Source organism: Astatotilapia calliptera, chromosome 9 (genome assembly GCF_900246225.1).
Source record: "Astatotilapia calliptera chromosome 9, fAstCal1.2, whole genome shotgun sequence".
Classification (NCBI taxonomy): Eukaryota; Metazoa; Chordata; class Actinopteri; order Cichliformes; family Cichlidae; genus Astatotilapia; species Astatotilapia calliptera.
In genome coordinates this window covers 9,862,234-9,976,643 of record NC_039310.1, presented here as the reverse complement: position 1 = coordinate 9,976,643, position 114,410 = coordinate 9,862,234, and the positions used below count along the sequence as shown (strand labels likewise).

Below are 114,410 nucleotides of genomic sequence, written 5' to 3'. Positions count from 1 at the left end.
TATATGTGTATATATATATCTACACACATACATAAACGGACATTTAGCGCTCTTTATAAAAACATACCTTCAACAGTTACAGGGATTCTGAGTCAGATAAGGCACAAGGGCTCAGAGCATAACTGCAGAAACTAAGCAATCTACTCTGTTTGGCTTTACTGATTTTATTTTCATTCTCCAGCTAATAAATGTACTAAGGTCGCTTTCAACATTTGTGAAACTCCAGCTGTTAGCTTGTATCTTATTTGTAATGATGAGTGGGTGCAAGAATGGGGAATTAGGAATCAGGAAGTGATGGTGCCTTCTGTGGAGAGTTGATTGGTCAGGCATTCCTTCCTGTTTTCACACAGGACGTCTCACTTCTGACTCTGTTGCAAGGTTGGGTGGCAACAAGATTTTCTGATCCATATGAGTATGTGTGGGTGCTGACTTTGTTGTTTGTTTGACACTCGTAAAATCGAATAAGGTGGCTGCTTATGAACTACGAGAAGCTCCCACAGGGCACCTTTAAAAGTTACATGTGATACATAAAAAAAGAGATTTAAGACTTGTTGTTCTTACTACAGAAACGCCTTTGCAGTTGAGATGAAATCTATTATACATTCACTGGCCATTTCATTAGGTACAGCTTGCTAGTGCTGCGTTGGTGCCTGCAGTGCAGCGTTAATTCTTCACACTGTTGCTGCACATCCATGATGTGAATCCCAAAGGTGCTTGGTTGAACTGAGATCTGGTGACTGTGGAAGTCATTTGAGTACATTGTACTCACTGTTATGTTCAAGAAAGCAGTTTGAGATGATTTGACCTTTGTGACGTGGTCACAAAGGTCACATGGTCAGCAGCAATATTCAAAAAGGCTGTGACAGTCAAACCATGCTCAACTGACAGTAAGGGGCCCAAGTTGTCTGATTTTGGGGAACCCGTGTGAATTGTAGCCTCAGTTTTCTGTTCTTAGCTGTGAGGAGTGACACCCAGTGTGGTCTTCTGCTGCTGTAACCTATTTGCTTCAAGGTTAAAGGTGCTGTGCGTTCAGAGATGCTCTTCTGCATACCTTGGTTGTAACAACACCTTCCTATCGGCTTGAAGCAGTGTAGCATCTCTGCAAACTCTATAAACCCTAGAGATTGTTGTGTGGGAAAATCCCAGTTGATAATCAGCCACCAACAACCATACCGGCTTCAAAGTCACTAAAACAGCCTTTGTTCTCCATGGCGATGCTCAGTTGAACTGAGTTGAGCTCAGTGAACTTCGGCAGCTCGTCTTGACCGTGTCCGAATCCCTGCGTGCACCGAGTTGCTGCTGCAATTGACTAATAAGATATCTGCACAGGTGTACCTAATGAAATGGCATGTGTGTTCACCTGTTACCGACGTGACCTACAGTGGCTTTAGGTGCATCTTTACATGTGGCCTTGCTCACGTTCAGTTGTAGCAGCGTGCAGTGTGAGGCAGTGTGTGTCAGTCTAAGCACACTGGGTGAGAGCAGCTCCTGCACTACACTCACACAGTGTTGTGAACACGTGCAGTGCAGTGTGTGAGCACTGTTTTTTTTTGTCTGTTTCAGCAGCTGAAGCCATTTTAAGACATGGCACACTACTGATATTTGCATTCTATTTTTGAGAGCTGCGAAAGGGTTCTAGCAGCGGTGGTGTAAAAAAAAGTCCCACGAGTGTGTGTGTGGGTGTGAGTGTGTGTGTGTGTGTGTGTGTGGGGCAGGGTAGAGGGGGGATGTGGGCAGTTGCTATTTGACGAAACAAACGGGATGGAGACTTAAATGTAAACACTAGAACACTTTCTTAGTTTTTGAGAAAGTTTTTGTTTCTTTTGTTTCTTTGCTTAATTTCTTTAGATATTAAAAACAGCTTCTATAAATATTCACACAATTCCTGTCTTCCTGTTAACGCCTTCAGAGCATACGGCGCATACATCAGCGCACCTCAGTCTTCTGTTTAAGGCTGTAGGTTGTGAGAACAGATACAAGCAGCAACAACAGTTGACGTTACACTAATGTGGGAAACCTCTATCCTCTCGAGAGGCTTTGCTCCACATCATCAGGCTTTCTCTGTGGTGGGACGATATTTGCATTGCATGCAAAAAACCGTCACTGCCCTCTTGTGGAAACATCTCGAGGATCAGCGGCGTTTTCGTGGGCCCTTAAATCTCGGCTCTGTCGAGGTCTCCCACCAGTCAAACATTGCATCGGAGGGATTTAGAAACCTTTGAGAAGGTGTAGATGTTACTCATATTGCTAAGTCATACGTGTAAATGCAACTTTCCTTAAACCAAGGGAAACATAGATTTACATCAAAGTGAGGCACTGGCATCCACCAGGATTTAATTTCTATTGTTGAACTGATTTTAAAGGTTTTCATTCTCACAAAATCATTCCCACTTTAATTTAGTTCAGAAGTCCAACTTTTATTTTGACATTTAAGTTCATTCAAATGTTTATGTTTTTCCACATCTAGTTTCAGTTTGTAGTTTAGTTTTAGTTAACGATGATAACCTTGACTTTTAAGTTTTGGAGATGTTTTAAAGGAAATATTTGACAAATGGAAAGGTGCAGTACAGACACGTCTATGCATTCATTTTAGTGACTGAAATTCCAGTATTTCATTATTATGTTAATGGCTGTACAGTCAATAAGCAGCAACTAAATAAAGATTTAAAAATGAATTAAAAATAAATTATATATAGTCAGTATCCTTTTTCAGATTCCCTATTAGATCGTTATGTGTGGACAAAACCAAGGTTAAGCAGTTATACAGCAGGTTTGATGGTGAACGGGAGGATAGCAGCCCTGGATACAGACAGTGAGACATGCAAAGTAAAAGTATCAAGGATGGAGAAAGTGACTTTGATAGACAGTCCGGCAAACAGACATTCAAGGACAGAACAGAAAGTGGGGAGTATTAGCAGGTACTCTAACAGGCAAGCTGTAAACTGGAGCCACAAATTGGCAGACGCGAAGCAGCCAATCTCTTTGCCTTGGCATTACATAGACAGTCAATCATTCAATGAATTCTCTCCTTCACTGCTGAGACGCTGTCCAGCACTGAGAGGCTTTTTCCCTGAGTCACGCTGAGCTGATTTTAGAGCATTGCAAAACAATTTCTGTTGGCACTTTTTGAGATGTAAAATGTATCTTTTATTGCAGAGTTGCCTTTAAATAAATACTGACAGAGAGCAGGAAGGCAGAACTCGACATCGCTGTCATGTCAGGTATGTTAGCGATGTGAAAACAGCATTTCACACCTTTACATTTACAAAAAAGAGAAAAGTCAAGCTTGAAAGGTTTTGTTTTGGATGAAACTCTCAGAGGAGGTTAGCTGAGGTTATGAGCAGTGCATTGTGGTCTTTAAAGATATTTCACTAGCCGGGCCCACGTCCTCATTTTAGTTTTGATGGCGTTTTAGTAGATATTAGGTGAATGCTTGGACATGAATTGAGCTGCGGTTTGGGGAAGGCCTCGAAGGGGACTGGCGACGGCTCCCGGGCCTGGCAGATCCCCGTGTACTAAATAGGAATGAAGAAGTTATAGAATTGAGAACAAGGAGGGAGGGTGGGGCACGTAAACGAGAATGAACAGTTTGCAGAACTGGGGGGAACTTATATAGATGACAACCGGAAAGAGCGTGTTTGGAGGCGTGGTCCCGCTCCTGAAATTCCGATACATAATCTCCAAATCCCAACTTTCCCTTGGATATGTTGCTGTTTGTCTGAGGCCTTTTGCATGTTGAAATTTGAAATGTGCATGTTGTTCACTCACTAGCTAGACAGACAAGACCAAAGTGGTGCCTCAAAGTAAATCAACATGTTTAAGACATTACTCACACACTTCTCTTGAGATCCCACCACAGCATTTCAATCAAGTTGAGGTCTGGACTTTTTATTCTTTTGCTGCCATTCTGGAGTAGATTTGCTGCTGTGCTATAAAACATTGTGTTTTTGTCTCATCTTGTTTCATGTTTGACTCTAGAACACTTTGACCCCTCAAGGTGTTCATGGTTGACACAATGACAGCAATGTGCTCAGGTCCTGTGGGTGCAAAACAAACCCAAATCTTCACTCCTCCACCGCCGTGCTTGACAGTTGGTGTGAGGTGTTTGTGCAGATATGCTGCGTTTGGTTTTCTCCAAATGTGCTGCTGTGGATTAGAGGCAAACCATCTCCACGTTGGTCTTGTCTGTCCAAAGGACATTGTTCCACGGGTCTTGTGGTTTGTTCAGATGCAACGTTGGAAGCCATGCTGCTATGTTCTTTTCAGAGAAGAGGCTATTTCCTGGCAAGCCTTCCAAAAAGCCATACATGTTCAGTCTTTTTCTAATTGTACTGTCATGAACTTTAACAGTTAACATACGAGCTGAGTCCTGTAAAGTCTGAAATCTAACTCTTATGTTTTTTTGCAGTTTCACTGCACATTGCACGGTCTGCTCTTTAGGTGAACTGGCTGACAGGTCAACTCCTGGGAAGATTGGACTACACCTAAATAGTCCAGACATGCAAACCACTAAAACTTCTGTTTTTATAGAGCTGCTCATACATACTGATCACTGATGATCAGCTAAAAGAGTGCATTTGATTAGCGTCACCTAGCTAATACTTACCTCCCTGATTCCTGTAGAAGCAGTTAGGATAGTCCTAGTTTTTCACAGGAATGGATATAGCCATGTGGAGTTTTGTGTCCCCACATGATTTTATGTTTTGTTTTTCTTATTTTGCTAATAATTTATTGCATAACTAAGTCATTAATCCTGGTAAAATGTTTTGTATTTATAATGGTTGATCTTGTATACTGGATATTGTCTTTGCAGCTTGTACCACATACTAATCAATAATACAGTTGTTATGGTAATTACCTGGCTCTTGTTAAAAAAACAGAAGAAGAGCCAAGTTTTTAGATTTGCAACAACACTTTGTGAAATAGTCCAATGGTAATAAAGCAATCAAACTAAATAATTCAAATGTATTGTTGTTTATTGTTAGCTGAGTCTTTCGTATAAAAATCCAAGAAATCTGACAAAAGGATTTCCAGAGCGAACCAGCAGATTTTATTTAAACAGTTACTTTAGCACATTTAATGAAGCCTTGGAAAATTTTACTTTCATCAAAGTATATAGCCCAGCATCACAGTATATTATCATTTCAGTAGCAAAACTGCTCAGGTTTAATGTCTGTGATGCAAAGTAACTGGAACAGGGCACGTGCCAAGTTACTGTGGATGATTGATCTATTTTGTTTTTTTGACGAGTCGCTAGATAGAAACTCAAGTTTGGGTTCATATCTCCATGTGTGGTTGGTTAAAAACAACTTAATAGTACATGAAAGGTTTCCCTTTTCCCATGTTTTGATACCAGGCTTATCTTCTAAACCATGAATGAAAATCCACTTTTTCTTCAAGCAATATTAGTATAGCTTCTTTAAATATATAAGTTATTGTTCTAAAAAGCTGATTCTAAGAGAAATGTTTGTTTTTTAATGGAATAGCCTAGATATGCTAGTCTGTGCATCATAATCATACAGTTCATGGCTGAGCTTGGCAGCATGAGCAAGATCCTCTTGTCCAAGTTCCCTTAAAAAAAAAAAAAAAAAAAAAGGCCAACAATTATACAGCGCTTTGAGTACTCCGGGAGAGTAGAAAAGCGCTATATAAGAATCAGTCCATTTACCATTACCAGTTGATCAATAGCTGACAGTGTGGTGATGGTCGATCTTTCAGACCACCTGCATTCTCTTCACTTATGCAAACAAACATCAAACCGTCTTTACTGTAGGAGTGGCACCATGTAGACTTTATTTTCAGGCTTTAAAATCACACAGTATCTATAGTACCATAGATAAAACCAGGAAATAAATAAATCGTAATACTACAGTAGCACATTAAAAAGACACATTTCATGTTACAGGTTTAGTTTCCACCGTTACTGAGTAAGTACTTGAAAGGGGGAGATGTTTCAGTGCATACGCAGCACAACAGTGCGCATGCATGGACTGCCACACACGTGCCATGGACGTGGCCCATGTGTCCTTGAGGTTTACCTACGCCAGAATGTTACAATACATCTCACATGTTTCATTTCACTGTAATGCAGTCATTCCACAATGCGTTTGTCCATTAACTCACATGTTAACGACTGTGTCACATGTTAAAAATGTTGCGTTAAAGCATTCGCCACTTGGTTTAGAGTAGCTTAGGCCTCCTTCAAGCAGACAAAATCTCAAGTAAATCTTCAGCACGAGTCCAAAATGCGTGACATTAAATTAAGTTTCCCCTGTAAGGTGAATAATAGAGTTCAGCAGCTAAACTGTAAAAGTGGACTTCTCCACGTAGATACACAAACAGTCCCTGCACATTCCTTTCCCCCTGTTGTTTGTCCAGTTTGGGAAAAAAAAAAACCTTCGCTTTTTTTTGGTGAGTCGAAGTAGATTGCAGATTGTTCTCTGTGTGCTTATGGAAATAAGGTTACTGTGTTTGGAAGAAATGTGACCACTTACCCTCCAAACCTTAAAACACTACAATAGGGAGGGAATCAGCAGTCTGTCTGCACTTGACAGGAACATGTATGATTTCAGGGTGGCACAGGCTGATCTGCATCTAGCCGTCCAGAGGTTTTCCCAGGTACACCATGGTGACTTCAGTGTTGCCGTATACTGCAGACACAGCAGGGAACAGGCAGGTTTTGGGCAGTCCACGGAAAGCCACTCCGAGAAACTCAAAACCTCTCTCAAAGGCTAACGTCTTGTCATCCATGTCTAGAATCACTCGTATTCTCTCCCCGATCTGTGGACAGGCACGGTCACATCAGGAGTTATAATCATGTTTTCACTTGTACTCTTTACACAATTTCCTTTTAAAACGTCATTTCAAATCTCGACTCCTACCTGATATTTAGGTGCATTGTTACACTGGGGGAAATTCCCGTTGACTTCTCCGTTGTGAAGCAGGTTATTGTCGACCAGGTTCCAGCCCCAGCTCTGGTCATCGCTGCCCAAGAGGGCTACGTAGCCCTGGCACTGCATCTGCGCCCGCTTCGTAGCGATACCTATCACTGCCACGGTGCCCAGGGGGCCCTCCCACCAGATTTCCCAGGCATGTCGCCCTTCCGAAAAGCCGATTTTGCCCCGCGCGCCGTCTGTGCTCTGGGCAATAGGGTTGCGGTGCAGAGTGAAGCCGTTCTTCTTCACGTAAACGTTGCGGGAGCAGTCGTGGGAGCTCAAAGCATGCTGAAAGGCCTTGAGCTGCACAGGAAGACAGTTACAGTTAACAAAATCACAGACACTTGCTGGGAAATCTAAATATTTGTAAGGGGAAAAAAGTTCTGTGAAGCATGCATACAGAAGAAGAGACATGCTACTCCACTTTCCATCTCGCAGGACGCTCATTGCACCATTCAGAGGTGCAGAGCTCAAATATTTTTCATAAGAATGTAGGTCGTGTTTCTAAAAACACTTTGGAACAAATGAATGAGTGTCCTTAGATTGACATTGGACACAGACAAGTTGTTCTCATTCAAACCTTACTTTCATGCCATCAACACTCCTATAAACAGTCTCCATACACAGACTGCTTAGAACAGGTTTTGTTCTATTATGCAACAATAGACTGGAGAGTCAATTCAATATGGACTCCAGTGATAAGCCCAATGGCAACAAAACATCTGATCTACACCTGCTCAGTGTGATCACCAACTGAAAGACAATAATACAACAAGCAGGATTCAGTTTTATGCCCGTTTATGTCTTATATTTCATTGAATACGTTAAAAAGCACTAGATTACGCTGACATTCAGTAATGTTTATGGCTACATTGTCCCTTTGTGTAAAGGCATAATCAAACAGGTAACCCCAGGATAGAGGGATGTGTACTGGTGAACCTACTTTGCCCTTGTAGGTGGGCAGGTTACAAAGGATGTCAGACCGCAGAGCCTCGTCGCTCAGAGTCCGGCTGCAGAGGCTGCGCCACACCTCGCTGTTTTCATCCGCCAGGATATTGTTCCAGTGCCAGCAGACCAGCGAACACCGCATCAGGTCAGTCAGCTCCAGGTAGGAGAAAACATGCTCCAAAACCCTCGCTGGTAGCCTCCCCGCCACCCCTGCGCCTCCTCCGGCTGCAGCCGCATATGGAGAGCCGGTGGAGCTGCAACTGGCTGCCGCTGCTGCGCCCAAGCAGGAGGAGCCTCCTCCCCCACCCGCCGCTCCAGACATTATGCCCCTGCTCTTCACCGACGACGCCAGCTGAGCGAGTAGTTTCACCGTACACCGCAAGACGGTTCCTAATATGAGCTCGGCAGCAACATTTTTAACCTGTGAAAAACCCACACGTAGATCGCGCTAAAACCACAACAGTATACGGACCCGACTCTTCCCACTTCAATGGCTGAATGGAAACGATGCGTCAAGGTCCTCAAAGGGCACGAAGCACTAATTGTCCCGTTGTCACAGAAACGCGAAAATTATTTCGGAAGAAACAGTGGTCAGTTTAAGAAGTAAGCAAAGTCTCCCGAGTCCGGAGACGACGAGATATTAGATAAAGCAACAGTCACGCTCGAGTCAAATAAATTTTACCGCCTGCAAGGACCGCAGAGCCGACATAATGAGTTCAAGGAGGGTTGCTACACAGTACTGTTGCAGTGTTGCGATACTGGACGTTACACCGCTGCAACGTCAAAAGTGTTGTGATTGTGTCGCAAAAAATACGAACCGTATTAAAAGACGATGCAGTTGTTTACCAATAAAAGGCGTTATCTGACCTGTTACGTCATGTTGGTTGGATTTGATAATTATTTTCAGATCGTGTTTGACGGAAAACTAATGATAATAGTTTAAAAAGAACTACTGGTGTTTTCATTGTTTAACATGGGATTTACACGTTGTTGAAAGAAAACAAAACCGGCATCTTATATAAAGTAGACTATATTATTTTATTTTTTTAATTTGTATACCACGTGACACCACGGAAGTGACGCGGGGTGCTCAAAAGAGTTAAGCAAAGCATCTGGGAGCAAAACAGCAGTTAGCTTTATTTCATTTTAACCCACAAGACCGGAGAAGGTGACTAACTGACGGTCAAAGCAGCTAACAGTAAGTTGTTGTGGGTTTTTGTTATCGGGACATAAAGATATGCGTGTTATCTGGTAACGGGACAGGCTGCACCGCTTGACACAGCTGTCTGGCTGCCTGCCTCCTGTGCTATGCGGCCTGCTTGACGAGCTGTCCCCCATCTGTCTGCTGTCCGGGGACACTCCGGCGGCTTCGCGCGGTCAGACAGGTGATTAGCGGGTCAGCGTGTAAAGCAACGCTCACCTACGGCGCCAAACAGGCTAGGCTAACTGCAGGTGGTGGAGATCGTGAAGCTTGTGAGCTAAGCTAGCTGATGGTAACAAAGCCCCGCTGCGTTCACCTTTCCAAATTCTTCTACTTCAGGTTGCCATCTTAATTTTTGCAGGCGACGTATCGAACGTCATGTTTTGAGAGGGCACATGTTACTGCCGAGGGTTTGTGCTTGGAAGGCGAAAGCAGCCTTTAAGACTTACCGATGAGCAGCACATATTTAGATTTTAGTCTAAGAAAACATCCAGGAAAAAAAAAAAAAAACACCAAACAAACAGAAACGCATAGCTTCACACCTCTCTCGCCCCTGTCGTCCGCTGTGTTTGGGTGAAAGAGTATAGTTAAAGTAACACAAATAAAGCCGAATTGCTAAATTATGTTGTTCCTCTCTCTCTCTTTGAAAATTTGAAGTTTTGATTAATTTCAGTTTCCTATAGAGTCAGCCTATCAAATAAACTGGAGTTAAATCTGGATTCAATTGTAGCGTGACTGTGCTTATAGCAACCCGAGTAAGTGTAATTGTGAATTTATATTTACCAGAGTCCATTCACTTTGAATGAGCACCTTGTAACGAGGTGGAAAGGTTTTTTGTGTTTTTGTTTTTCATGCTTAAGTTTTTATTTTAGCTACCGCTAGGTGGAAGCACAGATGCATTAAAATCAACCCAGGGACCGTCATGGGAAGCAAAAGTCATGGTTTCTTCGGGAAATGCGCAAAGAAAGCTGTAAAATGTAATAACAATAGTGATGCATTTTGTTTCAGGCGCCTTTCAAAACACTCAAGGTCACCTTACACACGGTTTAAAGAGATGTTCTGATGCGAGAGGGGAGTTAGTGATATGGATATTTGCTGGGAGGGAATTCTAGAGGCCGAGAGCAGAGCCAACTCATGATCGAGACTCCATGGTAGAAGGAAGAGGAGGAGATAGCATCGTGTTAACGTGGAGTAACATCTCTGAGGAATGTTTATAGCACCTTGTTAAATTTAAGGTTTGACCCGAACAACAGAATGGCATCAAAAAATGCAAAATGAAAGGTCTAGCTGAGTGTATTAATTTTCCAAAAATGTCTTTTACAAACTGCTCACGAACATTGTACAATGACTAGTTGCGCTCATGTCTTTCTGCTTTAGACAGTGCTGAGAGCATTAGGAACCATGTTGACACCATTTTTAAAAATAGCGCAAGCACCTTCTCTGCGTTATGTTTATTATCAAACAGAATATATAGTAATGCCAATACAACTGTAATAGGTGCACGTCAGCACACAATGTCAGAAAATGCTTATTAGTCTAGTCTTCGCTTTTTTGTTACCGTGACCTTGCAAGGTCATATCATGCAGACCGCTGTCAGTCAGCTGTGTCGTTGGGTAAAAGTAGTAGTTTGTGCACATGCCATGACATATAAACGTAATGAAATGTGACGAATGGGAAAGCTACAGTAACAGCAGTCTAATAAATGGAGAGTATGTCAAAGTCTAAGCTCTAAAGAAAGCACACCAAACCAGTCGACATGCTTAAGGTTTCTGAAAGCAGAACTGAAGGTTTTGTTTAAACATTCTGAGGAATCTTTTCACAATCACTGTGCTGTTTTTGGAACAACAGGGTCACAATCGACAGCAACAGAAAGCTTCATATTCTCATGTCCATCCTTTCCACAAGAGCTCTGCTGGCACACAGATCAGCAGTTGGTTTCCATGCATGATTGCATCATTCCAACCTGTCTGTGCTTCTCTTATTTACAGCATCTGCAAGTAGACAGCCACAATGAACCCAGTATACAGCCCTGCACCAACAGGGGTCCCCTTTACCAACACTAAGGGTATAGGTTATCCAGGTAACCTGAAGCATAGTGGTTTAAGAAACAAGCATAATTACAAGAAAATATCTCCCAGCATTGAGAATACTATTATATTCTTGTTTTGTTTCTGGTTTTGGCAGCTGGATTTCCTCTAGGATACGCAGCGGCTGCTCCAATGTACACTCCCAACATCTACGCAGGAGCAAACCCAGGCTTCCCTAACGGTGAGAAGAAAGTAACGATGAAATCTGCCCGAGTTTATCTGATAGATCTTGAAACACATCTTCCTGATGCACTTCAAAAGAGTCAAATTGTTCCATCTGACTTCTTGATTTGAATTAATTATAAACATAACGTAATAAAGAATAAAAGTTCCAAAGAGACTCTTAATAACCCTAAAAAGTGTGTGCGCTTCTCTTCTATGAGGGTCCTGTTTTACTGAGCTGCACAGCCAGTGTTTCTTCCAAGCTTCAGCTATTTTGTCCCAGAACAAACGGCCCTAATATGAGCCGTCTTCCTCCCTCTCCAGGCTATGCTCAAAGTGCTCCCTTCAAAGTGTCCTGCTCTCCCAGCACAGGGACCGTCCCACCGTACTCATCCTCCCCAAACCCCTACCCAACTGCTGTGTACCCTGTCAGGAGCACCTACCCCCAACAGAACCCCTATGCACAGGTCAGTCCTTGCTGTATGTGTATATTTTTAATAACACGCTGCCCCTCTTCATCCAGTCTCAGTGCTTGAGCTGTAACGTGTGGTTGTTTGTCCACCAGGCACTAATACCTTCACAACAACAAGGCCCTTACTACACACAGGCTCTGTATGCTCCACCGCCTCATGTCATCCATCACACGACAGTGGTCCAGCCCAATGGGATGCCTGCAGCGATGTATGCCCCGCCTATCCCTCCTCCCCGCAACAACGGTGTCGCCATGGGCATGGTAGCCGGCACCACTATGGCCATGTCAGCTGGTGAGCTGCAGCAGTTTATTGAATCTTATCCAGGATACAAATGTGTTCGATTTGTAGTTTTACCTGTGGCTTTCACTCCTCAGGAACTTTGTTGACAACTCCATCACCAGCGCCCGTCGCTCCCCACCCAGTCACGATGCCCACATATCGGCCTCCTGGCACACCCAGCTACAGCTACGTGCCCCCGCAGTGGTGAAGAGAGAGAAGTGTGAGTATGTTTTAAAAGCATCACAAGTTTGGTCAAAGGTGCAGATTAAAGGTTTATGTTTACACCCGGTGTTCTCTCTGCAGGTCCGGAAGATGGTAGATATGCATTCACACTCCAGTGTTTTTCTCTCGTGGTGACGACCTGCCCCGCCCTGGCAGCGTCCGCTACCAATTCTTCTTCTTCCAGCATAATGTGAATCTAAAACCCAACTACATAGAGTCCCATTTGGATAAGCAGGGGGTGACAAATAGGCCCATCCCCACAACCCCTATTAATGGAATAAGGCTGCATTCCATACCCCCACACCCCCACCCCCTCAACGCCAGCACCTCTACAAACCTGCTGCATATCTCACATCAAACTGCAAAGCCTCCATGCAAACTCTATGTGGACTCTCATGCAGGTTTTTATAGCTTAAATTCGTATGTAGTGAAAAAGGAGTTTGGAATAGTTTTTTTCTCTTTAATTTGGGGGATTAAATATGATGTTGAATGCATGTGTATATATAGATTTACAAAGTAATGCTAGCTCAATTCTCCCTGCTGTGACAGATGCAAATTCAATAAAAGGCACAAATCCAAAGGAACTAAGAAGAAAAAAAAAAAGAGTAATAATCTGCAATGCTGAATCACCAGTGACTATGTCTTAAATGTGAAAGAAAAAAAACAGACGAGAAACGTTTATTCATGCAAAAACATACCTGCGCCGTCCATCACGGGCCAAACTGTACTATTTTTCACCGCTTTGTGTTTAGGTAAGTGGTTTTTATCGTTTTCTTTCAGTGATGCAGTGTTTGCATAATGTCTTACCATTTTTGTATTGTAGGAACAAAAGATGGGACTTTGAGTTTGTGCCTCTGTGACTGGTGGCCATTCCAACACTTTTACTTTTTCTGGCCTGTTAAACTTTCTTCTTTTTCTTTTAAACAAATGGTGTTTCAGTTTCTTTTTTTCCCCCAAAAGTCTGAAGCTGCTCCTGCTTGGGTGATATATGATGTATTCACTTATTTTAGCCAGAAGTGTTCTTGGTGGGGAACAAGTATAGGAAGTTATTAGAAGTCAATTGCACCCATTTAATAAGAGTGGATGAGCAGGAAGTGTGTGTGTGTGTGCGCATGTGTGTGAAAGCGGGACTCGAACGGAAACCATTCTGAATGGTGCCATACAGTGCAACATGCTTAGAATTTTAGACTTACATGTCACTCTAATGAATTTACTCTTAGGCAGATTTGAAGCACTACATCATTAAATCACCGCTCAACGTGGACATGTTAGGGCACCGTAATGATATTAAACTCCATTTGTGAATAGCACTACTGAATGAAGGCACTAATTCCAAACGGTTTGTAAAAGATATTTGACTTTTTCCGACATCGCTCGCTGTCTTACCTCAAGTCTCCAGGCTAAAAATCCACCAATGTCACTGTTTCAGACATGCTTTTCTATGTTGCCTCGGTCACCTCAGTTAAACATGTTTTGTAAATGTTATTTTTGTGACTTTGGTTGCTGTTTTGTATTCTAAAGAAAGACCAAAAATAAAAACAAATATAAGAATAACCTGTGTTGTGCATGTCTTCTCACTGGGTGTGTTGGGGCAGCCAGAAATGATGACAAAATAAAGAAGAACATGAAACAAAATATATGCTGGACGATTCAAACTGGTTTGAAAGGCAATATTTGGTATGACAATTTTTTTTTATGACCACATGACATGCCACATTTTCAGGTAATGGCTCTTTGGGAATTTGTATTTTAAACCTGGAACTCAAAATATAAAGAAACAAGGGCCGACTCAGGACTTTTACACAGTTCTGATTATGATATTGTACTGTAGTCCCCATGGCTCTGTTCTATATTATAGATTTTAGACATTTTATTCTTAAAGCTACTCATTGGTAATTGAGGTCAAGTCAAACAACTTTCTGTAACTTAATTTCATAAAACAATATTTTAAGTATTATCATTATTATTGTTGTTTGGAGAGAAGTAGTATCATAAACCACTGGCTGCTGTTTAACAGAGGATGGCGTCAAAGCTTTCCTACGTCAATTGGAAAACGAAGAAGAAGATTTCCCAGCTTGCAGTTCGGCGCGCGAATTTGGATTTTGTTATGGTCAAGCCGTAGCCTGTATGGCTCAAACATGGTACTGTACTGTTAAACGTTACTCTAACCATTTTTCTCTTTGACAGAATATCCTAGTTTTTATTCTTTAGACGTGTCGGTGTAAGTCTGAGTCTGTTTGCGGCTGTTTTCTCGTGAGCTCGTGTCATTAAGTCTAAACTTTGCATTTATTTCTTAATTGTAGTCTAAGTGGTTATTGGGAGAACAAGCTAAAAGACAGAGGTGAAGTTTTATTAATGCTTGTTCTGAAAGCCAATAAACAATAAGTAGTAAACACGTGAGTGTTGAGGGGGTGAAAGTTATTATTATTATTATTTAGCTAATTAGCACTAAGTTTATGCGCTCGTCTGCGCGCGCCATGTAGCAAAGCTAAAGTAGGCTTACATTGACAAGTGCGAATTAACATTAAGCAACACTAAAATGAGCTGAAAGAATTAATTTATTGTTGTGAGGCAAACACGGTTGATTTGCGTTGGCAGGAAGCGAGCAGAGATACGCTTGTAGATAGTTTTGGAAACGACAGGAGCAGCGGGACAGCCAAATCAGCTGATCGCTTTCAAGACTTGTGGAGGCAACTTGGAGAGTGTCACCAAAATGCACTTCAGGGTAACTGACAGTTTGATCTCACCACGTTCATGCTGGCTTTCATATCTATAATATGAAGTTCAGAAGCTAAATGAAAACACATGTCATCATTGCACTTGTTGCTGTTTCTAGAATTGGAAGCAAAAGTAAGCAAGCTGAAAAAGGAACGTTGCCTGTGAGTATGTTGTGTCATTTTGCGTTTAATGAGAAAGACACTTGAGTCTTAGTAAGTTATGTATGAAGGGTAAAGTGATGTGTTTGTCCTCTACAGAGATGCGCAGAGGCTTGAAGTGTTTTACAGTCGAAACCAGCAGCTCAAGGAGCAAAATAAAAACCTGCAGGATGCCATGGCTCTCCTGGAGGAAAGGTAATTTACCCAAAGATGAATGCACGTGCACTCCACTGTTATTCCCTTTGTAGCAAATGCTTGTTTGTTTGTTTGGAATATATGTGTCTCGTTGAACCTCTGTTAAATTCTAACTATAACTTAGGATGGGAAAGCTGCAGTTTGGCACTGATGTGGGATTTCTAATTAACTGGAGCAACATGATACCAAAGACAAGAATAACCTTTTCTGATTCATTGTATGGGTGCTTCAGATTCCCCCGCAGACTGAAAGTTAACAAGATTTAATGTGTTGCATTAAAACGGTGTGAAACATAAAGATTGCCAGCAGTGCTTTCCCTTTCCAGGCTTCGAGCAGCAGAGTGTGATCGATGCTCCATCTTAGAGGAGAACATGAAAAACGGTCAGCAGCAGAATCTGCGTCTTATCGAGAAACTAAGTGAGTGTTTTCATTTCAGTGTCCAACAGCCATTAATAGCCCTCTCTGATGTGCATACACATATGCAGATGCAATCTTTCACAACAGTAGTATGTTATATAATATGACGAGTAATATACTAGAATAAATGTGAAAAAACCCTAAAAATTCTTTAAGATTCTCAGTTTGTTTAAGAACAGAGAAAAACATGTTCTTTGCAAACCTTTGTTCCTCAGAAAATGAAAGAAACCTGCTGGAGGATGAAAACAATAAGCTGCGAGCTGAGCTGCAAAAACTGAAGAGTTCTCGGTAAGCTGTGTCGCATTAATGTTTTTGTTCACGAGAAAAATATGAGAAATGTTTTAAAAAGTTAAAGCAATAACTTGAAGTACTTTGAAGTTTATCAGTATCTCGCATCATGGAGGAAGTTTGACTCTTTACAGACTTGCTTCAGTTTATTGAGGTCTGGGCCATTGCACAACACCCTGACTCTTCTGTTTTTCAGCCATTCTGTTGAATGTAGATTTGCTGCTTTGATTCAGATCATTGTCTTGTTGCATGAGCCTGTTATTGCCAAGCTTTAACCGTCAGACGGATGACTTGGAATACTTTGGTATATATGGGAGTTCTTGGATGACTCAGACACATCAAATCATCACCACTCCACCACCGTGCTTTGTGGTGATGTATTTGGGTTTTGCCAAACACATCCCTCTGCATTATACGTACACCTCCTCAGTTTGGTCTCGTCTGTTCCAGTAGTCTTGTGGTTTGTTTGTGAGCCTAAGCTTTGCCTTCATGTTCTTTTTAGAGAGAAGCAGCTTTCTCCTGAAAATAAGCCATCCCTGTTCATCGTTTTCTGACTGTGCTGTCATGAACTTTAACATTTACACACTGAGACCTGTAGAGTCTGAGATGTAACCCCTGCTTTCTTATTTTATTGTATCTTTTTACAGTTTCTGAGCATTGCGCAGTCTACTCATCAAGGTGTCTCTTGACATTGATACATCTGTCTCACAGAGACTGTTCTTCATTTGGTTAGATATTGTGAACGGGTTTTTCTTAGCCAATCATCCACTGCGCTCATGTACTTAAGATGTCTTCAGTTGTCTTTCATGTGTTTTGGTGTTGCTGAGCCTGGTTTGTGCATTTATTCTTTTTACAAATGCAAGTTTATTCTACTGCTCCGATAGGTTTATTTTGGTTTTATGGCTTCTTCCGTTTGCGCCCAGATTTTAATTAATTAATTTTTTAACCTCATATTAAAAGTTCCAGTGAAAAGATACTTAATAGATTTTAAATATTTAAAATGGGGGACTGTGTCATGATTCCTGCAAATAGCTGTAAACAGTGCAATACTTTTGTTAAACCTCTTGAATTAAAGCTTCTATAAAAATGTGTATCACCTACATTGGTCAGACATTTCAGGAGTGAACAATACATTATCCCAAGCTGCTACTCAGTATTCTTATTTTTATGTGTTTATAAGCTTTTTGGTGCTAACAGTCCCAGTTTCTTCTGTGGCCCCTTGGGAAAATAAATTTCCCCCCTCAGTAGGCTTGTAGGTTCAGGTTCGGTAAGTTTTAAAGTTTCAGTTTCCAGTGAAGCACTACACGTGTGCTTTTCTTTTCAGGTCTGAATCCAAGGAGGCCTCACCCGCAGAACAGGAAGAGGGCGTTATTCCAGACTCCCCGATCTTGCCCAGCTCACTGCCCGTGGTAAACAGATTGAAGAAACAGAAAAATAACGACCAAATGAAGCGTGTGCGCTATGCAGAGGTGCCTCTACCACAGTCTAACAATTCGCTCTTCAATGGTCAGTCCTCTTTAAAGTAGCTTCCTCTTCGTCACCTGTCTGAAGACACAAACCAGTTTTCTAATCTAAATTCTTTTTTATACAAAGATCCTGAGGGTGCCACAAAGAATCCTGGAAGAGCAGAAGTGCTCGTCCCTAACACCTGTGAAATGGACGCGTCGCAGATCTCAAGTATGACTTCATCCATTATTGGTCTTCCGTAGATGCGATCATGAGCGTGTTGCTGTTAACATGTCTGTTTCCATTTTCAGACGATGTGACTGAAGGTGAAGAAGAGGCAGCAATTGCAGAAACTTGTGGCCTTGAACTTATTGAAAAGCAGCAGATGGTGTGTATAAGCAGGATTTGAAACAAATGATGATCTAATAAAAATAATGTGATCAGGCTTTAATAAAAACGAATCTTAGGTGTGATCAAACAGATTAGCTCTCTTTCTCACCTTAGAATCTCAGGAAAGCCCCAAGCCAGCAAAGAAGCTTCAGCACTCTCTGGAAGCAGGACGTTCGTTTAAAGTAAGCATTGAGACATCATCTTCTGCTGTGGCAGACACCTCCATGTGGAAAAGAGAAAAAAAAATAACAGTTCGGTGCTACAGTTATACTTGTTTCCCTCTTCAAGGCCTTGCTTCTTGTCCTCTTCATCCACACTGATGCACAGTCCAGACTCAACATCTAAAGGGTCCCCATCTCTTCTCCCACGCATCAAACGGTTTGCAGAAGGCGGCAGTGTTTGCAGGGCAAAACGGGTGAAGGAGGGAAGTCCAGAGGTACAGGAACGCAGTCAACGAGGACTCCAAGAAGACGCGGACAACCAGGAGGAAGGCGAACACCTACAGCGTGAACAGATCAGCCAGACTGCCATATCTGTGAGCAATCCAAGCATCAAGAAGGAGCAACTAGATAGGAAGGCAAGAGAAGGCAGTAACATCATTGTCAAATTTTAACCACGTTTAGTGTCCAGGCTGTTTAATTAAATGTAAGACAGAAATATAGAGTTTCAAGGTGCTTTTTATATCACACAGGTACAGTCAGGACATAATATGAGCACCAGCCAAAAGCCAAGCACTTCTTGTAGCAGTCCTGCTTTCAAGAAGCCAAAAATGAAGGTTAAACTGGATGCAGACGGGAAGAAAAGAACCCCTGTGCAGGATCTGAATGCTTCACAAGGCCAGCGTGAAGCTAAAGATGGTGATTTCTCTTCAGCAAAGTCACTTGAAGGACATGCGGATATTTCTGATTGTTGTACAGTTTGAAATGCTCCTCAATAATATTCAGTTAACTTGAATGTGGCTGTGTGTTCCAGCTGATAGGAAGCACACAGTGGAGCCTACATGGAGCGTCGATCCTGCGCTCGCTCTCTCCATGTACGACAGCGAGTGGAAAGGAGACGAGGTATAGTCACGTGATCTGCTCTGCTGAACAACCTTCACCCTCAGCATGCACTATACTGTAAGCTGGCTCGGGGCCTTTGGGCTTGGCCATATTAGGAATATCCTCTCTTATTAACATCATCCAGACCTGGGAGTAGAAATGCGAGTGCTGAGGTTGATCTGAAGCCTGAGTTTTACTTGTACATATACTGACCTCATTATTTTAAACTGTGTCCCTATTTAATGTGAGCGTTCATCATTTTAACATTATTTAAACTAAATCTATTCATTGCACACGTCGTTGTGAGAGTCTAACACAGGTTTTGTGCGTTCCAGGAAATTGATGAGCGGCAGCATCATGTGGAGATGGCAGATACAGACTGCACCTGGGTCAGTCACAGCTTACTTCAGCGTCAAAGAGAGAAGGACCGAGACAGAGGAGACAGTGTGTTCGGTGAATATACACGGCAACACTTTTTTTCTAAAATATTTAAAATATGCTGATTTAAACTGTTAGTAATCTCAACTGTCCCTACTTCAAGGACTCGGTGAAAAAGCAAATGACAGCTTGGATATGATGTTCGACACAACGGCTTACGGGGAGTACAAATCTTGCAACAGTTCACATCTAGGCCAGAGCCAGCCCTGTGACCGTGATGATGATGAAGAGGAGGCCATTGGTGAGCTTTCAGATTGAAAGAAAATGTGTGCAATCTAGATCAGTATTTTCAGATATCTATTCGTAAGGTAAACCCTGTGTTCTCCAAATAAGGAGATCCTCCTGAAGACAGTGCATGCCAGTCTAAAGCACGGTAAGAAACTGATCAACCTTTTCAGGTGTTTATCTGAAGATGATCATGTTTGCTGGTCATTGTCAGTTTTCCATAACCTAGATCTGTCTCTGGATTAGACACCCAGCGTTTGCACATGTAGCAGTCGTTCGCAAAAAGGATGAGAGAAGAAAACTGAAGGGCACTACCTGCAAGGAATGTGAAATTGTAAGTATTCTGAGTACTTGAGTTTAATAAAACTGACACACTGCTTACACTGATCCTATTTTAAATAATTGTTTACCTGCAGTATTACGCCCATCTGCCAGAGGAGGAAAAACAGAAAAAGCTGTCTGCTTGCTCAAGGCATCGTTTCCTGTACGTTCCTCCATGCACACCTGAAAACTTCTGGGAAGTTGGATTCCCATCAACGCAAACATGCATTGAGAGAGGTAATTTAACAGTTATGCACTGTAGATTAAAGCAGTAAGGGCAAAACATTTGAACCCATTTCTCAGCAGGACCATTCTTCATCCTGTCATGCTTTTCAGTGCACGAGAGAGGATTGTACTGTCTTTAATACTAGGATGTGTCCTCTGTTGTAGGTTACATCAAAGAAGAGAAGAATCCTGAGGCGCGCTTACGGAGGAGGCAGCCATTAAATGCTCTATTCTCACCGAAGCGAAACAAGGAGGAGAAATAAAAATGTCCATCTGTAAAAGAACTGATGTTGTGAAGAAGGTTGCCGTTGTTTCCTTTCTCCCCTTCAGTCGTTCTGACTTGTGTTTTGTTTTTTTTAAATGTTTTTTGTGCGGATAGTTTGGATGAATAAATAATTGTTTCTATGGAGTGTTGGGATTGTCACAGTTCATCTACAAATAAGTAAGTAATAATATGCAGACCTTTAAATTCTGACCCAGTGCAGTGAGGACAGTTTGTACCAAACTTTTATTTGGTCAGGAGATCAGATAATAGACAAAGTTATAAAATGAATGTAGAAAAATAGAATCTGCATCCCCAGTTAATAAAGAAAGTCATTTGAGGTGAACTCGTCTAAAGTGCTGAAATTCGTCACACGTGAGTATCCCTCTCAGAATAGATCAGCAGAGACTCTCCGACGTGACTGACGACCACACTGCAATCAAAAACAGATCAGGGCTTTCATCAAAAATCCAGCATCACGAGATTAACGTGTATTAAACTGGAAAACAAAAAGCATTAAAAGTTGGACATAAACCTGCAACTTTTTAAAACCACAACTGACAAGAATTCACATACAAACGTTCACAAACATGTTAGAACAAATAAGACGGATGCAGAAATCTGAAGCATGGAAAATGAACATTTGTTTTTGTGCTGAAATGAGCTGGAAACAAAAGTTTGGTACCTACCACAAAAGAGACGAAGCATTAGAGTTCACAGAGAAAATAAATGGAGACAGGAGCATGGCAGTAACCTGACAGGACATAATCCAACAAGTAAATCGCATCAGTTTGACTTTGATGATCAACACGTGTGTGTGCGATGAACTGTGTGTTACATGAGTTTAACATATCTGAAGTCACCTTAGATAAAAAGATCCAGACCCCAAAGTGTTCAAAGGACAGTCCGCTTTTTAATTTGACTGTAGCCAACCGCAGCAAAAAGCCCAGCAGAGCGCTGTGAAGTGAGACACACAACCAGTAAGAAGGCCACAAACCTTCCTCTGTCCTATTAAACCTTTTACAGAACTGGAACAGGAGTCCTTGTACATAAACACACTAAATATGCCGTTATTTAAAACTTTCTAACAAAGATCTACTTATTTTATATCCAAGTATAATTAGAACAGACTCTGAAGGCTTCAGTTTGATATGAACTCAAAGGACGACAGCTTGTTTTCACGGCTAACCAACATCGATGCAATCAATATCGTTTTCACCTGGCACAGCAGCCACAGTGAAATGTGTGCGACTGCAGGGACGGGAACTCCAAGGCACCTGTGAGGTCACCTGCACAGGGACAAGAGGCATAAATTTTATATACACACACACACACACACACACACACATATATATGTGAAAATGAGCTGGAGACAGTGGTAGTAACAGAAAGAGAGGAGGCAGAGCTGGAAGTGGAGGTTGAAGATGTTAAACTAGGACAGCAGAGTTACAGCTCAGGTTGAGCGGTTTGGAGAGAAGAGACAGTGGACAAATTGGACAAAGGAGTTTTTAAAGTGGAGATGCCAGGCAGGAGGAAAAGAGGAAGACCTCAGAGGAGATCCATGGATGTAGTGAAAGAGGACATGCAGGGGGGTGGTGTGACAGAGGTGGAGGGTCTGCTGTGCTGGCTCCTAAAGAAGTAGAAGAGGAGCTGCAAAATGAGCAATAACAGAAGTTTTTGTGAGAATATTTGCAGAATCTATGTGAGGTCAGTCGTACCTGTCGGGTGAGCAGCAACAGCCAGCAGCAGCACGCTGTTGTTCAAAGGGGGGAAGCTGTTATTAGGCACTGATAATATCTAAATCTGCTTAACGTGAAAGGTTAAAGTTTTGAAATGAATCCGACTGAATAACTTAGACATCACTATCCCGTATATTGACCCTTAATTTTAAGACTTATGAATGGCAGTCGAATAAGGAAACGAATAAGCTTTTTTGGATCATGTCTAACGCATCAACACTTGGGTTTATCACAATTGTTTACATGTAGTTTAAGTAAATTAATACTCTCACGTTAGAAGATTGAAGGTTCAGCCTCAGATCAAACAATTTAGACTTGAATCTTACCTGAACAGGTAGTTAATGCACTGCTGCTCAAGATCACTGCAATCAAATCACAAAAGCAGCGTCTTCAGCCTCTGATGTGCAGCAGAGCAAGCTGAAGCTGAGAAACTGCACCGCATGCTAGACTAGGAAGGCGCTCATGTGCGCCCACCAAAGGCTTTCACTCACCTCAGGTTGACGGACTTGTGGTGAACTTGAAAGACTCTATATGCACCTGCAAAGCAGTGTTGTTGTTTCAATTTCTGCTGCTGTTGCAGTCGCTTATTGCCATCAAAAGATTTAAGCCTTAGGGCAAAATCGATCAGCTCAAACACAACATCACCTCAAACCCTCGGCCTTATCAAGGCTCAGACATCTTCATCATCATTCTTCTCACAGTTAAAAGTGTTTTTAAAGTCATATTACGATATTAGACTTACCAACACAGGCGAGATGGCAGACGGCCCACAGGTAACCGCTGTGGTCCACCTGCACGGCAAGGACACATGCTAACTAACTTGATCTACGGCACCGGCAATAAGTGAGCCAGGATTGTTATTACCTGAGGGTCATAAAAGGGAAGGTTGATGGCTGAAAGCAGCATGAGGCATAGGCTGGAAGAGAAGGAGGGACGTTTAATGTGTGAAATGTGTGAATCTCTTTTTAAAAAAATAATAAAAAAAACATCCATACCTGATAAATTTCAGCCACTGTGTCTTCTGCTAAAAAACAAAAAGCAGAGAGAGCACATTAGGAGCAGGAGTGTGAAGCACATGACTGAACAGATCAGTTTACAGCAGGCGGTGAGCGCACTTACCTCTCTGCGCATGACCTTGAAGATCACGTAGCTAAAGGGATGAGAGCAGTTCTGAAGAGTGAAGAAGAAGGGAATGTCCTGCGTGGAGGAGACACACTCATAACAAGATTGTCACAGTAGCAAGAAAAATCAGCACATGAATGCACTGCGATGTTATTTTAAGTGAACTGTGCACTTACTAAACGTGATAATGCCCGGGAACCAGCGTAAATGTTCCCCACAAATAGGAGGGAGCCCGGAAGCCAGGACAGAGCCGCAGATCTGTAATGCAATATTAGAGCACGTGGATCGTGTGGAAATCTCCCACGCGGCAGTATAATATCAAACCCAGCAGAATGCAGTGCGGTGACAGTACCTGGTGATGCGGTTTATTTCCACCCATCCCAGCTTTCCAGACACTAGAAGCAGGATAGCTCCAATAAATGTCTGCCATCTGGAAATGTGCAGTTTGGTCGTGTTAGTGAGAACAAACACGAGGTTATTCAGGTATCACACAACAGGGTGCATAATTAAACTAATGAATAATTCCTTTTACTTCTTTTTTTTTTTTTTTTTTTTTTTTCATGACATCAGAAACAGCAGTATGCGACATTACGTGATGGCAGAGCTTCAGTTCATCCTTTGTCATTTTTTTTTTTTTTTTTTTTTTTTTTAAATAAATAGGACAGGGGGAATGAATGAGAGAGAGAGGGGGAGAGAAAGAAAGAAAACCAAAGGGGAGAAGAGACGGTGAGAAGGGGGGGAAGAGAGAGAAAAAAAAAAACTCCTGGGTCACCTGTATGGAGAAAAAACAAACAAACAAACAAACAAAAACAAACAGAGGAGACAGCAAACAACAAAGAGCAACATAATAATAGAGAAAACAAAGCACCATCACAATAAACTAGCTAGTCATAGATATCAGTATTTACTAAATAATAAACGATATTGTGCAGCACGCAAGATAGACAGCGCACAGTGTGCTTTGAGGCAGCAGCCAAGAAAGCTTTAGTCCGCGTCTGTGAATACCCATGTGTGCATACCTGTGTGGATCAGCATGCTTGCATTCCAAAGGTTTCTCCATGTAATGATCTGCTAGGGAGTGTGGGGGGGCCACAGCCCCGTCCTCCAGGGTGTGAAGCGGGTATGGAGGAGATCAAAACTCCAGACATCCAGAGGCCCCCAGAACACAAGAGACCATGGAAGACCAACAGAGGGGCAGCCGCGCCACTGTCCCAGTAAGAGCTGAGGAGAGTCCCAGATGAGGGCTCGCCCAGCAGCCACGGAGCAGAAGTCAGGGGGAGTTGCAGTGACGCGCCCGTGAGCTCCGCCGGCCCCCAGCTGCGCCTGAGTGACCGAGCCCTAGGCCGAGAGGCCGGGGGCACCCCACCTCCAAAGGGGCCCGAGCGAGCCCCAGGCCCCAGGCCCCGACAAGCGGCCGCCAAGGAGTGAGCTGGTGTGTACCCGGACGCCCACCCCCAGACACAAAGAACCACCAACACACCGACACCTGAGGGAGTCCGCCACCGGCAGGGGAAGTGGTGGTGGGTGGAGATAGGCCTCCAAACCTCCAAAGGGGCCTGAGGTGTCCCCAGAGAGGTGGCGTCTGATACCCAACCTGACATATAGACACAGACATACAGGCACACACAGACACAAACATCCATTCCCACCCTCATGCTCTCATATGCACTTACTCCACACTCAACCAACGTGGAGACAGACATAAAGAGACGCTGTACACACAATCACACTCCCCAAGCGTACTCTACAAACCGGGTCTAGGTACCCTTGCCCCTGGAGGGGGGAATTGCACCCAGACCCAGGTGGTGTTACCCTTTTCCCTGCGGTGGGGAGAGGCAGACCACCCCGACTCCGCAGCAGCAGGGAGGCCCCACACCCCAGACCGCAGTCGGACGGCCAACTCCTCCTACTAGCCCTCCCGCTCCAGCAGGCCGCAGAGAATGGGGGTGGGAGAAGACTCCAAACCTCCCTCCACCCGCTCATTGTAGTGTTGATGCATGTGTGTTCTAAGGTGCAATTAAAACCCAGGAGGGCATGGAGCTACCTGCCAAGGAGCAGCAGGTAAGCGCATAGTCCCTCCTGATAGCCCTCAATGACTAAGTGTATTTAAAATTGAGAGGTGGGCAACGACGTCAGGGGTGAGGTATACACCCTGATGGTGATTTGGACTCCGTGATTGTGCCCACCCCCAAGATCCTATATGTATGTGTAATGAGAGTGTGAATAATGTGAATGTCTAAGTTGTGGGATAAAATTGAGGCAGAGGCAGCCAGAAGGGGACAGGGGGGGGGGGGGTAGCCTCCTCTGCACCCTGGTGACATACCCCCACTCCAAGGCCCTGCATGTGTGGGTGGTTGTGGAGGAGCGGGAAGAGGGAGGCAGCTGGAGATGGGGAGGGAAGGAAGGGAGGGGCAGGTAACCCCTCCCTGGGGCCAGCTCCCCCGCTGACCCCAGTAGGCACTCCCACCCTCCGCGACCCGCCAGGGAAGGGGGGCCCAGGCCCATCAGACCGGGGCCCAGTGCAGTAGCGCCCCCCGGCTCCACAGAGCCCTGGACAGTCCACCCAACCCCACCACAGAGAAAACTGCACCCACCCCACCAACCACACATCTTCCAGACTACATAAGACGGTAAACGCCCAGGCTGAGATCTTCCTCCACCTCTCCTGTATCTCCCCCTCCTGCAGAGAGTTCCTGAGAGAAGAAAGCTCCTGCAAGATGTGACCATCCCCCCCACCAGTTGAAGAGCCCCCCAGGCGGCTCGATGCACCGGCGGCACCCTGCTCCAGGGCCCCCATGCACCCACCCGCCCACAACCCCGGCAACACACCAACCAGGACCCGAGCCCCCGAGGCCCGGCCCGGGCCCCAGCCCAGAGACGGAGCGCCCCCAGAACCTCACGCCCATCCCGGACCCACCCAGGGGCAGCCAGGTTGCCAGGTCAGTAACCCACGTCCGTCAGCACAGACCCTCCCCTAGCCCCGCTGCACGCAGCCGCAAGGAAACAGTCACCTGAGAGCCAACAGAGCCCTCAACCGGACGTGACCGCTACCCCGGGTTGAGCCCCCCAAGGAAGATGCCTCCGGGGAACCCCCCGACGCCCTAAGCCTGTCCCTACCCCCTCACCAATCACAACAGTGAAGGCGGGACCAAACTATGACCCCCCACCCCCACTAGGTGATGGAGCTGATAAAAGGGGCCCAGAGCAATTGATCTAATGTGGTGGCAGAGGCTGTGTCAAGACTAATGTAATCTAATAGATAATTTCTATATTGGTTAGAATTAAGATTATTTTTATTTTTCCAGTTCATGAGGACTGTTTTCTTGGCTATGCATAGGGCAGTGAAAACCATATGGGCTATATTCTTTTCTGAAGTGACATTATCTAAGCTGCCCAACAAACACACTAAGGGGGAGGTTGGAATGTTACATTTCAGACACTTCGATAAGTCTTCACATATCTCGCGCCAAAACTTTTGCACTGGTGGACAGAACCAAAGAGCGTGGATGTAATTGTCTGGTGTATTGCCTTGACAGTGTGAGCAGTTGTTGGAAGATGTAAAGCCCATCTTGAACATCCGATGACCTGTATAGTGCACTCTATGAAGTATTTTGTATTGTATTAATTGCAGACTGGGATTTTTAATTAATTTAAAAGTTTTTAAGCAAATCTGAGACCAGAAGTTTTGGTCTAGGTTGACTGATAAATCTGCTTCCCACTTTGCAGTAGGAAGGGATATTGATTCATCTAATTTAGAAAGTGTTCTGTATATTTTAGATAATAATTTGGGGGATTTAAGAGTAAGAAAATGTGCCGCACTTAGTGGTGTTTGTAATTCAACTTGACTGAGGTTAAATTTCTTTTTTACTATGGATTTAATTTGTTGATATTCTAAAAACCTTGTCTTGTTGATCCCATATTGTGCAACTAGTCTGTCAAATGGAATAAATTCTGTTCCCTCTAATATATGTTCTAAGTATTTAATTCCTTTACAACTCCATTCTGGGAAATTAATCATATTATTGTTTTGTAATATGTCAGGGTTATTCCAGATAGCATGGTGGGAGTTTCTAAAAATAACGGAGTCTTCATTAATCCCATGCAAACGTACACCTATCCTTTTACTTCTTTAGATTTATTGAAATGTATTCTACTCAAAGAAGAGTCACTTCACTAGATACATATTCAATATTTATTTTCAGTTACTCACCCTTGAAATAAGGTTGGATAGGTGAAGTTTAACACTGACAGGACAAACTACAAAAAAAGAGAAGACAGTGAGCTCATTTCATATGCAGGCAGTGTGGTATTAATCATTTCCCTAGAGATGCTTCATTACTCCCGCCAAAACCCATTTAAAAGTCTGCCAATTAGGTTTGTACAGCTGTCTCTATAAATCTGTACGGGATACAACACGACTCTAACTATGTGATATAATCGAGTTTTCAATTCGGCATAACTGTGGATCCTATTCACACTTGGTCTTTGTACACTTCCTGCACTTATTTCTACTCCCTGATACCAAGCGCTAATATTACCCTTTACACAGCTGATGTCTGGATGGATTCACATGGGATTACTCAAAGCATCTCCGCGGAATCTCTAAATCAGTAACCTCCTTTTCAAACTAAAGTTTTTGACTCGTATCCTCGCTAGTACCTACCTTGTTCGTGAAATATGACACAACAAAAACAAGGCTAAAAGCGAGGCCGGTGACGTGTCTCCTCCACTGCATGATGGTCTGCAGACACGCTGCAGCTGGGACATGATGAGAAGTACCAACAAAAATAATAAAGCTTTTAATACAGCGGCTCGTTTTTGAAACTGAAGACCTCTCAGGATCGGAAACTTCCCTCACTGTCACCACACATGACGCGTCAAGACGCAGGCACACCGAGATCGTCTATGCGTGGGAAGATGGTTCACTGCGCTGTCTGTGTGTCCCACACACAGCAAGTGTACCACCACATGTACACTGATAAGATACTATTGTTTATTTAGTCTGTCCTTTTGGATTTGGGATAAATTCTATTTTGTGTGTGTCTTACTTTGTCCTTATTTTGCAATCGGTCTGATTGCGGCAGGAAAGACGGTGCATGCTGTATGTTGATTGTTTTGGTTTGAGGGTGTGACCTGGATGATGACAGTCTCTGGTGATGTGCTGTGCTCTTTTTTTAGCGGTTTTGTGTAATCCACTAATTTAACTTTTAACCAATTTTCAAGTGCATTTGTTTCTTGGTTTTCTGATTAAAAAAAAACAAAACATCAAAACTCCCACTATTATAGCAGTGAAAGTTAAATTACTCTGTTTGTGGTTAAAATTACAAAATATTTGTACCGACAAAACAAACATATTCATTTTTATTTATAGGGCACTGATGCAGACGCAGTGTTGGTCCTTGAACGTGCCAGCAGAGTGACGTCTCTCTCCGCTGCTCTGTGCAGACCGCTCACCGTCTGTCTTGGAGTGGGTCACGTGGTTTCCACCAAGTTTCCGTGTTTACAAAGCTCGGGCTGTTGTGGCTTGTCGGTATTCAGTTTCTGAAGAGGATGCTGTGCGGTCATGGCGTTTTTTCTGGCGCAGGAACGAACTAAAGAAAGGTTGGTGTTCTTCCACCTTCTGTTAGCGGGTGATTATTTCCCTGCGAGGTTTTGTTGGGAGCTGAGCGGCAGCAGCGGGCTGTTTTTCCCCGACTGTGGCCGCGTGTCATTGCAGCGTGAGGCAGGGCTGCTTAGCTAATGAGGCAGAGCTCCACTGTCAGCTGGGGGATGCGGTCTAATTATTGAAGTGGGCTCTGGTCTGCGGTGCAGACCGGTTACTTTTACCCAGAAGGTCCCGTGTCTAGAGGACAGTACAACAAAATGATGCTTAAGTGAGAGTGTGGAGGATATAAAAGACTGTGACAGAGCTTTAAACTAAAGCAGCTGCTTTTTCCAGCAATTCCAATTCTGAGCCTCCTAATGGAAGCGGCAGACCTTAGCACATGATCTATGCTTCAAACTGACCACCAGAGTGAGCTCTTAAAAGCTTTGGGACCACGCAGGAGATCGTTTCAGTCTAGAGCAGGGCATTGAATTTCCACAGTGCACTTTGATACTCAGCATGCTGGGCAGGAAAAGGATGAGGTCACCTCTGAACAATACAGGATGAACAGTTTCTTCAGCGAGTGTGAAGAAGTGCTTTGTACGCACTAGTGACTCGACTCATTAGAGCCTGTCTGATACTGGAGTTTTGGACCTCAAGCTACCACAGGCCTCTGCTTCTAATGTGTTATGTTCGGTCAGGGAGATGAATACAAACAATTACATCAGTCAGGATCCAATTTCATCAAAAATAAGCTTTCTTCTAACAGTCTGGTTAACATAGAAAGCATTCTTCTGTACTTAAAAGTCAGGTAGGATGTGGCAATTTAAATCATGTTCAGTGACACTAAGGAGACCAAAGTGTGCCAAGGAAATATCCCCCTAAACCAGGGGTGTCGAACTCCAGGCCTCGAGGGCCGGTGTCCTGCAGGTTTTAGATCTCACCCTGGGTCATCACACCTGAATCAAATGATTATTTCATTACCAGTCTCTGGAGAACTTCAAGACATGTTGAGGAGGTCATTTAGGCATTTCAATCAGCTGTGTTGGTTCAAGGACACATCTAAAACCTGCAGGACACCGGCCCTCGAGGCCTGGAGTTCGACACCTGTGCCCTAAACCATTGCACCACCACCAGCAGACTAAACTATTCATACAAGCATTCATCCATGCATGGAGAGTTTGCTGCTCTTGTGTAAATTGTAGCCTCAGTTTCCTGTTCTTAGTTGACAGGAGTGGCACCCAGTGTGGTCTTCTGCTTCAAGGTGTGGCGTGCTGTGTGTTCAGAGATGCTCTTCTGCACACCTTGGTTGTAATGAGCAGTCATTTGCATTATTGTTGCCTTCAGAGCAGTCTGACCATTCTCCCCTGACATCTGGCATCAACTAGGCATTATCAGCCAGACAACTGCTGCTCACTGGATAGTTTGTCGCTTTCAGACCATTATCTGCAAACCCTGCAGATGTTTCTAGATTGGGGCAGATGCCAGGAGAGTAAATGAGGTCATTTGGCACCAACAATCATGCAGCACTCAAAGTCGCTCTTTTTCTCCCATTGCGATGCTCAGTTTGAACTTGAGCAGATAGTCGTGACCATGTCCTCGTCCACCAAATTGCTGAAATGGGATTTGTTAATTAGACATTTGTGTTAACGAGCAATAAACAGGTGTACCTAACAAAGTGGCCACTGAATTTAAGCAAATCACTTCCTTTTTTAGTGACACATCCTTCTGCCTAATCTGATAACTTTTGCTTTCAACAAGCAGCAGTTCCACATAAAACCTTTCAATACCCTTTGTCGGGTTTGTTAAAGCTGCGTATGTAGAAGACTGAGCTGCACCGGACTGTTTCTAGTTCCTGTAGGTCAAATTACCAAGCTGATGTTTTTGAAATGTCTTTATTGGATTTGTTGTGAAATATCAGTTGGAAAAAAAAATTATTTATATATGTGTGTGTGTGTGTGTGTGTGTGTGTGTGTGTGTGTGTGTGTGTGTGTGTGTATATATATATATGTATATATGCATGCGCTAAAACATTGCTCTGGCATGAAGTAGCTTCTTAAATATGTCAGCAGTTAACTCCTTTCAATACTTTTAAACATGTTAATGCAAGTTGAGCAAAGGAAGTGCATGCCACGGTTTCTAAATCCACATTACTGCTCACAGTGGTTTAATGTATTGATTGTCAGTGCAGCAGTAAGCAGAAATATTACACACTTAAGCTGCAACATTGCTCACAGCTGAATAATCAACTATGAGGCTCTCTCTCTTTTAGTGGTCACAATTCTAGCCTACAAAGTGACTTTATTTACATTTTCTTAGATTATTTAATGTGTGTAATCCTGACAGAACGCAATCATAACATGATGCATCAGCACTGACCAGAATCTGCAGAAACTTGCTGATTCTAAGATTCTAAATGTTTAAAAAGTGCACCAAAGAAAGTTTTCAGCAGGATGCATCATTGCCTGGAGTCACACTTATGTGTTAAAGAGCCACATTTTCCCCTTTATGTACATTAATAATGTGTTGTTTACTGTTAATTTATTAATAATTTATTTTTTAAAAAATCTGGTGATTTGACCCCACCAGTCTAACCCCACCATTGCTCTGATGTTTTCTCAAGCAGCTGTTTGCTCCTTTCCAGGTTTTCCCTCTTGCTGCTGGATTTGGAGGAATATTATTTTGAACAGCACACCGCGTACCATGTGACAAGCACTTTAAAAAAGCAGAGGTAAGTTGGATAATTAAAGGCAACGCTTCATCAGCATCTAACACCTTAAATCACTGCACCATGGAAGTACTTTATAAGCTTGCAGAACAAAAAGCTAAAGAAGTCTCACACTTTGAAATGCTTTTCTGTTTTTATTGGTGCTATCATGTTTGTTTAAAGCTTTTAGGGTTGATCCGTTGATGGTAGTTGCTCTGCCTTCTGAGGAACAACTGTTCAAACACCATTTAGTTCTGTGATGAAGGCTTGTGTAAACCTTTTTTTTTTTTTGATCAAACATTGTGAACTTTTCAGTGATAATCATGTCCTGTTACCTACCTACTGAAAAAGGAGTGAACAGTAAATACACAAAACACCACCTTTGCTTTCTTTGTCTCATTTTGAAGATTTCTGTCCTTCAGGCCATTTGGACAACATTTGTGCCATGTAGCTGTTTTCATTTGGTTTATATTTGGCAAATATGTGATCGAGCTGTGGGGCTAACGCTGGCTCTAGGCTGGATGTGAGTCAAATTCTGTTGTTTAGGCTAAACGTTTATTGCCATGTGGGACGACTTTACACTGTAGCTCTGCTCTGTAACATTAGCCTTGAGACCCATCAATTCAAAGAAAAAGTAATCTGTTGTTTGAATTCATTTCCGGTTTTGTCGCCCCCCCCCCCCGAAACACGGCCGATTGGGGGGGAAAAACCTGGGAAGGAAAATTGATAGAGGTTGCTAGCCTGTAATTAGCATATTTCTCCTAACATTTCAAGATTTATTTTTTTTTTAGTTTTATAAATGTCTATTGACACTTTTGTGCAAAATATTTACTCTTGTTTGTTTTGCCAGGTTTTTGTGTGTTGTTTTGTTTGTTTGTTTTTTGGGGGGTGGGGCTAGCTATTACTTAACAAGCTAACATCAGCTTTTTTTCTTTCCAGAAAAATCAGAGGTTCATTCAAGATTTGTTCCAAATCGATCATATTTGATCCAGAGGAGCTTGCAGAACCAATTATAAAGGTTTGTTTTTATAACATTCTTTAAAAAAACAAAAATAAAACTACAACCAATAAACATTGTGGTAATGCTGCTAGCTAAATTTAAAATTGTGAATTTTAACATTAAAAAATATACATTGGTGTCACAGGCCTGTCTTATCTTTGCTGGGAGATACAGTTACCATTATGTAGGCAGGCTGGATATAATGGAGACAGCCTTGTATTGTACATTGTTTCTTTTTTGTGTACAAAATCTATGAATCATGGATTTTGTAGTTGCGCCACCACGTCTTTAATCATAACTGCTCACTCTGCTTTCAGATTCCTCTGCGAGATTGCAAGAAGATTGAGTTTGTGGAGGAAGAGAAGAACTCTTTTAACAAGTGAGCACAGTAATATCTTTGGCGTTGCATGTGCAAGTCACATGCTCATCTTTACTCAGTTTGACAAACCGGTTTGTTTACTTGGAGTGCAAATGTAGCCCAGCTGTACTTGAAAAGCAGTTTTGTAAGTAGCATCTGCAAATGATTGGGCTTCATGTGATTTTTTTTTGAAAAATAAAAACGTGTGCACTACTACTTTGGATGCGGCACATGCTAATGGTGATTATTCTGTTTTATTAATCTTAAAAGTAATTATAGTTTTGATGTCATAATTCTTATTATTTACTATCTGATTTGTGCATGTGCTCACAGACCCGGACCATCAGCCATATCTATTCTCTCCAAGCAGGTGAGTTATGGAGTTATTACTTTTGTAAACATATTGTTCTTCAGAGAGGCACCAGCCCTCGCAGCTTTTTCTCTGTAATATATGGTATTTGATTGTTCAGGTTGATCCTCTTTACTTTCATCCTGTCTTTTTTGTCTAAGGCTACGTTCACACTGCAGGCGAAAGCGCATCAAATCCGTTTTTGTTTGACCCTATGCGACCCATATCCGAACATGGTATGCCAGTGTGAACGGCACAAATCCGATCTGGGTCACTTTCCTATGTGGTTCTGAATCCGATATATATCCGATGTTTTAGAAGCGACTGCTGTTTGAATGGTCATGTCGCGTTAAATCCGTCTTTTACGTCACTGACACAAGACAGACGCCAATTATCAGTGCCGGCGAAGACATCGCGAACGCTTCCTGGCCATCCAGTGTAGATGTTAGTCAAACTGTTGGGAAGACAGCGTGAACATTTTATTTGTACTGTATAATCTGCAGATTCTGACAGAAATCTGCAACTATCCTTTGAAGCACCGCTCCTCTCTAAAACAGCAATAAGGATAATTATTAGGTTATCTACATTATTATGTAAATATAAAATAACTTCAAGCAAAAATTGGGAAACGTAAAGTCCGAAGTCTTTATATTAAGGGCCGTCATTCAAACAATACTGTTTGCTCTGGGTCTAAACAGAGCGCGTTGTGTGTGACGTCTTCTTTTGCGCATGCGGGCCGCTTTGAGCGTTCACACTAGAGCGCGTTTGCTGTCATATTTTATTTGTAGTGTGAACAAGCAGACGACAAAAACGGATTTGATCAAAAAATCGGAATTGCGCTTCAAGACCTGCAGTGTGAACGAAGCCTAAGTAAATCCACTCTTTCGTTTTCAGGTGATATACATCAAAGAAAGCAACGTTATTGCGCCTTACAGAAATGAAAGGGTGGGTGAGTCAGCTCAGCATGAGTGTCTTCTGTTGTGTATTCAGAGACTTGTTTGTGCTTAAAATCTGGAATGTCACTGTCTCACAATAACTGCTGCTGGCTTTTTCTTTTATTATGAAAGGGTGAAAACGGAAGGTAAAACTTTCTTACGATGAGTCAGAGCCCAAAGATCACAGCCTCTGGACTCATGTGCATTTGTTGGATCCATTTGAACACTATGCTATATAATGACCAGTGTAAAATTCTGGAATGATTGTCTAAAAACACTGAAGTACATTTTTAGGACAAGATCATAAAACCAGTGTGTCATTTTATTCACAAGAAACTTTCTTTTGTTTTTGAATAAACTTGTCTGATCACAGGAAGAAAAGACGCTGACCTTTCAGTTAGAATTCTGCAGTAAAACAGAGGATGTTGTCCAGACGTTACTTCAGGTATGTCGCTGGTACAAAACAAAATACTGTGGGGGGGAGTTTTGTGTCACGTGCGCGGTGTGAGCTGCTTTCATTCCCTTTAAAATCTGTTAAATTTTGCAGCTCCACAGGGCCTCCTGTCTGGAAAAACTTGGAGACCAGACTGCAATGGTAAGTCAATCATTACTCTCAGTCCACAGTAAGCCTCGAAAGCAATGCCCCACTTCACACACTGACAAAAATCCACATCATAAAATCTAAATAAAGGTCCAATTTGTAGTGGCTTCATGCCACAACAGTGTGGTCCATCTCCCATTTGTAGACCATTCCTCAAAACCCTGAAGATGAGGAAACGATGAAAAACAAATGCAATGAAACAGTGAAAGTCTGTTGCACTTCCTGTATTTGTCCCCTCTTACTCCTTCCTCTTTATGACCTTTAATTAGTTTAAAATTGTAAGTAACCATTGCGTAACCAAAGACCAAACCCACATTTCCTTTATTTCTAGATTGCTGCCAATCTACAATCCCGAATGGCGAGGTCATCGTTTGACAAAAACTGGTATGTAGATGTCAATCAGATGAGTCTTTATATGCTTTTTCCTAACTTTATTTTTAAGCCTCATTGGGTTTGTGTTATGCGTGACTTAAACTTAATATAGTGATTATTAAATAAGGTTTAGATGTACTAGAGCGTGCAGCCAGACAGGACTGTGGTTTTAATGTGCTGTGAAGCTTTCAGAGTGTTGCTGAAAACCCTCACATGGAGTGTGCAGTGGAGATGGTCATGCCTCTGGTGTGCAATCCAGGCCATGTCTGCGTAACAGATAAAAACCTCTACTTCCAGCCTCTCAATGGCTATCCGGTGAGATGACAAAGCAGGCAGTGGGAATGGTGTTGGTGTGGCTGTTTGTTCAGATGCTGAACACCAGTAATGTTTCCCAAACAAATGAATTGTAATTGGTGTGCACGTCCTCTCCCTTCAGGAAAATGTGATTCAGATAAAGCTGCACAACGTCAGGAGAATCTACAAAAGACGGCTTGGTCTTAGACCCCTGGTGAGTCGCAAGTGCTACTAAAGGTAGCTTTAGTATCTTTCTTTACTGCAGTTTATTTGGATGATCTCATGGGTTCATGTGTTCGGTCTCCCTGCTCAGGGTCTGGAGGTATTTTGTTCTGAGAATGACTTCTGTTCAGACATATACCTGAAGTTTTACAGCACGACCGACAGAGATGAAGTCTACTACTACATCGCAACTTTCCTGGGTGAGACGATACAAGCCTATTAATAAATGTCTGATTTATTTTATCACTTCTTTAAAATATATTTTGCTCTAAAAGCCTGAATTTGTGGCCTCTTGCTGCTGTTTTCACACATGTGAGCTGTTTCTGTCAAGAATACACAACAAATTGCTTTAAAATCTCTTTAGGATCTTTTTCTTCTTTTGTTTTGTGTTCATACCTAAATCCTAAGAAAGATCGAATCTGTACCCATTAGGATACGGATTTGTTGGTGTGCGGGACTCATACATGCACAAAAATGTGACCACACAACATGCAATTAATTTGCACAAATGTCTTTGATACGCTGCACTGAGATGGGGGTGACTCTCAAAGCGGAGCCAATGAGAATGGATAAGGATTTAGAATTGTTAAACTCGTATTAATTCTCGTCCGTATTGTGAACCCAATAAATCTAAACCAAGTGGAGTTTTTCAGAAGTAACGTGTCTGTCTTGGACAATCTTCAATACAGCAGTGTACCATGCTGCTTCCATTTGTGATACTTTGTTGATCATGCAGCAGTTCTGTCAGTAAATTATCAGAATCACGACTCGCTTGTTTTGTTGAGATTTATTGAACAAATTGAATGAAAGTTAACCGACCAGCAGTAAAGATGCAGACCCGTACAGATAGCTCCAGTCTGTGCTGCGTGTTGAGAAGAGCATCTGCAGAAAATGTTTACACATGATTACACATGAAGGTGTGCAGCAGTGCACTCGCAGACATGGCTTTAAACAATACTGGATATAAGTGAGATCTAAATGTTCAAGGATTTAGGAGCAAACAGTGTGCCACTGGTAACCCTCAGCTACAGCCATCAAGTGATCACTAAATAGTCCAAAGCTGCAAGTAAACCTGGTTTCTGTGTGACGCAGAAGCAACATATGTAAAAACTGCTGTTGTCTTTATAAAGCAGTGCCGCTGATGCTTCATTCTCGGTGATTAACGGAACCACATACCTGTGCTGTTTTCGCCTTTCTCGCTTAGAAAACCACGCGATAGAGCACACAGCAGAGAGCTACATGTTGCAGTGGCAGCGTGGTCATCTCAGCAACTACCAGTATCTCCTCCACCTCAACAACCTGGCTGACCGCAGCTGCAACGACCTCTCGCAGTACCCCGTCTTCCCATGGGTCATCGCTGACTACACCAGCCCGCGGTTAGGTGGGTCCGCAGACCTTTGCCGCTTTCTCCTGTCAGAGTGATGGTGGCTGAGATTTTGGGTCTTGCATCTTTGTAAAGATGCTGTAGTTTCTCACTGTCGGTACTTCGCTTTGTTTCTCAGACATGACAAATGCTGCCACATTCAGAGACTTGAGCAAACCTGTGGGAGCCCTGAACAAAGAGCGACTGGACAGGCTCCTGGTGAGACGACTGCCTGATCGTACTGTTTGTTTTTGCTGACAAGTTCCTTATTAACCACAGAGCTCCCCTCTTCTCCACAGGCTCGATACAGAGGCATGCCCGAACCTAGCTTCATGTACGGCAGCCATTACTCATCTCCAGGCTACGTCCTTTTTTACCTGGTCAGAGTTGGTATGTCACACAGTTAACATTACTTATCATCTACAGGACGTGTGGAACCAACAGATGTTATTTTTGTATGTTTTATAACTCTGAGGTTTAGCCTGCTGGTCACCTAGGTGACACAACAGTCAAATATAACACTACAGTTAAAAGCACAGCACAACACTTTCAGTCTTCATCTTGATGATGCTTGTGCGAGTCAAGCAGAAGTTTAAAGATCAGTCAAATGCAAAATTGTCACAGTAACTGTGACTCACATTGTGACTCACGGCCTTCAGAAACTGCACACTGACATTTTGGCGACACATAATTCTGTTCTCCTGATTATATTTGCTAATGCTTTTTGAAGTAACAGTAATGATTTCTGATCTTTTAAATTCATTTGCTGTCCTCTAACTGCAGCTCCAGAGCACATGCTGTGTCTCCAGAATGGCCGCTATGACCACGCTGACCGAATGTTCAATAGGTAAATTATTTCCCCCGTTGTTTTAAACGTTATAATGGTAAAGTACAGAAATTTGCCCACTGGCTGATTTCTTTGTCATACTTGCATGTTTTAGATCAGGGTGTCAAACTCCAGGCCTCGAGGGCCGGTGTCCTGCAGGTTTTAGATCTCACCCTGGGTCAACACACCTGAATCAAATGATTAGTTCATTACCAGGCCTTCTGGAGAACGTGTTGAGGAGGTCGTTTAGCCGTTTAAATCAGCTGTGTTGGATCAAGGACACAGGTTTAGAGGGGTTTATTTTTGTTTCTTTGTTTGTTTTTTGAAAAATAACATTGTGATTATCTCCAAGACAAAAGCTTAACTCTTTTTGAAAGGTTTGAGTCTCATTACATCTGATCTAAAACTAACACAGCATTTCATAAAGACAACACCGTGGCAACAGTCAGACACGGTGGTGGTACAGTGATTTGCTGTAACCATGACTTCAGCTCTCTACCAGAAACTGAAGGAGAATGTCCAGTCATCAGTTTGTGCTCCGAAGCTCAAGAGCACTTGGGTTATGATCTGAAACACACCAACAAGTCCCCCTCTGAATGGCTCACATTGATCGAGATGCTCAGCGTGACCTTCATGCTCAAAAACCCTCAAATGTGGCTGAATTAAAACAATTCTGCAAAGAAGAGCAAACCGAAGTTCCTCCACAGTGAAAGACTCGTTGCCAGTTGTCACAAAAGCTTGATTGCTGTTCTTGTTGCCAAACGTGGTAACCAGTTATTAGATTTATGGGGCAATTACTTTTTCCTCATTAATAATTATTTATGCATTTCTAAGGGACGATGTACAAAACATTTATTTCATGTGAGAACAACACTGAGAATTACCAGCTGACATTGGTGCAGGTTTACCTACAAGCTACTTTATACTAGCAGGTAAATGTAAACAGAGCTGAGAAGTTAAGCTCATCCTAACTCTGACTAAAATAGTGCTAATCAAAGAAGTTTGACACATAGATGTACATTTATCTGTGCACACTGATCCAGTTTAATCATGTGGGAGGAATGGATCCTGGATAGGTGTCCAGCCTATCACAGGGCAAACAGAGAGAAACAGTCATTCATGCTCACATTTACATGCACTGTTGTACAGGAACAGCATGCAAGCAGAGTTTGCAGTTTGTGAATACTGTGGAAACAAGTTTGAACACGTACAGTGTTTTCTGGTGAAGATGTGAATGTTGTATTTCACACTTTGAAGACGTGTTTGGTGACGTGTTGTGGTTTCTTACAGCATAGGTGAGACGTGGAAAAACTGCTTGGAGGGAGCTACTGACTTCAAGGAGGTAAAGCTATTCGTCTATTATCTGGTGTTGATGCTGTTTCTGTCGAGGAATGTCTTTCTTGACATGTTGCGTTTCCTCGTATGTTTGCAGTTGATCCCAGAGTTTTATGGGACAGACCCCAGCTTCCTGGAAAACAGACTGAGTCTGGATTTGGGCAGACGGCAGAACGGAAGTTTAGTTGGTGATGTCGTTCTTCCGCCGTGGGCCACAGGTGAACTTCCTGTCGACCGGCTGTCTGTGTGTCTCTGTAATATTAGGAGTCACGTGAGGAAGTAAGGGTTGCTGTTTCTTCCTCCAGATTCCAGTGATTTTCTTCAAAAGCACAAAGCCGCCCTGGAGAGTCAGTATGTGTCCGAACACCTTCATGAGTGGATTGACTTGGTGTTTGGCTTCAAGCAGAGGGGCAGTGAAGCTGTGGCGGCTCACAACGGTAACATGACCAACAGCTACTCTCAGTACAAGAGGCACGAAAACATGCCAACGATTAATATTCATCTCATCGTTTTCCTTTCTAAGTGTTTCACCCACTGACCTATGAGGGCGGGATCGACTGTGACAGGTACAGAAAAGAAAATCCAACGAGAATATTTCCAAATGCTCATCCCGCCTCGTTGGCCTAACGTTTCCCCTCTGTCTGTTTGGCAAGCATTGAGGACACCGATCAGAGAATCGCCATGCTGACACAGATCCTGGAGTTTGGCCAGACGCCCAAACAGCTGTTCACCAGCCCTCACCCTCAGAGGATCACCCCGAGGTTTCAGAACATTACGCGAAGCTCGAGCATCAACTCACCCGACGCTGAGCTATCTCCAGGTAACACCGCACAGCACGGGAAGTGTGTGAGAGCCCTGCAGCTGCAGAGCTTTCTCTTTCATTGTTCAGGCTTAAGTAGCTAATAACACGATGCAACGGCAGCTGTGAGAGCTGAGCAGTGTTTCTAAAGCCCACACAGTTATGTGCTTCACTACTCCTCTCTGGGAGGATGGTGCATGTCTCAGTGAGTGAAGCCAATCAACACAAACTCAAGATTAAAAAGAGTCACAAAAACGATGAATTATTAATTTACTCCTGTTTTTCTTTTTTTTTTTCTGGTTTTACTGAAGAAAAAAAGTTTCATTTATGCACTTTCAGCTATATTAACTGCATTTTAATGTGTTTTGATATATAAAATGTTTTTCATAACCATAATAAGTTGACATGTAGGCCGGATCCCTGTGTTGTTTTGCAGCCTCTCAGGGCGAGGACTCGTCTTTCGAAGATCTCACCGAGGAGAGCAGGAGGTTGGCCTGGGCAAACATGGAAAGTCTGAAGCCCGTTTCCAGCCACAAGATCCATAAAGAGTGAGTCAGGAGCTGCTCGGTGGGCTGCAGTTACAGCAGAGTACAAATGTAACCACATACAGCAAAAGTGAAAGCCCTGCCTCAAAAATGAGGAAGTGAATTCAAAGAAAGCAGGTAGCAGGCAGCTGCAGGAGCTCCACACCCCTTCAGAAACTTAATACTAGTTTCAGGACTACTTCCTTCAATAACAGACTGCTGTGTTATTCTAAACAAATTCTTCATTTCATGTGTTTTTTTAATATACGTGTATATTTATGTTTTTTAAGTAACTTTGTTTCTGCTGTATGTGCAGAGCTGTGACAGGCATTGCTGTGTCTCGAGGTGGATCGGCTGTTTTCTCCACATCTAAAGGTTTGGAAAATGTGTAGACTGAGAAGAAATGTAGACGACTCAGATCTACTTGGAAACTCATTTTGTTTTCTCTTTAATTAAAAAGCTGTTGAGCTAAAAGGATTAAGAGAAGGATGAATTACAGTTTGCTCCGTTCTGTCAGTGGAGACGTGTTTCACGCTGACCCCTCTCGCTCTTTATTATAGACTCGACACTTAAAATGTTTTCCAAAGAGCTGAAGGAGTTCCAGAGAAGCATGTCGTTCTCTAACATGGTATGCTCGCCCGTTCAGCATCTCCTTCCTCGGATCTCTTCTAGCAATCTGTTCCATTTCTCTGTAAACAGTAAACCGCTCGACTGTTTTTCAGGCCTTGTCATCGTGTTTGATACTGGCGGACAGTAAAACGGTGGTGTGCTCTTCGTGGGACAACAATGTGTACGGACTGTTTATTCATTATATTTAACGTGGTTTTCAGAGAGTTTTGACGGCTTCTCGCTGACCTGCACGCTCCTCTCTCTCAGGTATTTCTACTCCGTCCCGTATGGCAGGCGGCAGGATACGCTGATGGGTCACGATGACGCTGTCAGTAAAATGTGCTGGTTTGAGGACAAACTCTACACAGCATCCTGGGATTCCACTGTTAAGGTAAAGTATTGTCTCTATAACCCTTTTCAGACATGGGACATGTTACAGTGCTGGACTAATGAATTTACTGAAGGGAGAGAGCTATGCAGTATTTGTCATATGGACCAGATTGGACAGTACATCACATGATGAATAACACACGAGGTCCCTTTACTAATAAATAAGGAGGCAACATCGTAGACACATCAGACTCACACAAACGGTAAAATGATATCCTGAAAGCTTTCCCTGGACAGGAATGAGAATACTGTTATTGCATCGTAGCTCGCACTCGTGCTGTGATGACAGCTGAGAGTCCGGCCTGGTCAGGCTGCATGAAGCTAAACCTGGGTGCTCGTTCTGAAAAGAAGCCGGCTTGTTTCAGTGCCAGCAGATGAACGCAGACTGAGGAAGACTAAGGACTCCATGTCAGAGAGAGGATGAACCTTTAGCGTTGTTTTCTGTGTGACCTTCACAGGTGTGGGAATGCAACTCTGACAGCTTTTCCACTCACAAGAGATCCCAGTTTAATTTGCTGGGTGAGTTGGAACATGATGCTGGGGTGAGTGACAAAACCGCAGCCACAGGTTTCATCAAGATCTTACAAACTTCATGTGGATTTAAATGCATCATAGTAACGCTGTGTGCATGTGTTATTGTTGGAAAGACTCTGACAAATAAAATGTTCATATTTGTCAAACACTGAGACATTTTAGCAGCGTTAAAAACATACGTAATAAAAACATGTTTGCTCTCTAACATTCAAATTCAGGTGAACACAGTCAGTCTGAACCCAGCTGGGACTTTGCTGGTGTCTGGATGTAAAGATGGGGCCGTCACCATCTGGGACCACAGCAGCCAAAGGACTCTGCAGCAGATCCACTGCCACAGTGGGACCATCCACCAGACGGACTTCAGTCCTGGTTTGTGTGAACGTGGAACTTTGATCACCTAAAATGTTAAACATAAAATTCAGATCTGCTCGTGGAAGCGTTGAGTAAATAATTCCCTTAAGCTTAATGTTTGTCTCAGTACAGTTAAAGTGCATGTGGAGAGCACTTCTTCAGCTTTCTTTGAAGCGGCTGTTGGCTGCTTGATTCTTCTGTGTGAATCAAACAACCCTTTACTGCTGAGCAGGAAGAATTTCTGTTGAGAAATTACAACTCCCAGACTCATATGTATTATCCAAAGACATGTGTGTGATTATACCACTTTTGCATTCTCAGATAGCCGACACGTTCTCAGCGTTGGAGCCGACTCCTGCATGAAGGTTATCGACGTCCAGACGGGAATGGTGATCTCCTCTGTGAAAGCTGAAGAGGAGCAGAGGTTTTCCTAGCAATCCAGAACTTTGTATTTCACTTGTTTCTTTGTGCTATGTTCAAAGCATTTAGCAGCATGTTTGTGTGTGCAGGTGTTTCTGCTGGGATGGAAACTGGGTGCTGTGTGGTGGCCAGTCTGGTGACCTCCTCCTGTGGGACCTTCTTACCAACACAGTTACCAAGAGGATCCCTGCACACTCAGGTAGAGCTCATCTTCAGTAATCATTGGGTGGAGTTTTTACCCCCGTTTTCAAACTTCTGCTGCTGCTTTGTTTATTGGCTGTAAAACCAGCAACAAGAAGGAAAGACAATCTGCTACATTTGTGATTTTATTTACTGCCAGTTGAACGAATTGGCAGGAATGAATAGACAAATTTACCAGGAACTTCTGCTAATTCATTGTCCTGAATGACCCTGAATCATAACATAAAGTTGTTAGTAAATAACAGAAAATGGTGGGCCGGATTGGAGCCTTTGCTGGTCGATTCTGGTCCCCGGGCCTTATGTTTGACACCCCTGTCTCTAAAGTATTGGTCAGATTTCTGTGAAACTTGCACAGAATAAAAAACGCACAGTTCACTAATTTCCACTAAATCTGTAATATTTGATTCAGAAGATGTCACTGATGCTAATTTGGCTAATATGTTTGTGCCACTAATGTAGTAAAACCTTAAAATGTACATGCGTTATAATAAATGTATCAATTAATAACAATATAAGCTAAGGAATATTATACATAAATCCATGTACACACAGGTGCTGTCACAGCCATGTGGATGAGTGAGCTGTGCACCACAGTGATCACAGGTGGAGAGGACCGACAGATGATCTTCTGGAAGCTCCAGAGTTAAAGTTCCGTCTCTGTTGGGGAGATAAAGACTCCCAGTGCAATATCCTGGACAACACAGGCCAAGTATCCTGCTGACTGCCTTTGAAAGAGACTCACAAAGGACTTGAGACATGCTGAAAACATACTCTAAATGTGCAGCATCTCAGAGGAGTTGGCTCTGAACTGTTTTTAATCCAAAACCAAGCAACAGGCCACACGCGGTCGTCTTAGTTTTCATTGATGTCTGCATCTTGGGAGAAAATGTCTACTTACAGTTTCGTGCATGAGAGACGGAAGCAGAAGTGTACGTGCCTGATTTTTCACTTCAGTTTTTAGCCTGTTATACATGCATACATACATACATGTGGACTTTGCCTAAATTTATTAACTGTTAAACATCACGTAGCTAATCTCTTCCTAACCTCCCTCCACAGCTCCCTAAAGGATAAAGCAGGTGTAGTTGGTGGATGGATTGTACCTTGTTTTTAAATAAGCAATCATGTTTCAGTAGCTTTATGTGAATTTTAATTTTGCAGTGGATTTACAGTGTCTGTCAGAGCTTTATGGTGCTCAGGTTTTATTAATAAATCATGGTTGCCTCTAAAACGTCTCCTACGGATCATCCTGTATTTTGCAATATTTCCACAACAAAAAAAAGTAAAAGTTTAGTAAATGCTCATGCTTTTGGATTTCATGTCAAGAGGAAAGACAACTTTAATCAATATATCAGAGGTATTTTGGTTATTTACAGTGTCAGTGATGTTTGGACATCCAACAAACACTGGGGCTAAACCCAGACTACCCAGTAACAAACAGAACCATTTCTATATTGATATTTGATACTCTTGGTTACACCTCTTGGTCAAAATTCAAATAGACTACAAGTCCAGCAGCTCAGTTAACAGTTTAAAGGTCACTCAGCCACTAGGTTGTGCTCTTTGCACAGAGAGAATTCCAGTCAGGGATGGAAGAGCTTCGCATCACCCTGAACACCTAATAATGAAACTGAGGATAATTTTTGCCTTTTTCTTTTTTTAATATATAAAGTCGATCATTTGCATGACACAAATTTCAAACAGTTGTCCTCTCCTGTTACAGACGGTTCTGTGTATATTGATGAATCTGTAAAGAGTGTGGGGGAGATTATTAGTGCTTTCCAATCATAGCACTTTGCTGCTTCCAGCAGACGTTTGAACTGAAGAGTATCAGGTCACATAAACCTCTGAATCACAACAGCTCTTCTGGTCGCTGTAGACCGGTTCCATTATGGGTCTTTTGGTAGCAATGGAAAAGTAGAAGACACTCTCAATAACACTCCACATCCACTTCCTATTTCGTCTCTTCCATTTTCTGTGGACAAGAAGACAAAGTGATGACAGGACCCAACATCACAAATACTTTAGCCATCAGTGCTTTTAAACGGCCTACAGCAGAACACGCTTCCCCACATCACGTTTACCTTGAGTTTTTTCATATTTGCAAAAGCTCTGAGTAGCTTGGGCGTTGGTGGCTTTGGTGGAAACAGAGCCAGTCCTTTCTGCTTCTCCTCATTACCTTTAGCAGGTACAGCTCCTTTGGCTTTGACTAGTTTCCTTCACAGTGACAAAAAAAAAAACACCACATATTTCTTAAAAGGATGCATATTTAAATTTCATTTAACGTAATGATTTGGATGGAGGTTTGGAGGGTATATGATACTTTTAAATTTGAATGAAAATACGGTTCCTGAAGCACTAATAAGCGGCTCACCTGCCCTTCCTGGCCAGCACCTTCTCAGACTCCGGGTAGTGGACGAGGATATCAAACAGGTCTTTCTTCTCCAGCACAAAAAGGTTAGCGAAGCCGTGAGCTTTTACATTGGCTGTGCGCCTGTTTCCTCCATCTTTAGCAGACTGCAGTAAACTGTGGTTGGATAAGCAGACAAAAAACAATATGGCCTACTACTATGGCCAAAATAAAGCAACACAACCACTGCGCAATGTACACAACTTCACAAAAGCAGCATTAAAGACGTGATAAAAACTGCTAGGATTTTTTTTTTTTTTTTCTTCTTAGATTATCTCCACCCAAAGTTAACGTGACATCATCGTAACAAAGGTTTCACAGCATCAGCTGTCCTTCCTGATGCTGCAGACTTGCCTGATTTCCCCAAACACTGAGCCGGCCTTCAGCGTCACAAACACAATGCTGTTGTCGGGTCCTCCCACCACCTGCACCGCTCCACTTTTGATGATGTACATCTCTTTACCGATGTCACCCTGCAGAGGACAGATCAGCGCAGTGACACTCAGCTCAGGTCACCTTGTTGCTTCATGATGATCAGCACAGTTCAGAAATATGTTGCTTGCTACTTTGTAGCCGTGTCGTTACCTACAGACATGTATACACATATGTATGCACCAACCTTCTTCACAACAAAGTCTCCGGGTAGATAAATGATTGACTTGAGCCTCAGTAACATGTCCACTAACATCTGCTGGTCACAGCCCTGAAGGACAGAGTGTAGTGAGTACTGACTTTCACTGAATCACAGAAGCTCTGCTTTGCTTTACTCATCTCTGAAAGCAGCCAGCATAACTTCATTACACTTCACTACAGTTCATTATCCGTCCACTCACACGCCCTTTCTCTAATACACTTTCTATGGTACTAGAGCGCTGAAGCTTAAGCAGCCTCACCTGGAACAATGCAATCTTCTGGAATGTGGCAAGGTTGATGTCCACAGCAATGGCAATTCTCATCACCAGAGGCATCTTGTCCAGGAGCTCGGACTCATCTGAGAAGGACAGACAGTGTGATTCCATGTGAGCACATTCCAGATTTTTAGTCTGTGCATTTTTGCGGCTCATTATTAGTCATGCTTGAATCCTTAAGGAATGGCTGAGTCTTTTTCATTACCTCAGCTGTAACGTCAATTCATTTCAGCTGCATTTTGTTATATAGCACCAAATCATAACAGCTGCTGTCTCAAGATGCTTTATATTGTAAGGTAAAAACCTCACAATAATACAGAGAAAATTCTTAACAATCAAACACCCTATGAGCAAGCCCTTGGTGACAGTGGGAAGTAAAAGCTTCCTTTTAACAGGAAGAAATCTCCAGCAGAACCAGGATCAGTGGCCACGACTCGTTTTCTTTTGTTTGTTTGTTTTTATATAGAAATGTATTTGTGTGGATGAATATTCCCTGTTCCCCATTTAAACTCATCAGCTTCTTCCGGTGAGGACACAACTGAGAGGTATACATTTCTCACCCAGCATTCCCTGAGCTGCCCAGGTGTAGTTGTACCAGGTGCGGACTCTGTTCTGGACTAGCTTGGGGATCGTATAGGTGTTCATGTAGGAAACACATCCGTCCATTGACGCCCGGAAGTATGTCTGAGCTGCTGTAGCTGCTCCTATGACATCTCTCATCTGAAAGAAAGGCAGAAATGTAAAGTGTCACAGAGAAGTCATAGATATTAACAGGTGGAATATTAACATTGAAGAATATCCTCCTACCTGTCCGATCAAACTCGAGAACACAAAGACACCAATAAAGAAGTTAGCCATCTGAAAGGAAATCTCAAAGGTGGTTACAGGTTCCGGTAAACCCCCGATGTTGATCAGACTGCGAACTGCAAAGTAGTAGCAACGCAGGTACCTGCGCAGGGACAGGAGTGAGAAGACAGGAGTTATCCACAGCTACAGACGGCATGTCGTAAATCTTTTAGTTTACTGGGATCAACAGGAGCATGGTACGCCTTTATGCTGTGTAAAGCTCTAACATGGTCCTAAGAGACAGGCCAAGAACTTTAACCCTTTCATGCATGAATTATAACAACTTCAATCAGGATTGTTTTCACAAGTATTTTTATTCATCTTTAGGTATGAAAAAAAGATTTTTGAACTTCATTTTTTTTAAACATGTAGTTTTTTACATGTCCACTAAGGTGGACAACTGGCTGACCAGTGGGTGGCAGAGTATGTAGTGACACATCAGTGTCCAATGTTTATGTGCAAGTATACCATCAACACTGACACCAATACAAGAAAACAGCCTTTGAATAGCTGTGTCCACTGTAGTGACCACTATGCATGAAAGGGTTAAAGAACGGCGTTACCACAGATGAACATAAAATATAAACATTTTTAAATACAGGAGTATTAAAACAGAACAATACGAGTTCTTTAAACTGAATTCAAAAGTGAGCGATGTCAGTCAGGACTCTGTGTAAGTCAGCCGACGTCACTCAGTGAACAAAAAGTCAAGAGCAAGTCACTCTGTCAGCATCAGTATGGTTAAACGTCCTCAGGAGCGCCGCATTTGATTTGCATAACGCTGAAAATAATTATTAATATCAGAGAGTTTAATCAATCTGCAGTTAATTAATGGACATTATTTAGATTTGTAGCTCCCAGCTAAGATGAATGCCAAAACACAATTCTTAATTAATATTTAAAAAAAGGATAAAGCAGAGCTGGTCTTTGTTCAGGAGGTACTCTTACAAAAATCACGGAGCATGCTGTGCACGTTAGGATACAACAGAGGGCGCTGCTGATCTCCCCAAGCACACGCAGCACGGTAAATAATCATCTTCATCTGCATACTGCATACCAGCAAGCAAAAAACATGTGCATATGTGTCATTAAATAATGAAATAGATTTGGTTTTGGAAACACCAAGTTATAATATTCTTGGTAATGATGAAACTTTTGTTTCACCGTGTCACAACATCGCTACATAGACACAGCTTGACTTGGCCTTGTTAAGCTTTCCTTTAAATAGAGAACCCCTGCTTTCTGCTTTTTGTTGTTTGAGATTATTTATACACATCTCTCTCTGAGTTTTAAATTGTTTCATTAAAAGGAAAAATGAAATATTTTCTTTTGAAATGACATGTTTCAGTTCCACGGTGAACTCCAGAGTACAGTGTAGAACTTTAGGTCCCAAACTGGTGTACATACGCTGTGCCATTCCCGTCATACACCCATGTAGTTGTGGCAAGACCCTGGTGCACTGAGGCGACGTAGTAAGCACAGGCGTTGAGGTGAAGCATGAAGAGCAGGTAGCCTGTGGTGCGGGCAACTCTGTGTCAGAAAGACAGAAATGGTGACGCTAAAGCTACAAAACAGTGACACCATGCGATTCACGAGCAGTCACCTCCAGATGTAAGCTTTGGCCATGACACTCTCAAGTCGATCACTGAACTCAAAGAAGGAACCAATCTAAAACACACAGGGGGAAAAGTAAAGGAACTTATCAGAAAATGTAATGGAAAAAAAGTACAATAAAAAGAAGTTAGCATCCTCCTGCCTACCCTGATGAAGCGGTTCAGTCGGTAAAACGAGGAGAATTCAAAGTACAGGCAGAGCAGGTCGAAGGGGAGGATGCTGATTATATCAGTCTACACGGAACAGAATACAAACATTTGTTAAACTTTGGATTTTGCTGCAAAGCTCACAGATATGAAAGAAGAATAAAAACTGGTTCAGTAAAAATATAAATATAACAATGCAAACTTCTAACTGCAAAAATGTGGATAAAAAACAAATGCAGTGTCACCATCTATCCATCTATCCAAATCTATATATTTAATGTTGTACCACTTTATAATACAGTCTGCAAAAAAGAGAGAGTAGAGAAAACAATGAAATAACTAGATTGTAAGTAAGTGTAAGTACTGGTGAGTCATTTTAAGAAAGTTTTGCATGACTTCAGGTATTTTACTGGAAAGGAGACATAAAATATTCTGTAAGTTATTTTTATGTATTATGTAATTTCTTAGTAATATTGCAGAAAAACAAAGAACATTTCCCATTCTTACATTGCAAGAGCACTTTACAGTCTTTATCACACATATATTAGTAAGATAAAAGGACACGTGAAAAACAGAACATCGATTGTGCACAGCAACATAATGAAGATTGAATAAAGATGTAAAAAGGTAAGATTAATCCACTCTATAATACGACCCACGCCCCAAAAACTACAGTGTTTGTATGATGTAGAAAAAACGTTTTCTGAAAACTTACCATGAAATTGGACACAACTTAAAACTGCTTATGCAGTACTTATATTTACTTAAACTACAATCATTTCTTTATTTCCTGCAAACACTTTAGTTTTAACTTTCTTGTTCTAGTGTGCCTACCTGTCAATATTTGTAGGTACATTTAATTACAACGTAATACCAAATAATACATCTTTAGTCGCCTTTAGTGTTATAAAGTGTTTAATTTAATTCAAACCATTTAATAAATAGGATTTTATTTATTTATTTCTAATATATGCTCATTTCATGCCAGTGCCAGTGCTTGTTGTTTTGGACATTAAGGCACTCATTTATGGAGTCTTGGATTTGGAATATGTGTAGTTTGGCTTTATCTTGCTGAAATAAGCAAGTACCACAATTCCTGACATTATGTTAATTGTGTTATTTTTCAGTTGTTGAACAAAACTGTACTTAACTGGAGTACTTAAGTAAATGTATTTAGTTACTTTACACCACTGGACACATGTTCTCACCTTAAATTGATGTGATTTTCGATAATGTAGCTTAGTCAAAGCTCTGTCTTTCTGCAAGCAACAGAAGTGCGAAAGTCAATTAGACTATTAAAATGTTATCAGGTACATGTGACTCAGTGGTTTGTGACTTACAATGATGTCTCCAGCTTTGACAAACTGAAGGCGAGGCTGCCAAACAATGATGTCTATTATATTTACAATGTCGCTAAGAATGTCGAGGAATATCCAGTAGCGGTTGGCAGTTTCACTGTGGTAAGGGAAAGCCAGCCTAGCGGAGCAAAACCAGACGTTGTAATTGTACGCCAATGCCACGAAGCTCAACCAGGAAATGTACCGACGATCTGGAGAGAGAATGACAGAAATGTCTGTCAAGTATTTAAAGGCAAATACAAAAAATTCATTGAGCTTAGGTGTGATGCTTACCTGTGAAAGGATCAATGGTGGTCCCCAAGATGACATCCATTTTTTCCTCCACTGGATGGAAGAGGACGTCAAAGCAGGAGCAGCTGATTTGTGGGAGGATCCTTTCTTTCTTCTTGGCCTCCTCTGCCAGTCTCTCCTCCTCGGCTTTCTTCTCGGCCTCCAACCTTTTCTCCTCATCTTTTTTCTTCTTCTCTTCTGCCTTTTTGGCCGCTTCCTCCGCCTTCTTCTTTTCTGCTTCTTCCTTGGCTATGCGCTCCTCTTCCTTCAGTCGGATGTAGTCATCCTTTCTCAGAATAGGTGCTAAAAGGTAAAAAAAGAAGCATATGATGACTTAAGACATTAGTTTGCATGTTGTTGTTTTTCTCTCTAAGCATGCTGGCTTGTTTTTGACCACACTTACTGACAGGTGGTGTGACTTCTGGAGATGTGGCATAAGGGTCTATGGCCTTCTCTTTGAGTATCTCTGTGCGTTCTTTTAACTTCTTGGCTAAAAATCGGATGGTGTCGTCTGTGTAGCGGGAGTAGACAACAGGTGGAGGAGGCGCTTCTTCACTAAAAACAGATAAATTAGAATAAAACACGCAACTCATAGCTTTAGGTAGACACCGGGAGAGACGACAGCAGCGCTGCTTTTCCACTTGTTAAACAGGCATTTGTTACATTTCTATGACATTAATATATTTCCTCAACATTCCCTTAAAATTCTATTGAAGCAACTCCAGCTTGCATGAGAACACAGGCAGATCAATCTCAGTCACAAATACCACTATAAGCTCCTAATCTTCTTTCCTCCTTTATGTGTCACATGCTGCAAGTCACAGTGTTATCACATCTTGAAAAGTAAGTGTTGAAGGTCTCCAGAGACCTCTCTCATTGGGGAGGGGGTGGGGACTTTGTGGAGTCATCAGTCCTTACTGTTAGATACCTGTTAGATATACCTGTAACTATTCTTGTCCTCAAGCGGCTCAGAGTTCATGAAAACAGCAGAGCTAAAGGAGAGCCAAGTTATTCTTAGTACAGTTAACGTGTCCTGGTGCAGTGCCCGTACAGGGACAGCGTAAACTGGGTTGTTCTACAGATGCCCCTAAATGCCTCAAATGTAGGCAACTGGTTGCTGTGAATACTAACAGACACGCACATGATGTTAGAGGGTGTTTGGAGAATGAAACCAGCTTTAAAACACTCAGGATGTGTTTGATTTACTTTCATCTGTAATTCAGGGGGTTTAACAAAAGTATTACACTAACTGTTTAGGAGTTGCAGCAAATTTTTTCTATAGTCTCCCATTTTCAGATGCTTAGAAGTAATCAGTTAACCATAATTTTAAAATAGTTTTGTTTCTAAGACTGGTCTGGATGTCGTCAAATACCTTGTTTTTGCCCTTGAGTTGCTTTTACGGCAGCTGTTGCTTGTTTGTGTCTCTCTCTGTATTCAGGTTTGTATTTAAGAACTGAAAAGCATGCTTGGGTTGAGATCAGGGGACTCACTTGGGAGTTGAAGAATAGCTCATTTCTTTACCTTGAGAAGCTCTTGGGTGTCTTTTGCAGTGTGCTGTGGGTCATCATCCATTTGTGCAGAGAGTATAGCTCTGAACACTTCATCCTGCTACTTCTATCAGCAGCCTCATCGCAAATAAACACTAGCAGCCCAGTTCCACTGCTAGCCGTACATGAGTTGCTTCTTTCTTTCTCCATACTTTTCACTTCCTATCATTCTGGTTCAGCTACCAAATACAAGCTCAACACTTAATTAATTAACTCCAGATATTTGATCTGCTCAATTTGTCACGAAATAATGGAGCTGAGCTCATCTGGCCATGAAACTGCTTGCCAGTCAATTGTCCAATTACATTTGTGATTCTAATGATGGAGGGTTATGTATAAAAATGGCTGTAATTACAAAACTAATAACGTAATAATTGCTAATGCCCTTAAATAAGCCGAAAAAGGAGTATAAGCATGATGAATTCTTACCCTTCAATGTCCTCTGGATTGGCAGGAGCAGCAGTGGGAGCGGGAGCAGCAGGTGCCTGCGCAGGAGCTGGAAGAAAAATATAACATCATTCTTTAGCTTTTCATTTCTATGACTGTTACAGAACCCCCACTGAAAACCTTCAGATTCTATACTGTAGAAAGATATTTAAAAAACAATTCAAGTGCAAAGTTCAACAACCAGAGCAGCATCATGCACCGCATGCTTATTTGACATTCAGCCCTCTATTCTTACATATCCCGAGGGATGCTGTTCGTATTTTAAACCACTGGTACACCAGGAAAAGATCACCACAGCATGAAGGAAGGCTGTTTCTTATTGCTTACTTTAGTACAGCAGTGGGAACCTAAACTTTCCCAAGACAGTGCTCACTGTTTGTGATACAGGATCAGCCAGATGACACCAATCCCTTTGTCTGTGATTCACAGAGAAACAGGGAGCAGATGGACAGTCTAACAATCCACTAAAAGACACATTTAGTGAATCTACAGCAAGGCCAGAGAGTGTGACATATAACAGAGCGAACCAACACCTCTCACATCTGTGGACGATGGTACATACTGACCAAAAAACATTCCCTTCAAACCACTTGACCATCACCCTAATAACAATGTAACTGAATGTGGAACTCAGCTCAGATAAACACGCATCTCACCTGTTTTTGGCTCTTCTTCTTTCTTCTCCTCCTTTTTCTTTTCCTCCTCTTTCTTCTCCTCCTTTTTCTTTTCCTCCTCTTTCTTTTCCTCCTCTTTCTTTTCTTCTTCTTTCTTTTCCTCCTCTTTCGTGGGCTGATCTTCTTTTTCTTCTTTCTTTTCTGGCGGCGTTTCTTGCTGTAAATTTAAAACACAGGCAGAGGGAAGAGAACAAATAGCAGTGATTAGCCTGCCAGTGTAGTATCAACCTGTGCAGCACCAGCCTATGTTTTGAAGAACCAGTGACAGCTCCTGTCCATATTAGTGTCAAGCTGCCTCAGAGGCTTTCACCTCCTGTTGTGTATTTTAATACAACTCAGTCTGACAAGCTTGGAGAAGCCAATGAACCTGATTAACACTGGCAGTCCCAGGCTTCTACCTTTCTACCTTTAAAACCCGCCACCAGCCAAATGGCTGGTAGGCTTTTAGCTAAGCTTTAGCTTCAGGCAAGTGGAAGCTAAATTGGCTAGTCATTCATATGTAAATTGGGTTGTTACCTGGGAATTCTGGAGGGAGGGGAGTGGGGGTGTGTGGATGAGGGGGTGGGGGAGCTGCTAAAAGCGGTGAGCTTCCTTTTGTTTCATCTTGATGCATTCTCAATCATCCAGGGAAACAAATCTCCAAAAGTCACCAACTTGGAGTGTTTCAGTTTGCCATCTTAGGAGAAATCAACACACATGGGTGTATGTCCTTTGTTGCTGAGATTTATTGATAAAAACAGTACAAAAAATCAACCATTTGTACACATTTTTACAAATAATTATAAAAAGTGAGTGAGTACATTTCAACATTTTCAGCAATCACTCACAATCCTGGCACTGCCATGGTATCTGTAGTCTGCATTTACCACATGTGTATCTGTTGCAGTGAACACATCGCACAGTGGCATGATTGTTCTTGCAATTGTGTTTGACCTGACACATGGCTCTTTTTCCAGGCTCGGTGTGGAGGGTTGTGTCAAAGGCAACTGTTCTTTTCTTGCCTTCTTCGCAGCTACATGAGAGTGAGCTAACTCCCTTGCAAGCTCCACCAGGAAGTCCACCCATCTTTCCTTCGTCCCGGAGCATGCTTGATACAGCACATGTGCATTCAGTGCTGCCATGTCAATCATGTTATAAAACACGGCAACTGGCCAGCGCGTGTTCCTCTGCGGACAGTGTACTCCCGAACCATCTGGTCCATCTGGACATCTGGGTTTTGTGCCTCGCCCCGCGCTGAAACACAAAAACGTGCTCCCCAGGATGGAAGCTGGCTTCCAGCAGGTTTGTGAGGACCTCAGAGCTCAGCTTCAGGGCCTGCAGGGGGATGTCTGATCACAGCTACAGCTGCAGTTATTATATGATATAGCTGTTTACAACTAACATTTAAACTCTCCATTCCTTCAACCTCTGCTGCCACGCTGACGGCGTATGCGGCCAAACGGAAGAAGACAGTCTATATTCTTAGCAGCATGCACGGCGTGGTTCAGACTGATAACACTACCAAAAGGAAGCCAAACACTGTCACCCTTTACAACAAACAAAGTGTGGCGTGGATGTGATGGACCAGATGGTTCGGGAGTACACTGTCCGCAGAGGAACACGGCGGCTGGCCAGTTGCCGTGTTTTATAACATGATTGACATGGCAGCACTGAATGCACATGTGCTGTATCAAGCATGCTCCGGGACGAAGGAAAGACGGGTGGACTTCCTGGTGGAGCTTGCAAGGGAGTTAGCTCACTCTCATGTAGCTGCGAAGAAGGCAAGAAAAGAACAGTTGCCTTTGACACAACCCTCCACACCGAGCCCTGAAAAAGAGCCATGTGTCAGGTCAAACACAATTGCAAGAACAATCATGCCACTGTGCGATGTGTTCACTGCAACAGATACACATGTGGTAAATGCAGACTACAGATACCATGGCAGTGCCAGGATTGTGAGTGATTGCTGAAAAATGTTGAAATGTACTCACTCACTTTTTATAATTATTTGTAAAAATGTGTACAATGGTTGATTTTTTGTACTGTTTTTATCAATAAATCTCAGCAACAAAGGACATACACCCATGTGTGTTGATTTCTCCCTAAGATGGCAAACTGAAACACTCCAAGTTGGTGACTTTTGGAGATTTGTTTCCCTGGATGATTGAGAATGCATCAAGATGAAACAAAAGGAGCTCACCGCTTTTAGCAGCTCCCCCACCCCCTCATCCACACACCCCCACTCCCCTCCCTCCAGAATTCCCAGTAAACAACCCAATTTACATATGACTTTTACCAAAAAGCACCAGTGCTATTTTTTTAATATGTTAGCGAATTTATATAAAAACCTATACCTGATCAACGTAAGCTGGAGGAGACGGCAGGTAAAAAGAGTATAATCAGTTTCTGAATATCCTGTATCATGGATAACATTAAATTCACTGCAGTAACCATCGGTGCTACGATGAAAGTAGCTGGTGTAATGCTTGGTTTATTTTAAGTCTGTGGGGCTCACAAAAACAGAGGCAGCTGAATTAATCGGCCCTCGTACTGTCACTGGCAGGTGAGGATTAGCCTGGATGTGACCTCCTGCTCTCACAAACACAAGGCTAACAGAGAAATACACTTAATGCAGTTCAAACATATTTATTTATTAAAACTCAGTCAAATAATATAAACTGTCAACATTATTGTCACCATGCTTCTTACTGACTGATAATCTCAGGCAGGCTTCCACGCCTACAGTGGGAAAAATGACCGATTATACTGTATAAAAACCATATGAACGAAGTACATACATAGCAGTGTCCACTAGGGGCAGTAGTTGAGGTACACATGGTCTTGGCTTGTTGTTATTATTAAATTAGACAGAATGACACACAGAGCAGTAAAACTATCATCTGAAAGGTGCTTTCAACAGAAATGAGTTCATTTCCATGAGAGATACATTTTCTTCACTCCAAAAAAGGGGTTATTAAAAAAAAAAACTTTCCATGCTCCTTATTAGTTGGTACTGGAAGTCTGGGGAAAAAATAAAAGACAAGCACAATGACTTTCATGTAATAATCACTTGGGGTGCATTTATTAGGACAGAACGGCGTAGTTACCTTCATTTTGTCAATAAACGTTTTGTTAATGGTCCCGCCGAAAGCGCGCAGCAGTTTGGGTGTGGGGGGTTTGGGTCCGAACAGCGCCAGTCCTTTTTTCTTCTCTTCTTCAACTTTAGCTGCTGCTGGACCTTTGGCCTTCATTAGTTTCCTACAGAGGTACAGAGGTTTGTTTACTACAGCAGCATTTATTATTATCATGTGGAAACTTCATATCTCAGGGATTACATGTGTACTTATGCGTCACACTGACAGGAAGGGGAAGCTCACTGTTCAAAGGTGTCCCAGCCTGATGAACATCACCAACAGCCCTTTTTCTGACGTCCACATAACACTTTTCTTTTCGCTTTGTTTGTAATCGTGCTGTTTTAAAGATCAGGCCTTGAAAATAAAAATAGGTCCACCCACTAACATGTGATTGTTTTCCTTGTGTGTAAAACTACCTGACTGGAATTTTATCTTAAAAATCGCTGCCATTTATACATGTTCACATACTTCCCCCCTCACAGATAGTGTATCATTGGTTTCCAGTAAATAAACCACCAAGTACAGAAGTTATTTCGTGAAATCAGCAGCAAATATTGAGTCAAATCCTTTGACTCACCTGCCCTTTCTGGCCAACACTTTCTGCGACTCCGGGTAATGAACCAAAATATCAAACAGGTCTTTCTTCTCCAGGACAAAGAGGTTGGCGAAGCCGTATGCTTTGACATTAGCTGTGCGCCTGTTCCCTCCATCTTTGGAGGACTGCAAGAGACTAAGAAACAGAAAGAGAAAACATTTCACTGTTCACTGATTGTGATTAATTGCCTCTGATGTTGATTAATTATCAGTATATATTTGTGCGCGTGTATCTGAACTCACCTGATTTCCCCAAAAACACAACCAGCTTTTAGTGTCACAAACACAATGCTGTTGTCGGGTCCTCCCACCACCTGCACCGCTCCACCTTTGATGATGTACATCTCTTTACCGATGTCACCCTACAAATAATTTACACAAATAAATTACTGAAGGGATGTTTTATGTGTATGTGCTTATAAAGGGCATTTTAGCTTTAAAAGAAGCCTGTGGTGGCCTTTTATATACACAGAACTTCTGAGATTAAAGTCATAAATTCAGACCTACAAGAACTCGGACATTCTTTGATATTAAAGTTGTAAATTTTGGAGGAAAAAAAAAGTATTAACCTAATAAAAAATCACTGTCATGGGCTGTTTCCTTTGATCCTGCATTTTGAGTTTCATTCCTTTTTGTATTATGATGTTCTTGTTTGTGCAGTTTAGGCTTCATCCAGTTCTGCTGATATTGAGCTCTGTTTCCCTATCCGGTCGTTAAGTGATGACGTGACGAATCCTACTTCCGGGCCTAAAGTAGTCTGCGTTTAATATGGCTTTTGTGTTGTTAACATGTTTAATGTTATGTATTTTCTTCTATTTAATCTCAAAAAGCTCCTAAAACAGTTAGTGATCACTGTTGACCTCCCTCGGCTTTTATTACCGCTAATCATTTATTTAAGCTCAGTTTTTAAAACCTTAGGATGTAACTACAGCCCAGCCCATGCAGCAGTATATGAATGACTAACCTCGTATTGTGGCTGCATTATCTCAGTTGTTCTCCTGGCTGAAGTTTGGTCCTTTTACAGCATCCTGCCATGCGATTACATTTGTTCCTGACCACCGAAAACACTCATGTTAACTTTTATCGAGTGGAAAAAAAGTTAGCTTGTTCATATTATGCTAACATAGCTGTGTCGCTAGCGGTCACGTAGCACATCATTATATACCAGCTAGCCAAACTTCAGTGACCCTACAAACGTCACTGCTGTTTAGTTTTCTGTCTTCATTTATGTTGGAAGTGATAACAGAGCTGTACGTTTTAATTTGTTTCCAAAACCCGCAGTCAGGACATGCTATATTGTATTTAGATAGAAGCTAGCGAGCTAACTTCCTGCTAACTTCTAACTCCGTTAAATGTCATAAATGTCCGTTTTCATGGATGCCTGGATGTTAAACTCAATTGTTACACCTGGTAGAGCAGAACGCTGATCATTTTATTAAAGATGAAAGACTTTAGACAGTTTTTCAACTCTCAGTAATGCCATAGTGATCGTTTGATATGTGGACCTGCAGCGGAGTTTAGACCCAGACACGGCTAGTGACGTCAGACTGAACAACCGGATAGTTTTGCTCCAAGTGTCTGCATTTGGGTCATCCTACTGTCACCACGCGGTCTGCCAGCGCAGACCCTGACAATGAACTATTTTATAAGATTATAAAGTCATTTTTCCAAATTTAAAAGTAAAATATGCAACGCTGTCTGAGGTTTTATCATAATTATGAATTTTAGAGAAACAAAACTTGGATATTTTTGACGTTCAAGTGGTAAAAAAATAAGTTAGCTAAAAATGTACTCGACAATGGAGGATATGCAGTTGTAACTAATGTAAAAATCTGTCATCACAATGAAATAAGTGTGTTTTCCTCTGCCTCTTTACAGTCTGTATGCTTGTCATCATACGGTGAATCAGGGCTAAAATGAGTATCTCCTTATTGCCAAGTTTGATTACACAACATCAGTTTATCCTCCCCAGCACATTTTTACTTTTTTGTATTTAATGTCCCTCAATTGTTGGCATAAAATGATGATAAACTTAAAAAAAATGAAGTAATTTGTTGTGTTTCATTCACATTTGAAGTTGACGGTGATTGTGCAAGATTTAACACACCTTCTTCACAACAAAGTCTCCGGGCAGATAAATGATTGACTTGAGCCTCAGCAACATGTCCACTAACATCTGCTGGTCACAGCCCTGTGGAAACATATGAAGATATTTAACTGACCAACCATCTCCCAGTCTCCCAGTTACTGTCTGGGGTATATATTTATTTTTTCTAATGAGTGTGCACCTTGAAAAGATCAATCTTCTGGAAGGTCGCCAGGTTGATGTCCACAGCAATGGCTGTTCTCATCACTAGAGGCATCTTGTCCAGCAGCTCGGACTCATCTGAAAACACGGAGATGAAACATTATTTAATTCAGTGTTAAAACTTTCTGCACCTGGCACAATAGTAGGACTGACGTCTGATTTGTGTCCTATAATCAGCATGTAACAGAGGCCACACATAATAGAGGACACACTCTCGACCTACTGATCTCCAAGAGCCTGAGCATTTCAAACATTACTGCGTCTGATGTGGGCTTATCTGATCATTACTGTGTTTTCTTTGAAACTAAAATCTCAGCCCACACAAATATATCAACAGCAGTGATCACAAAACGGTGTATAACTGAAAACAGTAGTGAGATCTTTAACCAGGTCTTCCCATTAACACCTGACCTGTCCAAAGGTTCAGTCAATGAGCTCGTCAATAGCTTTAATGCAAAAATGTTAAATGTAATGGATACTATTGCCCCCATTAAGGTGAAGGTTATCTCTGGAAGGAAAAAGTCTCCATGGAGAAACTCCACACTAGTGAAAAATGAAAAAAGAGAGTGTAGGAAAGCTGAGCTCAGATGGAGAAAAACAAACCTCCAGGTTCATTATGACATCTATAAAGAGAAACTTCACAATTATAATTTACAACTGAGGAGTGCAAGAAGGTCCTACTTCTCTGACATCATCACTAAAAACAGCCATAATGCTCGGGTCTTATTTTCTACAGTTGACAGGCTAACAAACCCTCCTGTGTCAGTGGCAGCTGAACTTCATTCAACCATGGCCTGCAATGACTTTGCCAAATTCTTCACAGACAAAATCCAAAAGATTAGACAAGCAGTTAGTACATCAACAGCAGATCCAGGATATGTACTGTGTCCACCGAAAAACTGTTTAAACACCATGAAACAGTTTCAACCTATTAACAGCAAAGACCTGGAGGACATCTTAGGTAAACTGAACTCCTCCTCCTGCTGTTTAGATGTCCTGCCAACAAGTTTTTTCAAAAAGGTCTCAAAGACTTTAGAGTCAGACCTGTTACAGATCGTCAACTTTTCCTTAATGTCAGGTGTGTTTCCAGAATCACTAAAAACTGCTGTAATCAAACCTATACTGAAAAAGGACAATCTTGACAAGACACAAATGAAAAACTACAGGCCGATCTCAAATCTCCCATTTTAAAGTAAGATCATTGAAAAAGCAGTTTCTCAACAGCTCAATTACTTCTTAAAACAGAATAACTGCTACGATGCCTTCCAGTCAGGTTTTAGACAGAACCACAGCACTGAAACCGCTCTGACAAAAGTGTTTAATGACATATGTCTGAACACAGACAGTGGAAAAATGTCAGTCTTAGTTTTACTGGATCTCAGTGCAGCATTTGATACAGTTGACCACAACATATTACTCAAACGACTGGAGAACTGGGCAGGTCTTTCAGGAACTGTACTAAACTGGTTCAAAACATACGTAGAAAACAGGAAATACTTTGTATCAATAGGTAACTTCACATCTGAGCAGACAAGTATCACATGTGGAGTTCCCCAAGGTTCCATCTTGGGACCCCCTCTGTTTAACATTTACATGCTCCCACTGGCACAGATTATAAAGAACAACAAAATAAACTATCATAGCTATGCAGATGACACACAAATATATATCACAATGTCACCAGGAGACCGAGGCCCTGTACAGGTTCTTGGTAAATGCATTGAGGAAATTAATGACTGGTTGTGCCACAATTTTCTCCAACTAAACAAAAACAAAATTGAAGTAATAGTCTTTGGCGCCAAAGAAAAACGATTACAGGTCACCAGAGAACTTCAATCTATACATCTAAAAACCACAAACCAGGCGAGAAATTTGGGTGTAGTGATGGATGCAGACCTAAACTTAGAAAAACACATTAAGACAATAACAAAGTCAGCTTACTATCACCTCAAGAATATTTCAAGGATAAAAGATCTGATGTCTCAAAAGGACCTGGAAAAACTAGTCCATGCATTCATCTTTAGTATGCTTGATTACTGTAACAGCATCTTTACAGGTCTACCTAAAAAATCAGTCAGACAACTACAGCTCATTCAGAACTCTGCTGCTCGAGTCCTCACTAAGACCAAAAAAGTGGACCACATCAGTCCAGCTCTGAGGTCTTTACACTGGCTGCCTGTCCGTCAGAGGATAGACTTTAAAGTTCTGATGCTGGCCTATAAAGCTCTGAATGGTTTAGGACCAAAATACATCAGTGACCTCCTGACCCAGTATGAACCTTCCAGATCCCTCAGGTCATCTGGATCCGTCTTTTATCAGTTCCCAGAGTCAGAACCAGACACGGAGAAGCTGCATTCAGCTTTTATGCTCCTTATATCTGGAACAAACTCCCAGAAAGCCTCAGATCAGCTGAAACACTCAGTTTATTTAAATCCAGGTTGAAGACTCACCTATTCTCAGCTGCATTTGAATAAAGCACCAAATCCACACTTTTAAGCGTAAATTTCAAAACTTACACTAACTACTGATCTTATCTATTTCTGATTTTATCTGTTTTGATTTTATATACTGTTTTGTTTGTTTGTTAAGCTTAAATTTCAAAACTTACATTAACTACTGATTTTATCTACTGTTCTGATTTTATCTGTTTTGATTTTATATACTGTTTTGTTTGTTTGTTTGTTAAGTGGGTTTAGAGCTCTGGGTAGCTCCCCAGCTGGGTCTAGACTGGGTCTAGAGAGTATTTTAAATTCAGGGAATTTAAAATAGAAAGTAGCTCGTCCACAGAAGGACTGGTAGCTCCCCTTACGATAAGGGTTCCGATCGCGCGAACAGGTGTGAAATGTGTGTGTTTAGTTAGTTTGTTTGTTTGCTTGTTTTAATCAATTTTAAATCATACTTTTTATTTGTTTTTGTTTCTAATGTCTCTGTAAAGCACTTTGAATCACCTTGTTGTTGAATTGTGCTATACAAATAAATTTGCCTTGCCTTGCCTTGCCTATAATTAAAGCGTTTCTCACACACTCTTAAAGACTCAAATGAAGATTTTATCCAGTGACTACTGACCCAGCATGCCCTGAGCGTCCCAGGTGTAGGTGTACCAGGTGCGGACTCGGTTCTGTATCAAAGACGGAATGTGATTGGTCACCATGTACTCCACAGTGTTGTCCATGGAAGAACGGAAGTAAGTCTGTCCTGCTGTCGCTGCACCAATGACATCTCTCATCTGAGACATTATGATGATAAGAAGAAAACCTTTGTTTAAACTAAATAAATACTCCTCTCACTTAACAGTAGAATTAATGTGCTTTTGTTGTTTTTGACAGTCAAGACATCACAGGGAACCAGTGAAATACTATAGACAGAGTAACGGATACTGGAGTATTGCAGGTTTATTCATCTATCTACATAAACAGGACAAGTGGGGGAGAATAAGAGACAATCGTTTACTACTACTAGTACTACTTGCAGTTAATGATGCTAAAAGGATGCTAATCAGGACTCCAGATGAAGTAAGGATGCTGGGGGCTGTGACTCATGCTATGGGGCAGAGTGTCCTCTGTATTACCTGTCCAATCAAACTGGAGAACACAAAGACGCCCAAGAAAAAATTAGTCATCTGAAAGGTAATCTCAAAGACGGTTTCGGGTTCATTAAGACCCCCAATGTTGATCAGACTTCGGACAGCAAAGTAGTAACAACGCAGGTACCTGTGGAGAGTTTTGGGGGGGTGGGGGGTGGGGGGGGTGTCAGAGAGGGGTGTCATAAACTGTATTGGATGTTTTGGGGTCGTGTGGGGGAAAATGGTGTTTGTTTCTTTGTTTTGCATAAAATGGCAGTGGTGGGTTCTGGGCACGTTTGAGCGATTTCCTTGATGTCTTGCTGAAATTGCTTTAGCTTCCTAAAGAGAAAAATATATTAAAAGAAAAGAGAAAGTGAAATAACAAAAATGCTACGAGAAAGAAGCTACCTGGCCAAGCATGGTGGACATAAAGAATGCCCCGAAAAGGTAGTTGGTCATCTGAAAGATCAGCCCGAATGTGGTGTCAGGAGTTGGTAACTCGGCGATCAGTAGCAGGGACTTCTCGGCATAGAAGAAGCAGCTGAGGTAACTGCAGCCACAGCATCAGCAGCAAACATGGGACATATGAAAGATTTTGACTGGATGCTTTGTGAGCTGGAACTCATAACTCTGTGCGATAAACCAGAGACTTTTTTTTAGGTAATTTTGTTTCTCTGCTATAACCTTTTGTTATGCATTGCTAACATTATCCCCCTATGTGCTCATTTTCTACCTTTCTGTATCATGTTGGTGAGTGAACATGTTTAATATGGTCATTTGTGAGTACAGATGTTCCCCTAGCCACTGTTTTCAAACCATCAGCCAATCATTAGAAAGTTGCACAGAGGGAGGGAAGAAAAAACAGTTTGTTGTAACTGTGAGTCGTGCACAGTGTTGGGGAGTAACAGAATACATGTACCGCCGTTACGTATTTAAAATACAAAATATGAGTAACTGTATTCCATTACAGTTACCGTTTAAAAAGGTGGTATTCAGAATACAGTTACTTTGCTGAAATAAAGGGATTACACGGCGGTATTTTCCTGTTTGATATGTTCGCCTATGCTCTCTCTATTTTGGGTTTCCCTACTGGTGGAAACCCAAACAAAACACGCATTAAGAGGCTCAAATGCCTGTGTCTCAATCTCGCGTCTCATAATGATGTGAAGAAATATTTAAAAAAATGATTTAATATGAAGGCAATAGGCAGAATGCTACAGGCATAGCCCTAAAGAATGTAGCCTGATGGGCAGTGCAGTCCGTGCTGCAGGGAGAATGGACTGCCATACCCGTTATGTGTCTGTGAGCGAGGGAGGGAGAAAAAGGAAAAGTACAAGATGTCATCGAGCAGAAACGGGAGCTGGAAGCATGTAAATATAATAATAACCACTGCAGCCAAGAAGAGAGCCTGGCGAGCCCAGTTGTAAGTAAGCTATTAAGACTCGACTGTACACTGTGTTCGTGTTTTCCTCCGAAACAATAAATTCGGTTGGAGCAGCCTTTCAACGCCTCTCTCTGTCTCTCGCTAGCAACGTTGACCCAGACAACAAAGTAAAGCCAGTTTTCAACTACGAGCACAACACGAACCCAACGTATTAGCCAGAGGTCCCTTTATGGTTTTACGCCTTTACGGTTCAGAGCCGCGGACCTGTTTTATATACGCGGAATAGTTTTCTATACGAGATCGCTGCAAAAAGCGCAGTTACCTAATGTCCACCCTCCCTGTTACTCATTTTATATTTAGATTTAAAAATCTAGTTGGTATTGGTATGGCGAGTAACCTTCAGTAATAGTAATAAATCACACAGCAATAGTACATTCATGTAGTTGTAAAAAAGCATGATAATATATTAAGTAATCCAAAGTATTCAGAATACGTTACTCTCATTGAGTAATGTAACGGAATACGTTACAAAAACATTTTGGGGCATGTATTCTGTAATCTGTAGTGGAATACATTTTAAAAGTAACCTTCCCAACACTGCTCGTGCAAAAGCTGCTCTAGCAGAGTCTCAGAATACAGTATGAGCATGCTAGGTCCACATCAAGAGTTGGCAGAAAAAAAGATGAGAAAATCCCTCCAACTCAAACACAAGTGGCTGTATAGAAGTGCTGTACTTACGCGCTGCCTAGGCCGGAGTAGACCCATTTAGTTTTACCAATGCCCTGATATTCTGAGGCCACGTAGTAGAAGCAGGCATTAAGGTGGAGCATGAAGAGCAGATAACCAATTGTGCGAATCACTCTAAGAGGGGTAATAAAGAGAGTTATTGATATGGCCACATTTTGACATTTTTGCTATCTCAGTTAATTGCATTGTATACTGGATGGATCGGTTGGTGGATGGATGGATGGGTTGGTGGGTGGATGGATGGATCGGTGGGTGGATGGATGATGGATGGATTGGTGGGTGGATGGATGCATGGATGGATGGTCTTACCTCCAGATGTAAGCCTTGGCCATGATGCTCTCTAGACGATCACTGAACTCAAAAAATGTGTCCATCTTGAAAACAGGTGAGGAAATGTGAGCCAGATGAGAGCCAAAGTACATTTAATAGGCGTTGTTTATTGTCTCATTCATCTAAACATTATTTAAGTAGATTTACCTTCAGTAGACGATTGAGTCTGAAGGCAGATTTGAATCCAAATTGGATGTACAACAAGTCAAATGGCAAGACTGACACCACGTCTGCCTGTGAAAGAGACAGACAGCTGTAAGGTCGCTGACTCTAATTAAGTACATAACTTCAAAGCTCAAGGGATTTAAGTGATCATACCAGGAATCTCTCTGAATCTCTGTAGTGCTTCTTTGTCATCACTCTGTCTTTCTGCAAGGGAATAAAAGTGACTTTGTCATTCAGGCCAGTGTTTTTCTCTGTCAGCAGTCAGGATCATTTCCCACTTACAATGATGTCTCCTCCTTTGACAAACTGTTTGCGGGGTTGGGAGATGACAGAGTCCACCAGGTAGATGATGTCAGCCAACACATCCAGGGTGAACCAGTAAGGGATGGAGATCTCAGTGTGGTAGGGGAAGCACAGGCGGGCCGTGATGAACCACGTGTTGTAGTTAAAGGCCACAGTCACCAAGCTTAGCCATGCAATGTAGCGACGGTCCGTGAAAGGGTCTATGGTTTGCCCAAACACAGAGTCCATCAGGTCCTCGAGTGGCTTCAACACAGTGTCCACCACTGACCACATTGCCTCGGATATCCTGGTTCTTATACTCTTCTTCTCCTCCTGCTGTTTGGCCTCTGCTGCCTTTTGTTCTGCTTTCTTTTGCTCATCCTCCTTTTTCTTCTTCTCCTGCTCCTCTTTTTTCTTCTTGTCTGCCTCCTCCTTCTTTATCTGTGCCTCCTCTGCCTGTTGTCTCCTTTCCTCTATGACTCTGTTGTAGTCGTCTTTGCGTAGCAGTGGCGCTGAAAGGATAAAGGGGCTGAGTGAGCAACAGTTAAATATTAAGAATTAGTTTCCTTACTGCCCCATGAAAACAATAACATTTTTTTTTGATTTTTGATTTTATTGATTAGCATTCAAATTCAAATCTCAGTGAAAACAGTGAAAAAAAAAACAGTGAAAATAGAACAAAAATCTACCATAAAGAAAGAAAGCATGAGACAAGGCTAATCAAAAGGTATTGGCTGAAGCATTTGCTTATTACACCAACCCTTTTCACAAAATATCTTTTTGTATGCAGCTCCTGTACATAGGGCTTGAAGAAAATAATAAAACAAAGCAAAAACCAAACAAACAAACAACAACAAAACAAAAAAAAAACCAAAGAAAAAAAAACTTTCCACCTTAGATAAGTAACTACATCAAAGCAAAAGAATCAAGAGGTTATTTTTTTTCTCCTTTTTGCTCTTTTCATTCTTGATTTATATATTTTTCTAATACTCTATTTTTAAACATGTTTTTAAACAAGGAAAATGAACTACACCACAGATATTAGAAATATTAGATACATCCACAGATATTAGAAATATTAGAAAATCTGCAGCACTGAATGGTTTCGTGTTGGCACTCACTGACAGGAGGGGTTATCTCAGGGGATGAAGCATACTGATCAGTCACTTTCTCCTTGAAGAGCTGCTTTCTTTCTCTCATCTTCATGATTATGGCTCTGAGGTGCTCATCTGAGTACTTGTTGATGACTATGGGGGGAGGTGGAGGGGGGACTCCCTCCTCTCTGAGGAAGCAAAATAAGAAAGTTGCGCTGTTATTGGCAGTGAGTGAGTTTCTGATGTAGCGAGGATAGAAAAATCATAAAAACTCCTAAAAATTCCTGATGTGAATGAGGAATTTCAACCAATTAAAAAAAAGGAACAAATCAGGAAAAGTTGTGTAATAATCAGAGACTCCACTCGGCATTAATGATTCAACACCTGTTCTACTCCAGCATTTAAAGTTGCCTAGAGGTAAGATTTTACTCTGAAAAATCTGGAACTTTACTTTAACATGCATTAAGAGGTTTTCTGGTCATGTAGCAGTCACATTGTACTGACACACAACACAAAACTATCCACAACACTACAAACTACTACACAAGACAACCAGAGATGTAATCCGATTACTTTTTTCAAGTAACAAGTAAAGTAAGGGATTACTATTGCAAAAAAGGTAATTAGATTACTGTTACTTTCCTGTGAGCATGCTGTGTTATTGCGTTACTAAAACCGTGATTTTTTTTTGCAAGAGTGTCTCATGACAATGACGTAAGTGAGTGCGACGTTTGTGGCAACAGCTGTGTGCAGATCAACAATGGATAATAGCTGTATCCCAAAACGTCGGCTGCATCCTTCGGAGGACCCGGCTTTCGCAGTCTACGTGGGCCGGGTCCTCCGAAGACCGAGAAGGCTGGAAGTGCGAGGCTGTGAAATAGGACGGTCTAGCCTTCAGATTTTCGTCTTTGTCGGTGGAGTTTAACAAACTCGGCCGTCTGCTCCTTGCTATCTAAAATATAACAGGACACTGGCGTAAATTCTCGACTGTCTCACACTTCTTTTTATGACGTTTATTCAGCAGTGTGAAAATCCCAGAGGAACCCACCCGATGGATTAATAAAGTTTTATTTAATCTAATAATCTAATAACTTTGATCTCAGCCAAACCGATTTACTCCGGAACAAATAAAACACAGAAAAAAGGCAAACAATTACATTTTTAAGTTATCCGAGTGACTTACATATTATGTTTAACCCGAGTAGCGAAAGAGCGGGGGTCTGAAAACGATGAAGCCGGGAGTCCGCTGCTCTCACCGGCTCGACCGGCGCACTTTTGCAAATATGCGATGTCTTGATAAACCAAGCAGATATTTGAAATGTACACAGCTACTTTCTCGCCTGAAAATATGTTAAAAGTTTATTTTGTGACCCAGAAAGATTAATAAGAGTAATTTTAAAACTTAGTAGTGGCTTAGTAGTAGTGTTGGAAACTGAAATTGGCTGGGCCGTGCTATGAATTCTGGGATATGGTGGGCCACGAAGGACACACCCGACCCTGTCACTACTCGATCCGTACTGGAAATCCGATCGGTACCCCGCATGCGCATGAAGCGCCTTGAGGCGACTTTTGTTGTGATTTGGAGCTATATAAATAAAATTGAATTGAATTGAATTGAATTGAATTGAAAAGGTGTCTAGTTCCGGTCGAAGCGTTTTACGATAGTTACGGGTCAGAGTATCTGTTAAGATGTTAGGAATAATAAGTATCTCTTAAAATGTTTCCAGTAATGAAGCATTTCAGTACAATGTAGACAAAAACGGAAAATAAAAAGATAGTTACGGATCAGGACTCCCCGATCCTTACTACGCATGTGCAAAGTCGGACCATACAAATCGGGTCTACCTGATCCGTACTGCGCATGTGCAGGGGTTTTCTTCTTCTTCTGTTTGTATGATGGCAGTTTACTCCCCAGTGTAAGAGGATACTACCACCTGCTGACTGAGCGAATGAACCCTATTGTAAACTGATTTAACGTCATTACAAACGTGTGTTAAATTTGATTTAGTGATAGTTGAGTGTGTTTATGCTTGTCTGTGTGGAGAGGATTGATTGGAATAGCGATGATGATGTCTGCTATCATTGTCAATTGTTAGTAAGCAGTTCATCTGGCTGATGAATCTACATGTGACATATTACAAAGTCTGTATTATTAACTCTGTAATTAGGCGCTATTCTTCTTATTTTACGGCGCTTAACAGATACTCTGACCCGTAAAATGCTATCATAAAATGCTTCGACCGGAAGTAGACACCTTTTGCGCATGCGGGGTACCGATCGGGTTTCCAGTACGGATCGGGTGGTGACAGAGAGTACAGGGAGTGCAGAATTATTAGGCAAATGAGTATTTTGTCCACATCATCCTCTTCATGCATGTTGTTTTACTCCAAGCTGTATAGGCTCGAAAGCCTACTACCAATTAAGCATATTAGGTGATGTGCATCTCTGTAATGAGAAGGGGTGTGGTCTAATGACATCAACACCCTATATCAGGTGTGCATAATTATTAGGCAACGTCCTTTCCTTTGGCAAAATGGGTCAAAAGAAGGACTTGACAGGCTCAGAAAAGTGAAAAATAGTGAGATATCTTGCAGAGGGATGCAGCAGTCTCAAAATTGCAAAGCTTCTGAAGCGTGATCATCGAACAATCAAGCGTTTCATTCAAAATAGTCAACAGGGTCGCAAGAAGCATGTGGAAAAACCAAGGCGCAAAATAACTGCCCATGAACTGAGAAAAGTCAAGCGTACAGCTGCCAAGATGCCACTTGCCACCAGTTTGGCCATATTTCAGAGCTGCAACATCACTGGAGTGCCCAAAAGCACAAGGTGTGCAATACTCAGAGACATGGCCAAGGTAAGAAAGGCTGAAAGACGACCACCACTGAACAAGACACACAAGCTGAAACGTCAAGACTGGGCCAAGAAATATCTCAAGACTGATTTTTCTAAGGTTTTATGGACTGATGAAATGAGAGTGAGTCTTGATGGGCCAGATGGATGGGCCCGTGGCTGGATTGGTAAAGGGCAGAGAGCTCCAGTCCCACTCAGACGCCAGCAAGGTGGAGGTGGAGTACTGGTTTGGGCTGGTATCATCAAAGATGAGCTTGTGGGGCCTTTTCGGGTTGAGGATGGAGTCGAGCTCAACTCCCAGTCCTACTGCCAGTTTCTGGAAGACACCTTCTTCAAGCAGTGGTACAGGAAGAAGTCTGCATCCTTCAAGAAAAACATGATTTTCATGCAGGACAATGCTCCATCACACGCGTCCAAGTACTCCACAGCGTGGCTGGCAAGAAAGGGTTTAAAAGAAGAAAAACTAATGACATGGCCTCCTTGTTCACCTGATCTGAACCCCATTGAGAACCTGTGGTCCATCATCAAATGTGAGATTTACAAGGAGGGAAAACAGTACACCTCTCTGAACGGTGTCTGGGAGGCTGTGGTTGCTGCTGCATGCAATGTTGATGGTGAACAGATCAAAACACTGACAGAATCCATGGATGGCAGGCTTTTGAGTGTCCTTGCAAAGAAAGGTGGCTATATTGGTCGCTGATTTGTTTTTGTTTTGTTTTTGAATGTCAGAAATGTATATTTGTGAATGTGGAGATGTTATATTGGTTTCACTGGTAAAAATAAATAATTGAAATGGGTATATATTTGTTTTTTGTTAAGATGCCTAATAATTATGCACAGTAATAGTCACCTGCACACACAGATACCCCCCTAAAATAGCTAAAACTAAAAACAAACTAAAAACTGCTTCCAAAAACATTCAACTTTGATATTAATGAGTTTTTTGGGTTCACTGAGAACATGGTTGTTGTTCAATAATAAAATTATTCCTCACAAATACAACTTGCCTAATAATTCTGCACTCCCTGTAATATGACCGTGCAGCGTTTAAAGCGTGTAAGTACTGACCTTACTTTGAGTTTGATTCTGTAAAAAGTGACAAAAACATTAGGGTCTGCTGTTCACTGCGTGGGAAGAAAACTTCTTTTTACAGTGAAAAAAACCCTAAACTTCCGAGCAAGCGCCGAGTGCGCTGCCACAGGAATGTGAAATTCACAGAGAAACTGCTGGATCCTTCCACTGACATGACGGCTGCGGCACACCTGCACCAGAGCAAACCTCCGCCTGCCCCACTCCTGCTAAACAGGTGAAAATAGAGCAACAGGGCCGCTGAGTTTTTGATTTTATTTATTTTCTGCTGTGTTTTACTTGCATCTATTTGAAAGAGTGAGTGTAAACATAAAAACCTATTTTATTTTATGTGCTGGAATGTGCAGAAAATAGGTTTAAATGTTAAACAATTTTTTTCCAGTCAGAGAATGTTGCATATACTTTAATTTTTGCTTGATGCATAAAGTTAAAAGATTAAAACTAATAAAACAAGTTTTAAAAAGAGACTTTTTCATTTGATTACATTTTATATGATGGATGATGCAGAAAAAGTAGAATTGGGCTGAAAGATCTATTGCTTTATTACCTATTCAGGTCATAAATCATGTTTTTAAAAAGTAACTAAGTAACTAATTACTTTCATAAATAAGTAATTAGTAAAGTAACGGGATTACTTTTGGGGGGAAGTAATCAGTAATTAGTTACTGATTACTTTTTCAAGTAACTTGACCAACACTGAAGACAACACATTAACTACACGCTCTCTCTCTCTTTTTCTGCTGTCTTTCTTTCTCTCTCTCTCACTTGCTGTCGCTCCTAAAACTTCACCCTCTTCCTAAACAAATATAATTTTTTGATTGGTCAGCATGGTACATTTTTCCACCAACACGAACGGGCTGTTTTTTGTTTAGTTTTTTAATTTTTTGGTCATAAGCAGAGAGTGCTTGCTAGCGCTGTCCTTAGACGTTAACGTGACGAAACTATTCAGGAAAAAACGCCGTGTATATATTGTTTATCAGGATTCTGGTTTTACGTGGCCTATCTGCACAATTTAAAAACTGGTATATATCACCCTGTTGCTTTGTCATCTTTAAGTGGTCACGTGATTAACTTACCACGACTACTTTATTCTTCCTCAGTCAAACAGCAGCACTCATGCAATTGTTTTGCCCCCCTGAGCTCCAGGTGTTGTGCCAAAAAGTGATCGTCTGCCAGAAAGTGATTGCCGTCCGCGAGAGCGCTCGCAGCTGCTTAAAGCTGTAGCGCCCAGATTACTTACGTAGACAGCTACTTCCGTGCAACTGATATAAGGTGCAGTAAGCTGAACACAGCTTCAACTGTCTGTTTGTTGAAAAATAGTAACGCAACCGCGCCGCATTTTCTTGTTAGTAATAATAATGGATTGGATTTATATAGCGCTTTTCAAGGCACCCAAAGCGCTTTACAATACCACTATTCATTCACTCTCACATTCACACACTGGTGGAGGCAGCTACAGTTGTAGCCACAGCTGCCCTGGGGCAGACTGACAGAAGCGAGGCTGCCATATCGCACCATCGGCCCCTCTGGCCAACACCAGTAGGCGGTAGGGTAAAGTGTCTTGCCCAAGGACACAACGACCAGGACAGAGAGCCCGGGGATCAAACCAGCAACCTTCCGGTTACAGATATGCTTCCCAACCCCCTGAGCCACGGTCGCCCCTTAAAGTAGTAACAGTAACTGCGTTGTAACGATAGGAATAGTAATTAGTTAGATTACTCGTTACTGAAAAAAGTAACGCCGTTACTTGTAACTCCGTTATTGCCATCACTGATAAAGTATAATACACATTTAAGGTATATAAATGTAGAAATATTTGATTCAGTGCATTGCGACCATCCTCAGTGTTTATTTCAGTTTACAATCGTTCCCTTTTCATTCAGGACCCAGCTCAGTACCTGTGATTTGAAACGCTAAAAAGAGTGAATCACAGAGAGAAATAACTTGTGACATAAGAAGGATCACATTACACGGATAAATGCAATCAGCCAAGTGGTGCTCACTGCAGAGCCAAATGGATGGAGTCCAGCTTCACCTGTTTGTGGTTAAGGTTAGGGCACTTTGGGTCAGGGAGGACAGATCTAGAGGTCAGGCCAGGCTAGGCCAATAGCGGTCTTCCACTTCGGCCCGAGCTGTGAGAATGATGGATGCTCTCCCCCTAGTGGATAAAATTCTGTAGTGCCTTTGACAGAACAATACACCATGTTTAAACTGACACATCCAACATGCTGAGATCAGGCCCTGCAGTCAAATTAAAGTCAGTACATTTTCACACTTAATTGTCAGGTTGTTTTTCCATCGTTTCTTTCATTGTTTTCAGTGTGTAAATGGTACACTGTGCTGGGTTGGAGTACCGCCCCTGGTTTGTGGAAACTAAATGAAAGAAAGTTAAAGAAAGTGAGCCAACGCCGTGGTGACACCGGTTCTGGTAGGAAGCCTTTGCAGACTTAATCAACCCTAAAGGCGATGCAGCATTTCATCTCACTAATATGCCTCATAAAAGAAGAAGGACACATACTTGGGCGGTTTATATATGAGAAGGACACAGAGTAAACCACACACACTTCAGGTTTTGTGTAGCACTGGCAGTAAAAACTCCCAGTCTAGCTCTTCTGTAGAGTACCTCAGGATCCCCTCTGAGCTCTGACACTATTTATTCCACACATTACTTAAGCTGCTGGCTGACACTGACCCCACCACCACCACCACACACACACACACACACACACACACACACACACACACACACACGCACGCTACCTGTCCTCCACCTGGAGCCTCTGGCTCTTGCCACCATTGTTGTGTCATATATATCATATCCTCGTTGAAATCCAACCTGTGCTTAGAACTACGAGGATCAGCCGTTGCTGCCTCTACCTGTCGCCTTCATAGTGTTTATTGAGGGACCAGAAGCAGCTCTGGTGAGCTCCTTAAAACCTAAAGAACTGAAAATCTTTTAATCCACTTTCAGGCCATCCCTCTTTTAATATGCATGTTGCTCCAGCGGGTAAAGATCTCACATGCTGCGCTTATCTCCCCGGGCACCCTCCCTCCCTCTCCGCCCTCTTGCCAGGGAATCTGATTAATTAGCGTCCATGGGGTGATTACTTTGATATAGGTTTGTGGTGTCACTTGGCAGGTGTGTGTTTGCAGTGAGCTAAAGTGGAGTTTGGAGGCTGGGCTGATATTCTGAGGATAAACACACTGTAACTACTCTCTGTAAACGCTTTTGACTGTCGGTGCACCCGCTTTCAAATGAAATGTACCTGGAAAAAATTAGGTAGAAGAAACAACACTGCAAGCGCATGTCTTACCCCTCAGCTCCAGCTTGATCGGGGTTTGGTGGAGGAGCTGGAGCCGAGGCTGGGGCTGGAGCTGGGGCAGGAGCTGGTGCCGAAGCTGGTGCCGAGGCCGCTGATGGTGCTGGTTCAGGGGCTGGGGGTGGTGCCGGTGATGGAGCTGATTCTAAGAAAGGGGAAAAAAATCCTACGTTTATTTTGGCTTTTCAAGATTGTTAGAAATGGTCCTCACCTCCTGGAAGAAGAATAAAAAAACGTTTGATCTTACCTAATTATTTATTTTGCATCGTTTGTTTTCCTGTAAAGCATTTCTTTTAGACATCTTTATAAAAATATTACACATTTAGAAATATAACCGTAACAATACATTAGATTAAGTTTTATATTTATAATGGTTTCTGTTTTCCCATTTATTTCTTTTAATTGCTAATTTCCTCATCATTGTATTATGTGTTTTCCTTATAGTCCCTTTAGTCTTATAACTGCATGTCATCCATCTGTGAAGCAACTACGAACTGTAAATGTGTTCATCCTTTTTTTGGCATCATTGCTGCACTGGTTATGTGAAACCATTTTTATTTAGTTCATCATCTATTAAAGATTCCTGTAACATCTGTAAAAGAGAGAGACAAGACGCTGAATATGACATTTGAGGGGTTGATTATTAGCTGGCCGTGTTTCTGTCCGGCTTTCAGACACATTAGGCAACCGTGGGATCAGCAGAATGAAGTAACAGAACCTGGATGGATGATGGAGACAAACCTGATGTTATTCACTCCGGCTCCAAAAGGCCATTCAAACTTTCAGCAACACAATCAACAAATCAGTGAAATTCCATTTCTTGTCGAGCTCAGCAGTCGAGGAAACTCAACTAAAATGGAAACGGTCAGCAGGCGCGAGAGAAGTCGTCCAAGGCTGAACGTTTCATATTGGACATTTGTCCAAAGGCTTTCTCTTATTTTGGTCCCTTTTTGTCACTCGTTTGACTGTTTGCGCTTTATAACTATGACTATAACTATTATAACTACAGCTTTATACAAATAACAAGAATAAACAGAATAATACACGAGGCTGACTGAAGTGTGGAGGTGTTTCAGTAACACTGTGTTTCACTGCAGTATCTAATTAGCAAATACATTTGTAAAGAAGCTTATTATACAGTAAAACGTTACATACTTATTTCCCTTGTAATGGCATAAACAAGTGTTGTATTTATGGATACTGGTGGATTTAGATGTGGGTGTTTGGCCTATTACGTTGATTTGTCAGTTGCATTTGTATTAGTATGTCTTTTAAAAAAAATGATGATGCGTATGTTTCTATTTGCTCGATGACCTGTGCAGGGACAACAAACTGTCATGTTAGATGAATAGTTTTTGTACACAGTCCCTGACAAATAAAGAGGCAAACCAAAATGAAGCGAAATTTAAAATAATCCATATTTTCTCATGTTCCCAACATATTAACAGTCAGTCTTGTTTTAATTTCACAGGATGGGACAAAAAAAAGGAACTGGGTAAACTTTTCAGCCGTTAGAATGACTCACCCTGTGGTTTGTCCACTTTCTTGTCTTCATTCTCCTTCTCAGCTGGCTTCTCCTCCTACACGACAAATCAACATTTTTTTTCTTCACAAAATCTGACGCCTGGCTCCATTTGTCAAACAGTGGCCATTAAGAGTGACGCTTTAATTTCAGTGGCAGTTTTAAAGAATGGTGAATTCAGCGTTTGACAAATGACTGCCTCCCCTGATGGACACTTTTAAAAACAGGCTGCGTTCATGATGAAACAAATTTCAAAGTGCCCGTTTGGGTAATGAGTGATTTCAATGAGGTAGTGAAACAATTTTATTTGGTTTTTTTTTTCTGTTTTGCAGCTGGTACAGAGCAGCTGGTTGAATGATAGAGGCAGACGAGACGCCACTGCTCATGTCTGTAACCAGTCAAAAATCTGGTTGACAATAACGATTTATTATAGTTAGTCTAATAACTGAATATACAGGCGGAACACATACCTTGGCTGGAGGTGGAGGTGGAAGTGGAGCTGGGTCAGGGGCTTTGCTAGTAGTCCCAGAGCCCTCTGGCACCTGCGGGCTGCTAAAGAGACCCTTCAACTTTGCAAACATGTCTAACGACCTACGAGTGCATCAGCCGTCCTGCCTGCTGCTTGTATGAGGGGAGTGTGGCGGGAGGCAAGGATCAAAACGATCCCTCAACTAGCCTGATCCCCTTCACTCCGCCTACCTTTTCTTCTCCACCTGTTTTAATTCAGCGTGTCCTCATAACCAAATTGACCCTAATTGCATTACTGTATTTAGCAGGACTAATACTCTTGCACTGAGCATAGCCCCCACCATCAGCAGTGACATGTCAGCCCATCCCTCAATTGGCTTAGGGGTGACCACTAAAGCAGGGAGGGCTGCTTAGCATGCGTGTGAATGTCTGTGGAGCACACTGTCATTCTTCTTATTGTAAGTGACACACTCTCGAGTCATGATACACTTTAAAAAACTGCCATTCCCGTTGAATGTATCATTGTAAAAGGATGGAAGACAGTGATCAAACAAAGTCCACATAGTGGGTTTGAATGACCCAACTAGATATACACCAGCTCACTGAGAGGTCAAAGTGACTCTGTCCTTGTGTCCTTTCACTGAGTTAAAATGTGGTCATGAGTGCGTCATGCCCGCTGCTCTCATTTACTCACTGTAGTACTTTGCTGTCTGAAGCAGGGCAGGAGGGAATCAAACAGGCTGATCCGCTTCTCATACAACCAACTCCAGTCTTGCCGCGGTCTCAGTGCAGGTAATCAGCTCATGTCCATGGCCAGTTTGGAGATGGCTTACGTGTGGACCTGGGAAACATTTTTAGAGCTAAAAACAAAACTAAAAGTTGTTGAGAGCTTCTCTGGGCTAAGTGTGTGTTTAATTTAGTCTGGGAGTTGTTGTTTAGTGTGCAGTCGGGAGTGCAAGGCACAGCTCTCGCATCATCAGCACTTTTACTAATCTCTCTAAACAGATACCTGCAGATGGCCAACGGCAGCAGCACTGCAGCTTGCATGTTGGCTGCAGGGTCAAACTATTCATAGCATTCAGCAAAACGAAGCAGTGATCGTGATGCTGTTGTCTTCACTCTGGCTATGAGGAATTCATTCATATTCTTTCACAGCTAAACTTTCAACATGATGAGAGGTCCACTGTTTAACAGCTTACGTCAGTCACAGCAAGACTGAAAAGACACTTCAAAGTAAAAACAGAAAATGATTGTAAGTGTATGATGGCGCTGGTTTGTAACTGTGCCACTCTGAAGTCTTTTTCTTTCACATTTAGAGCTAAATGTTACAGATAACCATAATTATAATGGTTCATACTTCAGAGCTACAGTGCTGTGAAAAAGTATTTTTCTTTCCCCTTCCTGATTTCTTAGGTTTTTTTGTGGATATTTTTCACACATGTTCCAGATCATCAAACTTTAATATTAGACAAAGAGGGAAAAGCCACCCAAACCTACCTGTCATTGTGTGAAAAAGCAACTTCCTCTCTTTTTAAATTAAACATTAACTGTGATTATTCACATTTTTTGGAAAGCTGAGTTTTGTTTCAATAGCACTCTGTGTTGGTGAATTAGCAAATCACTTAAACAGAACCTGTCAGACAAAGTAAAGAAGGCTAAAAGATCTCTAAATGTAGCGCACCACACCACGATCTAAAGAAACAGCTGAGTCACCGATATCTATCAGTCTGGAAAGGATCACAGAGCCAATTCCAAGGCTTTAGGACTCATGAACCACAGTGAGAACCATTATCTACTGAGGAAGGTTTGAGTCCCGTTACATCTGGAGTAATTCTGCCAGAGGTTTCTTCCTGTTAAAAGGGAGTTTTTCCTTCCCATTGTCACCAAAGTGCTTGCTCATAGGTCATGTGATTGTTGGGTTTTTTCCTCTGTATGTATTATTGTAATATAAATTGAGGCAACTGTTGTTGTGATTTGATGCTGTAGAAATAAAATTGAATTGAAAAACTGAATTAAAGCTGAAATAGACGCACTTCCTCACCTGGCCTACAGATGGCAGTACTATGAGACCTAAAACATTAAATCCACTGCAAATGTCTTGTACAGTCATACTAACTGAGTCGTTCCATTATATTTTTGTTGCAGTAATGAGAATCTGCCTCAGCTATAACCAGAATTCCTCTGGTTCAGCAGCCACCAGCCTGATTTAAGAGAGCAAACCTATCTTTAACTTTAACCCAAACATAAAGTCTCTGTGTTATTCGAGGCCATGCTAAAGACATGTGTTTAGGCTTCTTGTAACTTCCTGATGGGATGCAAGAAGGATAAACTCAGAGGCGTGAACTTCTTAACATTTCTATTTCCACATACTCAATTTTTAAAAAAGATTTCCTCCACATTTTATGTGAAGACATCATGCAAAATGTCCAATTTAGTTTTATCTCACAAAAATACTCAGTCCAGATCTGAAACTATATTTTATTCCAAAGTTAATCGCATTTTAGTTGGGCCAAGGCTGACCTCTGGTAAATTTTCATGCAAATCAGTCCATAACTTTTTGAGTAATCCGCCAAACCAATTACCTTCCTAATAGGGACCTGCTCATCGGAACACTGGGGCCATCCTAAATGCATTAAGCTGATTTCATAGTCACTGTGGCACCTTTTTGGAACCTGCAGAAATATGGTTATTTTCACCCACAGATCTCACTTTATTGTCATTGTCATTTTCTTTCATGCTTTCCTGTTTTCATTTAGCCCTTATCACAATGAAACATACACACTCTCAGTTGTCATTAAGAGTAGAATTGCAGCACTATCACCCACTCAGCTCATATTATGCTTTTCTATGCCTGTTGTCACGCTGAGGAATGACCCACAAAATGCCAGCGTGATGCAGATGGTGGCTTGACTCAGTCACGGGCTTTGTGCAATGTATCTCTGAGCGGTCTGAAGGACCATCGACTTCGTTTGAGGTACACGAGAGGATTTGGAGTTCAGGAAGGTGTAGATGACGTTTTCATGCCCTCTACTGTCCATTTATACAGGGAGATGGGTATTGGTATCTGCTCCTTTTCCATTAAACCAAGAGAGTTGGGCCTTTAGCCCTTAACATTGTATTTTTTTTTAATTCAAGGGCATTATCCTTAAAACACAGTAAAATACAACAAAAAAAGGATGTTTAATAACGTTTAATAGTGCAATAAAATGCCAGGCTGAACCATCCAACACACAAACACACATTTACTCCTGTCAGTCAGCAGCACAGTGACAGCATACCTTGTCAGTGAAACAGCTAGAAATAAATTTATAGCACAGAGTGGAAGCGGCTGAGTTGCTCACTGTGCTAATTGGTGTAATACAGAACAGCTCTCAAAAGGGGGGTCTAGAAATGATAAGAAGGCCTAACTGAGGGAGGCTAGTTCAGAGAATAATCACTGTGAGAAATGCCATCATGATTACTCCTTTATCAATGCCATAAAATCTGTTTGGCTACTACGTGAGGGGCCTCCATTCAGTAGGAGACAATAAGGCAACAATTTGTTCCAGCGAACGAAGCTGTTTAAAAGACTGCTTCAAGTTAATGAAAAAAAACTTATTCCACTGTCTAAAGTAGTAGAGATGTTGTGTTACTGATTTACCTGATGACATGGAAAATTAATAGAAATACACAGAGAGAGGGTGCGGAATACTTATACGTACATACAGCAGAGGCAACCAAGTAGATTTATTTTATTCATTTAAATATTTCAAATGTGTTTTCCTTAAAAATTAAATGCATTGTGATATAAGCAATCAATGGTAAATGGCCTGTATTTATATAGCGCTTTCCTAGTCCCTAAGGACCCCAAAGTGCTTTACATACCCAGTCATCCACCCATTCACACACTGGTGATGGCAAGCTACATTGTAGCCACAGCCGCCCTGGGGCGCACTGACAGAGGCACAGCTGCCGGACACTGGCGCCACCGGGCCCTCTGACCACCACCAGTAGGCAACGGGTGAAGTGTCTTGCCCAAGGACACAACAACCGAGACTGTCGAAGCCGGGGCTCGAACCGGCAACCTTCCGATTACAAGGCGAACTCCCAACTCTTGAGCCACGATCGCCTCAATGCCTCAAATCACCAAAAAAGTCATTAGGTACAGCAGTGCTGGGGTGGAGGAATATTGTTGAACATATATAAATTTAGTTTGCCCACATGCACTTAGCTATATAAAGATGTAGCTAACATTGACTAGCTGGGACCACACCCTTATTTTAGGTTTGACAGCATTTCTTGAAGGGGGTGTCATACATAGACAGAACCGGAAGGGATGTGTATGGAGGTGTGGTCCCGCTCCCTGCATTCAACAACTACCTTGTTTTAGTTGTGGTAGCAACCTGGGTTATGTGCCACTTCAGCATCTTCGATGTACTATTGCTGTGTGATTTATTACTATTAATGAAGGCTGCATTACAACCTGCTAGCTGCAAATAATCACGTGCAGTTCTGAAAGCAGATAGAATGAAAACATATTACTGATAAAGAAATAGTTTTCTATGCCAAACCACTGCAAAAATTGCAGCCTTACCTAATGTCCAGCCTACTGTGACTCATTTTATATTAAGATTTAAAAATCTAGTTGGTATTGCTTTCAGAACTGCACATGATTATTTGCAGCTAGCAGGTTGTTAATGCTGTCCATCAAGTCTAACAGTCTGCGGTCTATTAACTAATCTCAGCTAACGCCAGCTAACAATGTTAGCTCAGTGGCGAGTAGCCTTCAGTAATTATAATAGTATTCAGAATACCTTACTCACATTGAGTAACCTAACAGAATATGTTACAAACCAGATTTTGGGCCATGTATTCTGTAATCTGTAGTGGAATACACTGGTAATACAAAAAATGTACACATATTTACATATGGTCTTCAGAATTTTTTGGCAGCAGTGTACTAGACACTGATGAGGACATAGTGGAGGAGTGGAACTTCACCATCACTGACTTTGGTAGCTTGAACTTCTTCAGCTGCCGCAGGAAGTAGGTCCTTGTTCATATTTTTCAGGAAATGTAAGGACTACACAGTGTCCACTGGAGAGTTATGCAGGAAGACGAGGTCCTGTGAGGTTTTGTATGTCCTGTTCACAATCAGCTCCGAGCTGTGCTTGATTGGAGATGGGACAGCACAAAGCTGTCAAGCTTTCAGTTATTTCCATAACTACAGAGGTCAATGAGATGCGTCTGTAGCCATTAAGGCTTGTGAGCCTTGTTTTTGTGGAAACAGGAATATTGTTAGAGGCCTTGAAGCAGGCTGTCAAATGACATGTCTCCAGTGATGTGTTGCAGATGTCAGTGAATTGTGGAGACAGTTGATCAGCACAGTTGCTTCAAGGTGGATGGAAACACCAAATCTGGTCCACGTGCTTTGACAGGGTTTATCTCGGTCTCAAGTATGGAGAGAGGTGTGGGGGGGATAACAGCTCTGTTCCACCGCTTGTCGAAGCAATAGTAGAAGCTGTTCAGGCCGTTGGCTAGGTGTGAATTGTAGGTGAGGTGAGGGGCTTTAGGCTTGTACTTCGTTAAGTGAGTATCAGTAGTCAGCATGACCTGCTAATGAAGCCACTCAACTAACGTAATATGCTAATGTTCTCTAATGTGTGCCTTTCTCTTGGTTTTATATATACTTCTCTTGTTTGCCACTGATTCCTGCTCTCTACTATTTATATTTTATTCTTGCACCATGTCATTGTACATGTACAATGACAGTAATTCTATTCTATTCTATTCTATTCTGCATCTTTGTTTTCCAAAGTGCCCACATGTCGACCATAGGTGTATTTGGACTCTCAGGATCTAATGCATGATTAAACTCCCCCCAAACCCAGTTTTGGTAGTGGATGTTGCAGGAGTCACTGCTAGGTAAGCTAACTGTCTGTGTTTAGCTAGCATTCACTAATGCCAAATACTACCATTGCTAGGATTTCAACAGCCCAGAAGTCTCTTATTTTGGAAGGCTCAGCCAGTTTGATGGCTGTTAAAATAAATACTGAGAAATAAATACATTATTAAAACGATAAATAGAAATATCTAACTTGCCATTTGCCCTTTAAGTGCCTTGAGGTGACTGCTGTCGTGATTTAGTAAATAAGTATATACAGTGTTGGGGAGTAACGGAATAAATGTACCGCCATTACATATTTAAAATACAAAATATGAGTAACTGTAATCCATTACAGTAACTGTAATCCAACTGTAATCAATGCCTCTGTCAGTGCGCCCCAGGGTGGCTGTGGCTACAATGTAGCTTACCATCACCATTAAGTAATCCAAAGTATTCAATATATGTTACTCTCATTGAGTAACGTTACGGAATACGGTACAAAACATTTTGGGGCATATATTCTGTAATCTGTAGTGGAATACATTTTAAAAGTAACCTTCCCAACACTGAGTATATAAATAAAATTTAATTGAATTTTCAGACAGACGCAGTCATTAGCTGGAAACTGGTTTCTTTAGTACAGTTGACGGCCTCTGTCACCATCTTGATAAATCTGCTCTTTAACATCATCTAGTGACTCTGTCCACACTCCAAAATGCTTCCTCCTCATCCAACCTTAGCCTCCTTACCTTAGCTGTGAGCTTGTCATTGTTATAACTCAGCGTGGTGGGAGATAGTGTGCAGCTGTCCTCACAAGAGCCGATGGCGTCACAGCATCTGTATACTCATCCAAACTTCCCAGTCAGTGCAGTCCAGACACGCCTGCAGATTCTCCATAGCCTCATTAGTCCACCACCTAATGTATCACTACAGGTTGAGAAAGTTTTAATTTCTACCTGTATGTAGGGTTCAAATTGGGGGTGTTTTGGTGTATATACTCATAGTGGGTAGTTTTCCTGTTTTGCTTTGACAAAGTTTGACTTTCTTTGTCTCTTTATTCACTGCACAACGCTTTTGGAAAATGAATGCTGCATCAGCACATATTACCGTAAATCCCAGACTACAGAGCGCACCTGATTAAAAGCCACATGCTCTAATTTTAGAAAGAAAATCAATTTTGTACTTGTACAGGCTGCACCGGATTTTAAGCCGTATGCGTTTCACTTGTAATATGAGATATTTACACAGAAACATTACACATGAGGATTTTTAACGTTTAATTTAATTCGTACGGTAACATAAACATGGTAACATAAACATACAAAAATACATACTGCAAATGCTTTTTTTCTTCGAACAGCGCCTGTAACACGGCTACCTTTAAGTATACGTACGTATCAGTAACACACAAATTACGTTGCTTATGGTTTTTTTACGGAACAGTGCACAAACAACATTACAACAGCTCTTAACAACCGGTAAAAATATATACCGTATATATACACTACTTATCAATTTTATTGGCCTACTGTTACCAGGCAAAACGTTTTTGGCCGCATGAAAAAAATATGCATTAGCCGCATGTCTGTATAAGCTGCAGTGTTCACAGTGTGGGAAAAAAGTAGCAGCTTATGACCCGATGCAGTCTTTAGGTCTTCACAGTGCACATATACTTTTGCACAGTATGACACACCGTCTCTGTAGTGAGTGCACACGCTTTGTATAATATATTGTTGAATTTACAAGCAGGAAAGTGGTTTTAATTCCACTGTAATAAGTGCTTTTTGAGCATTCCTCTGCCGCCTGTACTATGCAATCTGCCTGGGAGTGGAGGGTTTAATCGCCTGCATCTAAATTATATGTCGGTGTTTAGCGTACCTTGGGAGTAGTACAAAATTTATCTTTAAATATCTAGTTACTGAGTGTTGGTGCTTTATAAGCTATCAGTCCTGAATATGCTCTCCTGCCTTTCTGTCTGCTACCAAATGGGGGCAGAGCAACACTTTGTATCTCCTCTTGCCTCCTCTCTCCAACAGATGATGAAAAAATTTTCATTAGAATTAGCCAGATGCTGTTGAGAATTACTCCAAGCTCCAAGAGAAAAAAAAGATAGACACCAGCATGACTTATGAGCATTTTAAAGACAGCAACATCTGGTGCCACTACAGAACTTGCCCCAAGAAAATAAAGAGTCACTAATTTACTGTCAAATCCCAAATCCCAAGGAAATAATAATTAACATCTGATTCTTATAGATGAAGTATTTTGGGGGGCAATGAGTAACTTTAATATTAAAATGAATTTATACACTTCACAGGAAAAATGTATCATTCTTCATTAACATTAAGAAACCTTTTTAATATGTTGACGTTCTTTGAGTACAGTTTCTTCTTCTTATTTGTTACCAAAGCTTAGAAGTGGAAAACATAACACATATGAGTCTTTAAGACCTTCTGTAAAACAGGCACAGTGATGCCATCGTTGGATTTTATTCAGTAATTTGTTTATTATAAAGAATTGGAGTTGAAATAAACCTTTCTTGGGCTTTTCTCGGGGAAGTGAGTGTTTGTGTTCTGAGTGCACATCCTCCTGAGTGACCATGACAAGCCTCCGTGCAGGATATTGGTATGTGTTTCCAGGTGTACAGCAGTGAGCCACAGAGCACTGAAGTGTGTCATTGAGAGGGCCTGTGGGGCTTAATGCCCAGCCGCTCGGTGTGCACATTAATCTGAATGAAGGCACAAAGTGACAGGCCTGAGATTTTAGACTGCCCATTAAAGCTTACAGTCACATGTTTCTCACTGTCACAACTGTGGGGCTGGACCAGCAGCTCAGGTGCATTCAGTGGTTGTCCAGCAAACACAGGGAGCTGTGTGGATGGTTGCTTATTAAACAACGATGTGCTAACACCATTTCACATCAGTCTCTAACATCTCGTGCCTCGATATGTGTTTGCATTGTTGTATTTGGATTCTCCCAACACCCACATGCTCTGGAGTTAATCAAGAGTGGCATCTTCAGTCAAAGACTGATTGCACAAAAATGTCTGAGCTCCTCAGGTCTTTTATCAATATCCAGCAATGACAGCGTGATAATTGATATTTATGGATCAAGAGCTTCAATAAAAGTATTTGTTTTGTGCGTGTGTATCTGGCTGATTACACACTCAAAGTGCTTGAATTGGTTGTGAGCTGGACAGTTTTAAAATAAGGAAAAGATGCAAAGGATAAGAGAATAAGAGGAGGGGAGGAAAGGGAGGAAGTAAACAAGGGGAAGTAAAGGAAAGAACAGAATGAAAATTTCAGAGCGGTCTGAGAAATGACAAGTGGATGCTCTCCCTTTGACACCGTGATCATTTCTCATGAATGTTGACATATCTTTTTTTCCTCTTTTTTTACATCACTGTCTCACACACCCCTTGGCACCAATCAAATCTTACATGACAAGGCTGTCAGTCAGCGTTAAGCTACAGGTCTCCTCACCATAACACTCTGAGCCTGACAAAGGTCAACTGTTGCTGAAAAGTATTACTCCCTGGGTCAACACTTTCTGAATTAGTTACAGTGACAGTGACACATACAGCCAGATGAAGCTCTGATGTTTCTTGTCAGTGTGGACATTATAGCGGCAAACGACTCGAGGATTAGTTGAACTACATCCTAAATGTCCGCACTACCGAATCCAATTAAGGTGAATCAATAAATGAGTGAATTAAAGGACAGCAAAAAAGAAGAAGGAAGAAAAGTTGACATTTCAGATGCCAGTTAGAGTCTTACCATTCTTATATTTAAAAACTGTAACATGCTAAAGGCCACAGCTTCCTGGAGTTTTCTTGTCACCATGAGGTTTCCAAGACGCCAGCAGAGACTCCAGGAAGCCACGGTGCCCCTGTTTGCCAAGAAACCGTTACAGTCCATATATCTTCCAGTAAAAAACAATTATGTGTGTTTTCCTCTCTGTGTTAGCTCACTATGTTAAAGTTTTCTTCTTTGTCTTAGGACTCAGTGTTACCATAAATGGTGCGAAGGCAAACTCATGCACAAGTATATAATATTAAATCTTGACTTGACTTACAAGGATAAGGGTCAAAAATTCAGCTCCCACTTTAAAATTGTACAGACGAGGTGATGCGTCATATACAGCTGAGTTTCCTGATCTGCATTTTGAAGTTTATCATTGGTATATTGGGTGCAGGTCACTTTTTGGAGCCAGTAGTGGTCCTGTTTGCATGACAACACTAAGTAAGCTGTAGTCAAAAATCTCCTTGTAAATGCTTTGATTGCTTTGGAAAGTTGGTGTGGAAAAAACACCTGCTCACTAAACAGGACTGAAACTGTGAAATGTGCAACACAAACTGGTTTGCACTGCACAAGTTCCACTACCACTCGGTGAGTACATTTCGAATGTTTACAGACGTATTCCCTACAAACTACCAGTGACCAATCAGCCAATCACATGGAGTTTTTTGTTGCGGCACCGCTTTGTCAACGATTTCACCCAATGACAGCCAGTGCCAGGTGACTGCAGGGATCTCAAAGCTGTCCCTAGGTCTGTGTGACTGAGGCCTAACAGAATAAAAAATAGAAACACATACAGTACTTCTTTGATGGTCTGTGCCACATGTCAAACATTTTTTGGATAATTCCATCAAAAATGACCCAAATGAAACCAACAGTGCCCACACAGTCAAGAGATGCAGTTAGTGAATTGAATTAGTGGAGATGAAGCATACAGCGCCCCTGTGTTAGCATCAGTAATGCATACGCACATGTATGAGTAGTTCATTATTTTTTTTGAGTAATGACCCCAACACTGGGTGGCGCGCATGTCAATCAAAGCCACCTCCTCTCCTCTCTTTTTAAGCTTTAACAGATGAGTCTTAACAAATGATGGTTGGATGAGTTATTAAAAAGGGTCCCGATGAAGACAGAAAATAATAACAAAACATCAAAGCTGGTTTTTGGACCAGGTTGTAAAAAAGGAAGTGACAGTTTAACACAGAAATACACTTTTCAGCCTTGGATGTTGTGACTTGGTTTCCATCTATTTTATTCTCTGTAAGTTTAACAGCACCACTCTGACCGTGTTTTATCTGGCATCTAATCACACAAACGCAAACACGGGCATGCACATGTGAGAACAAGCAGAGGAAGGTGAAGGTTAATTAAAGGCGTGTCTCCCGTCTTGTCTTATGCCACCCTCCACAGATGGAGACACTGATTATATCCTCCCTTTCCTCTCTGAGCACCAGGCTGCATTTTGGCCTCCAGCTGCCTCCCTGCAGAGCACCACTTCCTCTGGATAAGAGTTATAGAACCAACTATCTTCATATCTAGGCTACAAATACCAGCTGTAATCTGTGCACGTGTGTGTGTATACAAGTGTGCTATTTGTGAGCAATGTAGGACAGTCTGCATAGGCCTGGAATACTGGAAATGATAAGTAATGTAACAGTAATATCCTAAAATAGCAAATACAAGCTGACCTCAGCTGAATATGTCGTATGTTTACAGCAAAAAAACAAACCTTGTACTTAAAAGTGACAAGAAGGCTTTACTTTTGGAACCCTGTGGATGTCATACAGACATGTATGTCAGCAAAAGTGTTTTTATTTTACTGAATTTTCATTCATTATCTTTTATTTATTTATTTTTGTCAGGAAAACTACATTAAATGAACTGGATATGAAACTGGAAATGAAATCAATCTGTGTAGATTTGTGTACATACCTTACATGTAATTTAATATATTTCTTCAAGGTTTCTTAAAGTTTTCTTTAAGCCCCTCCCACCCCGGACTTACTGTATGGTAGCTGGGATAAGCTCCAGCTTCCCCACAACCCCGATGAAGCGGAAGAGGATGGATGAATGGGATTTGATTGACTCCCCTCAAGTGGCCGTTTAAGGAACTGCAGTGTTTGACACTCGCATTGGAGGCTGGAGGTCAGCAGACGGCAACAGCAAAATTATGAAGGAGAGAAAGACTGAAACGTTAGTGTTGTCCTTTAAACTTAGTAATCTGTCAGTTTCATTTCTCAGACTGATCTCATTTTGCTTGTTTGTAATGCTCCTCTCAAACGAAACCCTAGTCGAACAATTAAATCAATGCCTTTTGGGAATTTCTGAAGATGTACTTTGGGGTAGTGTAGGTGGTTTTATTGTTGCTGTTTATTGTCTCATGATAACTGCCAGATGTACTTTTTTTGTCTGTTTATTTCAAATGAAACAAAAGCTGTAAACACATCCCTTCCTGTGAGCGATGGTCTGTCATAAAAACCAACTATGGTTAGTAACAAATGCGAAAGCTTACATGGGTGTTGTACAGCAGCAGAGAGCAGCACACATCTACCCACTTCTGGGAAGACTGGGGCATTGTGTTAACACAAACCTGAACACAAGCTTGAGACCAGCAAAATGCCAAAACCTCTGCTTATAAAGCTGTTAAAGGTAAAGGGTTTCCCTGCAACACCCTTAGTCAAAGCTTCCTCTTCCCCTCACTCTTGGGACAAATCAGATCTTCTTCCACTGTCCGTCCTCCACCCTACGCCCACACTTTGGCTCCTACTTAGCCCACAGCACCACAGAGGATCATTTCAAACTCTGTTTTCTGAGCAAAGATGAGACAAAGACTGCCTGTGTCTTTGAGGAATACTTACCGACAGAATTTAATGAAAATAGATAAATGAATAAATAAAAGATTTAAACATAGAAGACTAATTTCTAAGGATTTTAGGACACTTATTACCTCGACGTGTGTGCATACTGTGTATTATGAACACTATGAACAAGCACATTTTGTGTACCCACTTTTCCTGGAGCCCAGAAATCGTGCAGCTGGACATTCTTATAACACTACCACATATCACATTTATATACACCCACAGGCAATTTAAAGTCTCCATTTGACCTTACCCCCATGCCTGTGGAGTGCAGAATAATACTGGAGGAAAACCACACAGGCATAGAAACGTATGCTGACCAAAAATCTGAATATAATTTTAATGGATTTTATGATTTCAAATAAGCAAGTCTGCAGAATTTTTGGATCAATGTGTTTCATGCAAGGCAGAGAGGGAATTTGGAGATAATGTGGCCCAAATTGATCACTTGACTTTTACAGCAGACCTGCTGAAAGGCATTTAAGATGTGTGTATATGTGTGTGTGTCTGTGAGTGTGTGTGCACATGCAGTACTGCTGACCTTATATCACTTCCAAGTACAATGCAGTTTTTTTTCCACCTATGCCTGCTGCCTCACCAGATTTTTACTTTCAGAGAGGCATGGAGTCCAAATAGTGGCATGTACACACACACACACACACACACACACACACACACACACACACACACACACACACACACACACACACACACACACACACACACACTCACTCTCTCTCTCTCTCTTTTTCCTGTTCCCGTGAGAGCCTGACTGTGTGCCAGACAGGAATTGCATACATTGTCCCTCCCCACCGTCCTCCTGCTGGGACGCAGCACCTGCCCCTCCACCTCAGCCATGTCGGGCGATGCGTCTTTTCTGGGACAGGATGGGACGGGTGTCCAGCCGCAGTGCTTATGGGTAAATGCCAGGGGACAAAAGCCTTGGTGTGTGAGCTCAGCGGAACTCACGGCTTGTTTTCTGAAGGAAGACAGGACTCCATCTGCTTTGTCTGCGCTTTCACACAGTTTCCCTTCTGATTCTGTCTATTTATGTTTCTTTATGAATCAGCTCTCTCTTTCTTCCCACACTCTCTTTTTTCCCTCTGTTTCATTTGGTCTTTCAGTCTAATATCAGGGTAGTAGATGGACAGGCTACTTGGAGAAATGTCATTGTTTCTTCCTCTGCTGTCTTTTCTTTGGTTACTACCTTGGCCAAGCTCAATGTGTCTGAGTAACCTTCAAAAGCTGTAAATCAGTTTTACCACTATTTTCACTCATGAATTCACAAATACCAACTCCTTCAAATGCACAAGGACAGTCCATTCACTGTGTTCAAGGTCTTGTTAAGGAACATAAATAAAAAGAAATCTCAGAAAATGCTCGACAAATTAATCTTCACTTATAAGTGTAGCAGTGCAAGAACTCGATGGAGCCTATCCCAGAAGACTTTGGGATCCATTCTGGATAACAGAGCCACTCACATTCAGATATACGGCCAGTGTAGAGTCATAAATTAACCTAACATGCACAACACTGGAGTGTTTGAAAAGGTAAGTCATTTGCTGGGCATGTTTCTCCATTTGTCTCTCGGTAGCCATGGTGGTGAAAACAAGTGAGCACCAGCCGTTGTAAATATCGAGACAGATTATCGTGACTACAGGCTCTGGACACAAACGTGCCACTGCAACATTAGAAACTGTGGCCCATGATGCTATGAGACGTGTTACGGAAAGGTTTACATATTCATCAAACTCAGAAAGTCTAATGTTGATCTCAGTAAATGGAAAGAAATGCCTCCTTCCCTTTACAGATATTAGCAAATATAGTTTTTAAAAGTGACGCAATGTTCAGCAGGAAAGCAGAAAAAATCTTTCATCAAAGCCGACTGTTTACTGTAGCTTTTGGGCTGTGTTAAATATTGATATGACGTGTCACAGCTGGTGAAATGATGCTTAGTGGACAGAGAGTTTTATTGTGGCCAGCTGGTCATGGACATAGGTGGGAGGTAACAAAGTACAAATACTTTGTTACTGTACTCTTTGGAATCTCAGGTTGCTGTAGTAAATGGTAGAAATGTGTCAGCACCACTGGTGTGTGAAATTACAGAAAAAGTAGCAATGCTCTAGTGAAAAAACAGGAACTTTTCTGTCATTTCATTATTTATCTATCACTTAGTTACTTTGGTGTAGTATGACCCACTACACCAAATCTACATCAGATCTTCCAAAGCCATCCAGTGGGCCGGACTGGAGTCTCAGGTGGGTTGATTCTGGCCCCGGGGGCTTATGTTTGACACAGTGACCTGATACATTGACGTTGCTCTGGTGATCTTTAGAAAAGTTTTTAATCAAGTAAAACTGCTAGACTCCTTGTTTTGATTCAGTGCCATAAGTGACAGACTGATCATGTATCTGAAAATCCAGAATCTGTTAGGAAAATGTTTAATCGAATTCATGATCAAGCACCTTTTCCTCCACCTGACAAGTCAGGTGCTGGTGCAGCCAACTCCCTCTGTAGCCTGGTTCAGTAATGCTACCACTGCAGTTCTCCTGTCAACCGGTCCTCATGGTGTTACCATGCAGGACTGCATCACCATCACAGCTGCTTAGAGCTCAGTCTTTGCCCCAACCATCAGTATACCGTTCTCAGACACATGAAATTTAACATATGTGACATATGATGTAACTGCCTAATTTTTTTTTTTTAAAAAGCAACATACTTTGAAACATGTATAAAAAACAATAATGAAAAATAACAGTAATCCAATCCATCCTAATGGCACAGTGATGCATTAACATTTATCTTCAGTGTCTTGGTTTACTGCAGCAAGATGCATTTGCTGGATAGCTTAAGCTCACAAATAAATGTCAGAAAATGTCATAGCATCCCATCAAATACCTGAAATATTTCTTTCGCTGCTACAACTAGAGAAAAATGTCTACTTCCCATGTCAGAATAGGAATATTATGCTCTCTGTTACTCTGGTCTGATCATCACGACTGATGTGACCTCACTGATGCTGATGCCTCACCAAAGGGACCGTGGAGAGGCTAACGGAGAGGACAGAGAAGTGAGCAGCTCAGCCTCGACTCTGTTGCCTGGATGCTGCTGCTGAGTGTCACAACAATCTGAATGAGTGAAGACCTGTTGCATGGTTAAGAGAGGAAACAAAGGAAATGTCTGTGTGCTGAACACTGTAAATACTGACAGGGAAGACAAGCATGGTCACATATGTTCTCATGCACACACACACACACACACACACACACACACACACACACACACACACACACACACACACACACACACACACACACACACACACACACACACACACACACACACTTACCAAAACTATTCTCCTGCTGTTCTCCCTGCTAAGCCGACAGCTCTGCTCTTCTTAAAGTCGCCTATTATCATTATCCATCTATTGACCTCAACACCATTATCCGAAGATCTTAACTCCTCCTATATGTTCCATCATTACTAGAAAGTAATGGCAAGTGGTCTGACCAAGAGCAAATGGGGGATTTACGCAGCGCTGGGGATCCATATTGGAGAGATGCAAGCTCAGGGAAAACTGCAGGAGCTCAAGCAACAAGGTATTTATTAGCAGCCATAGAGACGAGCGCAATCAATAGGCACCATCATGTTAGAGTGGAAATGGAAATTTGATAGCAAGCCTGCTCTGGCTTTGTGTCTGTGTTTGTCTACTAAACTAGGAGCTGTGATCAATATGCAGCAAGTCCTGAAGCATCAGACAGTGACTCATGTCCTAACAGCTCATTGACTGTGCCAGCGTAACCCGATGGCTGCAGCGCTGTCCTGTGAACAGGCAGGAGCTGTGTCCGAGCCTCAGATATGAAATATCGGAACAGATAGTTTTATAGCATTATGGCTCGGGATATTAGTTTTTGTAACACCTGTCATTCCTCAAATTGTTAGTCTGTTGTTGTCTAAGAATTTGCTCTGAATTCTCCAATCGTGTTTAACTGGGTCGGGGTGTGGTGACCGTGAAGGCCATAGCGATGTTGTTTACATCATTTTCACACTCATCAGACCATTCAGTGACTCCCATGAGGACAGAAATATTTCATCGGGGGATAAAGGCAATGATTCAACACTATTCTGTATTGATTTGCAGTGACCCTGCCCTATAACAGGATTAGCAGACATAAACTATACAAGCAGCAAAATGACCCAAGAGCAGATACATCTGCTCACAGTGGAGGTTCAGATCTGGAGCGTTCTCTCAGTGTATGCCACACATGTGCTTGTCCGCTTGTCAGGAACATAGGGATCTAGGGAAGGACGACTCAAGTGAGCATCTAACTTTAATTCCACATCACTGCAGACCAGCGCGACTGAACTCTCAGATGTGCACTTGTCTTTCCTGTCTCCCAGCCTGTTCTTGCCGACACTGTTGGTTTACAACATTTTCAGTCACCTGAAGAAGTGTTGGTCATTAGCTTTTTTTCTAGACTTCACACTCATGCACAGATGCATTTCAGTCATTAAATATGGGCTGTCGTCCAAAATATCTGACACTATGATGACACTTTGGTCACTGTTCTTCGTGAAGCTGTTCATCCAACAGTGAACCCACCTTTCTGTTTGTTGTTTTTTCTTCTTGTAATCTTGGTATAAAATCAGAATCACGTAGAGTCTGCTCAGCACTGTACATACCACTGAGCATGACTGGATGTTAACTGCTGAACTGTACCACCTTGTGTACATTTGTGCAAGCATTCGTGTAATGCTGCACGATGAACACCCAAACAGTGCATAGCTGAAAAGTCTGGCAAACCCTTGAACACCCTCTGATTATGGCTGACCTCCTGCTGACTGGCAACTTTATTCTGGCTGCATTGAATCTATAGAAAAAAAGAGCTGTCATTGGTCATTCCTCCAAAATCTCTGCACATGTGAGTACTGCGTTCATAGATGGTGGGAAAGAGCACATTTTCCAGCGGACCACACAGGCAGAACTGATTGCACGAGGCTTGACTGATGCACTGGACTAACGGGGTCTGAATGAAAACAATCAAGTATGCATCACCACTGACAGCAGGGCGAGTACAGTGAAAGCCACTTCACTTAACAGCTGGTCTTAGCTGAGTGCAAGCGGTGGCCAAAACACTGTAGCGACTGGTGAGTAGCTTTGGCTTTCAGTAGCTTTAAAATCATCCACTGACAGATACTTGGGCTGGATTAGTTACAATAAAAACACAATTTTCACACACGGTTACACAATGAAGACAAACAGAACGTGACACATTTGCGAGCTTTTGGAGTGTAAATTTCAGCAATAAAATATACAAACTGGTAAAAACTGAAATAGATTAAAAAAACGAAGTTGTTCAAAATCACATTAAATTATTTTTAAGTGTCATTTTCAATGGACTGTAGAGAATGAAAATAAAAAGATTTTGTAAAGCTTGCGTGTCTTAACTGCGACGATTGAACATACCATCTTCCTTTATTGGCTTATTTCTTTTTAATTTTTTAGTGCGGCACTGAACGGTGGAAGCGTGGGTCTGCTGGCATCTGTGACAGTGATGGCAGCTTTTATTAACACTGGTTTAAAAAAAAAGAAAAAAAGACAGAGACCTGATGGCACCTCAGGAACAACCGTATTTCCCCAAATGCCAGCTTGTTACAGAGTGACCAGCAACATCGGGCTCATCCCAAAAGAAGTGGCAAGAGTGCTGGAAGAACAAAAGACTATTTGTCAAGACATGGCTTTGGACAGAAACACAGACATGTGGTGCCAGCGTTGAAGCACACCAATGTCCCATGAGTCTAAGCGTGAATTATTAGGCCGTAGTTTGTAGATTCTGGTATACCTTGATGAAAAATATGCAGACAAAGTCATTGATGACATGAGTGACATTGTTACCAGAGTCAAATCAAGAATGACGGCTCAGCACATCAAGCCAGACAAGATAAAAACTATTAAAACAAGAGCATTGTCTGAAGTGATAGATGACTTCCAAGGCCAGGCGAGAGCTTCAGGTACAGAAGAAGGTGCTGTTGATGAAATACAACTACCATTTGTGTAGTGAGAAAGAAAAGGAAATATTTGTGTAGTGAGAGATTTCGCCTTTCAAGGAGGAGGCTGAGGAGAGGAGCATCTCTGCTTAAACTTAAACATAAGCCTACAGGTCAAGTCAATACTATATTGTTCCATTTTTTTGTTTAGCATAAGGTTGTAGTTGGGATGTATTTTTAACTATGTACTCACACATATATAATAGTAACTGTTACCTTTAGTAAGAGTAAATGTACTGAACTGTTACTTTGCTTTAAGATTTCAGTTCAATTTAGTTTTACTTATGAAATCACAAAGGTCACATCAAGGTGCTTTATGTTGTAAGATTAAGAACCTAAAATAATATAGAGAAATCCCAACAATCAGAAGGCCACCTATGGGTAAGCACTGGGTGAAAGTGGGAAGGAAAAGCTCCTTTTCAACAGGAAGAAACCTCCATCAGAAGCACCTTTGGGCAGGTGTGGCCATCTGTTAGAGGTGAGGGGAAGGAGACACCGGCTCTTACTTCATTTTATCCCATCCCTTGCCATCATAGCTGTATATCTTTTTTAAATGGACAAGTAAAGAGTCGAGAGTAAACTTTGCAGAGGTTTGTGTATCAGCATAGTAACCAAAAAAAAAACCACACAGTAAGCTAACTTGTCTGTAATACGATGTTCTCACAACCTTCATGTTTAATGCTTTAGTATTTGAGTGAGATCAGCGAATGAGAATTGGTAATTGTTTAATGTCTGTTGTCTGACTCCAGCTTAAAATCACAAGGATAAAATGACTATGCTGCAAAGCTAGCAATCTATCTATTAGCTAAGGCCAGCAGCTGCGCACCGTGACAGATGCGTACCTGACAAAACAACATGCATCTGTCCCACCCCCTAACACCACCACCAACAACGATCAATCCAGTGGTTTGAAAAGAAAATTTCAATTTCTAGCCAGAATTTCCTACAGCCAGATTTTACTGTGTACAGCGAAATCAGCCGTATGGTCCTCTCTGCTCATTTCATGCTATGCGATTTCTTTTCACCAGTATCATTGCATTTCCAGATCTCGTCTTTCCTTTGCCTCTTTGCGGCGATCACTTTTTTATTATCGTTATTTTTTTCTCCCGAAACCAGACACCTACATGACAAAGGGGTATGTTGAAGTATTTTATAGAGATTGTAAACACCCAAAGATGTGAGGCCAGAACTCTGGGTGGGACTGATGTCCTGTCTCATGAGCAAATGATTTAACCATCCTTCTCTCTGCTGAACCGCAGCCTTGCAAAGAAGGGATGTTACATGAATCAAACCAAGGAAATGAAGTGTTTTCATAATTCACCGTATATCAAGACACTGTTGAACAGATGATGTTTTCGCACCCGGCATGATAGTCACAAACACAGCTGTCCTTGCTAGGCTCAGATGTAGTAGAAACATGGTTTAAATGTAGCAGTATATGCATTGGAGAGGATGTGTTTAGGAGCTGTGCCAGCTCAGGAGATGGAACAGATAGCTGTAAAAGTCTCTGCCAGCACTTTGCTTGCCACAGGAATGATGAAGTGTAAAACACTGGGAGGCAGAGCGTCACTCTCCAATATGAGACAGGTGCTTGGAAGCAGCTTTGTAGCACCGAGGCACATCCAACGATAAAATAATCCTGCAGTCGTACAGTGCTGGAAATACAATTTCCCTCCAGATTACTTTCCCCCCATTATTTTTACCCTCTTGCTTCATTTTATACCCATCCCTTTTTAAAATTTAAATTTGTCTGACACACTGCTGGGAAAAGGAAAAGAAGCAGGACATAAATATAACCCAAGCGCTCATCGTGCTGTGGAAACGTCAACACCGAGGAAAGAGTGGACAGACATGAGCTGCTGAAGGAAGAAAGGAGGGAAGTTCCCCTCTCATCTGGTTCTGGCAGAGGAGGAATGAGTCATCCTGAGGAGCGCCGCAACACTAAATGACTTTTCCTTTCCATCCCACTCTGAGGGTCAGCTGAGGTAGAGCGTCTTTCAGAACTAGTCAGGTGCATGGAAATCCTACACAGTATATATACTGCCAGGCAAGAAATGCTGTTTTATTTCACTTTTCTGGGCTAGGCAGTGATTACAGTACCGAGTAAAAAAGCCCAAGGATCATTCATTACCAGCGCATGAACTCCTCACCCTTGCAATTGCCCATGGAGTGCATCCAGTTTGGTGGTGAAACATGACAGACTGAAAGTTCCCGAGGGCACGGAAAATTACAGATCAACTCAGTCACCTAAGAAAAGAGAGAAATTGGGCAAGGAAATTTTTTTTAGGACAAGTAAAATAAGATTCAGCACAGTCACCATCACCTGGAGTCGCAACCCAAAGCGAGTGCTGCACATTTTTTCTTATTTTAATATGTGGCACATACAGATCATGTGTGTTCAGTAGGAATACATAAGCTTTGGCTTGGAGGACAAGCGGGAAATCTTATAATCTCGTTCACAGCCATGGCTAGTAAAGTCCATCTTTCCTATAATAATAAATCATATGAATGTAGAAACATCCCTGTGTACAAGATAATGCTGCAGTTTTAAAGCAAGATGACTGTTCAACAGTGTTAAAAGCTAGCACATCACAAATTAACATCTGTGCCAAAAAAAAAGTACTAACAGAACATTAATGCCATAATGCAGTTAATACATTTTGCACTATACTTCTAGTTTCTGAAATTTGTAGTTCTGAATGGCCACTTTGTGCTGAACCCTAAAGCAAATCAGTTTTCATAGGCTCTATATGTTTATGGCTTGGAAGATAAAACAGTTTTAGCCAGCTTAGCTAGCTAAGGTAAGTAACTAATTCTCTTCTCGTGTGTGGAGTTGATTTGTTTATTTTCTTTTTTTGTTGGTTTAAATTGTATTAAGACTTTAGGCATTACATTTAAAATATGCATTAAGACAGGCATCTTTATAAGCTAGCTGTCTGCTAGGCTTGAGCTAGCAACAAAGTACAAACAATACTGCATCTGTATTGTTTGTACTTTCTGGAGCACTTTTAATGCTAAATCTGACAAATGATGTGGATTATTGTGCAGTTCATTTTATTTTTACAGACCATGTAAGACGTTTGTGCTCAAGATTTTCTGATAAGCGAAATTCAAGCACTGTTATATTTATATGGCAGCAGTAATCAGCACTACGCTGCTCTTCCAAATATAATCCTTTCTGGTGCCAAAAAAAGGTGAAAGCCAAAAACTCGAGGCTTCAACAAGGTATATAGAATAGAATAGAATAGAATAGAATTCAACTTTATTGTCATTGCACATGCACAGGTACAGGGCAACGAAATGCAGTTTGCATCCATCCAGAAGTGCTTTAGTGATATAGATATATTACAATATATATTAGCAATAATATAGATATGTGAGTATATTACAGAAATGGGTCTATTATGGTATGTTATAATGTACACGGTATGAAGTATGTTGTGAATATTCTATAACTATAAGTATGTACAGGCTGTAGTGAGTACAAGCTATGTACAGGATATGAACAGGATATAAATATGAAAAACTATACAGAATATGAAATAAATAACTTTACAGAATCTGAGATATACAGCTATACAGAAATGGGAACTATGCAAGTTGTAAACAGTTGTAGGATTAAAGATTATTGAATGTACAGAATGATTATTTACACAGAGCTATACAGTAGTGCAGTTAAGATAAGTGAGGGTAGATAGTTCCTACAGAGGCTATATAAAGTGCTAGTGGTTGTGAGTGGTGGTTCAGTCCATGTTATTATTGTGTGTTTGAGGGTACAGTTGTCCATTGTGGGGGTGTGTATGTTCAGTCCATGAGTTTAACGTGGGTCAGATGTCAGGAGGCAGAGTTCAGGAGTCTGACAGCTGTGGGGAAGAAGCTGTTCCGGTACCTGGTGGTCTTAGTTCGGAGGCTCCTGTGGCGCCTCCCAGAGGGCAGGAGGGTGAAGAGTCCATGTGATGGGTGCCTGGGGTCTTTGATGATTTTCCCAGCCCTTTTCAGACACCGCTTCCTGTAGATGTCCTTTATGGCAGGAAGTGGTGCTCCGGCGATGCGCTGGGCAGTTTTCACGACCCTCTGCAACGCCTTCCGGTCCGAGGCAGAGCAGTTCCCGTACCAGACTGTTATACAGTTGGTCAGGATGCTCTCGATGGTGCAGCGATAGACGTTCACCAGGATGTCTGAGGACAGGTGGTTCTTCCTCAGAGTCCTCAAGAAGAAGAGGCGCTGGTGAGCCTTCTTGACCAGCTTGGAGCAGTTGGTCGTCCAGGTGAGATCCTCGGAGATGTGGACTCCCAGGAACTTGAAGCTGCTCACACACTCCACAGCCGTCCCCTTAATGTGGATGGGTGGATGTGGGTGAGCATATCATAAACTAATGGTGGCATCATGGCTGCTACCTGAATATTTATTATGCAATCTATGCGTACTGCCCAAGCAACACCAGAAAAACAAAAACTGCACAACACAAGCAGCTATGGAGGCATCGGTTTTTTGTGTCCACTGTTCAGAGGTGAGAGGGATTGTTCAGATATAATGATTAATGGTAATATTTTCACCAACAATAGGTTTGGAGAGCATATTGGCATCAATAAAATATGAGTAACTGATGGCAAAACATTTTTAACAATGATCCGTTGCTTGTTGTTTGATTGAAAAAGAAAAACTGAAAAGTATATTTTATTAAATTTGAAAAGGCAGCTGAACCTGGTATTTTTCTTGGCTGAAAATTTCACCTGGCTCTTTCCACTATCAAATCCAGATCTTCCCGTTTGGAGACTGATGTTGATGATGTTCCGTCTGAAAGTTGGAGAAAGGCTTATTCCACTTTTGAACACTTACCAGGGCCAAGTTGGACACAGACGTTTAACACAGGCCAACCTTTACACCTCTTCCAAAACGTTAGCCTAGGTTTAAAGACTTTAATATTTATCATAAGTACCAATCCTAAAGAAATGTTTTCCATATTTCTTTTATACCTAATATGCTATGATAATCACTACATATAAATAATTAAATAAATAAAAATGCACATTTAGTGTTTTATATTGTCTCCTAGCTGTTCTATGTTAAGATTTGGTTTTGGATTTTATTTAGATTTCTAGGCATGGACACAAGTACCAATTTCTCTGTTATATTATTTTATATTATCAATTGTTTTCTGTGTTATCTCCCTTTACAAACACAAAAGAGACACCTACCTGAAAGACACTTTTATTAAAGAGGGCTTAGATTTTTTCTGCTTTTATCATCTTATATAGGGGAAGATGTTATTGCCAATAATAAAATAAAATATACTCTGACTGTTAGGTAATATAATAGACTTGATCGAGCTCATATTGGACTCACAAAAAAAACCCCCACCCTCATCATGTGCTTCTTTCTCCCTTTCTCTCCGATCTCTCGCTGGCACTCAGATTGGCTGCTGCAGAGCCCCATTTCAGCTGAAATATTATCACTTTAATCTCTGTGGTGGATATTTTTTCTGTCGAGACAACTCTTTCTGGCAGAGATGGGACGTAACCTCACATCCCACTGCCAGGTCTCTCTTTCAGTTTAAAGACAGCTGCTCCTGCTGCTGGGAAATCCCCATGAGAAAACAATTCTTCTAAACACCCATTCTTTGCTCATTTACTTCTTTTTTGTCCTGGTTGTTTTCATCCCCAGATTTTCCATTTCACTCAGATGCTAACAGTCGGAGTAGTGAGGGCATTAATCAAACCCAGTGTTCCAGTGGCTGGGTGTTGGGACCTGTTCCAGCCTGGGTGATGATGGTGGACACTGAGCCTTCTGGCTCACAGTGATTGGGCCTTGCTGGTGCTGCTGGTGTTTGGCTGAGTCCTCAAGAAAAACACGACTGCTCAAGTGTGGGAAGGTTTGAGGTATCTGTTAAAGTTCTTTCTTTTGCCCCTTTTTTATGGACAATTTTTCAATTTGTCTCTGTCTTGGCTTCACCATCCAGGTCCCGCCTACAGTAAAAGACTACATCAGGCTGAAATAAGACTCATCCTTTAAGGACGGTGGAGGACATTCACCCTCCTCTTGAGACATTTTCCCCTCTCTCCTCCTCACTATGCATTATCTAGTGACAGAGGCATCCCAGGCCCTGCTCCCTTCGCTGTGATGGATAGTCCTCAGTGCTCCACAGTGGCCACAGTGATTGGCTAGTCCCGATACAACTCTAAATGGCTTCAGTAGGAATCTCATTGCCCCACAATTCCCTAAAGACACAACCATTCTGTGGCTGCCTCTGCAATCCCCTTCTGCTGGCTGAAAATTGAAATTTAACCAGCGTGCCTTCTTCCTTGGGACTGACCTTTCACCCTTTCAAGCTCTTTTCCTCTTGACGAAAAAGTGCAGCAAAGGAAGGACAAAGGTGCAACGAAAACATGTAATCAGTCAGCACCTGAGGATGTTATCACTGAGAGAAGGTGATACGTTATTTTAGAATTAAGTTCAGTACCTTACTTTTGTTTTTTTTAGCCATCATCCCCGTCCTTCCACTGTCTCATCAGTGGAGCTGTTTGGTCCCTAACTTTCAGATAGAACGGTCTTATCAATGGTGCCTCATCCCAGTGATTTATGTCACTGGCCAACTTTGCTTTAGCTGCTATTTTCTGCTGCCACATCCACTAGAGGAAGAGAAAAAAGAAGGGTATTTGGTGGCCAGCTATAAAGAGTCAGAGTCCAGACTGAGGCTGTGTGATAACAGCAGTTACAGTTTTCTGAGAGCCAAAGGTGAGTGGCTCTTTCGGATCACTGACAGCAGGTATCTTTTCAAACTAACTAATCTGATCCATGCCTCAAGACCCAGATTGTTGGTTGTGAAAATGCGTGATGAGAGAATGCTGTAGCAGCAGACTGTGCAGAGGTGGAATCAACATCACTGCAATTATTAATGATGACAGAGTGATGACGAAGGACTGTAATCTTTACAAACAGTGAGGCCACCAACACACAGCCAGAACTCCAGAGAATTTGATTATCCCCAATTATACGGCAAGCTTTTTATCCGTGGAGCCTTAGAAAGATGTGTCCCTACAGCTCGAGCTCTTTCATGAGAATTATGTAGCTTTGTTTTGAGTTGCTTCTCTGACTTTGATGACAACGAGGGAGCTATTCAGTTTCCTTTCTCTTTGCATTTGTCTTTTACACGAATGGATCTCATCGCTTTTCAAGAGAAATGGTTTTGATTTGTACACCACACATGCATTTATCAGAGATGGTTCAAAAGCTGCACTGATAATCATTGTGATGCAGGGTTTTTCACTGACTGTGACTGCAGATCCAAAGAGGTATTATCTTCTTAAGTCGCAAGGGAGTGACTTAAAGGGTATACACACCCAGTCAACCAGGGTCTTATATGGCTATTGCTACTTTGATTCTCTCATGTTGTACTAATATATAATCTAAAGATGTTGTTTAGAGGTCAATTTAGGCAAAAACTAATATAAATTCTTATATGGAGAACTAGCAGAGAAAGAATTAAAAAAAGAGATTAATCGGAGAGCTGATTAATCTCCTGGTTGTCAAGACAATAGCCTAGTGTCTACAGTTAGATGCCAACTTAGCATTAGCTAACGAGGGACTGAAAGAAAGAGTTGGCCTCAAAGTTTTACCGCTAAAACAAATCAGGCATGGTCAACAAACCCAAATAAAAAATTCAGAAAAGTAGTTTTAACAAGCCAACAAGCACAATTACTAGACTAACTGGTACATAGCCAGAGCTAACTGGCTACATAGTGTCAGAGTGTGGCTATAGTGCTAATGGGGGAGTCCAAATTCATAGGCTGCATATTCCTGAGGTTGCATTTGTAGACCAATTACGTTACAGTGACCCCACGAAGGCTGTCCAAATTCATAGAGTCCTCCGAATGCAGCCGACAAATGCGTCCTGTTTTTCCCCAGATTTGAAGGATGGGTCGGGTGTATCCTTCGTGGCCCACCATATCCCAGAATTCAAAGGGCGGCCCAGCCAGTTCCAGTTTCTAACAATGGCGGCAGCTACTTAATTTAATATTACTTATTACTTTTTCTGGGTCACAAAGTAAACTTTCAAGATATTTTCAGGCAAGAATGTGGCTGTGTAAACTTCAAATATCTGAATAAATCACTTTGGCTGAGATTAAAGTTACAGTTTTCTCACAGCTGAATAAACGTCAAACAGAAAACTGATTAAACAGAAGTTTGAGTTGATCGAGAATTTACGAATTTACAGTGTCCTGTTATATGTTACATAGCAAGGAGCAGACGGCCGAGTTGATTAAACTCCACTGAGACAGCTGGTGATGCAAAACTGAAGGCTAGACCGTCCAATTTCACAGCCGCTCACTTCCGGTCTACCCGACCTTCAGAGGACCCGGCCCACGGAGACCGCGAAGGCCGGGTCCTCAGGAGGATGCAGCCTATGAATTTAGAAACCCCTAGAATGTGTGTCTGTTTTATTATATTTTCGGTTTAGTTAACAGGGGCGGTGCATGTTAAGCCACATCAGTATAAAAATATACTCACTGGCGATTTTGTTAGGTAAGTTAATATAAACATCTAATTAATAAATCACATTTCAGCAATTTAGACATGTAGACAAGACTGTTTGCTGAAGTTTAAATCAAGCATCACAGCGGAAGGAGAAAGGTGATTTAAGTGACTTTGAAGTTGGCATGGTTATTAGTGCCAGACAGAGTGAGGTCTGAGGATTTCAGAAACTGCTGATCTACTGGGATTTCCCCCCACGGCCATCTCCAGGGTTTACAGAGAATAGTCTGAAATAGAGGAAAAGAAATCCAGTGAGCAGCAGCTCTCTAGGTGAAAATTACTTGTTGATGCCAGAGGTCAAAAGAGAATGGCCAGACTGCTTTGAACTGATAGAAAAGCAGCAGTAACTCGGATAACCACTCGTTACAATCAGTGTATGCAGAAGCGCATTTCCTTGTTGAACCTTAAAGCAGATGGGCTACAGGAGCAGAGGACCACACCGACTGAGCCTCCTTTAAGCTAAGAACAAAAAACTGAAGCTACAGTTCACACGGTGCTCGCCAAAATGAGACAACAAAAGAAAAAGCATTAGGTTGTCTGATGAGTCTTGAATTCTGCTGCAACATTCGGATGGTGGGGTCAGAATTTTCCTTAAACAGTATGAGAGCATGGTGTGTAGTGTGTGGGGGATATCTCTAAAATTAGTATCCTGTTTCAGAGCGATGCTGAAAAACTTGTTCATGTATTTATTACTTCCAGCCTTTATATTCCTTGTAACCGTAGCTCCATGTACACACAGCAGACTTGTACTGGTGAACCCTGAATGTGACTCGAAAAGACAGAGATGGAAATTGCAACACTGTCACTGCACATGGCTTATTTTTGGTTGTGTTCTTGTTCTGTCGTTTCTATTTAAGCAGTCATGTCCCATTACATCAGCCAAACACTGGTTTATCAGCTTTGTTGAAAGCTCCTGGCCTGTAGGCAGTGGACGGACTTATGTGTCCATTTTCCCATCAACTAAAACAGACTGTCAAAGGCAGGGAGTGCAAGATGAAGAGAAATGACAGCAAGAAAGTTGATAGACTAGTCCATCCACTGTGTCAGCATTTTCTAGTGTATCGATCTTTCGCTCTATATTGTTTCTTTACAGCCGTTTTTCTCTTGAGTGGAAAAGTCGGGAGTACAGCATCAACAGAAGCTCCACAGCACCGAGCTGCTGCTGCACATAGCCGACTCCTCCATTGGCACAGGGGGCTGTCAGTCTGTTTGTCTGTTCTATTACTCTCTCTTTCCAACCCCTGACACACACACACAACACCATCCACTCCACAAATTAATCTGCCACCCTGCCTACACAACTGTCCCTTTTCTGACTGTTCAGCTCTGTGTGTCTGTGCATGTGTTTGTGTGAGTGTGTGTCTCTACGTGCATGTGCGTGTCACAGAGCTACAAATTCTCGACACTGCAGAAAATGTTTCTTTTTTCTGTTCCCTAGGAATAATTCAAGTCGTTCCTGTACTCATGAAGATAAACTTTCCCCCAGTTAATTACAAATGTATGGAAGGATTAGCGGGAGCGGTTACTATTATCATTTATGATTAGTGTCACCATGTGTTGCATGAAAATAGCAGTTCAAGCCTGAATTAATTAAAGATGTTTGTTTACTGTGAAAGCAGGATAAAGACCCAGCACTCCTCACGGCCTAACCTTGGGGCTTTAAGAAATACATAGCTTTGCTATTTTAGAGCTTTATTTCTTCGCTAAGCTGTGGAGCACTTACTTGAAGTATTTTCAAAAACACATATTGAGCTAGAAGAGGTCACTAGCGTTGTTTTGCTATAGAAAGACAACCTTGCTTTCAAGTATGAGTAAGAAAAACCCCTAAAACTGACTCTCTGGGTTTAAATTGTAAGTTGTAATTAAATGTTTAAAAGACAGAAATCTGGAGGTTAATTACTTTAGTGTAGTATGAATGGCAATTAGTAGGAAAACTGCAAAAGCTTGTATTACATCCAGGCTGTGTGGTTATTGGATGTGACCAGGTGCCTCAGCACCATCTCTGTATTCGCAACTGCTTGATGTACAAACTAAACAACATCTATGTAAACTCACACTTCTGCAATATTTACTGGTGCTGTGTCTAACTCCATAAAGCAAAAGAACTTATACAGGAAGAGTTGCAGTCTGCAAGCAAGCAGCTGAGAGTGGAAGTGGGTCTAATTTGCATGTTCACAGTTCTGCGCATACTAAATAAGCCAGTGTAGTTTGGCTTATTGAGTTCTGATCATACTCTTATTTAATAAGAGGTTTGTTTGAATGGGACACTACATTATTAATGCAGAAAGTTCATCTAAAATTTTACTGTTAGGTCCATGGTTTTTGGATAATTGCAACCAAGGTGTGTTTAACTGCAGACTTTCAGTTAATTTAAGGTATTCCATGTTCCATATTCCAAGTATCACATTAACTGTTTAGCATTTTTATACATGGTCATCACCAGTGTTGGTCAAGTTACTTGAAAAAAGTAATTAGTTACTGATTACTGATTACTTCTCAAAAAAGTAATCCCGTTACTTTACTGATTACTTGTTTTCAAAAGTAATTAATTACTTAGTTACTTTTAAAAAACATGATACACTACCTGAATGCTTGATAAAGCAATAGACCTTTTGGGCCAATGCTATTTTTTCTGCATAATCCATCATATAAAAGGGAATCAAATGGAAAAGTGTTTTTTAAAAAATTGTTTATTACTTTTAATCTTAACTTTATAAACAGTGCATCAAACAAAAATTAAATTAAATTCAACAGTCTTTGACTTTAATAAATTTGTTTAACATTTGAACATATTTCTGCACATTACACCATATTTTAAGAAAATAAAGGCTTAAACTGTATTTCTGCATACTCCAGCATATAACATAAATTATTTTTGTGTATACACACATCTTTTCATATAAATAAAGCAAAAAATAAATAAATAAAATTAATAAAATTAACAAAAACATCTTTTAACAGTTGGTAAAGTGCAGAGAGGCATAATATTGAGATTACAAAAACAGAAAATGCTATTGCATGCTACATTTAGGCTGTTAATCCAGTCTCAGTTTGTGGCAACCCTGAAAAAGACCTATGTTTTATTGTTTTCTTTTAGACTGAAACAGTGGTTATATCGCATCAGCAGAAGCTTCTCAAACCTTCTATCAGACATTCTGTTCCTTTTTGGGGAAAGCACCAATCCACCTAAACTGAACAGCCGTTCCACTGGTGCAGTGGATGGAGTTGGACTGTTGTATTTCATGTACATCTTTTTGAGATTTGGGAACTGATTCAGAATCTCAAGCTCATAGCCTGACCTTAAAAAGTCAGTTATTTCTTTTTCTGCTGAGAAGCTTTCTGTGGGCTGATTCTGAAATTCAAAAAAGTCCATTTCGGCTGGGCTGGCTGGGATTTGGGACACATTAGTGTTCTCAGTTGCAGGAGCAGCTTTACGACACTCTGTTATCAGGAGCTCCTTCACATACTCTCTCCTACGCTCATCTCTCAGCCAACGAAGTTTAAACTTGGGACAAGTGGCCGCTGCGAGAAGTCCTTCTTGGCTGTCCAGAACAGCATCAAAACGAGTCTTGATGGCCTGTAACATACAATATGATGCAACTAAGAATAAAATTATTTTACTGTATAATTACCTATTGTCAATATTTTGTGGGCTTTACAGCTCTAAACCATCTATATTTTCTATTATCAATACTGTATGAGATTTAATTTTGGCTGAGGCTTTTGTTGATATTATGATTAATATTCATGATTAATGATGATCAATGTCCCTGATATTTAACAAGGGGTGAATACTTGGTCTTTTATTCTATCATTTTAATAATTGTACCCACTGCTTAAAACAAAGTATAACATCCACCCACTGTGAATGGTATAATAAATTTAACAAATCCACCCAAAGCAATTAATAATTATCTTACCTTTACAATGACATCTGGAAGGCTGGCTGTCATTCTAGAGAGGTCATCTTTCAGGGCAAGGGTCTTTGACATCAGGCTTGTGAGTGTTGGCAGTAAAGCCCCGTAGGTGCACTCATCCCCTTGTAAGATGTCCAGAGCCACTGTCAGGGGCTTCATCACAGTACAGTACTCTTTCAAGAACTGGTACTCCCTTTCATTAAGGCACTTGATTCCCAGTTTTACACACAGGGGATTAAGTTCATTCAAGGGAATTGTGATGATTCTAAAAATGGCCTCATACAGGGAATTCCAACTTGTGGATGTTGGTACCATTAGTTTCCTCCGACTGACTTCCTCCACCTGTTCAGAGGCTAATGTTGATCGACTTGCTTTAGTCCAAAGAGCAGAACATTTTGCAATGCTACTCCTATATACAGCCTTGGTGTCTGCACAGGAATTTAGATGTTTGTCAACATCGCTTGTTGAAATCAAGTTAATTGTGTGCGATGCACATCTGTAGTGTGGAGGGAGGCTGAACTGTGCATCACCAGATGCAGCTGAAAGAGCTTCTATGACATCAATAAAGGTCGGTTCCTCGTCATCACCTTCTTCATTTTCAGATTCAGACTCCAAATGACAGGGCTGACATACTCTGAATGCTTTGGCAAAATTGGATGCATTATCCGTTACAGTGGCAACAACTTTGCCTTGTAGTCCATATGATGAATGGATTTCTTCAATCTCTGCTCCAATTACATCATAGGTATGGCTGCCTCTAATTCTCTTGCATGCTAGAGCGGCCTTGTTGTGTTGTAATGTGGAATTAATCCAGTGAACTGTTACACCCATAAAACTTTTATTATTTACCGTCCAGATGTCAGCAGTGGTGGAAACAAACTCTGCCTCTTCGAGTGTAGCCTTCAAGTTAGAGTTCATTTTGTCATATTCTCTCTCAAGGTATCCTACAAATGACTTTCTCTGGGGCAGCTTGACACCACTTTTAGTTGGTATTTTTTCTACGATGCGTCGGAATGATTCAGAGTCAACAGTGGAAATCGGCAACATGTCCTCGACGATATAGGCAGCGACAAGCTTCTTCAGTTCAGCGGCAGTCCTGTCGCTCTTACGTCTAGTTTAACCTGTTTAGCAGGAGTGGGTCCATCTGAGGTTTGCCCGGTGGAAGTAGATGTGGTAGCCACAGCGGTCACGTCAGTGAGGGGATCCTGGGGGTTTTCTGTCAATTTAACATTCTTGTGGCAGCGTGCTAGGTGCTTGCTCAGGTTGGAAGTGGAATTTTTCGACGTAGAAAGAAGTTTTCTTCCGATGCAGAGTGTACAACGTACGCTTATGTTTTTGTCGCTTTTTAAAGAGTCAAATTCAAAATAATGTCGGTATTTCCAAGTAGTAAATGCTGCACGATCGTACTCTATCCCTCGCTCCATGTTTTCTATTGTTGACACACGAGCTACCATAGCCGTCGCACTCGCTTGCGTCATTGTCATGAGACATTCTCGCAAAAAGTTCACGGTTTTAGTAACGCAGTAACGCAGCGTTCCTACGGGAAAGTAAAGGTAATCTAATTACCGTTTTTGCAATAGTAATCCCTTACATTACTCGTTACTTGAAAAAAGTAATCCGATTACAGTAACGCGTTACAAGTAACGCGTTACTGCCCATCTCTGGTCATCACCAAATGCTGTTTCCTCCCTCAAGAAGTACTGCTAAACCTTTACTGCAGCTTGTTTGTGGGTCTCTCTGCCTTCAGTTTGCTCTACTGGACTGAGATTAAGTGACCGACTTGGCTGTTGAAGAATATTCCACTTTTTTGCTGTGAGAAACTCTTGGGTAGCTTTTGCACTTTGCTTTGGGTCATTATCCATTTTCACTGAAGCTCTGTGTGATCACGTCTGCAGTGTTGGGCTGAATCCGAGCAGAGAGCATAGCCTAGTACACTTCACAATTCTGCCTGCCGCTTCTATCAGCAGTCTCATCATCAATAAACACAGGAGACTACGATGGCTGCACTAACAGCAATAGGTGCCTATGTCATAATACTGTCGTCACTCTGACAGATGATCACGAGCTGTTTCTGTACTTCTCTATACTTTGCCCCTCCAGTCAATCTGGTCTTGCTTCAGTGGAAGCAGAGGTTTACACTGTTGTAACCCCCTGTATTGCCATTCAGGAAGAGAAGTCTTGATTGTAGACTTTGATAATGATGCTCCTATCTCCTTGAGACTGTTCTTGACTTGATTAGATGTTGTGAGGTTGTTTTTGTTAGCCAAGGAAAGGATTTTGTGATCTTCATTTCTCTTCTCTGGTCTTTCAGGCCTAGTGGTGTTGCTGAGCTGGCCAGTCCATTCATTCTTTTCAGGAATGTACTGGATTGTTGATTTGGCAACTCCTGATTTGCTCCTTCGACGAACCAACATATTGTTAGACCTCAATGTACCAATGAACAGCTAACAGTTTCTATTTCAACGCTTGGAATCGACTCCAAATCTCTGATCTGTTTAACTTTTCATGTGGTTAGCAACCTTGCCTGGCAACGTAGCTGCTTGTCTAACTCTGAAAATAGCTTTAATTGCTAAATAGTTGCAGCAATATTTTGATCTAACTCGATGTCTGCATCAAAAATAGATAATAGATTTGAGGTGGTGGTGTTAGAGCAGAGGGATAATTGTTTCCATTAACAAATTAAAATAATCACCTATTGATGAAGCTAGCTTAAAATAATAATTTTAATATGTTGTTGTGAGTCTGTTGACTCTTGAGCACTGCTGTATATCCTCCCTGAAGTTGCAAACAAGACTCTTGACTCTATGGCTTATTAAAAACATCTTTAGATTGAAGGTTATTGGAAGATGAATGGTAAATAATTCTGTCCACAGTCAGGGTGTCATGACAGCTCTCAGTCTCCAGATGCACGTAGGAGGTCTACTTTATAGGTCAAGTCTGCAATACAGAGCCAAGCCCTCTTTCTAACACATTACTAGTAAAGTATCACAAGGCTTGTGATGCCTGTAACAGCCTGAGAGGAAGCACATTTAATTATCTGCAGGTCGAGGGTGAAGACCAAAGACAACAGCAGTAAAAGGTTTGGAAGGAAACAAGGTCAGTAAATGAAGATTGAGGATCCCAGATCTAATTAGTGAGGAGTCTTTCTACAGTTCAAGGAGCGTGACGGGCATTTATTTTGTGTACTTTGTTGACTTTACATATTCTTTTTAAATTTTTACAGTAATGTGCAAAACTCTTGAGCCACACTTCATTGTTGTGTATTTTATTTCCAAGCTGCCAGACTTTCTTGTATTTTTAAAATAATCTTGAGTAATAGTCATCCAGGCTTTTTGAAGGTCTATCACTGTTTTTCTTTGTACATTAGCTGCTTTTTCAATTATTAACAGTCCAGCCCATGTTCCTGCCCAGTTTATTTTCTTTAGCCAAGTGGGAAATCTGAAAAGCCCAAAAAAGTATCTGAAAGTTGTGTCCATAAAAAATTAGGAAAAAAATCCAGCAAAGACCTCACGCAGGACCATATAGATACATCTGGGCTTTCTCTTTCTCTTTCGCTCTAGCCTCATCTTAGTGGAAGAGTTTCAGGAAGGCATTCTTAATAAGCCTGGAGAACTATTCCTGAAGACTACTTAAAGACATAACAAGAAAGCTTCCTAAGAGAGTTCAGACTGTGATGAAGAATAAAGGTGGTCATATCAAAAGCTGACTTTTAAACTTGTTAGAATTGTAGCAACTCTGTGTCTGTCTTATATACTATACTGTTCACCATACAGGTAAGGTTACATTAGCCCTGTGCTTCCAGGTACACACTCCTGGTTAAGTCATGCTTAATCAACTTTGTTCAGATCAGTATGAAAGCAAGAATAAATATCCATGGCATACATTACATTTCCACCATGTGGTCACAAAACAACTCATGTGTTTCATCTTTCAGAAGAAACAATAAATATGGTTTAAATAGATTCAAACAGCACTGCTCAGCATAATTCCATTTACATTGGCTGCAATGTGACAAACTGACAGACTGAGCTCATCCTATTCATATGAGGTGCAATAACCATAAACTAATTATTACCTTATGCTTACAAAAGCAATAGCGCCATGAGAGGAAATCAAATGCAGATAACACAGGCTGCTGATTCCCTGTTGGCATCACTGGGACTAGATGTGCAAGCACTGATTTAGCATAGACGCTCTTTGAGCTCATATAGCCCTGAACCTTTGAAACAAGCTGGAAGCTATGAGACAGAGCTCAGCGAAAACCATGCATGACTTGGTAAGAGAGGACAGAGGTCCTCAGTGTTGGAGGATTCATTATCGGCGGACCATGCATGCTTGCCTTTAAATCCTGCTTTACCATATTGAATATAAACTGCCATATTAAATCTGTGTTCAAACAGATAATGAGGCTGAATAAAGTGTTCCTGTTCTTCCTCCACTGATGCTAAGGGCTTCATTAAAGGAAAAAAAGTCAAGCTCATGGCATATAATTTGAGCAAAGTCAACGACTGATGTAATTGATTGTAATCTGGCAATGCACCAGGCAAGCTGAGGGCATACTCTTGCTGGATGACACCCTTCATGTTAATCCCTTCAACCTGCCCCATCTGACATGAGGTGAGAGGGCTAACAGAGAGGGAGACAACCATTCACACCTATTGCTCAAATACCCAGAGAAAACCCACACAGACATGGGGAGAAGAAGCAAACTCCCCGGACTGCATTTGAACCCAGGACCTTTTTAATGAGGTGATGGTACTAACCACGTCTCCACTGATCAGCACAGTCTATCAAAGGGATAAGATAGGAAATATAATTGGGAAGTGACTGTAGTGCAGCAGCCAATAACACTGAAAATACAAAAAAGTGAAAAGTGAAGACCTCCATGAATCAACATCTAATATGATATGAGGAGGTTAAATGTAAAATGAATGCGGTAAGAGGTGGGGAGGATTTTCTGTGTCCTTGTGGCAGTGGAACTTGAATATGTTGGAGAAAGTATTCAGCTGCGTGGCCAGTAAGAGGTTCAGAGGCTGGATCTATTAACAATCCACATCATAGACAAATTCCCTTGGTAAGTAATAAGCATGCATTCCAACAGCTAACAGGTCAAACCAATATTCAACCCATAGAAATGCTCCATTCTTAAAAACATGCCTGAGATACACCAGTTTTCAGTCAAAACTACTGAAATTCTTCCACATTTCTTCTTACTGCTCAGATTAACATCTCTGCCCACCCAAAAAGTCCTGAACTTAGATATAATCACGCTGTGGTCCAGCTGGCTCGGGAATGCCTTGAAGTTCTCTTAAAGAATCCGGAGGTGGTGGCAAGAGATGGAAGTCTGGTTTGTTAGGACTGCTGAAACCATGACCAGGACATGGTTAAGTAGCAGAAAGTGGACGAATAGATTTCAAAAATACTTTTGTGTTTGGTTAGATTTAGGCACCAGAAGTACCAAGGTTATGCTTTGGGTTAAAATCTCTGTGTTGTTAACGACTTGTTAGAAGTTTGATGCAAAGAGCTTTTAACCCAAGTTTAATCTTTGAACAGGCAGAAGTGAAACTGTGAGCATGTGAGAGCATCACACTAGGGACAAATATGGTGCATTTATCTTGTTGGCTTGCATCAGTGCCAAATTGATATTAACTGATGTTTTTGAACTGTGCCAAGGAGGTTATGTTTTAGTGCATGCATCTGTGCATGTGTGCCACTCAGTCTGTAAACACAATAACTCAGTGATTCTGATCAGACTTTGAGGTCAAGGTCAACTTCATGATTTATTGGTCGAAAACTGACAAAAAGCCTCATAACTTAGAAACTACGATTCTTACAAGTGTGCTGTGTATTGTCAATGAATAGAAAGTGCTGCATAAAGATTTTAAATATCATGTGACATCTGACCTCTGACCTGTACTTTATGGACAGTAGATTGATCTGAAGGTCAAAGTGATAATGATGCTATATTAGAGCTATTTAAGACTATGATTCTTACTGCCATTGTTTGTATTGTAGTTGCATTGGACTGTTACACACACATTGCACTACAAACCTCTTAAAGGAAGATCAAAGTAAAGAAAATATATACAAAATACAAAATTAGTTTCAAGTTTTAACATATGATGCTACAATTCTGGTTCAGCTATCTGCATGTGTGATGCTGCTCTTTGGTGCATTTCTGTAATTAGACAGCGAGCCCCACCCGTATGAGTGGATGCAAAAGGCGTACACAAAAACATCTGCGCCTGTCGCTCTGAGACGTGTGCACATAAACACACAGAATCGACGGTCTCCCGGCAGGCCTGCATTGTGAACGTTTCTATGATTGATGTCTCTGACCTATTCTGCAAGCAGGCAGCAACCTGATTACCCCATCATCATCACTGCTGTATCTTGTGGCACAACTCAAACACACACACACGCACACAGAAAAAAAAGAAAATAACAGCAGGTTCTTGTGACTTTTCCCAGTAAAGTTCAAACTTGCAGGTTGCAATATGATCAAATTGAATTCAATCATGTGACCTCAGAAAACGTCCTCCAGCACAGGATGTGTTGCTTTCGCAGAAATCCCTGAGAGCAGTTTGGTGTAGTGGAGGGAAAGCAGGTTCTTGGCAGAGCGTGGGGCATGTCACCCATTTTCTTTTTGATTACTACACATGTCTTTATTGTCTGCACAGAAACCATGAACACTGCTTTTCTCTTTGTGTCTTTGTCCTTATGATGTCAGTGTACTTCACAGTTGGCTGATCTCAGGGTTACATCTGCTATGATTGTATTCCTTGCATTATCTTCAACTAAAAGTTTGATTTTATACCATTTGACCAATTAACAACTCCTATGCATACAGTCATTGGGCATCATATGCATAGCACTGTTCTTACCCTGCACATACAAGCAGTGCAAACACAAAGTTACCATCTGAACTCATCTGAGAAGTCAGAAATTATTCAAGCATGACACCCAAACCAATAAAACTAATTTTTCTGTTTACAAAAATTGGCATCTTAATAAAAAACAATTATGTGCTGTTTAATTAAATACAATTTTCCTGCTTTATAAAAAAATAGTAAACATTGTATGTTTACTATGTTTAAAATGTATTATCATTAAAATTTAAACAGCTTGTGCACACTGGTGGATTTACTATTACAGAAATATATAAATCATTTTGGTAATTCATAATTTAAACCAGCTGTGGCATGAACCTTATATTGGGTGGTGGTCTAATTTTGTTAAGCACTGTAAATTCACCCCTTCCTCATCACCTCTG

The 114,410-nt window shown here is 41.6% G+C and overlaps 8 protein-coding genes across 12 annotated transcripts; 3 read left to right on the top strand and 5 right to left on the bottom strand.

The window, feature by feature from the left end:
* Positions 1-5,763: 5,763 nt before the first annotated feature.
* On the bottom strand, positions 5,764-8,676 carry fbxo45 (F-box protein 45). Its single transcript, XM_026180164.1, has 3 exons — positions 7,879-8,676; positions 6,882-7,238; positions 5,764-6,780 (listed from the first exon to the last, which is right to left on the bottom strand). The coding sequence occupies exons 1-3, from the start codon at positions 8,203-8,205 to the stop codon at positions 6,595-6,597; spliced, it is 870 nt and encodes a 289-aa protein (XP_026035949.1). The 5' UTR covers positions 8,206-8,676; the 3' UTR covers positions 5,764-6,594.
* Positions 8,024-13,861, top strand: fam168b (family with sequence similarity 168 member B). Of its 2 annotated transcripts, none has more exons than XM_026180166.1 (7): positions 8,024-8,043; positions 11,073-11,164; positions 11,269-11,352; positions 11,658-11,800; positions 11,899-12,097; positions 12,181-12,305; positions 12,389-13,861. In XM_026180166.1, exons 2-6 carry the CDS (start codon positions 11,095-11,097, stop codon positions 12,291-12,293), a joined length of 609 nt encoding a protein of 202 aa, XP_026035951.1. In that variant the 5' UTR covers positions 8,024-8,043; positions 11,073-11,094; the 3' UTR covers positions 12,294-12,305; positions 12,389-13,861. The 2 variants fall into 2 exon arrangements, with proteins under 2 accessions (XP_026035951.1, XP_026035950.1); XM_026180165.1 differs by lacking the exon at positions 8,024-8,043 and adding an exon at positions 8,945-9,081.
* Positions 13,862-14,327: 466 nt separating this feature from the next.
* Positions 14,328-20,587, top strand: rbbp8 (retinoblastoma binding protein 8). Of its 3 annotated transcripts, none has more exons than XM_026180743.1 (19): positions 14,328-14,448; positions 14,906-15,032; positions 15,144-15,186; positions 15,283-15,378; positions 15,704-15,795; positions 16,011-16,083; positions 17,408-17,589; positions 17,677-17,760; positions 17,841-17,917; positions 18,034-18,101; positions 18,247-18,496; positions 18,611-18,776; positions 18,892-18,980; positions 19,295-19,412; positions 19,501-19,638; positions 19,731-19,770; positions 19,869-19,956; positions 20,039-20,180; positions 20,334-20,587. In XM_026180743.1, the coding sequence occupies exons 1-19, from the start codon at positions 14,446-14,448 to the stop codon at positions 20,429-20,431; spliced, it is 1,974 nt and encodes a 657-aa protein (XP_026036528.1). In that variant the 5' UTR covers positions 14,328-14,445; the 3' UTR covers positions 20,432-20,587. The 3 variants fall into 3 exon arrangements, with proteins under 3 accessions (XP_026036528.1, XP_026036527.1, XP_026036526.1); XM_026180742.1 differs by having other exon boundaries at positions 14,329-14,448; positions 18,208-18,496; positions 19,734-19,770; XM_026180741.1 differs by having other exon boundaries at positions 14,329-14,448; positions 18,208-18,496.
* A 70-nt stretch (positions 20,588-20,657) lies between these two features.
* slc35d4 (solute carrier family 35 member D4) lies at positions 20,658-28,242 on the bottom strand. 2 transcript variants are annotated; one of them, XM_026180745.1, is made up of 15 exons: positions 27,955-28,242; positions 27,502-27,548; positions 23,644-23,721; positions 23,468-23,549; positions 23,289-23,366; positions 23,165-23,190; positions 23,034-23,085; positions 22,912-22,960; positions 22,661-22,706; positions 22,496-22,531; positions 22,149-22,183; positions 21,650-21,719; positions 21,294-21,387; positions 21,120-21,184; positions 20,658-20,863 (listed from the first exon to the last, which is right to left on the bottom strand). In XM_026180745.1, exons 1-15 carry the CDS (start codon positions 28,024-28,026, stop codon positions 20,800-20,802), a joined length of 894 nt encoding a protein of 297 aa, XP_026036530.1. In that variant the 5' UTR covers positions 28,027-28,242; the 3' UTR covers positions 20,658-20,799. The 2 variants fall into 2 exon arrangements, with proteins under 2 accessions (XP_026036530.1, XP_026036529.1); XM_026180744.1 differs by having other exon boundaries at positions 23,165-23,193; positions 27,955-28,241.
* A 474-nt stretch (positions 28,243-28,716) lies between these two features.
* nsmaf (neutral sphingomyelinase (N-SMase) activation associated factor) lies at positions 28,717-44,300 on the top strand. Its single transcript, XM_026179592.1, has 31 exons — positions 28,717-28,892; positions 31,520-31,606; positions 32,522-32,600; positions 32,900-32,961; positions 33,274-33,310; positions 34,184-34,234; positions 34,598-34,669; positions 34,772-34,819; positions 35,157-35,209; positions 35,383-35,512; positions 35,634-35,705; positions 35,805-35,913; positions 36,918-37,094; positions 37,216-37,295; positions 37,376-37,466; positions 37,860-37,923; positions 39,193-39,244; positions 39,335-39,455; positions 39,543-39,674; positions 39,761-39,803; positions 39,891-40,057; positions 40,473-40,584; positions 40,877-40,935; positions 41,121-41,188; positions 41,283-41,350; positions 41,437-41,560; positions 42,018-42,101; positions 42,312-42,462; positions 42,766-42,868; positions 42,954-43,063; positions 43,618-44,300. Exons 1-31 carry the CDS (start codon positions 28,855-28,857, stop codon positions 43,710-43,712), a joined length of 2,739 nt encoding a protein of 912 aa, XP_026035377.1. The 5' UTR covers positions 28,717-28,854; the 3' UTR covers positions 43,713-44,300.
* Positions 44,301-44,379: 79 nt separating this feature from the next.
* Positions 44,380-56,101, bottom strand: cngb3.1 (cyclic nucleotide gated channel subunit beta 3, tandem duplicate 1). The gene is made up of 18 exons (XM_026180904.1): positions 56,063-56,101; positions 53,268-53,442; positions 52,594-52,660; positions 51,021-51,172; positions 50,621-50,920; positions 50,330-50,538; positions 50,198-50,248; positions 48,990-49,076; positions 48,833-48,897; positions 48,637-48,759; positions 47,191-47,332; positions 46,944-47,103; positions 46,369-46,466; positions 46,095-46,178; positions 45,830-45,948; positions 45,440-45,592; positions 45,150-45,282; positions 44,380-45,040 (listed from the first exon to the last, which is right to left on the bottom strand). Exons 1-18 carry the CDS (start codon positions 56,099-56,101, stop codon positions 45,020-45,022), a joined length of 2,178 nt encoding a protein of 725 aa, XP_026036689.1. The 3' UTR covers positions 44,380-45,019.
* Positions 55,748-76,272, bottom strand: LOC113029926 (cyclic nucleotide-gated cation channel beta-3-like). Its single transcript, XM_026180950.1, has 17 exons — positions 76,116-76,272; positions 75,649-75,703; positions 74,118-74,268; positions 66,892-67,052; positions 65,771-66,282; positions 65,642-65,692; positions 65,471-65,557; positions 65,303-65,367; positions 64,985-65,107; positions 62,869-63,010; positions 62,367-62,526; positions 59,281-59,378; positions 59,100-59,183; positions 57,236-57,354; positions 56,976-57,128; positions 56,372-56,522; positions 55,748-56,285 (listed from the first exon to the last, which is right to left on the bottom strand). Exons 1-17 carry the CDS (start codon positions 76,224-76,226, stop codon positions 56,268-56,270), a joined length of 2,241 nt encoding a protein of 746 aa, XP_026036735.1. The 5' UTR covers positions 76,227-76,272; the 3' UTR covers positions 55,748-56,267.
* Positions 76,273-106,293: 30,021 nt separating this feature from the next.
* Positions 106,294-107,399, bottom strand: LOC113029880 (uncharacterized). The gene is made up of 2 exons (XM_026180903.1): positions 107,141-107,399; positions 106,294-106,797 (listed from the first exon to the last, which is right to left on the bottom strand). Exons 1-2 carry the CDS (start codon positions 107,294-107,296, stop codon positions 106,294-106,296), a joined length of 660 nt encoding a protein of 219 aa, XP_026036688.1. The 5' UTR covers positions 107,297-107,399.
* Between the last annotated feature and the right edge of the window lie 7,011 nt (positions 107,400-114,410).

Excerpts from the sequence above, each read along its gene's own strand:
- nsmaf (XM_026179592.1), top strand. The coding sequence starts at position 28,855 with ATGGCGTTTTTTCTGGCGCAGGAACGAACTAAAGAAAG. Across the intron at positions 39,675-39,760 it reads AGCTGTGGCGGCTCACAACG|TGTTTCACCCACTGACCTAT; the intron begins GTAACATGACCA and ends TTCCTTTCTAAG. Across the intron at positions 41,351-41,436 it reads TCTTCGTGGGACAACAATGT|GTATTTCTACTCCGTCCCGT; the intron begins GTACGGACTGTT and ends CCTCTCTCTCAG.
- cngb3.1 (XM_026180904.1), bottom strand. The coding sequence starts at position 56,101 with ATGTGTACCTCAACTACTGCCCCTAGTGGACACTGCTAT. Across the intron at positions 51,173-52,593 it reads AATCCAGAGGACATTGAAGG|TGAAGAAGCGCCTCCTCCAC; the intron begins GTAAGAATTCAT and ends ATCTGTTTTTAG. Across the intron at positions 46,179-46,368 it reads AGAAGATTGCATTGTTCCAG|GGCTGTGACCAGCAGATGTT; the intron begins GTGAGGCTGCTT and ends TCTGTCCTTCAG.
- rbbp8 (XM_026180741.1), top strand. Across the intron at positions 15,796-16,010 it reads GCGTCTTATCGAGAAACTAA|AAAATGAAAGAAACCTGCTG; the intron begins GTGAGTGTTTTC and ends TTTGTTCCTCAG. Across the intron at positions 19,771-19,868 it reads GCATGCCAGTCTAAAGCACG|ACACCCAGCGTTTGCACATG; the intron begins GTAAGAAACTGA and ends TCTCTGGATTAG.
- fbxo45 (XM_026180164.1), bottom strand. The coding sequence starts at position 8,205 with ATGTCTGGAGCGGCGGGTGGGGGAGGAGGCTCCTCCTGCTTGGGCGCA. Across the intron at positions 7,239-7,878 it reads TGCCCACCTACAAGGGCAAA|CTCAAGGCCTTTCAGCATGC; the intron begins GTAGGTTCACCA and ends CTTCCTGTGCAG. Across the intron at positions 6,781-6,881 it reads ACAATGCACCTAAATATCAG|ATCGGGGAGAGAATACGAGT; the intron begins GTAGGAGTCGAG and ends GCCTGTCCACAG.
- LOC113029926 (XM_026180950.1), bottom strand. The coding sequence starts at position 76,226 with ATGTTTGCAAAGTTGAAGGGTCTCTTTAGCAGCCCGCAGGTGCCAGAG. Across the intron at positions 66,283-66,891 it reads TGAGATAACCCCTCCTGTCA|CGCCACTGCTACGCAAAGAC; the intron begins GTGAGTGCCAAC and ends TTATCCTTTCAG. Across the intron at positions 56,523-56,975 it reads GTGTTGGCCAGAAAGGGCAG|GAAACTAATGAAGGCCAAAG; the intron begins GTGAGTCAAAGG and ends GTACCTCTGTAG.
- fam168b (XM_026180166.1), top strand. The coding sequence starts at position 11,095 with ATGAACCCAGTATACAGCCCTGCACCAACAGGGGTCCCCTTTACCAAC. Across the intron at positions 11,353-11,657 it reads AAACCCAGGCTTCCCTAACG|GCTATGCTCAAAGTGCTCCC; the intron begins GTGAGAAGAAAG and ends CTCCCTCTCCAG. Across the intron at positions 12,098-12,180 it reads CACTATGGCCATGTCAGCTG|GAACTTTGTTGACAACTCCA; the intron begins GTGAGCTGCAGC and ends TTCACTCCTCAG.
- LOC113029880 (XM_026180903.1), bottom strand. The coding sequence starts at position 107,296 with ATGAAGCCCCTGACAGTGGCTCTGGACATCTTACAAGGGGATGAGTGC. Across the intron at positions 106,798-107,140 it reads TTCCAGATGTCATTGTAAAG|GCCATCAAGACTCGTTTTGA; the intron begins GTAAGATAATTA and ends TGTATGTTACAG.
- slc35d4 (XM_026180744.1), bottom strand. The coding sequence starts at position 28,026 with ATGCAGTGGAGGAGACACGTCACCGGCCTCGCTTTTAGCCTTGTTTTT. Across the intron at positions 23,550-23,643 it reads GAAATAAACCGCATCACCAG|ATCTGCGGCTCTGTCCTGGC; the intron begins GTACTGTCACCG and ends ATTGCATTACAG. Across the intron at positions 22,707-22,911 it reads CTGCCATCTCGCCTGTGTTG|GTGCATATAGAGTCTTTCAA; the intron begins GTAAGTCTAATA and ends ACTGCTTTGCAG.